The 125,614-nt window shown below is 63.7% G+C and overlaps 3 protein-coding genes across 12 annotated transcripts; 2 read left to right on the top strand and 1 right to left on the bottom strand.

The window, feature by feature from the left end:
* The first annotated feature begins 62,488 nt into the window (after positions 1 to 62,488).
* On the top strand, positions 62,489 to 79,669 carry LOC139439392 (uncharacterized). The gene is made up of 7 exons (XM_071216544.1): positions 62,489 to 62,493; positions 62,998 to 63,117; positions 63,308 to 63,440; positions 70,324 to 70,437; positions 74,837 to 75,006; positions 76,546 to 76,687; positions 79,538 to 79,669. The coding sequence occupies exons 1-7, from the start codon at positions 62,489 to 62,491 to the stop codon at positions 79,667 to 79,669; spliced, it is 816 nt and encodes a 271-aa protein (XP_071072645.1).
* Positions 75,112 to 85,976, top strand: EGFL7 (EGF like domain multiple 7). 10 transcript variants are annotated; one of them, XM_058302688.2, is made up of 10 exons: positions 75,112 to 75,267; positions 79,313 to 79,402; positions 82,434 to 82,553; positions 82,692 to 82,808; positions 83,462 to 83,574; positions 83,904 to 84,053; positions 84,192 to 84,356; positions 84,919 to 84,983; positions 85,382 to 85,544; positions 85,663 to 85,976. In XM_058302688.2, exons 3-10 carry the CDS (start codon positions 82,474 to 82,476, stop codon positions 85,683 to 85,685), a joined length of 876 nt encoding a protein of 291 aa, XP_058158671.1. In that variant the 5' UTR covers positions 75,112 to 75,267; positions 79,313 to 79,402; positions 82,434 to 82,473; the 3' UTR covers positions 85,686 to 85,976. The 10 variants fall into 10 exon arrangements, with proteins under 10 accessions (XP_058158671.1, XP_058158667.1, XP_058158670.1 ...); XM_058302684.1 differs by lacking the exon at positions 75,112 to 75,267 and adding an exon at positions 77,821 to 77,978; XM_058302687.2 differs by lacking the exon at positions 75,112 to 75,267 and adding an exon at positions 77,985 to 78,096.
* Positions 85,977 to 86,460: 484 nt separating this feature from the next.
* Positions 86,461 to 97,479, bottom strand: AGPAT2 (1-acylglycerol-3-phosphate O-acyltransferase 2). The gene is made up of 6 exons (XM_058302692.2): positions 97,240 to 97,479; positions 90,229 to 90,362; positions 89,793 to 89,968; positions 89,584 to 89,679; positions 87,721 to 87,793; positions 86,461 to 87,073 (listed from the first exon to the last, which is right to left on the bottom strand). Exons 1-6 carry the CDS (start codon positions 97,419 to 97,421, stop codon positions 86,898 to 86,900), a joined length of 837 nt encoding a protein of 278 aa, XP_058158675.1. The 5' UTR covers positions 97,422 to 97,479; the 3' UTR covers positions 86,461 to 86,897.
* Positions 97,480 to 125,614: the final 28,135 nt, after the last annotated feature.

The following is a 125,614-nucleotide window of genomic DNA, read 5'->3' as shown; positions in this document are numbered from 1 at the left end:
GCCCTTCCCGCTGGGCTCCTCTTTGGCCGGGGGCGCGGGGGCGGGGCCGCTGGAGGGCGGGGGTAGGATGAACGCCCCGCGGAGGAGGCGGCACCCCCTCGGCCCCGCCCCCGCCTCATTCCAGGCGCTCCCGCCGAGGGCACTCCCTCGGGCTGCTGGGCAGCCATGTGGCCTTGGCACGGGGCCTTACCTCTCTGCCCGAGACCCCTTCCCCAGCCTGGCAACGGCCCCTCCTCTGAGGCCCCCCCGCAGCAGGGCACCTGTCACAAAGGATGGTCCTGGCCCCCCAGTCTCCAGCGCCAAGGCCTGAGCTCGAGAGGGCAGGGCCTGCCGTGGTCGGGGCTGGAATCGACCGGTGTTTGATGAGTGAATAAGCGACCTGGACCTGCTTCACTGCGCTGTCGCCCTCTCCCCGCTCGCCCATGCGTCTCACTGACCGAGTCTGTCCCTGTACTTCGAATGGGAATACGTTCGTACATTCATGGGGCTTAAAACTCAAGGAGGACCCAGGAGGGCACTGGACACAGCCTCTCCCCAACCCCACCCCATGCTCCCAGCCCCCCTCTCCGAGGCCACCAGAACCCCCAGCTTCCTGCCCTTCCTTCCCGTGCTGGACATTCCCGTGTCTCGGGCTCAAATCTCTCTGCCTCCCCGCTTGCTCGATGGACACCACCGGGAGCCGATGGGCAGCCCACCGGGCATGACGCTGTTTGCTTGTTTTTAATCTCCCCCTCCTTGCGGCTTGCTTGCTGTCTGCTCTCTGCGTCCATCTGCTGCACGCTCGTCTGTGTTTTCACTTGTCCCCCTTTTTGTTGCGTCACCGTGATGAGTCTGCTCTCTGCAGCATGCAGGCCAGCCTGGCTCCACAAGGAGGCCCCGGGACGCGAACCCAGGGCCTCCCATATGGTAGGCGGGAGCCCAACTGATGGAGCCACAGTCGCTTCCCCACGATGCCGTGTTTACTTGTGACACTTCACAGACATGACCCCATATCAAAATTGAAAGCTCCTTCACTCTCCTTTCCCCGTAGACTATTCTGGCATGCACTGTGCAGTCCGCTAATGGGAGTGCTGGGATGTGTGTTTGTAACTCTGAGAGATTTTGCCAGATCACCCCCTGCGGAGGTTGTGGCCACTCAGCGTATGTGAGTCTCAGTGTATGTGGCCGCCCGTTCGGCCAGCAGTGCCTCATTAAACGCAGGCTGCCAGTCCAATGGGTGAAAATGTTATCAGCACAGTTTCAATTTACATTTCTCTCCCCATGAGTGATCTCACGTCTACAAGCCATTTGTCTTTCCTTCCACGTGGACTCTCTGTTCATGTCCTTTGCTTTTTCATCCCCATGCCTCCTCCTGGACTGTTCTTTTTATTATTATTGATTTGTAGGCGCTCTTTATATTTGAGAGAAATTAGCCCTCTCTGCGATATAATGTGCAAACATTTCCCCCACTTTGCTGACTGCCTTCTGGCTTCACTTAAGGTAGGTTTTGCTATGCAGAAATTCTCTTTTATGTGGTTGAGTTTATCAAAAAACTTTTTGTGTATTTGGATTTTGCATTTTGTAGCATGCTTAGAAAGGTCTCTCCCACCTCAAGTTTCTATGTTTTAATTTTTTTCCTAGCCTTTGTGATTTTTAGTTTTTACATTGAAATCCTTGATCCATCTGGAATTTATTTTGGTGTGAGGCTTGAAATAAATACACAACTTAATTTTATCCAGATTTTTACCTGGTTTTCCGACACCATTTCATGAATGATCCATCTTTTTCCCACTGATTTTAAAATGCGTCTTTGCCACATGTTGAATTTCCTTGCGTATTTGAGTTAAAGCTGGACTTGCTTCTGCTCCACTGAGCTAGCTTCCTATTCTGGGCCAGCATCACTTTGTTTTAATTATTAGAGCTTTTTGACATGTTTCATTAGCTGGTCTCCCCTTCTCACTTTGGCAGAGACAGCCAGAGCCCACCCCACAGTCCATGATTTTCTCCTTGATAACCAGATTTGATTTGTTCCCAGCTAAGAACCTGTATTTCCCAGCTTCCATTGCAGAAAGGTGTGGCCACTGGATGCCATTCTTGTCAGTGAGAAAAGTGGAATTGTGGTGTGGGGCTTCCAGGGAAGTCCTACAAAGGAGGACACAAGTATTACATCTTCCTTTTACCTGCTTCCAGCTGCTTGGAATGTGGCAGTGATGACTGGAACTCCAGCAGCCATCTTGGACCACTAGACAAACTTGAAATGGACACCACCAAGAGGTGGGGAGTGGAGGTGGAAGGAGTCCAAGTTGTGATCAGCATGGAGCCGCCACATCACCCCGGGCTGCTGCCTTCCTCAGCTGAACGTGTTACATGCAGTCAAACCTAATCTTCAGTGAAACACAACTGCTCTTTTGTAGAATTTTCTTGACTATTCTTGCTTGTTTAGTTTTCTATCTGAACCTTAGAATTAGATTGTTTCATTTTTTAAAAAGTTCTATGGGAAAAGGATGTGGCTCAACCAACTGGGCTCCCGTCTACCATACAGGAGGGCCAGGGTGCGATGCCCAGGGCCTCCCGGTGAGGGCGAGCTGGCCCACACAGTGATCTGGCCAACGTGGGGTGCTGGCCCACGCAGGAGTGCCACTCTGCCTGGGAGTTCTGCCCCTCGTTGGAAAGCCGCCCTGCGCAGGTGTGCTGGCCAACGCGGAGAGGTGGTGCAGCAAGATGACACAACAAGAGACACAGAGGAGAGAAAATCAGAAGACACAGCAGAACAGGGAGCTGAGGTGGCGCAAGAGAATGAGCGCCTCTCTCCCACGGTGGGAGGTCCCAGGATGGGTTCCTGGAGCCGCCTAATGAGAAGACAAGCAGACACAGAGGAACACACAGCGAGTGGACACAGAGAGCAGAAAACAGGGGGACGGGGAGAGGGAGGAGAAGTAAATAAAATAAATCTTAGAAAAAAAAATCCATGAATCATTTCAAGTGGAATTTAATTGTATTTATAGATTTATTAAAGAGAATGATGACTTTATGATATTGAGTCTTTCTATTGAAAGTTACACCTTCCCATTTATTCAAATCTTTTATGTCTCTTAGTAGTATTTGAAAGCTTTCTTAATAAAGATCTGGCATATTTCTTGTAAAGTTGATTTTTAAATACTTTGTTTTTCTTGCAATCATACATCGGGTCTTTCAGATATTGCCTAATTGTTTGATGTTTGTATATAAACAGTGTCAAGTTTCCTGTACTAATTTTGTTCCCAACCTTCTCGAGGAATTCTTTTTACTTCTTCTTTTCCCAATCTTAAAAATGTTTCTTCCTTTCTCATGTGTAATTGCATTGGCCGGTGCCTCGAGGACAACGTTAAGTACTGGTGGACAGCTTTGTCCTGTTGCTGAGTTTAACGGTATCCTTCTAGAACTGTCACATTACGCCTCGCCCCGCCCCACCCCTCACCTTTGCCCCCGACAGCTCAGCCCCCATTCCCCCACCCTCTGCCCCCCAACGTCCCAGCCCCCCATTCCCACACCCTCTGCCCCCGACGTCCCGGCCCCCCACTCCCTCACCTCTGCCCCCCAACACTCAGCCCCCCATTCCCTCACCTCTGCCCCCCGACAGCTCAGGCCCCCACTCCCTCATCTCTGCCCCCCGACACTCAGCCCCCCACTCCCTCACCTCTGCCCCCCGACACTCAGTCCCCCATTCCCTCACCTCTGCCCCCCGACAGCTCAGCCCCCCATTCCCTCACCTCTGCCCCCCGACAGCTCAGCCCCCCCATTCCCTCACCTCTGCCCCCCGACGTCCCAGACCCCCACTTCCTCACCCTCTGCCCCCCGACATCTCAGCCCCCCACTCCCTCACCTCTGCCCCCGGCGTCCCGGCCCCCTGACCCCTCGCCCCATTTTAAGAACATTGTTTCTTATGGTTCCAACAACGGGGCAGGTGCGGGGCCGGACGGGTGTCAGCTCAGGGGAGAATTCTCTCGCCATTTTTGTCCCTGTCGTCATAATCATTATGCCCTTGAGTTGGCGACGCGGCCCCCGCGGGAGCACCCCGGTCCCAGGGTGAGGAGGGGCTCGAGCTCCCTCCCGGAAGGATGCAGAAGTACCAAGGGGCTGGCCGCGGTGTAGCGGCCCCCCCGCTGGGCCGGGACACCCAGCCAGGAGGTGCCCGGGACGTCACGTTGGTGTTCACGCCACGTCCAGGGAGGCCCCGGGCGGACGACGCGTGTGCCGTACCGAGGAGCGCCCCTTCCCACCCCTCCCCAGACGCCCCTTCCCACCCCTCCCCAGACGCTGCTCCTCGCGTGCCCCCTGCCCGGCCCTGGCTGCCATCGGAGAGGCCAACGCGGGAGCTCGCTGCCCCCAGGGCCGCCCGTGCTGGGGGCACCGAAGGAGGCTGCGGCCTTCATTCCCAATGAGGTTATTTTTACACCAGAAATGCTTGTGGGAAAGTCGGGGGGAGGTGGGAGGAAGGGAAGAGAGAAAACCGTAATCACAGGCGAGAAGGAAGCTGGGCTCCGGGAGGCCCCCAGGCCTGGGGCCGGGGGCTGGGCCAGAAGGGGAGGGGGCGGCCTTCCCTGCTGCTGGGCTGGGGCGGGGGCTCGGGCCCTCGGCACGAGGGGGTGGGCGCTCCGTGTCCCCAGGGGAGCCTGCGGGACCTGGGGGGAGGGGGAGCGCCGACCCCGGGGCCAGGACCTCAGCCAGAGGGAGTGGGCCGGGGGGAGCCCCAGGCCCCCAGTGGGCCTTCTGTCCATGGCTAGCTCCACGGGGCTAAGTATAGCCTCCTAGCGGCCCTGGGGTGCTCCAGGCTATATTTAGCTAAAATAAGGCTGCCGAGGGACCTGCCCTTGGGCTCGCTGGGAACAAAGGCGCCTCCGGCCCCAGCCACACAGAGCCCGGGATCTTCTGGGGCCCCGGCCAGCTCCCAGTGGAGCCCACGGCCCTGGGCCTGGGGGCCTCCTGCCCAGCGCTGGCCCTGTCCAGGTGCATGGAATCTCCCTGCGAGTGGGCCTCCCACTACAAACCTTTGCTGAGCCTCCCCCGGACGTGCGGGGGGACCCCGGCCCGAGACTCCTGCTTCCAAAAGCTGAGTCTGAGGAGAGAACCTCCTGCCGGGAGAGCCCAAGGCTGCACTGGGCCCCACGGCCTGTGCCAACTCTTCTGTCACCCATCCATCCACCCATCCACCCACCCATCCATCCATCCATCCATCCACTCATCCACCCACCCACCCACCTACCCATCCACCCATCACCCACCCATCCACCCACCCACCCATCACCCATCCATCCACCCATCCACCCATCCACCCACCCATCCACCCATCCACCCACCCATCCATCCATCCATCCACTCATCCATCCACCCATCCACCCACCCATCCATCCATCCATCCACTCATCCACCCACCCATCCATCCATCCATCCACTCATCCATCCACCCATCCACCCACCCATCCATCCATCCACCCATCACCCACCCACCCATCCACCCACCCACCTACCCACCCATCCATCCACTCATCCATCCACCCATCCACCCACCCATCCATCCATCCACCCATCACCCACCCATCCATCCACCCACCCACCTATCCACCCATCCGCCTACCTACCCACCCATCCATCCACCCATCCATCCACCCATCCATTCATCCACTCATCCACCCACCTACCCACCTACCCACCCCTCCACCCATCCACCCCTCCACCCATCCATCCATCCATCCACCCATCCACCCATCCACCCATCCATAGATGGTTTCTGAGCGTCACTGTGTGCCAGACACAGAGAAAATTGAGGGGTGGGAAAAGGGAGGAAGGAGAGGGAGGAAGGAAGGGAAGGAGGACGGAGAGGGGGAGGGATGGAGGGGGGAGGGGAGGGGGTGGCGCCGGCTGCCAGCGGCCTTGGCCCCCAGAGTCCTGCAGGCGGGCGCAGCAGCAGCTGGCTGAGCTGTTCCTGACCAGTCTTGCCCACGTTGGCCATGCGAGGGGCTGGGGTCCTTCTGAAAGGACCCAACCTCTGCTGGGGGCTCCCTGGGGCGCTTCTGTTCACCCCCCCTCACTCCGCAGGTGAGGAAACTGAGTCCCAGAAGGGAAAGGGCAGTCCCAGGACACGGCAAGCTGGCTCCGGAAGGGACAGAACGTGGCGCCCGCCCTCCTGGCCCGTGCCACGCACCGGCTGGCCCTGGCCCCCGCTCCTGCACTTCCTGGACACCTGGGGCCACACCTGCCCTGGCCGCCCTCCAGGTGCCTGCACTGAGGGTCTCTGTCTGCAGAGAGACCCAGGCGTGGGCGAGGACCAGCAGCCCCTGTCCCCCCCTGCTCCTCCCGGCGCCCGCCTGCCCATGGGTTTCTAGCGGGGCCTTCCCCGTGGGTGCCCAGCCTCAGCCCCTCCCTGCAGGCTCTCCTGGCGGGGGGGGGGGGGGGCGCCTGTCCGGGCTGGCGGATCCACGGTGTCCCATCTCACCGCGGCTGCGATAAGGGTCCTGCTCAAAGCTGCTTTGTTCCGCCAACAAAAGGACATTTCTGCGGCGCCCCGGGAGCCCCGCCACGGGCCGGCCCGCGCTGGAGGGGCCCCGGCCAGTCCCGGCCCCCGCTTGGGAAACCCTAGCCCCGGCCAGCTGGGCGGTGGGGGCCGGGGCCGCGCCCACCCGGCTTCCCAGGCCCTCGGCATCCTCGCCTTAACTCCTTTCCCGCCCCGGCACCTCGGGCAGTGGGCCCGGGGTCGCCCACGTCTCGGGCCACCTGTGGGGAGGGGGCCGGGCGCCCTGACTGAGAGCCCAGCTGACGCAGGGCCATGGGAGAGGACAGGCCCCGGGCCGCCCCCAGCCCGCCCTGACCCCAGCACCCTGGGAACGCAGGGCCTGGCGGGAGCCGTCGAGCTGGTAAGGGTAAGGGGGGGCCTCGGGACGTGGCCCTGTCTGGGGTAGGGGTCTTTGCACATGGAGTTGAGGTCAGGGTGTCCAAGCAAGGTCCTCCTGGGCTGGGCGGGGCCAAGTCCAAGGACAAGACGGGCGAGCTGCGGAGAGGAGGGGCGGGCTGAGCGGGCAGAGGCTGGCACGGCCCCCTCGGTGACCCCGCGGCTGCTGGGGGCTGAGAGGCGCAGGGCCGGCCCTCCCTCGGGCACCCACGGGGCCGTGCCCGGAACGGCGCGAGGCCGTGGATCCCGACGTTCGCAGCCACTGCTTTGTGGGCGTCTGTGACGGCAGCCCCACGCGCGGCCAGCTGTCTTCAGACTCGCCAAGGCGGCCCCACCAGCCTTCCTCCAGGGCTTGTTCGGAGCCCTCCAGGCCCCGGAAGCTCCCTCGGGGCTTGTACGGAGCCCCCCAGCCCCCGGAAGCGCCCCCATGCGTCTGGTTCGGAGCCTCCCTAGCACCCCAGACCCTGGGACCCCCCCCATGAGGCTGTTTTGGAGCCTCCTCCAGCCCCCCAGGCCCCCTGAGCCTCGCCGGGCACCCCTCACGGGCCATCCCCCATCCGATGGCCACGCCGCTCCCGGCCGGGCACAGGCTGGGGCCCTCTGCTGTGGCGACAGCGCCTGGGCAGTGGCCAGGGGCATCCAGGGAAGGGTGGTCTCCCCCCTGCTTGGGGTCCCCTTCCCACCCCCTGCCCCCTCGCCCTATCACAACGAGCAGCTCCCGGGGCTGGCTGGAGCCGGCCTTCCTTCCCCCTCGCCGCCACTTCCCACGGGCGCACCCCTCCCCTGATGGCCGGGGCACACGGTCAAGGCCTCCTGCGCTGGCCCCTCCCTGTCCTTGCAGCACCTGGGATGGCAGGAGGGGAGACTGAGGCAGGCCCAGAGAGGGCGAGGAGCGAGCCGAAGGTCACCCAGCTTGCAGACCGGGCGAGCGGCTCACATCCTGACTGACGGCGTCTGCCCCTGGGACCCAAGGACCGGCGGGCTGGGTTGGGGGCCTGGAGGTGGGGCCAGACCGGCCGTGGGGGTGGGGTGGGGGCATTTCTGGGAAGAGCATTTGGGGGGACCGGGAGAGGGGCCGTGCAAAGCTTCCATCTGGGCCCAGAATCACCTCTGCAGACCAGTGTAGACTCATTCGTTCATTCACTCATTCATTCACTCCATGGGCCGCGAGGCAGGCCCTGTGAGGGCACAGGACACGGTGGTGCCCCGGGGCACCCACAGTGACACCCAGAGAGAGGTAGCTCCTGCCCCCTGGGGGTCCTGAGTGGTCACGGAGGCTGGTGGGGACAGAGCTCGAGGGGGGACGGCGGGCTGCAGCGTCCACACAGACAGCGGCCAGAGACTGTGGGCCGCCGAGGGTGACCGGGAGGACAGACAGGCCCCCGGGGGCCAGAGCCCCGTGGCAGGGTGGCCGGGCGGGTCCTGGGGGGGCCGCGGGGCTGCTGGGCGAGCCCCCGGCCAGGGCCGGGGTGGAAGAGGGGCTTCACTGAGACGTGGGGGACAGGGAGGGGCCGGGTGCCGGGCCCCCCATCCAGGCCAGCGTGCACACTCCTGGGGGCCCGCTCACACACACACACGTGCTCACACCTGTGCAGCTCACACTTGCCCTCGCACACTCACATCTACACCACACACGTGCACACACTCACGGGATCACGTGCACACAGCCACGCTTTCTCACAAGCCTTGCCTGTGCCAGGCAGCACTCGCTGGGAGGCCATGGGGCCAAGTCCGGAGCCTGCAGGGGCCAGCGCCCTGCTCTCCAGGCCCCCAGGGCCAGGTGGGGGCGTCCCTGAGGGTCTCAGGAGGCCGGACCCCCGCCTTCCGTGAGCGGAGCCCAGAGGCCGGGCCCGGGAGGCAGCAGGTCGGTGCCCGCCGAGCCGCCTCTCCTCGCGGGACGCAGGCGGCCGTCAAGGCTGCGGGCCTGGGCAGGAGGGTCCCTGGCCGCCCTGACCCCCGCCGGCCTGCAGCCCTGAGCTTGCCCCTTGAGCGGTGCCCGCCCCCTCGACGGAGGCTCCTGGGCCGGTGGCCGCGGCGCAGCGTCCTCGGAAGGCCAGGGCCTGGCTCGGGCGGGGCGGGGGGCCGCGGGGCAGCCGGGGAGCGCACTGAGGTCAGGGGCGTTTGCGCGCACATGCTCCAGCGTCAGCGGGTGTGCGCGCACGTGCTTGTGCAAGGGTGCGGGCTGTGCGTGCCCAAGGGCATGACCTCGTGAGAACACCTGTGTGTGCCCACGTGTGAGCGCTTGTGTGTGCACGCGTGCTTGTCTGCATGCGTGTATCCACGCACGCGGGCCTGTGCGAGTGTGAGCAGGGAGCATGGCCTCGTGTGCATGCTGCATGTCTGTGCACGCCCGTCTGTGCGTGCACGTGCTCTCGGAGCGTGCCCTGTGCCGACGCAGATACGTGGGCTTGAGCGGAGAGTGGGGCCGTGGGCAGGTGGGGGTGAGGCGGGCCTCCCGGGGCTTAGCTCAGGGTTGGGGTGCTGGCCAGCCGTGACCCCCGGCCGACAGTGGCCGCTGGCACGTGCGGGTGCTCGGTGGCTGAGCCCCCCTCTGCAGCCCCCCCTGCACCCCCCGATGAGCCCCAAGTGCTTGTGGGAGGCCGAGGCCCTGCAGGGGTTGCAGAGCTGGGCAGAGGCCAGGCTGGACCCAAGGGGAGTGGGTCGGCAGCGACTCCCAGCCCTGTCTACCCCTCCGTGCAGCGGCGAGGACAGGGGCGTCCCCAGCCCCATGGCGGGAGCAGCCCCCGTGCAGTCCAAACGCCCCGTCCCCGCCGCCAGCACTTCCTCCCGCCCTCCCCCCCACCGCAGCCCCAACATCTGGTCGGTGTTTCCAGTTTCCAGCTGGCTGGGGAGACCGGGCGGGGCCACGGGAGCTTGTCTGCGGGGACAACGTGGGAGTCGCCGCTGCCGCTGGGCTGTGAGAACCAGCGCGTCCGGGGCGGGGACGGTCACGTTTCCCAGAGCGCCCGGCCGGCGGGAGGCAGAGCTGAGGCCACGGCCACCTGGGGGGCCGGAGACGGCGGGCAGGGCCCTGCACCTCCCAGCCCAGCTCCCAGACCGGTCCTGGCAGGAGGGTCTGCAGGCAGCCCAGCCCCCACCCCAACCTCCAAACAGCACAGGGCGAGGGGCACCAAGGGCTACGGCCTCAGCCTAGGGGTCCCGGGCCTGCCCCCTACACCCCAGGGGGCCGCAGCCTGTCCCTTTCCCTGCCTGAGCCTCAGTTTCCTCTTCTGTAAAACAGGGATGGACCTGATGGTGCCCGCCTCCCGCCACGGGAGGACTGTGGGAGGTCAGGCAGGAGGGGGGCGTGGCCTCGTCCGGGAGGGCCAGGACCCCGCATCTGGCTGGGGGTACGCCCCTCGCCCCATGGTTTGTCCGGCTGCCTTCGTCGGTTTCCGCAGGTCAGGGGGTGCCAAGGAGCAAGCCAGGGATCAGATGGAGAGACGTGGGCTCAAACCCCGGGAAAGGGCCTCAGGGAGGGCCCCCATCCCCGCCCAGCCCCCTCGCCCACCCCCACCCTGCCTGCCCGCCCCGGAGACGCTGCGGCGTCGGAGTGGGGGCGCGGCCTGACAGCAGCTCCAGGGGCCGGCTCACCCGGAGCCTCCTTCCCGGCTCAGCCCTTCCGGGTGAGGTCATGGGAAAAGCTCGCCCAGACGCCACCCCCGCAGCCGAGGAACCCCGGAGCGGGAAGAGCGTGGCTCGGGTGCTGCCCGGCTGCCGGATGGCAGGAGCCGAGTGTCCCACCCCGCCAGGCTCTGCCCACCTCCCCGGCAGGTGCGCGGCTCCTCCCTGCCCAGCCCCCCAGGCCCCGCACCCCAACTCCTCAGCACTGCTCCCCGAACTCCCGGCCCTCCCCCAGCCCCGGGTGCTCAGCCCCCCTCCCCCAGGCCCCATCTCGCCAGCCCCCCCAGGCTCTCTCCGGATCCCTAGTTCCTCTCGGTTCCCAGCCTCCCCCAGGCCCCCAGACCCGGACTGACAGCCGGCGCTTCCCCGGCCTCAGGCCAGGCTGGCAGGCGCTTATTTACGGCGAGCTTTGTTTGTGTGGCTTCTCGTCCCCGCCCCCAGCCCTTCCAGCCTCGGCCTCCGGAAAGCTGCCCTGGGGCGCCCGGGGCTGCGTGGGGAGCCCAGGACCCGGCCGGAAAGAGAACAATCAAATCCAGAGGAGAAAGGGTTAACGCAGCACCCCCAGCCCCTCTCCCGCCCCTCCAGGAAATAAACAAGAAGCGGGTTTGTTTCCATTCCCCATAAAAATACAAGGATTTCCTCTCAGCTGGTCTTATGTGCCCCCCAGCCCCCACGGGTCCCAAGGGCCTGGGGGGCAGGGTGGGAAGGGGCCTCAGGTGGGCAGGGGCCTCCGGCTGGACGGCAGCGTCCTGGAGGGCCCGGCCCCCGCACCCTGTGCCCCTGAGCCAAAGGGCGGCCCAGCTGCAACCCCCCCACCGTTCCTCAGGTGCCTTCCTTCCCCGGGTCACCTGCACGTCCCCATGACTGGCATTTATCTAGCGCTGGCCTTCGGGCTGGCTTCTGGGAGAAGGGCAGGCCCGGGACCCTCGGGTGGGGCAGGGCAGGGGGCTGCCGGGGCTGGGGGGGACAGGGGCCCCTCCCACGTTGGGGGGCCAGGGGCCAACAGGCCTCGGTGCCCCTCTGCGTCCGGGCAGGTGCAGGGCCTGGTGTCCGGCCGTGGGGTGTCCTAGAAGCCCCCTGCTTCCCCGCCGAGGACGAGCTGAAGGTTGGCTAACGAGCCTGGCTGGAGCGCAGGCAGATGGGGGGGGGGCGTCGCGGCAGCCCCGGGGAGTCTTGTGGACTACGCAGGAGGAAAGGGGGCAGGGACCTGGAACAGGGTCCCCTGGGGGGCCCACCTCGCCTTGCCCGCGGGGCCTAGAGCACCAGGAGCCTCCCTGCGGGCCTCTGGGGGGTGGGGTCTGCCGAGGGGGGCTGGGCTCAGCCTCAGTGGCTTCGAATAACCTGCGGAAGGCTCACCGCCTTGGCAAACAGCGCAGCCCGCGGTCGCGGCAGCGCCAGAAGGTGAGCAGGTGGGAGAGGACCGGCTGCCCGGGCCGATGCCCAGGCCCCTCTCCGCTGCCCGGGCTCAGGTGCCCCCGGCGGAGGCTGCCGCGCCCCTGAGCTGCGGCCGGGGGCTCCTGGGCGAACTGAGCCTGGCAAGCGGGGAGCGGGTCCCGGCACTGGGGGGAGTGGAGAAGCTCCGAGGTCCGAGGCGAGGCGGATGGCATGACCTAAGGGGCAGCAAAGCCAGAATGGCCACGACCTTCTGCCCAGTGCAATCTGCAGGCCTGGTCTGAGCCCGGAGCCTCGGGGGCTGGAAAGAGGGGGCAGGAGGGGTGGGCCGCCGGCGAGGGGCTTATTCCATTTACACAGCGACACGCAGTAGGGCCGGTGGGCCGGTCACTAACGTCAGCGGCCGCCCCGGGGAAGTCCCTCCCCTGGAACTCCGGCTCAGGGCCCCCAGGGAAGGACCCCGCAGCGCAAAGTAAGACAGAGCAGCTGTCCCCCAATCCTTCCCCCAAACGGCACTCCAGCTCTTTACTAGAGCCACCGTGCTCAGAGAGAGGGGGGGGGGACTGTGCTTCGAGAGCACAGTCGAAGGCACTGTGGAGTGAGCACACAGCGGGGGAAACCACGTGGCAGCCCCTGGAGCCGTCCCCCAGCCCCCCAAGCCCTGAACTCCAAGATCAGAAGCCAACACCCGGGGGATGGCCGCGAGGACAACACGTGCAGAGGCCTCAGGCGCAGAGGTTGCCGTCGCCGGCACAGCCGGGCACCTGCAAACGCAGAGGCCGCGTGGCGGACGGCGACCCTGCCCCAGCCACCCCGCCCGGCGCCACGTCTTGGCAAGAATGACGAGCGCGGCCTCTGGGACTTGGCTTGCAGCTGCTGATCCAGCAATCTGGAGACGGCTTGTTTTCCCCCCACCTCCTCCCGGATCGAACATTCCTGGCCCCGCGGCTGCGTCAACGCTCCTGGGGAAGCAGGAGGTGGCATGCGCCCTGAACGTCTTGTGCCGCAGGGCAGGTGATAAAACACATGAAGATTCCGGGGCCTGCTGCGGCGGTGACGTTTTAGGGGTTCGGAGGTCCGGAGCCTGGACGGAGGCTGTGGCCGTCCTCCGAGATGGGAAGGAGACGGGCCGCCTCCTCTCGCTCTGGGAAGGAGTGTCCACTCACGGCGCCTTGTGCCCCCCACGGGAAAGCGGCACCGTGCGGGCTGGCCTCCCCGGGCTCGGGGGCGGCTGCCCTGACCTACGTGCCGGGTGACTCAGGACTGCGGCTCTTGAGCAGAGCCCAAGAGAACATGCTGCAGCGGGTTCAGGAAATCCCAGCGAGCCAAAGGTGCCCTGGAGCATCCTGGAGAAGATGGTGACGTTTGCCAGCAGAGAGCCTCGTGCGAGGCAGCGCAGGTCAGCTGGGGTCTCCCGCAAACGCGCATCCACCTGCACCCTGTTTGGAAACAGGGTCTTTGCAGATGTGACTGTTAAAGGGTCGCAAGATGAAAGTGGCCCGGGCTCAGGGTGGGCCCCCAGGGAGAAGAGGCCCCGCGGAGGCCAGCTGGTGGCAGAGGTGGTGGCGGAGGGGCCTGGCCACAAGCCGAGGGCCGCCTGGGGCCGCCGAAGCTGGAGGGCACGCGGCGGAGTCTCCCCTAGAGCAGGGAGGGTGGCCCTGCCCGCGGCGTCACGTCGGCCTCAGGGCCGAGGGGCACTTCTCCGTCGTGGTTCCTGTCGTGGCAACCCCAGGAGGCCAGGGCGACTCCGACCCCCGAATCGTGACCGTGACCGGAGCTGCCCTTCCCGCGCTGGGAGCCGTCAGGTCCACCGAGTCACCGAGGAGGTGTCGTGGCGGCCTCGTGGACGGACACGAGGGCGGGAGCTGTGGCCCCCCCAGCACCCAGCAGAGCCCACGGGCGCTGCTTTGCCTCGTTTCCCGAGTTCTCCACGGGCCATCCCTGGGACCCCCGTCAGGATCTGCACCCCTTTCTCGGGGTCTGCACCCTGAAAAAGAGCCTGGCGGCGCGCCCTCGTCCTCAGGTGTCAGCTCGGGCTTCCCCTTCTCTTTGGTCTCGATCCTGTAGGGCCGCATGGACTTCTGACGACTGCGTCCCTCTCCCGCTGGCCAGCAGGCCCCGTCGGTCTGTCTGTCTCGTCTCACTGCCTCCCGGGTGCCAAGCCCAGAGCCGGGCACCCGGCAGCTCCCACCGAGTGTTTGTCCACTTTGGGACTCCTGTGGGTAACGGCCTCTGTAGTTGGCAGAGAAGGGGGCTTGGCAGGCGGCATCCCGGGAGAATGGCGTCCGCGAGGAGGGCGGGGTAATTCTCTGAGCCAGGGGGGCGGGGACGCGGGCGCTGGGCTCTAGGGGGGCCAGGTGTGAACGGGGAGACCCTGGAGGTGGCCACCGCGAGGGGATTTTCCAAGCTTCCCCCTGTCCAGGGGGCCTCGGGGCCTCTTATGTCGAAGGAGGGTCTGAAAAGATGAGGCGACAAAATGAAGCTGGGGCAGCACTCGGCCCCACCCCAAGGTCTGGTGATGCAACCCCTTCCTAAGCCCCGAAGAGGCCGGCGGAGGGGCTCCCGGATCAGGCCGGACTCTGCCAAGGGACAGAGAGGTCCCCACGAGAAGCTGGGGGCCATGTGGGCCACGGAACCCGCAGCCTGTGCTGGCCCACCAGGGGCACCACCGACCAGGGGCACCGCCTACCAGGGGCACCACCTACCAGGGGCAACAGGCACCAGGGGCACTGGGCACCAGCAGGCACCATGCACCAGGGGCACCGGGCACCAGGGCCACTGCTCACCAGGGACACCGGGCACCAGAGGCACTGCACACTGGCGGGCACCACTCACCAGGGGCACCACCGACCAGGGGCACCGCCCACCAGGGGCACCACCGACCAGGGGCACCGCCCACCAGGGGCACCGCTCACCAGGGGCACCACCGACCAGGGGCACCACCGACCAGGGGCACCACCGACCAGGGGCACCGCTCACCAGGGGCACCGCTCACCAGGGGCACCACCGACCAGGGGCACGGCTCACCAGGGGCACCACCGACCAGGGCACCACCGACCAGGGGCACCACCGACCAGGGGCACCGCTCACCAGGGGCACCACCGACCAGGGGCACCACCGACCAGGGGCACCGCTCACCAGGGGCACCGCTCACCAGGGGCACCACCGACCAGGGGCACCGCCCACCAGGGGCACCGCTCACCAGGGGCACCACCGACCAGGGGCACCGCTCACCAGGGGCACCACCGACCAGGGGCACCACCGACCAGGGGCACCGCTCACCAGGGGCACCACCAACCAGGGGCACCGCCCACCAGGGGCACCACCGACCAGGGGCACCACCGACCAGGGGCACCGCTCACCAGGGGCACCACCAACCAGGGGCACCGCCCACCAGGGGCACCACCGACCAGGGGCACCGCCCACCAGGGGCACCGCTCACCAGGGGCACCGCTCACCAGGGGCACCGCTCACCAGGGGCACCACCGACCAGGGGCACGGCTCACCGGCAGGCACCGGGCACCAGGGGCACCACCAACCAGGGGCACCACCGACCAGGGGCACCACCGATCAGTGGCACCGCTCACCAGGGGCACCGCTCACCAGGGGCACCACCGACCAGGGGCACGGCTCACCGGCAGGCACCGGGTACCAGGGGCACCACCGACCAGGGCCACCACTCACCAGGGGCACCACCGACCAGGGGCACCACCGACCAGGGGCACCACCGACCAGGGGCACCGCTCACCAGGGGCACCACCGACCAGGGGCACCGCTCACCAGGGGCACCACCCACCTGGGGCACCACCGACCAGGGGCACCGCCCACCAGGGGCACCACCGACCAGGGGCACCGCTCACCAGGGGCACCGCTCACCAGGGGCACCACCGACCAGGGGCACCGCTCACCAGGGGCACCGCCCACCAGGGGCACCGCTCACCAGGGGCACCGCCCACCAGGGGCACCACCGACCAGGGGCACCACCGACCAGGGGCACCGCTCACCAGGGGCACCGCCCACCAGGGGCACCACCGACCAGGGGCACCGCCCACCAGGGGCACCACCGACCAGGGGCACCGCTCACCAGGGGCACCACCCACCTGGGGCACCACCGACCAGGGGCACCGCCCACCAGGGGCACCGCTCACCAGGGGCACCGCCCACCAGGGGCACCACCGACCAGGGGCACCGCTCACCAGGGGCACCACCCACCTGGGGCACCACCGACCAGGGGCACCACCGACCAGGGGCACCGCCCACCAGGGGCACCGCTCACCAGGGGCACCGCCCACCAGGGGCACCACCGACCAGGGGCACCGCCGACCAGGGGCACCGCCCACCAGGGGCACCGCTCACCAGGGGCACCGCTCACCGGTGGACACCGGGCACCAGGGGCATCGCTCACTGGTGGGCACTGTGCACCAGGGGCACCGCTCACCGGTGGACACCGGGCACCAGGGGCATCGCTCACTGGTGGGCACTGTGCACCAGGGGCATTGCTCACCAGGGGCACCTCTCACCAAGGGCACCACCGACCAGGGGCACTGCTCACCAGGGGCACCACCGACCAGGGGCACCGCCCACCAGGGGCACCACCGACCAGGGGCACCGCTCACCAGGGGCACCACCGACCAGGGGCACCACCGACCAGGGGCACCGCCCACCAGGGGCACCGCTCACCAGGGGCACCACCGACCAGGGGCACCACCGACCAGGGGCACCGCCCACCAGGGGCACCGCTCACCAGGGGCACCGCCCACCAGGGGCACCGCTCACCAGGGGCACCACCGACCAGGGGCACCGCCCACCAGGGGCACCGCTCACCAGGGGCACCGCTCACCGGTGGACACCGGGCACCAGGGGCATCGCTCACCGGTGGACACCGGGCACCAGGGGCATCGCTCACTGGTGGGCACTGTGCACCAGGGGCATCGCTCACTGGTGGGCACTGTGCACCAGGGGCACCGCTCACCAGGGGCACCGCTCACCAGGGGCACCGCTCACCAGGGGCACCGCTCACCAGGGGCACCGCTCACCGGTGGACACCGGGCACCAGGGGCATCGCTCACTGGTGGGCACTGTGCACCAGGGGCATCGCTCACTGGTGGGCACTGTGCACCAGGGGCACCGCTCACCAGGGGCACCGCTCACCAGGGGCACCGCTCACCAGGGGCACCACCGACCAGCGGCACTGCTCACCAGGGGCACCGCTCACCAAGGGCACCGCTCACCGGTGGACACCGGGCACCAGGGGCATCGCTCACCAGGGGCACCGCTCACCGGTGGACACCGGGCACCAGGGGCATCGCTCACTGGTGGGCACTGTGCACCAGGGGCATCGCTCACTGGTGGGCACTGTGCACCAGGGGCACCGCTCACCAGGGGCACCGCTCACCAGGGGCACCGCTCACCAGGGGCACCACCGACCAGCGGCACTGCTCACCAGGGGCACCACCGACCAGGGGCACCGCTCACCAGGGGCACCACCCACCTGGGGCACCACCGACCAGGGGCACCACCGACCAGGGGCACCGCCCACCAGGGGCACCGCTCACCAGGGGCACCGCCCACCAGGGGCACCACCGACCAGGGGCACCGCCGACCAGGGGCACCGCCCACCAGGGGCACCGCTCACCAGGGGCACCGCTCACCAGGGGCACCACCGACCAGGGGCACCGCCGACCAGGGGCACCGCCCACCAGGGGCACCGCTCACCAGGGGCACCGCTCACCGGTGGACACCGGGCACCAGGGGCATCGCTCACTGGTGGGCACTGTGCACCAGGGGCACCGCTCACCGGTGGACACCGGGCACCAGGGGCATCGCTCACTGGTGGGCACTGTGCACCAGGGGCATTGCTCACCAGGGGCACCTCTCACCAAGGGCACCACCGACCAGGGGCACTGCTCACCAGGGGCACCACCGACCAGGGGCACCGCCCACCAGGGGCACCACCGACCAGGGGCACCGCTCACCAGGGGCACCACCGACCAGGGGCACCACCGACCAGGGGCACCGCCCACCAGGGGCACCGCTCACCAGGGGCACCGCCCACCAGGGGCACCGCTCACCAGGGGCACCGCTCACCAGGGGCATCGCTCACCGGTGGACACCGGGCACCAGGGGCATCGCTCACCGGTGGACACCGGGCACCAGGGGCATCGCTCACTGGTGGGCACTGTGCACCAGGGGCATCGCTCACTGGTGGGCACTGTGCACCAGGGGCACCGCTCACCAGGGGCACCGCTCACCAGGGGCACCGCTCACCAGGGGCACCACCGACCAGCGGCACCGCTCACCAGGGGCACCACCGACCAGCGGCACTGCTCACCAGGGGCACCGCTCACCAAGGGCACCGCTCACCGGTGGACACCGGGCACCAGGGGCATCGCTCACCGGTGGACACCGGGCACCAGGGGCATCGCTCACTGGTGGGCACTGTGCACCAGGGGCACCGCTCACCAGGGGCACCGCTCACCAGGGGCACCGCTCACCAGGGGCACCACCGACCAGGGGCACCGCTCACCAGGGGCACCACCGACCAGGGGCACCGCTCACCAGGGGCACCACCGACCAGGGGCACTGCTCACCAGGAGCACCGCTCACCGGCGGGCACCTCCCGTCCGCGGCCTGTTCAACGAGGAGGAGCTCCTGGCCCAGGGCTGGCAGCTGCACAACACCTGCCGGTGAAGTTCCTGGCATGCAAACGACACCTTAAAAACTGAGCTGCCTTGAAAGCCTCTTTGACAAATCAGGGCACAGCGCATCCAACAAGCTGCCCCGACCGTTAGAGAGCACGCAGAGGAATGCGTAATGATGCCCAGGGCTGTGAGAGGCGGGGAAGGGCTGCTCCGCGAGCACAGCCGGGGCCGGGTTTACCCACTGACCTCTCACCTCCTGGGGCGGGCCGGGGCCAGGACAGGCGAACTGCCTCAAACCAGGGGAGAGCTGCTCAGTCCTGGGCAGATGCTGGAAACGTGCAGAAGGAACGCTGGAGGGCCCCACCCCAGAAGGAGCAGGGCACCCCTGCCCAGGGAAGCAGGAGAGTTCTGGTTTCTTTTTGGGGTGTGATTTATTGATGTGTTTCCCAAAGAGCAGCAGGGAAGGTGTGGACATCCGCGGTCAGTGAAGGGTTAAAGGCCCTTGGGGGCGGCGTGGGCTGCAGGCGGGGTGGGGGGGGGTGGTAAGGAGAGGGACTCAGCCCAGAGAGGGGCATGGGTGGGTGCGGGGTCCTGGGGGGGTCTCTCCCGGGGGCCACTCTGCTTACCCCTGATCAGTGTGCTCCTTTAAATAGCTCTGCACCCCCGAGAGCAGGGGGAAGGCAGGACGGGCGCCTCAACCCGCCCTCCCCTCCCCTGCCCTGTTCTCCCCTCCACTCCCCCTCCCCTCTCTCCTCCCCTCCCCCTCCCTCCCCTCCCCTCCCCTCCCCCTCCCTCCCCTCCCCTCCCCTCCCCTCTCTCTCCGAGCCCCTCACTTTGACACAGGGGGCATTTTGCAAGGAAAGGGAAGGAAAAAGAAAGGCGTTTGCTGCGCCGTGCGCCGGCCCTCTGTAACAAAAGTGATTCTGTGCTGGAGAAAAGGAGAGGGTTATGAGAAAAACTTCCCATTCCAGCGCCGCACATTTGGAGGGAAGAGGCTGGGCCTTGTGGGTCGGGCCAGGGGGCTGGCACAAAAGCCCCTTTGTTCCCCCCCAGCGCCCGACAATGGCACGGAAAGAAATTATCTTTTCAGCAAAAGATTAAGCGGCGTCCCGGCCCCGGCTGGCCCATTTCCATGCTGCGAGCGAGCGCGACCGCTGGTGGAGTGTGGGGGGCCCCTCCCCGGACCCCACCTGCTCCCCTGCCCCCCTCCCACCAGTCCTGGCCGGCCGCTGGGAGGAGGGGGCAGCAGGCTTGGCAGGAGCTGCTGGGGAAGGGGGCAGCGCTGACCCTCCCTGGCCCCTGGAGCTGGCAGCCTGGCTGGGGACAGAGGAAGAGGCCCTCGTAAGGGCCTAGCTAGGTGCCCGGGGTTTCGGCACGGCCCCGCCAGGTTGGAGACTAGTGTCCCCATCATACGTGGGGAAACTGAGGCCGGCTGGCAGCGGCCCCCCCGGGGGAAAGGGGTGCTGTCAGAGGGAGGGGCTTGGCCCCCAGCAGCCAGCGGGGCAGGTGCGCAGCCCGAAACCAGCCTGCTGCTCTCACCTGCCCGCCTGGCCCGCGCCCAGCTCGCACCCGAAACTCCCGGGTTTCAACCTTCGCCACGTCCAAGCTTGGGGCTGGGAGGCCCCCAAGTCATTCCGCCCCCCTCCCCCAGATGCAGGCGGGGCCCCACGGGGTGGGGAGGGGGCGGGTGGGGACAGGCCGGGGCAGGCTTCAGCGGCCCCCGCGTCTGGGGGTGGGATCGCTGCAGGCCTGCCCGGCGGCAGGTGGAGGGAGGGCAGGGCCCCCGCCTGGCCCCCCACCCCACTCTGCCCAGGGTCCTGGCGCCCAGATGGGAAACCGAGGCCCTGGTCCCAGGAGGGCTCAGGATGGCCCAGATCTGGGAGGAGGCTCCGCTGCCCCCTCCCCACCCCTGGGCCCCCGCTCTCCTCCCCCCCCACACCGCAGGCCTACTGGAGAGGTGGGGGCCCAGGTGGCAGGAGATTGGGGGTCGTAAATGCCCCTGGACGGTGGGGGTGGGCCTGAGGGGGAGGGGCCTGGGCTGGTGGGAGAGTGTCAGCTGCCCTGGGGCTGGGGGCTGCGCCCTCCTCCCCTCCCCCACCCACCTGCCTCCCCTTCAGGCCCAGAAACTTCCAAGGCAGAGTCTTGGGCCATTTGGGAGGCTCGATTGACAGATGGGGAAACTGAGGCCCAGGGGAGGCAGACGAGCTTGAGGTTGGGAGGGAACGGCTAGGGGACCTGGGCTGCTGGCACAGGGCGTGGTCAGGGCCCCTGCTGGAGGCTCACCCCTGGACCGCTGCTCCCGCCTCCAGAACACAGGGCGGCAGGCCTTCCCCTCGGGCCGGTGACCGTCTGTGACGTCCGTGAGCCGGGCCTGGCACGTCACCCTGTTCCACCCCCACCTAAAGCAGGTCCAGGCGCCTGAGGAGCATGTGGACAGACAGACCCGCCTTCGCCGGGGGAGGGGAGAGGCGTCCTGAGGCGGGGGCCACCTGGGCGCCCACGTGGCGGGGGGGCTGGCCCCGGCCAGCGGCACAGGCCCCGGAGCTGGGGGTCCTGCTGTGTTGCACGGGGCTGAGCCCTGCGCTGGCGTGTCCCTGAGCACTTTGCTCCCGCGGTGGTCCCTTCCGCCACCCCCCCCCCGTCGGCTGGGCAGGCCCCCGTGTGACCACCCACCTCTTCTCATGCCTGTCCTCTCCCCGCTCCAGCAGGGATTCTGGGAAACACGGGCCTGGCCCCAGGGGGAGGGAGGGCACCCAGCCAAGCCGAGGAGGGGTCTCGTTGGGGACTGGGTGGGCCCAGTGCCTCAATGCCAAGGCCCGGGGGTGGGGAGCAGGGTGGCCCAGCCCCCGCCGCCCCCTCCCACAGCCTCCAAATGGCTCAGGAGGGGAGGGGCTGTGCCTATGGGCCATTGTCCCCCCTCCCTGGGACTTCACTTACTTGGGGAGGGGCACCTGCCACAGGCTCATTCCAACACCTTAACCTCAGCAGTGGGGTGGGCAGTGATGGCACAAAGGCCCCTTGTCCCCAAGGGCCATCAACACAGGGCCGGGCCATCGAGGCAGAGTGGAGCCCACTGGACAGCTTGGAACAGGGCCCTGCCCTGCCCACCTGCCTCTCCTTCCCCCAGCCAGCCTCAGTTTCCCTCCACGAGGCAGCCCCACAAAGCCCTCCGGCGGCCCCACATCCCAGGGTCAGGGTCCTCCAGGCCCCGGCCACAGGCCTCTGGTCGTGTGGGTGATGAAGGGGGCCCAGGGCGGGCAGCGTCCTGCCAGGGCCCTCTGTGCCCGCCCTGGGACCCTGCTGGCGGCCGGGCTGGGCGCAGGGCTGGGGAGGGGGTGGACGGGCGGCCTGGGGCCCTGCCGAGCCCAGAGCTCCGCTTGGATGCCCAGCAACGGGGCAAGCCAACCGCCGCGGGTCCCAGCCGCCCGGCGCGCACCCCCGCGCCGCGGCCCCGCCCCCTCCCAGCAGCCCTGTCGGCAGGTGAGGCTGTCCTGGCGTCCTGTGCGGACCGGGCTGCTGCCTGGGCAGGCTCCCTGTGCTCCCGGCGACCTGGGTGCAGGGGGGGTCAGTGTGAGCCCCTCCCCCAGCTGAGGCCACGGGGAGGTGGACAGGGAGGGGCCCCCTCTGCCCGGGCCTCCTGGCCTTGCTGCCCAGCTGGGGGCATCAGGGCTTGAGGGGCAGCCCTGGGCACTGGGGAGCCTGGCCAGAGCCACCCCGGGAGCTGCCGGAAGGGTCTGGCTGACGGACCGCAACAGGACGGCCCCCCACCCCGCCACGAGGCAAGGCTGGTGGAAGCCACCCAGCAGGGGCAATTCTCCCTCACTGGGCATCAGGGTGGACTTCCCAGGGCAGGCGGCCTTGGAGGCCGGACAAGACCAGCCCTCCCAGGTCCCCTCAGAGTCTGGAGGTGTCCCCCCCCCCTTTTTTTTCAAAGATTTATTTTTCATTTATTTCTCTCCCCTCCCCCGCCAGTATTCTGCTCTGTGTCCCTTCACCGTGTGTTCTTCTGTGTCCACTTGCATTCTTGTCAGCGGCACCAGGAATCTGTGTCTCTTTTTGTTGCGTCATCTTGCTGTGTCAGCTCTCCGTTTGTGCAGTGCCATTCCTGGGCAGGCTGCACTTTTTTCGTGCTGGGCGGTTCTCCTTACGGGGTGCACTCTTTGAGCAAGGGACACCCCTGCATGGCAGGGCATTCCTTGCGCACATCAGCACTGCGCATGGGCCAGCTCCACACGGGTCAAGGAGGCACGGGGTTTGAACCCTGGACTCTCCATGTAGTAGGTGAACGCTCTATCAGTTGAGCCAAATCTGCTTCCCAGGAAGTGTCCTCTTTGGGCTGATGTCCCAAGTTCTGGGCGTGCCGAGGGGCCGCTGCGGGACACCCCACCCCGTCCACTCACTTTCTGGCAGACAGGCCGCTGGGCCTCTGCAGAGTCTTGAGTCTCGGGGCAGTGATTTTTGGAGCAGGGCCGGCAGCAGCGCCAGGCACCCTAGAGGAGGGAGGGGCATCTAAACAGGTGGAAAGAGAACACCTGCCCCCAGCCCGGGACGTGGGAACTCAGCCCCGCCTGGCGCTGGCAGCCGCTCTGATCCCACGAGGAAGAGGAGCGGCGGGGAAGGGGGGGAGCGGCGACTCCCCAGGGGCCGGAGGGAGAGGCCCAGGGGGCTGTGAGCCAAGGGCAGCAGGTCACAGCTGCCAATCGCTAGAGCCCGGAGGCCGCACGCCTCCCTGGCGGGACCTCGTGGCCCCCAGGGACCCAGGGTCCCAGCCCTGGGCTCCTAGTGGGATGCGACCGGCCCCGAAACCGAGCTGCCCACCCCCGCCGGGGCCCTCCTCTCAGCGCCCGGCGGCTTCGGGTCCGTGTTGGTGGACTCGGGCGCTTCACGAACATCAAGAGCCCGCGAGTGTGCGGGGGCACACGGGGACTGGCGCCCACCTGGTGACCAGGCCACTCCCTGAAGTGAGGTGTCGCCAGGTAACCTCATAGGTGCTGTGGGGCTGTGGTTCTGGCGTGATGGCCCCACCCCAGGACCCCAGAGTGCGGCAGCCGGAGCAGGCAGGAGGCTCACCCCAGTCCAGCCCCAGTGCCCCCTGGAGAGACCCAACTCAAGGGCCCTGCAGAAAGGGCTTGAGACTGCACTGGACAGAGCTGCTCTCCCATGAGGCTGTGCCTGTGTTCTCCATGTCCCTACCCAGAGCAGAGAAGGTGCTCCATGAGTCTGGGCTGAGTAGATGGCTGGATGGAGGGGAGGATGGAGGGGAGGATGGATGGATGAAAGGATGGAGGGGAGGATGGGTGGGTAGATGGGTGGATGATGGATGGATGGAAGGATGGATGGATGAGAGGCTGGATGGATGATGTGTGGGTGGATGGGTAGATGGGGGATAGGAGGATAGATGGATGATGGATGGATGGATAGATGGGTGGGGGATAGGTGAGTGGATGGATGGATGGGAGGATGATGGGAGGGTGGATGGATGGATGGATGAGAGGATGGATGGGAGAATGGGTGGATGATGGATGAATGGAAGAATGGATGGATGAGAGGCTGGATGGATGATGGGTGGATGGATAGATGGGTGGGGGATAGGTGAGTGGATGGATGGATGGGAGGATGGATGGGTAGATAGGTGGATGGAGGGATGGATGAATGGATAGTTGGGTGGATGGGAGGATGGGTGGATGATGGATGGATGGGAGGATGGATGGATGATGGATGAGTGGATAGCTGAATGGATGAAGGGATGGAGGGGAGGATGTTTGGATGATGTGTGGATGGATGGATGGATGGGAGGATAGATGGATGGGAAGCTGGAGGGGAGGATGGATGGATAGATGGATGGAAGATAGGTGAATGGATGGATGGGTGGGTAATGCATGAGTGGATGGATAGGTGGAGGGATGGATCAAAGGATAAATGGGTGGTTATGTGGGTGGATTAATGGGTAGATGGATGGATGAATAGGTAAATGGATGGAAGAGTTGGCAGATGGAGGGTGGATGGATAGACAAGTGGATGGAAGGATGGATGGGTGAGTGGATGGAGGGGAGGATGGAGAGGAGGATGGCTGGATGGACAAGTGAATGGATGAGTAACGGATGGATAATGGGTGAATGAATGGATGGGTGAATGGATACCAGGCACTGTGGAGCCCACTGGGGAAGTGGGACTGAGCTGGGGGTGCCGGGGCCCTGGGGTGCAGGGAGGCCCCCACCTGGGCTGGGGCCTGGAAGTCGAGCAGCAGTTAGGCCTTGGCAAGAGGTGGGAATGTTGGAGGCAGGGCCCCAGCCTCTATGAAGGCAGAAGGGGCGGTGGGAGGTGAGAGCCTGTTCTCCGGTGGGTCCTCCCTCACCTGCACGGGCCCCACCACCGGGGAGAGGACGGGGGCTGGACAAAGGCCTGCCCCACGCTGGATCGGGGGGAAGCTGGCGTCCAGCCCTGTCCCCAGCCCCATCACCCCTGTGCTCTGGCAGGTGGAGGGGCCTCCTCGGGGTGCCCAGCCCCTAGAGGGAGGACAGGCCCCGGGGCGCTCCCACCTGCTTAGAGCCCCGGGGCTCCCTTTCCTGGACAAACAGGAGCAGACACCCGGGTGGCAGGATGCTGTGGGGTGGGGGCACCCACCAGCCTGTCACCCCAGGGCCCCCTGAGCTGACCTGAGCAGCGGGAGGGGCTGCTGGGAGACCCCCTGGCCCCCTTGGTCTCCTCTGGGTGCAGACTCCTGAGGCCTGGGGGGGGCCGGCCGTGGGGGCGGGGACGGCCAGCTCAGTCCGGGGTCTGTGTGAGAGCAAAGCCCCCACCCCCCCGAGGCCCTGTCCCCGGGCCGGAGGGAAGCTTCCGGGTGTCACGCTGGGCTTGCAGCGCCCGGCTCTGTGGGGAGCACTGGCCTCCATAATCACACCCCGACCCCCCTCCCTGCTCCCCCGGCCCCAGCTGACCAGGGAAGTTCCACGCTGGGCCCCGAGAGGTGGGGCTGGAGCCAGCCCCCCACCCCGCTTCTCTCTCCAAAGCATCCTGTCCCCGACCCCCAGCATCGCCTCCTCCCGCAGCCCCACCCCAAGGCCCCGGGCCCTCTCTCTGGACTCTGCCCCCCCACCCGGTGCAGGGGTCCCCACCTGCGTGCGGCCCTTCGGACTTCAGGTCCATCCCCAGGTTACCGGCGCCCTGCCCGGCCAGGAGCCTTGCACTTGAGTGCCCCCTCCAAGGCCACAGGGCCTCCCCAAGCAGGAGGCAGGGTGGGGGTACGCTGCCCGAGGCCAGAGCTGGGGCCGGGGCAGGAGACGAGGGGCGGGGCGAGCCTGCAGCTGGGGGCCGCCCACACCGCCCTGCGTCCAGCCAGCGGGGGCGGCGGAGCCCAGGGTTCCCAGGCCGGGCATCAAGGGAGCTAGAGCCCAGCGCTAATTAGAGGGGGCGAACACCAGCCCGGGGAGGCCCGAGGGCAGGGCCGTGGGCACGGACGCCCCAGAGCCGTGGGGAGGAGCCGTCTCCCCTCCAGGAGGCTGGTCAGTCCCCACGGAGCTGGAGGGAGTGGCTGCCAGCGCCGGGTCTGGAGCAGAGGGTGCTGCGCCCGGCCGCCAGGCGAGTCGGCCCAGGAGGTGGGTGCTGGGTGTGAGGGCCTGCTGGGTGGTGTCAACAGAGGTCGAGTGTCCCGAGCGAGGAGGTGACGGTCCTCTCCAGCCTGCACTGACCGGGGCTCCAGGCCCATCCAGGAGGCCTCCCTGGCCACAGGGGCCGGCGGCCGGGACGGGACTGGCTCCCTGCAGCCTGAGGCCGCCCGGTCAGCTCGGGCTCAGCCGAAACAAGCATCCCGGTCCCACCCCGCAGCCGCCTCTTGAAGGAAGGAAGGAGGGGTCCCGGGACCCTGGCGTGGGGTGGGGTGGTGGCCAGGGGCCTTTCGGTCACCCTTCTACCCCCATCTACAGGGACGCCCTGAAACCGGCTGCCCCGTCCGTGTGTGAACAAAGCTCAGCGCTGGCTGCCCGGTTCCCGGGGGTCCTTGTCCCAGCCCGGCCCGCTGTCCCTCCCCTGGGCGCTGGCGGAGGCGGTGGCCCCCGGCTAGGTCTCTGCGTGTCCCCTCCTTGAGCTCTGGCGTCTCCACTCTCCGGCCCGCGGAGTCCGTCTCCGTCACAGCCCCTGACCCCCAACTCTGGCTGCCCGCCCACGGGACCCCCACCTGCCAAAACAGAACCTGCAGGGCCCCATTTGCCGGGGACAGATGACAGATGGGCCGAGGCCTCCTCTGAGGGGCCGAGGCCAGCGGACAGTCGTCCTGCTGCTCCGGCAAATGGTGCGTGTGATCGGGGCCCCCCCTCCCCGGCCCCCCATGGGCCCCTCCTGGGCCCCCTTGGGCTGCAGTGGGAGGCGCCCGGGGGGCTGGAGGCCCAGCTGCGGAGAGCGGCAGGCCCCCGGGGGGCTCCGACGTGGGGTCCTGGGGGTGGGCTGCAGGACGGGGCCCCAAGCTGACAACTCCCGCTCAGACGTCCACCGTGGGCACCAAGGCCGCCGGGCAGGGCTGGGCTGGAGGGACTGGGCGCCGGGGGCCACAGCTGCCAGTTCGTCCCCCAAGGCCCCCGTGGCTGTCCCCGCGCGGCATTCCCACCCGGGCCGGCTGCCGGCCCTGCCACGTCCCTCCGGGGGCAGCAGTCCCAAATGCCCACTGCCCAGCCCTGGGGGCCGCCCTCTGGGGTCCTGCGTTTTGCACCAGCAATGGGATGTGGTGCCAGCCCAGGCTTGGGGACAGCAGGCTCGGGGGCCAGAGAAGCCGCCTCTGAGGGAACAGGCTGGCCAGCGGCTCGGCCAGGAGGGCCGCAGTGGCCAAGACAGGGGGGCATGGCCTCGGCCCTCCCGTCGGTGGGGGGCGGGGTGCAGAGGGGCCGGCCACCTCCCCTCGGTGCTCCCCTGCCTCTGCGGGGCGGCCTCGTACCTGCCCACGGCCCGCGGGCCAGGGCGCAGACAGCGGGGGCAGTGCCGCCCTCGGGCAGCCCGGGGCTGCTGGCTCCCTGGGAAGGAATTGACGCGTCCAGCGTCACCTCCCCACCAGCCCAGCGTGGAAGACGCTTCCTCTGCAACCCCCGCCCCCACCGGGAGCCAGGGAGGCCCGGCGGGAGCGCGGTCCCCGGGGGCTGCAGGACCCGCGGCCCAGGGAGCCCGGCGCGTCCAGCCGGCCATTCACCTCCGTCCTGAGGGGCCATCAGGGCAGGGCTGGCAGTTCCTGGAAAGCAAACGGACGGGCTCCTGCCAAGCGGCCAAGGCTTGCGGCAGCCACTTCCGGGGATGAGCGAGCTGGGTCCCCACCCCACCCCAGGCACGGCCAGGCACGGCCCAGGGGACAGCACGGAGGGTCCAGAGCGGGCTCAGGACCCTCGGGAGCTGAGCAGCACTGGCCTCCGCACTCTGACAGCGCCCTCGCCCCTCCTCAGTCCTAGCCTCAGTTTCCCCACCTGTAAATGGGGGCGGCAGCCCCACCCTGGGGCCCAAGGCGGCTGCTGCGATTGCACAGGACCCACCACCATGGTGACTGGCACCTGCCCGCAACGTTACAGCGCCCACCGCGTCCTCTGCGCCAGGCCCGCCGTCCACAGCCTCCTCTTTTTTTCTTTTTAAGGATTTTTGCGGTGGTGGTAAAATAGAAATGTAATAGAAAGTTTGCCGTTTTAGCCGTTTTAAGTGCGATTTGGTATGTTGTGCTGTAACCATCGCTACTGTTTCCAAACCCCTAGAGAAAACCTGGTCCCACCGCAGCCCCCCTCCCCCGCCCACCCCAGGCCCCCCTCCCCCGTCCACCGCAGGCCCCCTCTCCCCCCTGCCCACCCCACCCAGCAACCTCTGATCTACCCCGTGTCGCCTTCTGGCTCTTGTGAGCACTGGCGTGCGAGCCTCTGCTCCGGCCCCTGCTGTCGGTTCTCTTGGTGCACAGCGAGGCCCGGGACGGCCGGGCCACGGGGTCATCCGTGTTTAACTCCGAGGAGGCGCCAAGCCGTCTCCACAGCGGCTGCGCCACTTCACGGCAGCGAGGGCTCCAATCTCTCCACATCTGCGTCCACACTTACTATTTTCCATTTTTTGGATTCTAGCTGTCCTGGGGCGTGTGACGTGGTTCTCCTGGTGGCCCCCAGCTCCCCTGGAGCTGGCAGGGAGACCTGTGCCAGGTGGCCTAGGCCCTCCCACGCTGGCAAGAAAGGCCTGGGTGCTAGGGGGCTGGGGTAGGGTCCACTGACACATCCCCTGTCTGCCCGACGTCCAGCGGGCGCTGCGCGCTCAACCTTTGCCACAGGCTCTCCGGCGGGTGGTCAAGAGTTCAAGAAAACAGTCCCTGGGAAGTGGGGCAGCTTTGTGGTTGAGCGCCCGCCTCACACATGCAAGGTCCTGGGTTCAGTCCCCTGGACCTCCTAAAAGAAACAGAAACAACCTAAAGCCGCTGCCTGCCTGTGAGGAGGCTGGCCCAGGCCAGAGCCCCTGAGCTGGTGAGTCTGGGTACGAAGCGAGGGACAGAAATACGCGCCCGCGCCAGCAGCAAATGCAGGGCATGTGCCGGGTGCCCTGAGGGGCTGGACGCTGGCGAGCCGAGGAAATGCTGCCCCCCGCCCGAGGTGGGCAGGCGGCCGCGAGGGGCCTGGGCCCACGGTGTGAGCAGGCAGGGTGGGGGCTTGGAATGGGTGGGAACTGTCCAGAGACCCCTGGAATCCTCCGGAAACCTCCCGATTTTCATTCTGTCTCAGGTTCTCCAACCTCATGCCCAGTGGCCAGCTCCAGTCCCGGGTGAGGCTTGGCCAGCAAGGGGCAGGAGCGGCGCGAGCCTAGAAGCCGAGAGAGCACGCGCCGGCCAGGAGCTGGGGCCGGGCTCCCCGACGCGCAGGTCGTCTCCCAGGGCCCTCTCCTGCACCCAGCGGCCCCTCTGAAGGCCCTGCACGCGCGTTCCGGGTTCCCGCCGGCTCAGCCACGGACGGGGAGGAGGCCTGCCCGGGCCCTTTCCATCGCCCTGCGCTCCCCACGGCAGGACGGGGGCCGGGAGGCTGCGGGGTCACTCTGTGTTTGTTCAGCAGGCCCAGGCCCTGCTCCCGAGCCGGCCCCCCGCCCCTCCCGGGAGCCTTCCCAGAAGGATGTTTTTCCAGGGACCCGCTCAGCAAATGGCCTCTGGACGCTGGCCGGGGAAGCCTGGTGGGGAGGGCCCCGCATTCCGTCCCCAGTTACGAGCAGCCTGTTTCCTCCAGCCTCTCTCGGCCGCGTCACCCGGCCTTGGGGTCCCCGGGGGCCGGCCTCACGGGCTGTCGCAGGCCGAGCCCTCCACGGGCGGCGCGCGGGGGGCTTGGGGCTCCCTGGGCTTTTATCCTTACCGTCTGGAGGGCTTGAGCCCGGCCTGGAAACGACCTCCGGGGACCCTGGCTCAGGACGGCCAGGGCAGTGCGTCGGGGTGGGCCCGTCCCCGGCCTGGCGGCCTGGGGAGCACGCGGCACCCTGGCTCCTCCTCCCCCAGGCCCCGCACCTCCCCAGCTGCTCCCACCCGGCTACAGCGGGGACAGGGTCTTCCCAGAAGCCGGCTGTGAGTCACAGCCAGCCCGGGAAGCCGCCACCGCCCGCCCAGCTGACCACGGCCTGCGGTGGGTCGTGCCCCCCGCACCGTCGCACTCCAGGCGGGTGGGGCGCCGGGGCCCGGGGTGAGACCCCGCTGCTCTGGGGCCGTGTCGATCTCTGACGCTGGCGGGAGGAAGGGCTCCCAGGGACGGCGGCCACGGTGGGGGGGGCGCCGAGCAGGCGCTCTCGGGGTGACGCACCCAGGCCCCGCCAAGGAGGCCTGAGCCGGGAGCACCCATTTGGGGGTGCTGGCCGGGGGCCCCTCACTGGTAAGGAGAAACGGGTGCTGTGTTTTACAGGAGGACGGTCCCACCCTTACCCCCTCCAGGGTCCTGGCCGGCGGGGGGCACAAGCTGGGTCCCTGAGCCGCCCCCATGACCATCAGGAAGACAGCGCAACGGTGGTCCCGCGCCACCGGGGTCCTCTGGGTGTGCCCAGGGGGGAAACTGAGGCACGGCGGGGTCACCCCACCTGGCACATCAGGCCCGAGTTTTCGCCAGGCCGCGCACACCCTCTGGCCCATCCACGCGGCCCCGTGGCCTCGTCAGCCTCGGACGCATCCTGGATCCAGCTGCGGGGGGGGGGGGCCTTGCCGCCTCCCTGGCTCCCCTGGACACCCCCAGCCCACGTCATTTCCGGAGCCCGAGCAGGGGGCCGCGGGGACCCGGGGGCCCCTCCATCCGCTCAGTGCCCTGGGGACCAGGGGCCGGCGTCTCCCCCTCACATCTGCTCTGCTGTCTCCCCAGCTCTCCAGGGGCGCGGGGAGGATGTGGGGGAGAGCGGCGCTCCCGGGCCACAGACGCACGCCGCCTCCTGCGGTCCCAGCTCCCGGCTGACAGCCCATTCCAGAGCCTGTCAGCCCATTCCAGAGCCTTCCCCCGGAGCGCCGCCCCCCCCCCCCCCCCGCCCCCGCCGCCCTCCAGCCCAGCCCCTCCCCCACAGGCGTGACTTCCTCTGCCCCGGCCCCCTCCAGGGTCGCCTCCAGAAAGGCCCATTGAGAGAGCCGGGCGGGTCAGTGGCTGCAGCCCGGGCGTCCAGCTGTCCAAACACGGGGCGGCCCAGGGCTGCCCGGGGGGATGGGAGCCCACCACGGACCTGGGACCCCCCTCCTGCCTCCCCGGGAAGGAAGCGTGGGGTGGCGGGGGGGCTGGACTGAGAGGTGACCCCCTTCCCCGCACTGGCCGGCTCCTCTGGCCCATGACCCCTGTGGGGGACTTTAGGAGGTGGCCGGGGACCCTCGGGGCTGTCGTGGGGTGAGGGGAGAGGGGGCCGGGGAGTGAGGGCCGCCCACGGCGTTGGGGAGAAGCGTCAGGGAAAGATGGCTGGGGCGGGGCTGTGGGTGGGGGGGACCCCGGGCCGGCCCAGGAACCCCAAGCGGGGAGGCCGGTGCGGGACCCTTGGGAGCCAAGGGGCACGCGGGGGCCCATGGCTCCGGGCTCGGGGTGGCATCCGAGGCTGGACAGTGACAGCCCGTGCGGGCGGCCAGGGAGGGTCCTGAGTCCAGGAGAGCCGGAAGGCTCCGGAGCAGGCGGCGGGCGCAGAGGAGGCATGGCCTTGCCCGGGCGGGGGGCCCAGCAGGGCAGCTGGTGTCCTGGACGGGTCCAGGGGAGGGGCACCGTGTGGTCAGGCTGCGCCGGCCACCGCAGGTGCGAGCTGGGGAGCGGGGGGTCAGCTCCAAGGGGAGCGGAGGCACCAGGACGACCAAGGCCCCTGCCCCAAGCTCTCGCCTGAGAAATGGGGTGGGGGCGAGAAGGGTGCCCCCCATTGGACAGCGGCCACGGGGTGGCGGTCGTTCTGCCCGGGGGGTCTGGAGACCCCCCGAAGGAGGCTGCACCTGAGCCCAGCCGAGGGTCCAGCCCCCGCTGAGAGGGCCCCACCTGGGGTCCCGGGAGCGGCAAGCGGGGCCGGTGCAGGAGGCCGCCCCGACAGGTGCTGGGAGAGAGCTCACGTTCCAGAGCAGTAACCTCCCCCCACGGCGAAACCGGGGGGACCCGGCCTGTGGCCGCTCGGCCGGGGAAGGCTCTGGCCATGACAGTCGCACTGCCCAGCCTCCCGGCCACGGGCTCGCGGGGAGCAGCGGGGAGAAGCCAGGGGAGGAGGCGCGGGGGTGGGGAGGGCGGCAGGGGGCCCCGGGGGGCCCCGTCTTAAAGGGCAGGTGTGGCGTGAGGTCCGCTGCCCCCAGGCTGGGCACGGGTGGCCCGCGTGAAACGGGAGAAGCAGGCCGAGCGCCGGGGCTGCGAGCCCAGCCTGGACGGGGCAGGACGAGGCGCCCGGGGTCTTCTTCTCGCCCTTCTCCACGTAGCGGCCTTCCTGCCCCGGGCAGGGGTCCCTGGCTGTCTAAAAGGCAGCACCCTCAGGGCGCAAGCGTCCTGCCCCGCGTCCACCTCAGGGGTCCTGCCGGCAGCCCCTCATGCCCCATGTGCGAGCGCAGCCCGGGCGCTCTGAGCAGTGTGCGGCGGCCACGAGGCCCGTGGGGCCCAGGACGTGCGCCCCCGGGGACCACCCCCTCCTTCAGTGAGCCTTCAGGGGTGCCCCAGGGTCTGGGCCCAGCCCCCCACCAGCCCGGAGCCTCGCCCCGTGGGGGGACCCCCTCCCCAGGGACGGACACCGAGGCCACTTGCCCAGGGTCCAGCTGCCCACAAGGGGCAGAGTGTCTCCCCTCGACTGTGCCCAAGTCTCACCGGCCATGACGTGGGTTCGGACGGGCCGCTCCCCCCGCCACGGCCTGGCCAGGCTGCCCCGGGGTGGGAGGCGGCACATGAGAGCCATGGCCCCAGGCCCTGGGCTGGGAGGCCACGTGGGGGGCCTGAGGGGCCCAGACCTTGTGGCTCCAGCCTGGGGGGTGGGACCCCCACTCCAGCTGTTGAGCCGGGGTCCACGAGGGAGGAGGGGCCCCAGGGGCGGACAAGGAGGGCCCTGGCATCCCAGCTGCCTCTGAGAGACCGCCCCCCAGGGCCCGCCGCCCTCCCCAGACCTGCCCTCTCGTGGGCAGCAGGACGCGGGCACGGCTTCTCCCCCGGGTGAGCACGTGGGCCAAGCCAGGTGCTCAGCAAACACTCAGGTACACCCAGCGTAAGCCAGACCAGTGGATGGAGATGGGAAGTAGAGGCCCCCGTGTGCTCGAGCAGCCGGAGAGGGGGTGCCGCTGGGCAGAGGAGGCCACAGGGAGGGCGGTGACAGGGGCAGGGGCTCCTTGCCGCCCAGCGAGGCAGGGACCACTTGCACGTGGGGCAGTCTGGAGGGCTTCCCCGAGGAGGAGGGCCTTGGGGTCCACCTGTGTGGAACTGCTTGGCCCGTGGTGAGACGGGCACGAGGCCTCGTCCTGCTGGCCTCACCGGGCTTTGGGAAGGAGCAGGCGAGCCACGGACAGGACGCAAGCTAGGGTCGGCGTGAGCGGGCCTCCCCGGGGTGTCCCCGCTGTCCATCTGTCCCGCGGCGGCCCGCCCAGCTCCCCGGGCGCGCAGGGCTTCTGCCGGCCTCGGGCGTGGGGCACGGCACCGCGGGAGGGCAGCACCCCAGCCTGCCCCGTGGGACGGCCTCACCCCGGCAGAGGCCGCCCCGCCGGCAAAGAGGAAGCCGGGACGGGAAGTGGACGGTGTCACCCGCTGTTTGTGCTGCCGACCCCGCGAGCTTGAGCAACAGATGGGAGGGCCGGAAAACCCGCTGCCCAGAGCCGCACGCAAAGGGCCGGCCGCGGGGTCACGCGGAGGCAGCCCGCCCGCCGGCCCGGGCCTCCGGGGTGAAGGTGGCCTCCCGCCCGCGCAGGCACCCCGTCCTCCGCCCGAGCGCAGCCCCTGGGCTCCCCCGGGACAGAGCCGGGCACCGAGCCCCAGCTTCCTGCCCGTGCGAGCCAGAGCTCGGCCGCGCTGCCCGCCAGGGGCCACGGGGTCCTCGAGGAGGAGCAGGGGCCCCTGGCTGAGCCTCGAGGGCCTCCCCTGTGCAGCGGGGGCCGGAGGGGTCAGGCAGGGCTCCCGGCGGGCAGCGGCATCTCGGCCGCACGTGGGGGGCGCACGGAGGGGGAGCCGTGCGGGAAGGACCCGAGGGCTGGTGTGTGGGGCACCCGGGGCCCCGAGAGGGCCCACCCAGCACGAGGCCCGAGGAGGGCCGGGGCGCCGGGCGGCGGTGAGTCGGGGCGCCGGCTGCTCTCGGGCCCGGGCGCGGGAGAAGGGGCAGGCGCCCGCGGCGCTGCCCGGTTGGGGGCCGGGCGGGCCCTGGTTTATCGGGGCTCCTGGCGGGGCGCCGGCGCAGAGCCCAGAAGCCGGGCAGGGCTGCTGTCGGGGCGCTCCCAGTGATCTCACCCGCCCCGGCGCGAGGGAGGGGAGGCCCGGGCTTCCCAGCCGCCCGCCGCCCGCTATCTGGGGCCGCCGCGCCCGAGATAACCGCCCCGAGCAGACGCGGAGCCGGGAGCCGCGTGGGCCTGGCAAGCCCCGCCCGGGGGGAGCTCGGTCGCGGAGGGCTGAGGGCCCCGGGGAGACTGGGGGTGCAGGGGCCAGAGGCTCCCACAGGCCAGGCCAGAGTCCGAGCGGCCCAGTGAGAGAGGAGGAAACCGAGAGCCAGAGGGGAGGGGCCTGGGTGGACTGGGGGGTGGGACCCGGAGCTCTGGCCTCCCGGCCGCTTGCCCCAGTGCACCCCACTTCCCAGACCCCCGGGCACCCCTGCCCCTGCACCCCTTCCTCCGTCGGGCCCTGCCGAGCGGCCTTCCACCCGGAGAGAAGGAGCCGGGCAGCGCCCGTCCTGCAGGGCCCGCGGCTTGAGTCAGCGCCCACCGTGCTCCCTGTCTGGGTGCCCGGCCCAGGGCAGGACTTGTGGCCGGAGGGGGCAGGAGGCGGCCCCCCCACGGGCCCAGGGTCTGGCTGGCTCGGAGCCTGCATCTCTCCCCGGGAGCTGCCGGGAAAACGGGGCTTTCTGGACCCGCGGGAAAAAGCCCCCCGGATGCCCAGACACAGCGGGCACTGCGGCCAGCCCTCCCGCCAGCTCCCGGCCACCGGCCGGACCGGGCTCCAGCCCCGGCGCCGTGGCCGCCCCCACACGGCCCTCTGGGTCAGGGTAGAGCCCACAAGGCCCTGTGGGGACAGGTCGCCAGGGCTGCTGGCCCTGGGAGGGGCCTGCGCCTGGACCCTCAGCAGGGAGGGGGCCTCCGACCCGCCAGCCGGGCAGGGGCCTGCGGGCAGTGGGTGCCTCCCCGAGCATCGTCAGGTGCTCCCTCGGGGAGCATTTGCGCTGTCCTGCCCCCCAGCAGGTGGGAAGGGCTCTCTGTGACCGCGGGCCGGGAGCCAGGGACTGCCCGGGCCGGCCCACGCCAGGCTCCTGGCCCCTTCTCCCTGGGGCCCACGCAGTGTGCGGGGAGCAGGGGCCGGGTGGGGTCCCACGAGGAGCCCGAGGGCTCTGCCCGGGCCTGTCCCAGCACCCAGGAAGCCTCTGCCAGAGCCGGTGCCGCAGGCCTGGGGCGAGGGCGGGTGGGCGTGGGTGCACATCCAGCGGGGCCCAGCCTGTCCCCCGCTCCTCTGGGTGGGGGCAGGGGGATGCCCCCCAGCCCGGCCCCGGCTCCCCGGCAGGAGGGGGCACAGGGACCCTCCTTCCTCTGGCAGGTGGCACAGGATGAACTAGCTGGAGGCCCCCTCCCTGCGGGGGCCGCGGTCAGGGGGCAGGACGCCGTCCTGGAGAGGCAGGACCCCGGCCAGGGCTTGGCGGGGGGAGGGAACTGGACAGGGGCGTGGCCATCTCGTGGCTGCCCAGTCCGGCCAGGGCAGGGGCCCCCGCTCTCCGCCGGGCACAGCCCCTCTGCCAGGCTCCTAGAGGCCCCCTGCGGCCCTCCCGGCCCCAGCCCCCTCCCCAGGAGCCCAGACCTCTCTGCCTCGACGTCCCTCCCCACACAGGGGCCTCCGGCCAGGCTGCACCTCCTCGTCCTTCACTCCGGCCCCAGGGGCCAGCCCTGCCCTCCCCCACGGGCACCTCCTGCAGCTGCCGGCAGGGCCTTCCCCCAGTCCTCCCGGTGCAAGCCTGGCCTCAGGGTCAGCCACTGGCCACCTCCTCCAGGAAGCCTTCCAGGGCCCCTGGGCCAAGTGTACGCCTTCCACAGCCTGGGCAGGGCTGGGACTGACACCCCTGAGGGCAGGTCCTGAGGGGGGCTCTTGGGGACCACCTGGCATACCCCTGGGAGGCCTGGACTTGTTGACTGGTGGGCGCCCGCTCTGCACGGCCCGTTCCCACGGTGCTCAGAAGCCGCCGGCACATGCCCGGGCAGGGCCCGCAGCTGCTGACGGCTCGGGGCCGTCCTCCTGCCGGCACCCTGGGGGCCAGGGGCAGCGAGGTGCCCCCCCCCAAGGCCGACGGGTCACAGCCCCTGGCTCGGGCGCATCTCGGCCCCTTGGTCTGTCCCCCTTGGTGCCAGCAAAGCAGAGGCTGGGTCCCCTGAGTGACGGCCGGGGAGACCTGTGGGCGGAGGACGGGGTCCCCCCTCATTGCTGGAGAGCCGGAGCCTCTTGGGGGGTCTCTTGGGAGCCCCAGCCTCTTTACCTGTCCCCAGGGGCCAGCGCAGCTTGGACTTTAATGACCCCGCAGGAGCAGAATGGCCTGACAGTTTGTCCTCTGCAGGCCTCTGCTGGCCACATGGCCAGACTACCCAGCTCTGCCTCCTACAGAGACAACTATGGAGCGCCAGCTGCATGCAGCTGCTCAAGAGGCAGGGCCGGGGCGCAGCGGGGGTGCTGTAGCCCCAGGCCCACCCCTTGAGGAGACCAGACCCAGGGCAGGGGGGCCTGGGCCAGAGGCGGGGGCGAGGGGCGGGGGCTGGGCCAGCACCCTCGGGCCGCACCCCCGCGCCTGCCACACCTTCCTCCTCGGCTCAGCATTTTCTCACGCTGGGAGCTGGCACCCGGGCGGGGGCCAGGCTGGGACTTGTCGTCTGGGCCCTGGGAAGGTGGGCGAGGCTCCCCGCTGGGCTGGGGGCAGGAGCTGCGGCAAGTCGGGGCATGGCCCTGGCCGGCGGCCGCGGGGCCCGAGTGCCGAGCCGGTTGCAACACGGGCCGAGCAGCTGCAAGCGGCCAGGCCCCCGCCAGCCACCGCGAGTCCCAGCCCGCCTGGCGCCCCTCCGCAGGAGGACGGGGCCACGGGGGACGACATGTCCCCGTCCTGCCCGGCAGGAACCCAGAGCCCTCGCTGGGCCTCGGTTTCCCTGTCTCAGTCGGGAGACGGAAGGCTGGCCTGTCTGAGCCGAGCATCCCGGCCGCAGTGCCTGCAGCGCCTTCATCATGGGGCCACGCCTGCGGGTCACCCCCCTGCAGCGCTGAGCTCAGCTCCCCTCCCTGGGGATGGGGGACAGTGGGCCAGCCACCTCAGGGCCACGAGAGCCTTCCCCCTCGCCCCGCTCCTCGTCCTCGCCGGCTTCGGGGCTGTGCCCTGGGGACCTGAAGTCGGGGGTTCTCAGCGGCCGGAGTCAGCCCCGTCCAGCGCAGGCCACGCCCTCGGAGCTGCCCCTCCAGCGGGGCAGCGCTCCTGGGGGGGCTTCCAGGCCCCTGAGCTGAGAGCTGGGGGCAGCCGCGCCTCCACTGGTGCCCCAAACCTGCCCCAGACGCCCGCCGGCCCCCTGAGCAAACCTGCGGGGGTCCTGTGGTCTTAAAGGCAAACGGGTCCCTGCTAACCCTGCAGAGACCAGGCCGGCGGTGGTGCCAGGGCCACCAAGGTCCCCGAGCACTCCTGGACAGCCCCTCTGCCCTGAGGGTGCAGGGGGGCCAGGCGGGGGGCCTGGGAGAGGTCTGCCCAGCCCCGCCCCCCCCCACCGCGCTGTGGGGACCCGGCAGCGGCCTCCCTGGCCTTGGCATGCCCCTGCCTCCCGCCGTGGAGCCAGGGAGGTGGGCTGAGGCCCGGGCTCTCGGGGAGGACCCGCAGGTCAAGCCCCGTCCGCAGGCGCCGCGCTCTGCCGCCAGTCTCCGGGCAGGGTGAGAGGCGGGTCCCCGGGGAGGCAGCCCCTCGACACGCCGCTGCCCTGGCGAGCCCCCAGGCGGGCGTGGGAATGTGACTGGCGGGAAGGGGGCCCTCCCCCGGGAATTGGCCACTGGGAGCCGGCCAAGAACGCGCTGATCCAAAGAGGAAGCAAAGTTCAGCTCGCAGCTTGACCCGGGGCTGCCGGGGAACGGATGAGCCGCTCGGCGCACACCCAGCCCTGACCCCAGCCCAGGCCGAGTGCTGATCCCAGCACAGGCCGAGCCTTGATGCAGGGACAGGCTGAACCCTATCCCAGCCATTGACTGAGCCCTATCCCAGCCATTGACTGAGCCCTGATCCCAGCCATTGACTGAGCCCTAGCAGTCAACTGAGCCCTGATCTCACTGCAGACTGAGCCTCATGCCAGACAGGACTGAGCCTTATCCCAGCCACAGACTGAACCCTGATCCCAGCCATTGACTGAGCCCTCTACCAGTCATTGACTGAGCCCTGATCCCAGCCATCGACTGAGCCCTAGCTGTCAACTGAGCCCTGATCTCATTGCAGACTGAGCCTCATCCCAGTCACAGACCGAGCCCTGACCGGTCAGAGACTGGCTTCTGATCTCAGGCACAGAACTGAGCCTTAACCCAAACTCAGCCTGGACCCCATCTCTGCAGATCTCGGGTGCAGCTTTGTCCATCTCTGGCCCTTGGTGTCCTCAGTGCCTAGACTGAGACCACCCTGCTGGGTTGCATTAGCAGAGGTCGAGCCCTGGGATGTAGGAGGTGACTGCCTGCTCTGCTGGCTCTCCTCCCAGCTAGAGCAGCGCAGGAGGGAGCCCAGGCAGCAGGCTGGGGGCGGCCAGGGCTGGGGAGGGCCTGGTCACCTGGCGGGACTCGCCACCGAGTGGCCACTACTTGGGCCCCCCAGGTCAGCCCTGGCAGGCAACAAGCCCCAGCTTGGCTTCTGGGGAGGGAGAGGGTCATCGTGGGCCAGTTGCACTTGCGGGCCGGGCAGGGCTGGCCCGGTCCCTCAGACCTCAAACCCAAGGCCAACCTGCCACTCGGTGGTGGTGGAGCTCACCCCGTCGCGGCAGACAGTGGGGTCGGGGGGCCGCAGCCCAGGGACCCGGCTCCCGGAGCTGCCCCCGCACCCCAGGCCCGATGCTGGGAACGCCCCGCTCGGGGGCGGGTGGGAAGCGGTGTTTATTCGCGCTGAACTGTCCCTTCCAATCTCAGCACCTTATCAGCCGCCTGTTTGCCCAGCGAGAGTTCAAACACCCAGCCCGGGGGCTGGCGGCCCCCGGGGGGCGTGGGCGGGGCTGACCACGGCCACCGGCTGCTCCCGCCGGGTTATAAATAGCCGCGGAGCTTCTCCCGGCTCGGAGGGGCTCGGCGGCACCCCCGGCCCCCGCCCGGCCCGCGGGCACCAGATGCCAGCTGGCAGCCCGCGCTGTTGACACTCGCCAGCCGCGGGCTTGGCTTCTGATAGCGACAGGCGGAGGCGCGGCCGAGGGCGCGTTCTCATAGGAAAGCCCCGAGCGGGCCCCTGCCCGGCCGCCCCGGCCGCCCCCGAGCTTCCCAGCCCGCACCTGGGTGCAGGGGACGTCCCCGGCCAGGTGAGTCCCGGAGAACGCCCCTTTCTCAGACCGCCCCGCCTGTGCCTGCGGCCCCCGCCTGAGGGCTGCGGGTGAAGCCCCGGGAAGAGGCGGGCCCTGCGCCCGTTGGTGCGCCTGGCAGTGCAGCTTGGTGGTTTGGGCTTCTGGGTGGCTCCGTGACTGCGGGCAGCCGCGTAGCTCAGGGAGCCTCAGTTTTCCCAGCTCTAAAGGGCGGACACTCGCAGTCCCCCTGGCACGGAGCAGTGAAGATGGATGGACGACACAGCGGGAACCCCCAGCCATCTCCTAGATGCAGAGACCAAGGCCCAGGGCTCCTGCGCTGGCCACAGGCCCACCTGGCCCCCCATGGCGGGGGCCGGGGCAGGGGCCGGGGCGGGGGGCGGGCCCTCTCACGGCACGGGCCGGGAACCCCCGGGCGCTGCTGGGCCGTGGACACTGTCCCCCGCGCAGTCTCCGCGGCCTGGGACGAAGACTGCTTGGCCCTCCTGGATTCGGGGTTTAGACCCCGTCACTTGACAGGGCACAGGAGAGCCTCAGAGTCAAAGCAGCTCGGCGAGCTCTTTCCTGCCCTCCCCAGGCGTGGGCACCTGCAGGCTGGGCCCCAAGACCGACTGGGCCCCAGGGTCCCCCCAAAGTAGAGCCGGAGGGGGCTGGAGGACAAGCGGGGAGCCTCAGGCCCCCGGCGGGGTCCCGGCAGCACAGACCTGCCCCAGGCTGACGACAGCCAAGAAAATTCTATTTCATGAATGCGGAGAGATGAATGTCATATATTACAGTGTTTCCTTGGATCTAAAATCCATTGTTTTCTTTCGATGCTAAAGAAAGTGAATGGATTATTTTTGTGAGCCCGGAAAAGCACCTGCACTGTTCCTGTGGGGCCAGAGCTGAAACAGAAGGCGGGGTCAGCCAGGTGGGGGGTCGGGAAGGGGCTCCCGGCCGCAGGCACAGCAGGGGCGAATCCTAGGGACAGCGCGGGGGTGGGCCGCGGGAGGAGGGCCAGGTGCCTCTGGCAGGCGCAGGCGGGAGGCCGGAGGCGGGGCCTGCTGGGAGCCCCGCCCACTGCGGTGGGGTTGGGTTTGCCCCGAGGGGAATGGGGAGCCCTGGGAAGGTTTAAGCATGAGCTGGGCCAGATCCGAGGCCCGCCCGCCTCAGGCCTCAGTTTCCCCACCTGCACAGCAAATGGAGGCTTGAAGGCCAAGGGGAGGAACTGTGGGTCTGTGGGAAAACGGGTCATGTGGGTTGAGGGGTCTGGACCCAGCACTGCAGGAGGGGCCAGCTCCTCGCCCCCGCCTTGCACGGAGGCTTCCCGGCCACGGGCTCTGCCCACTGCGCTCTCCCCTGCGCAGGGGCCGCCGCCTGCCCCCTCAAGCCCGGGGGTGCCTCCTCCCTGAGGTCTGGCTACATCCTCTGCCCTGGCCCTCCCATGTCCGCCGGCCCTCCTGCCACCCCAGCCTGGGCGCTGGGGGAGCGCCGGCGCCCAGCAGCCCCTCAAGGACACCGAGACCGAGGAGGCCTCACAGGGTCTGGAAGTGGCATCCCCAGCCCCTGACCTGCTCTGGGAACCCCAGGGGAGCCCCTCCTCCCACCTGAGCCTCTGCCGGGCAGAGCTGGACTCTGGACAGATGGAAGCAGAAACTGCCGTCCTGTTGCACAGCTCTCACCTGGGGGGGCTAAGGCCCGCCCTCCCCCGTTGGCTGTACACCTGAGCAGGTAGGGGGGCACAGGTGGGGAGAAGGAGCGAGATCGAGACCCGCAGCTGCCCTCCTGCCACTGCATGCGTGTGGAGCTACAGCTCTGTCCCTGTCCCGGGAAGGGGCCCTGGGGACTGCTGTGCAGGTCTGTGATGAGCTGACGGAGCCAGGCAGGTGGGCGGGGGGCTGCGCCCCGGTTCATGCTGCCCATCCTGGGCTCCCTGCCTTCTGCTGGGGGGAGCCCTGGATACCGGGGTCCTTGCCCGGGCCCTACCCTGACGGGTGGCCTGCTCTGTGCCTCGGTCTCCCCAGCAGCACCAGGACCTGTTGCTCTGGGCCGGCCAAGGGTCTTGTCAGCCGGGACCCCCGTCCTGCCCCAGCCCTGGGCCTGCGCTCCAGGCCTTTCTCCCGGGCAACGTGGGCCCTGCTGACCGCGGGATCGGCTGCTCCGATTTGTTGGGCTTGGGGGCCCGGGGGCTCACACGACAGAAACGCCCCTTAGCTTGGGCAGCCCCGCCCTGCCCAGGGTCCCCCAAGCCCCACGGGCCCCCAGGTCTGGCCTGACCGCCTCCCCACAGCCTCGTTACCAGCCGCTCCAGGCTGCCCCAAGCAGCCGGGCCCCTGGGCCCTGCGTGCTGTGGGGCACAGAGGCGGGGGGGGCTGGGGGGCAGGTGGGGGGCAGGGAGGCTGAGGGCGACACCCCCTCCAGGTGGGAGGGGAAGGCTTTGGGCTCCACAGGCACGGCCATCCCCAAGGGCCCCCACCCCATCTCCTCACCCAGCACCCAAGCCCCAGGCCCAGCCCTGGACGCCCTGAGCTGCCCCCTCCTCAGGCCTGACCTCGCTCCCCAGGCGGGGCAAGGGTCCCGCTGGCTCCCTTGAGCCCAAGGAACAGGGAGGGCCCCTTGGCCAGCTCTGAGCACCCTGCTCTCTCCCCACCAGTGGGACCCCTCGGTGGGCTCTGCCTCTCCATGTCACCACCGCATCACCCTCGCCCCCGGGCCCCCGATCCTCTCAGCCCCACCCAGGGTCTGCATCCAGTAGGTGCTCAATAAATGCCCCTAGGACATAGAAACTGAGCACAGCAAGGGGAGGTGGGCTGTCCAGGTGAGGACGGCTACCTGGCAGGGACCCCTAACCCAGACCCCAGGGTTTCTGGGAGGGGATGGGGGTGGGAAGGCAAAGCCCCCGCCCTGAGGGGAGGCTGGGGGCAGGGCCCAGGTTTTCGGCGGTCTCCAGCCTCTTCCACCAAAGCTCCCCAGGGCCTCGCCCCCCCACAAGCCTGCACGGGAGGGTTCCCCAGGCTCCTGGCGCCCCCTGGTGGTCCCTGTGGGCGCTGCGGGTTCCCACAGCCCGTCATCAGCCATGTGGGGAGGGGCGCGGGTGGGGGGGCTCAGACGAGTGGGACTCAGGTGGGGAGGGGCTCAGGTGGGGAGGGGGCTCAGGTGGGGAGGGGCTCAAGTGAATGGGGCTCAGGTGGGGAGGGGGCTCAGGTGGGGAGGGGCTCAGGTGGGAAGGGGGCTCAGGTGGGGAGGGGCTCAGGTGAATGGGGCTCAGGTGGGGACGGACTTGGGTCAGAAGGGGGTTCGGACTGGGGGTTCTCGATGTGGGGGTGGGAGAAGCCCTGTGCTGGTGCACACTCACTCTCACACACGCATGTGCACACGCCACACCGTGCCTGCACACACGCACACGCTGCCCCCTGCGGCCTTCCCCGTCGGCGGCTGGTAGGTGGCCCCCAGGTCCCGGAGCACACGGCCCAAGGGGGTGCAGAATGGGGAGCACCCGGCTGTGTGGGGGCCGCGGGACCTAGGTGGGGGCAGCCCCTGGAGAACCCCCTGTGCCCCCAGGTCGTCTGGGTTCGAGGCCTGGACCCCGCCCCTCACACGCCCCAGTGCGGGAGGCAGCAGGAACCAGGGCCCTGCACCGAGAGTGGGGCCGGGAGGGGGCCTGCGCCCCCGCTGCAGCCCTGCCCCTGCTGCAGCCATGCACTGCTGCAGCCCTTCTCCCACTGCATCCATGCCCTGCGCCCAGCCCTGCCTCCCTGCAGCTCTTGTGCCCAGCCTTGCCCCTCACCCAGCCCAGCCCTGCTGCAGCCCTGCCCCTGCTGTAGCCCTGTCCTGTGCACAGCCCTGCCCCACTGCAGTCCTGCCCCGCTGCAGCCCTGCCCTGCACACAGCCCTGCCCTGCTGCAGCCCTGCCCCGCTGCAGTCCTGCCCCGCTGCAGCCCTGCCCTGCACACAGCCCTGCCCTGCTGCAGCCCTGCCCCGCTGCAGCCCTGCCCGTGCACAGCCCTGCCCTGCACACAGCCCTGCCCTGCTGCAGCCCTGCCCCGCTGCAGCCCTGCCCGTGCACAGCCCTGCCCTGCACACAGCCTGGCAGCCCTGCCCCGCTGCAGCCCTTCCCCTGCTGCAGTCCTGGCCCGCTGCAGCCCTGCCCCTGCTGCAGCCCTGCCCTGCTGCAGCCCTGCCCCGCTGCAGCCCTGCCCTACCCTACGCCCAGCCCTGCCCCTGCACCAGCCCTGTCCTGCTGCCGCTAGCGGGTCGCCTGGCCTCTGGCTGCCCATCGAGGTGCTCGGCCCACGCCCTCCTGCCTCGGCTGTCCCCCAGGCCCTTTCCACGCGATCCTCCAGGCCATCCCACGGGGACGCAGCAAGCCATGGCGGGCAGCCCCACGTGGGTGCGGCAGGGGGCAGTGGGGAGGATGGGCCTCCGCGCTCTGAAGCCCGCAGGGGGCCCTCAGGAGGGGCGCGCGGCCCCTGAGATGCTCAGGGGAGACCCCCGTGAGCTGGGGCTCGGGCACGGGGTCCTGCTGGGCCAGCCGTGTGTGGGCCAGCGGCGCGGGGAGCAGCACCGGCTCCCGCAGCCGCTCTGCGCTCCCCTGCCTGCGCGGGAGTTAGTCAGTCAATTAGAGTCCCGGGGCAAGTCTCCTGCGCAGAGAACTCCAAGTGATTTCCGCAGCACCCCGGCCTCGAGGGGGTGGCCAGACCCCCTTCAGTGGGGGCTGCTCCCAGCCACTTCCCCCCAGAGGAGAGTGGGAGGGGGACAGCTGACAGACGCAGGCGGCCAGTGGGCAAGGTCAACATCAGCAAGGATCAGTCATGCCTCTAGCAGGGGCCGGTGACAATGGCGCCAGGGCGCGTCACCTCCCAGGTCCGCCTCCCCAAGCCCGTCACCCAGCTCCAAGAGAAAGACACAGAAACTCCAACTAAGGGCGTTCCAAAAATCCCAGCCAGCGCGCCTCGAAACTGCCAAGGTCGACGCAAACAAGGAAAATCTCAAGCCTCCCGGTCCAGAGGAGCCGAAGGAGACGGGAGGACTAAAGGTATGCGGGTCCTGGGAGGCATCTGGGGACCGAAGAAGGGCAGGGGACCTGAAGAAACGCGAATAAGTATGGATTTTAGTTAACAGTAAAGAATTTTATTGGGTCGTCAATTATACAAGTGCACCATCCCAGCAGGAGGGGGCTGGGCGGGGCTGGAGCGGCTTCACCAACTGTCTAAAATAAAACGTTTGTTAAAATAACGCACTCATGTTTCAGCTGCACTATGTACAGTGGGGGAAGCACAGAGAGACTGAGAGGAGAGGAATGTTCTCGTTTGTTTGTTTTTATTAGCAGTATTTGCTGAAATAATGAAAATGCTCTAATAATGATTGAAGTGATGAAGGCTCAACTGTATGATTATAGCAAATACCGTTGAATGTACATTTTGGATGAACTGTATGTTTATTAATATGTATCAATAAAATGAATTGGTTAAATAAAATTTAGGCTGCAGTCACATGGGGGAGGACAGAAAAGGGGACAGCGTGGGAACAATGTAGTGCAGGGGTTGAGTGCCTGCCTACCGTACACCAGGTCCCGGGTACCCCCTGAAAAGGGGAACAGCAAGCTCTCTTCCTGGGAACTCGGCGTCTGCTGATGGATCAGGGACAACCGTGTGACAACACCCTGGGGACGCTCAAGCCAAGTCTTGCTTTCTGAAAACGCTCAGGACAGGACTCAGCTCCGTTTGGTTTTTTAAAGATTTATTTATTTATTTCCCCCCTTCCCTCTCCCTCCCTCCCCCCCCACCTTCTCTCCTTCCCCCTCCCCTGCCCTGCTTTTTTTGCTCTCTGTGTCCATTCACTGTGTGATCTTCTGTATCTATTTCTCTTTTTGTCTTCTCTTCTCGTCTTTCTCCTCTAGGATTCACCAGGATTCGACCCTGGGGACCCCTGATGTGGAGAGAGGTTCCCTGTCAGCTGTGCCACTTCAGCTCCTGGTTTCTGTTGCGCTTCACCTTGACTCTTCCCTTCGTCTCTCTTTCGTTGTGTCATCATCTTGCTGCGTGACCCACTCATACAGGCACTGGCTCACCACCCAGGCCCTCACACGGGCACTGGCTCACCACGCGGGCACTGGCTCACCACGCGGGCACTGGCTCACCACCCAGGCACTCACGCGGGCACTGGCTCACCACGCGGGCACTGGCTCACCACGCGGGCACTGGCTCACCATGCGGGCACTGGCTCACCGTGCAGGCACACTTTCTCTTCTTCCTTTTCACCAGGAGGCCCCTGGGATCAAACCCAGGTCCTCCCACACGGTGGGCAGAGGCCCTATCACTTGAGCCACACCTGCTTCCCTAGACCTGTTTTTAAAACCGTTTTCCCAGGGCTCACTAGAAGTCTCTTTCCCATTTGGTCCTGGCCAGGCGCCCCAGGCAGGGGCTCTGTGGGTGCATCTGGCAATGGCCCCGTCAGAGGAGCCCCCGCCTCACCTGCCGTTAGCTCTTCATCATGATTCTTTTTTCCCCTCCTTTATTTTGTCTAAACATATCAGTTTATCCTAATAACAAGGATAACTACCTTTTTTATTTTGATAAGTAAGGAGTTTATCAGAAATGCATGTTGAATTTCTTCTAACGCTTTGTATGGATTTTTTTTAACTAGAGAAATTGTGCGTTTACAGAACAATCGTGTGTAAAAGACAGGATTCCCACACGTCACCCTATGAACAGCTTGCATTGGTGAGGCACGTTTGTTACGACGACGATGGCTCATTTTTGTAACTGTGCATCAACGATAGTCCATGGTTTAACTTAGGATCACTATTTGTATTGTGCAATTCCTGGGATTTTTAAAAAAATGTTTATCCAATTATCATATATACAGCTTAACAGTTCCCCTTTTAGCTACTTTCAACTCCATAATTCAGGGCTGCTAATTACATTCAAAATGCTGTGCTCCCATCACCACCATCCGTTACCAAAACTTTTTCCCTCTGTGGTTTTAAAGCCTGTTACTAAATATTTTATATCACTAGCAACTGAGAGGCAAGACAGTCTGTTAGAGGAAATGCTACTGTTCTCTAAAAGATAGCTTTATCCTAGCATGGGGCGGTGTGGCACGAGCATCCAGGGGCGGGAGATGGACTGTGGTTGCCGGGGCGGACATGAGAACGTTCTCTCCTGAGGGATAACAATCGTGTAACACGGACACCGGGTGTTCGGATCGGGTGGGCTGGGGACAATACACCAAACATAAGATACGGACTGTGATGTGTGGTAATGTTTGGATGATGCTATTTCATAGATTGTAACGAATGTTTCACAGCAATGCAAGGTGCTGATGGGGGGTGATATTTGGGAACCCTGAAAGATGGTGTGCACGTGTGTTTTGTAAGTTCACAACTTTTACTCTACCGTTATTGTTTATGTGTGTTCACGTATGAATGATATATGTCAACAAAATTGTATTAAAATTAGCATTATACAAACACATTGCATATGCTTATTTTCTATATAAAGACCACTATTACCCCTCTGATCCATTTACAAAAGGATTGTGGATAAATTTACTGTCCGGTCGCATAGATTTTTTGCCAGGAGTCAGGAACTGAACCCAGGACCTCGTATGTGCGAAGCCAGCTCTCAACCACTGAGCCACCTGGGCTTCCCTGAGTTGGTTTGGTTTCCTTCTGCTTTTTTTGTTGTTTTTTTTGTTTTGTTTTTTCAGGAGGCACCGGAAACCAAACTCAGGACCTCCCATATGGGAGGCGAGCACTCGACAGTTTGAGCCACACTGGCTCTGAGTCATATAGCTTATGAATTACAGACAGGAGCAGGTGTTGCTCAGTGGTTGAGCACCTGCTTCCCATGCACGAGGTCCTGGGTTCTATCCCCGGAACCTCCTAAAAAAAATCACAGAGGATTCCATGTTGACACATAATCTATTACACTGTACATATTTTTATCTTTTAACTTTTATTCTAGTAACATATATACAACCTAAAATTTCCCCTGTAGCCCCACTCATACATATTTCAGAGCTGTTCATTACAATGTTACGGTACTGTATTAGTCAGCCAAAGGGGTGCTGATGCAAAATACCAGAAATTGGTTGGTTTTATAAAGGGTATTTATTTGGGGTAGGCCATAGAACATAAGTTACTTCCTTAGCAAAGCCTATTTTCACGTGCTGGAGCAAGATGGCTGCCGACGGCTGCGAGGGCTCAGGCTTCCTGGGTTCCTCTGGGCTCAGCTCCTCTGCTTTCTCCACAAGGGCAGCTGTAGACTGTCAGGTGAACGGCTCTGTCTCTCTCTCTGGAGTTTCTGCTGTATTTAAGGAGCCGTCTCTATCCCTCTGTGTTCTTCTCCTGGCTCAGGCCCTCTCTCCCTGGGGCTGGCTCCTCTTTCCTCTGTGTGCTGACTTCCTGGGCTCCAGATTAAGGCTTCAGCATCAAACTCCAACATCAGAAAACCCTCCACTCTGTCCTCTGCCACGCCTTTTATCTGTGAGTCCCACCCACCAAGGGGCAGGGACTCAACACCCTAATGACGTGGCCCAATCTAAGTCCTAAACATAACTTAATCACGCCCAGGTACAGACCAGCTTACAAACATAATCCAGTGTCTATTTTTGGAATTCATAACCTTGTCAAACCGCTACAGGTGCCATCACCACCATCCGTTTCCAAAACTTGCAGTCAGCCTGAAGAGAAATCCTGCGCAAGGTAAGCCTCAGCTCTCCGTTCCCAGCCGCCTGGCCCCCAGGGCCCTATGCTCTAGCTTCTGACTTGATGAGGTTACTTACTCTAACTATTTCAAATCAGCAAGATCAGGGAAGCAGATGTGGTTCAACGGACAGAGCATCCTCCTACCATAGAGGAGGTCCAGGGTTCAAACCCAGGGCCTCCTGACCCATGTGGAGCTGGCCCATGCACAGTGCTGATGCGCGCAAGGAGTGCCCTGCCACGCAGGGTGTCCTCCGCATAGGAGAGCCGCACGCACAAGGAGTGCGCCCCATAAGGAGAGCCGCCCTGCGTGAAAAAAGCTCAGCCTGCCCAGGAATGGTGCCGCACACACAGAGAGCTGACGCAGCAAGATGATGCAACAAAAAGAGACACAGATTCCCAGTGCCACTGACAAAAATGCAAGCGGACACAGAAGAACACACAGTAGATGGACAGAGAGAGCAGACAGTTGGGTGGGGGGGGGGGGAGGAAAATAAATGAAAAATAAGTCTTTAAAAAAAACAATCAGCAAGATCATACAATATTTGTCCTTTTGTGTCTGGTTTGTGTCACTCAATATAATGTCTTCAAGATTCCTCCATTTTGTTGCATGAACCAGAACTTTGTTCCTTCTTGATACTGAATAATATTTCATTGTATGTAAATACCACATTTTGTTTATCAATTCATAGGTTGATGGACACTTAGTTGCATCCATCTTTTGGCAATTGTGAATAATGCTGCTATGAACACGGGTGTGCAAATAACTGTTCTAGCCTCTCCTTTCAATTCTTCTGGGTAGACACCTACGAGTGGGATTGCCGGGTCGTACGATAATTACATACTTAGCTTCCCAAGGAACTGCCAAACTATCTTCCACAGCGACTGCACCTTTTCACAGTCCCACCAGCAGTGAGTGAGTGCTCCTATTTCTCCACATTGTCTCCAACACTTGTAATTTTTTATGAGAATTATTTTATTTATTTATTCCTCCCCACCCCTTGTTTGCGCTTGCGGTGTGTGTTCATCTTCCTTGTTTCTTTTCTTTGGGAGGCACCAGGAATTGAACCCGGGACCTCAGATGTGGGAGGGAGGCACCGAATTGCTTGAGCCACCTCCGTTTCCTGTTTCGTGTCTCTCGTTATGTTTTTCTTCCTGTGCCTCTTGTTGCACCATCTTGCTGCATCAGCTTGCCCATCTGCCCATCGCACCAGCTCACTGTCTTGCTTGCCTTCTTTAGGAGGCACCTCCTAATCTCTTGAGCCACCTCCACTCTCTGCTTTGTTGTGTCTCTCATTATGTTTTCCTTCTTTTTTTTTAAAGATTTATTTATTTAATTTCCCCCCCTCCCCTGGTTGTCTGTTCTTGGTGTCTATTTGCTGCGTCTTGTTTCTTTGTCCGCTTCTGTTGTCGTCAGCGGGCACGGGAAGTGTGGGCGGCACCATTCCTGGGCAGGCTGCTCTTTCTTTTCACGGTGGGCGGCTTTCCTCACGGGCGCACTCCTTGCGCGTGGGGCTCCCCTACGCGGGGGACACCCTTGCGTGGCACGGCACTCCTTGCGCGCATCAGCGCTGCACATGGCCAGCTCCACACGGGTCAAGGAGGCCCGGGGTTTGAACCGCAGACCTCCCATATGGTAGACGGACGCCCTAACCACTGGGCCAAAGTCCGTTTCCCTTATGTTTTTCTTCTTGTGCCTCTTGTTGCATCATCTTGCTGCATCAGCTTGCCATGCCTGCCTGTTGCACCAGCGCAATGTCTTCTTTAAGAGGCACTGGGAACCGAACCTTGGACCTTCCATGTGGTAGGCGGGAGCCCAATCATGTGAGTCGCATCCACTTCCCTAATTTTGTTTTGTTTTGTTTTTTAATAGTAGCCATTCTTTTGGGTTCGAAATGGTATCTCATTGGCTTTTGATGTGCATTCCTCTAACAGCTAGTGATGTTGAGCATATTTTCATGTGCTTTTTAGCTATTTGTACATCTTCTTTGGAGGCATGTCTATTCAATTCTTTTTGCCCATTTTTAAAATTGGGTTGTTTGTCTTTTTTATTGTTGAGTTGTAGGCTTTCTTTTTATATTCTGGATATTAAATCCTTATCAGATATGTAAATTCCAAATATTTTCTCCCGTTGAGTAGATTGTTTTCTCACTTTCATGATAAAGTCCTTTGATGCAAAAAACTTTTTATTTTGATGAGGTTCCATTCATCTCTCTCTCTCTCTCTTTTTTTTTTTTTTATGTTTGTTATTTGTGCTTTGGGTATAAAGTCTAAAAAACCATTGCCTAATTCAGGATCCTGAAGATGTTTCCCTATATTTTCTTCTAGGAGCTTTATTGTGCTGGTTCTTATATTTAGGTCTTTGATCCACTTTGAGTTAATTTTTGTATATGGTGTGAGATAGGGGTCCTCCTTCATTCTTTTGCATATGGATATAGAGTTCTCCCAGCACCATTTTGTGAGACTGTTCTTTTCCATTTGAGTGGACTTGGCAGCCTTGTCAAAAATCAGTTGGCAGGGAGTGGATGTGGCTCAAGCAGTTGGGTGCCCACCTCCCACATGGGACGTCCTGGGTTCAGTTCCCGGTGCCTCCTAAAGAAGACAAATAAACAACAAGCAGACAACAAGCAGACAATGAGCAAAACAACAACAAGCAAGACAATGAGCTAAACAATGAACAAACAAGCAAAAACAAACAAGGAGGGAACAGATGTGACTGAAGCAGTTGAGTGCCCACCTCCTATATGGGAGTTCCTGGGTTCAGTTCCCAGTACCTCCTAAATAAAAAACAGACATGAGCAGACAATGAGCAAAAACAATGAGCAGACAACCAGCACAAACAATGAGAGAAAACACAACAAGCAAAACCATCCAGCAAACAAACCAGGGGGCCCTCTCAGGGGGTGGGGAAGAAAAATCACTTGGCCATAAACGTGAGGGTTGATTTCTGAACTCATTTCAGTTCCAGTGGTCTGCATATCTATCCTTGTGCTGGTGCCATGCTGCTTGACCACTGTAGTTTTGTAATAAGCCTTAAAGTCAGAAGTGTGAGTCCTCTAACTTCATTCTTTTTTGCAAGATGTTTTTGGCTATTTGGGGCCCCTTATCCTCCCAAATAAATTTGATAATGGGCTTTTCCATTTCTGCAAATAGGCTGCTGGAATTTTGATTGGGACTGTGTTGAATCTATGGATCATTTTGCGTAGAACTGACATCGTAATTATATTTAGTCTTTTAATCCACAAGCACGGAATGTTCTTTCATTTCTTTAGATCTTCTTTGATTTCTTTTAGCAAAGTTTTGTAGTTTACCAAGTATGAATCCTCTACATCCTTGTTACATTTATTAATGGATAGTCGATTCTTTCGGTTGCTATTGTCACTCAAGATTGCTCATTACTAGCATGTGGAAACCACTTCAGCGGGCTCCTTGCCCTGGAGACGCAGTACAGCTGTTAAGATCGCCTTTTGTGTGCGACTGTTTCTCCTCCAGGAGAAAGCGTCCTTCCTCGTTCCCTCTCCAGGGCTCTTCATCTGGTCTGTCTGCTTCTCTGCGGACACTTCTCCAGCTCCTGTGAGCGGTTCACATGCTCTCCCTCACCCAGCACCCGCTTTTCATTACACTTTTAGGTTCTGGGGCCTGTCCTGCCCTTTTTTTCTCATCAGACTTTTCTGCTTCTGGTCACTTCCCCCTCAGGGCCCTGGGAGGCCACGCAGGGGTCAATCCAGACAGGTCCACTTTGCACCGAGGAGGTCCAGCCCGCCGAGAGTGGACGGTGTGTGCACTTCCTGCCGACAGCCCTGCTCTGGACTCTCTGTCCACTGTCTCTCTGTCTGCTGGCCTCTCTGTCCGCCGGCCTCTGTCCACTGGCCTCTCTATCCACTGGCCCTCTGTCCGCCGGCCTCTCTGTCCCCTGGCCTCTCTGTCCTCTGGCCTCTCTGTCCACTGGCCTCTTCCTCCGCTGACCTCTCTCTCGTGTGGGGCCCTCCTGAGAGGCCTGGTGGCACTGGGGTCTCGGGGGCCTGCGCCGGCGACGCGTGGGGCTCCAGCTCACCCCGTGAGCGGCTCTGCGGTCCACATCCAGGTCAGCAGGTGCCAAGTCCAGTGCCTCCGTGCAGCTCCCCGGGGGGCCCAGGACGTCAGTCTCCTACCTGACCCTGGAGACGGCGGCTCTTCCCCCTCGAGGCGGCATTTGTGGGGTCCTTCTCCAGGCTCTGTCGTCCTCGCGTTCCAAGCGAGGGGGTTTGTCTGTTTATTGGCTGATTCTGAGGACAGACTTTTCCAGGGGCCGCCTCCTTCTCCATGCTGATGATGTCACCCAAGGATAACTTGCTTTTAACTGTATAAAAGCCCATTTTTCAAGTTAGAAGTGGAATGCTTCAGAGTGTTCTAGGTTTCCTTGTGCTTTAAACAAGCTGTGACAGTAAAACCCAATATGTGACTTAAAATTAAAAACAAAGCCAAACATTCGCTAAGCAAAAGAAGCAGGGCAGGAAACAGCGCAGTGTGTGACTCCGCGCGCGCGGCCTGCGGAGCCTGGCAGGGCTCATGGGGTGACGGATCAGAAAGCGGCTGTGGGTCGGGGTGGAGGAAGAGCGCGGGACGGAAGGAGAGAGCTTCGAGGGCAGGCTCCTCCTCGACGCCCCTCACCGCTTGAACGGAGGGAGCACAGACACGCCTCCTGCTTCGGCGTCCTGCTCTGCTAATTCTGCCGTCTGCGCCCTCTGTTGCTCTTTTCCTCGTCGTGGGTCATGTTTTCCCAATTCTTCGGACATCTGGTAATCTCCGGATGTCAGACATTGTGGAGTCTACCTTGTTGGCTGCTAGATATTTTCGGATCCTTAGAAGTCTTTTTCAGCTTAGTTCTGGGATGCGGTGAAGTTGGAAACAGGTCGATCCTTTGGGTCTTGCTTTTATGATTTTATGGTTGGGTGGGTGGGTGCAGAGCAGGGCTCGGTCTAAGATGCGTCCCGTCCCCCCCTCCCGTGGCAAGCCCCCTCACCCCTCCTTGCACACTGCCTGGTGCTCCCGTGAAGCTCGAGTCTTTCCGGGCTAGCTGCTGGGAACTTCGGTTCTTGGGTGAGTTTGGGCGCTGGCCCCTCTACTCCCTTCTGGTGCTCCTTGCCCCCTCTTGGGGAATTCCTTCTCACCCATGGACGCCCCAGGGGGGCCCTCCAGGCCGCGGGTGCCCTGGGTAGCTCTCTCCTCCCTGGCTTCTGTCTTACGGACCCAGCTGCTCTGGCCTCCCCGCGCTCCGAGCTCCAGCTGCTCTACCCAGGGAGACCGCCAGCCCCCTCCAGCCCCCACCCCACGGCACTGAGCTGGGGCCACTGTAGGGCCGCGCCCCTCGGGCTCCGCTGGCGCCGGTGCCTGGTGCCCAGTGCCTCGACACCACGGGCTCGTGTATTTCATCTGGGCTGTTTTGTTTCAGGTAGGAGGGTAAACTTCTATTGAAGTAAAGGATTTTTTTAGAGTAATGAGTATGTTCTAAAGCTCATTTGGGGGATGCAGATTTGGCTCAATGGATAGAGTGTCCACCTACCATATGGAGAGTCCAGGGTTCAAACCAGGGCCTCCTGACCCGTGTGGAGCTGGCCCACGCACAGTGCTGATGGGTGCAAGGAGTGCCGTGCCACGCAGGGGTGTCCCCCGCGTAGGGGAGCCCCATGTGCAAGGAGTGTGCCCCGTAAGGAGAGCCGCCCAGTGTGAGAAAAGCGCAACCTGCCCAGGAGTGGAGTTGCACACACGGAGAGCTGACACAGCAAGATGACGCAACAAAAAGGGACATAGATTCCTGTTTGACAAGAATACAAGCAGACACAGAAGAACACAGCGAATGGACACAGAGCAGACAACTGAGGGAGGGGGGGAAGGGGAGAAATAAATAAAAAATAAGTCTTTAAAAAAATAAAAAATAAATAAATCTGATTTGGGATAGCAGCTACCATTGTATACAATTGTGAAAAAAACAACTCATTAAATGGAACAACCCAGCTCTGTCCTGAGAGAGAAAGAGGTCATCCCGTAGCCCCAACCTGGAGATTCGGAGGTCACTGCTGCTGCAGCCCAAACAAGCCTGAGCCCGAGGCTGGCTGACGGCACGTTGCTGCAGCAGTGCTGGGAGCCTCTGGGAGCTGGCTTGCCCGCACCCACGGCCACAGGGCCCAGGAGATGCCCAGGCCTCCTCATCTCCAGCAAGGCAACCTACTAACCAGCAGCCCAGCAACCACAGCCAGAGCCCTCGCTGCAAGGGAGTCTGGGAAACGGCTTACCAGCGGGTCCGTCTCTTTGCATGAGAAGGTTCTAGTAGGGGGTGGGACGGGAGCTGTGTACCGACACCCACTGTCTGCACGTAGCCCCGTTGATGGGCAAGGAGACGAGGGCTTCGCAGAGAAGCTCTGCCCGAGGCCCGGGCACTAATAAGATGTGGCCCCACGGCCTCCCCAGGAGCTGGGGACTTGTCCCTCTAGACAGGGGAGGAGGCCTCCCGAGCTGGGCCGCCAAGGACGGGCAGACGGCGGCGGGCCGGCTGCCGTGAACCGTGACTCCTCCCCGGGTGAGAGCGCAGGCGGCCCCAGACTGCACGCGCGTTAGCTCCGGAGCAAACGTGGGGCGGAGTGGAGGTGTGTGGGAGGAGGTGCAGGCCTGGGGACAGGGCGGAGGTAAGCGGCGAGCCCAGGCTGGGACGGAAACTCGCGTCTGCCCGGCCGGGGACCTGGACATGCAACCTCAGGCCTGGGGAATCAGAAAGGCTGTTTCTTTTTTTCAATTAAAAAAATTTAAAGAAATTTATGCACATAGTTTGAAAAATTCCACAAGACAGAGAGAGAATAGCAGCTCCTTGTTCCATCTTCAGAAGAAATTGCTATGTTGGCTATTTCACTGTATCTTATTTTATCTATTCCTTCTGGTATTTACCTCCTTATTTCTAAATGTCCTTGAAATTTCCTATTGACTTCCTACCAGAAGAGGAAAATTTAGCTTTTTTTTTTTAAAGATTTATTTATTTTTCTCCCCTTCCCTCCCACCCCCACCCCCATTGCCTGCTCTCTTGTGTCCATTCACTGTGTGTTCTTCTGTGTCTGCTTGCATTCTCGGCGGCACTGGGAATCTGCGTCTCTTTCTGTTGCATCTTCTTGCTGCATCAGCTCTCCGTGTGTGGAGCACCATTCCTGGGCAGGCTGCACTTCCTTTCGCGCTGGGCAGCTCTCCTTGCGGGCACACTCCTTGCACGTGGGGCTCCCCTACGCAGGGGACACCCCTGCGTGGCACGGCACTCCTTGCACGGATCAGCACTGCGCGTGGGTCAGCTCACCACATGAGCTAGGAGGCCCTGGGTTTGAACCCTGGACCTCCCATGTTGTAGGCGGATGCTCAATCAGTTGAACCACATTCACTTCCTGGATTTAGCTTTTTTATGCTTTATCTATCTGCACATGCATTTCTCTCCTCTCATCCTCCAAATATCATCATATCCCAAATTTGGGTTAAACCAGAATCCATTGCTTATGTTAGTATAACTAGACATTGCTCACATCTGAGCCATATGGTATATTATGAATGCATTTCTCTTGTTTTTCCTGGAGTTGATGCTTGCCTCTCTTTTTACAGGCTTAGCATACTGGCTTAGCTGTTGAAAAGGGGCCAAGACGACAGTGTCCTAAACAGGATAGAAATTGGTTTCTTTTTTATGTAAAAGCCCAGATGTGAGCAGTGCCGAGCTGGTGGGCAGCTCTGCTTCCAGAGGGCTTCTCCAGCTCTCTTTATCTCCTGGCCTGCAGGAAGGGAACAAAAGGACAAGGAGGGCATAGCCCTTTCTTTTCATGGAAGCACCCAGTCGAGGCACATCACACTTCTGCTCATGTCCCATTGGCCAGAACAGTCACATGACTATACCTAGCTGCAAGGGAGGCTGGGAAATGTAGTATTTGGCTTGGAATTTGTGTGCCCCATTAAAACACTTTTGCCGTGAAAGAACACAATTTGAGATTTACCCCGTTACTGACTGTGAATTATCACCCAAACTCTCAATGGCACAGTAAGCCTCCTTTCCATATGTCTCTAAAGAGCAGGTCATTGCTTGATTCCATTTTTTTCCTTGAATGCTTGTCTCCTGGGGCGCTTTGTCCCTCTGTCCCTCTCTGGACTGGTCACGTTTTAAGACTGCAGTGAGGACGCGACCCTGCTGCTTCTTTTTTCCATCACCATGGAAATTCCATGTCTTTCCCTTTTCCTCCTCATTTTGGGGTTTTCCTCCTCATTTTGGTGGAGCATACCTTCTAGTAACTTCTAGTAACTTCTGAAGGATGTATCATTTGGAGGTAAATTTTTTAGGATTTTACAACCTAGGGAAAAATCGGTATGATCTTGGATATGTGAAGATTTCTTAGGACAAAAAACATGAATCATAAAAGAAAAATTGGACAAATTGGACTTTATCAAAATGAAAAACTTATATGAAAGACTCTATTAAGAAAATGAGAAAACAAGCCACAGACTGGAGAAATGTTTACAATACATATATCTGACAAAGGACTTGTGTCCAGAATGTATAAAGGACTCCTCTAATTAATTTTAAAATGGATAGTAGTAGATTTGAGCAGACACATCACCGAAAAAGATACATAAATGGCCAGTGAAGACAGGGTAGAATGCTCAACATCTTTAGACATCAGGAAGATGCAAAGTAAAAACACAAGGGAAGCAGACTTGGCCCAGTGGATAGGGCGTCCACCTACCACATGGGAGGTCCGCGGTTCAAACCCCGGGCCTCCTTGACCCGTGTGCAGCTGGCCCATGCGCAGTGCTAATGCGCGCAAGGAGTGCTGTGCCATGCAGGGGTGTCCCCCGTATAGGGGAGCCCCATGCTCAAGGAGTGCGCCCCGTAAGGAGAGCCGCCCAGTGTGAAAGAAAGTGCAGCCTGCCCAGGAATGGCGCGGCACACACAGAGAGCTGAAGCAGCAAGATGACACAACAAAAAGAGACACAGATTCCCGTGCTGCTGACAACAACAGAAGTGGACAAAGAAGAACATGCAGCAAATGAACACAGAGAACAGACAACTGGGAGGGGAGAAGGGGAGAGAAATAAATAAATCTTAAAAAAAAATAAAAACACAAGATATCCCTACAAACCTACTTGAAGGGCTAAAGTTAAGATGCCTGCAATACCAAGTGTTGACAAGGACATGGAACAATGGAATGGTCTACTGCTGAGCTGGTTTGCATGAAGGGAACTGAAGAAATAAAAGGACAGAAAGAAAGACACAAGGGAGAAATTAAAGATGGGGCCAGGAGGCTCAACAGCTTCTGGAACTGAGAGCCTCAGCCCTGGTTTCCACATCGTACTTACAAGAAATTACAAAGCAGTAGTCATCTGTGTTGACTTTCAAGGCTGCTTGTTAGGAAAGCTGCAGCACCGGCACTGCTAGGGAGCAGGCCGTAACAAAGTGCAAATGTCTCCACGCGCAATTTTCGTGCTGACCAGACAGCGTTCCGTCTCGTCAAGGCCGGTGTTCCTAAGCCCACACTTGTTATCTGCATTATGGAAACGTTCCAACTTCAAGCCAGGTTCCCACGTTCAAATTCAAGCTATTTTCCCACAGGCTGCACTGCTGGTGCACTTTAGAAGGCAGTCTGGTAACTTCTTAGAAAATTGAACATCTACGTATCGTATGACCCAGCAATGCTACTGGATCTTATGCCCAAATAGTTGATCCCATAGTCATACAGCTAAGCTTGTGATTGTTAAAAAGAAGAAAGAAACCGGGGGGGAGGGGGAGGTGGAACACAGATGTCCATCAACAGGTACATGAGTAAACAATTGGTGGTATATTTCTACTACAGAATAAAAAGGAACAAACTACTTTTATGTGAAACAGTGTATAAAAGACCTCAAAAAAATTATGCACAATAAAAAACAGGCACAAAAAAATACATGCTGGAGGGAAGCGGATGCGGCTCAAGCAGCTGGGCACCCACTTACCACATGGGAGGTCCCGGGTTCAGTTCCAGTGTCTCCTAAAGAAGACGAGAAAGACAGAGCCGATGCTACGGGCTGGTGCGGTGAGATGACTCAACAATATGGCATAACAAGGAGACACAACAAGAAAACACAATGAGAGACACACAACAAGCAGGGAGAAGATGTGGCTTGAGTGAATGGGTGCCTCCCTCCCACATGGGAGGTCCTGGGTTTGGTTCCTGACACCTCCTGAAAAGAAGACGAGGAGATACAGAGAGCACGTGACAAACAGACACAAAGATCAGACAGTGAGCCTAAACAACAAGGGGGGAGAGAAATAAATAAAACAAATCTTAAAAAAAAAGAATAGGGAAACAGATGTGGCTCAACCAATTGTGCTCCCATCTACCATATAGAAGGTCCAGGGTTCAATGCCCGGGGCCCCCTGTTGAGGGCGAACTAGCCCACACAGAGTGCCAGCCCACGTGGGAATGCAGCCCCGAGCAGGAAAGCTGCCCCACGCAGGAGTGCCCACCAACGCAGAGAGCAGGCGCAGCAAGACGACGCAACAAGAGACACAGAGAGAAAATAAGATGCAGCAGAACAGAGAGCTGAGGTGGCGCAAGAGAGTAATCGCCTCTCTCCCACTCCAGAAGGTCCCGGGATCAGTTCCCAGAGCCGCCTAATGAGAATACAAGCAGACACAGAAGAACACACAGTGAATTGACACAGAGAGCAGACAATGGGGGAATGGGGTGGGGGGAGAAATAAATAAAATAAATCTTTTAAAAAAAAGAATACATGCTGATGATTCCATTATTATGAAATTCTGCAAAACTCATCTACAGACACAGAAAGCAAGGGAGTGGTTGCCTGAGGCCCTGCAAAGGGGCACGCAGCCTCTTGGGGGTGATGGAAATGGCCTGTATGTAGACGTGGCAGTGGTTACATGGTGTATACACTTGTAGATCTAAAATTGTGCAATTTATTGTATATAAATTACACCTCAATAAAGTTGATTTAAAACAAACCTTTTGGCAGCATCTGCTACGGCTGAGTACATGGACGGCTAAGATCAATCTCACTTCTAGGTCAAGTCTAATAGAACGGACACATGCTTTATTCACAATTGCCAAGAAACGGAAACAACCTAAATGTTTTGGTATGTGTTGTTTTTGTTTTTGTTTTTGTTTTTTTAGACAGGCCGATTTTTACTTTATTTTATTTTTACTGAATGAGATGGCAAAGCAGAAACTCTTGTTGGAAGATCCAGTGACCGTCAATCAATGAATGGATAAACAAAACGTGATGTATTCTTTGGATGGAATATTATTCAGTTGTAAGAAGAAATCAATTGGGGAAGCACACGACAAGGTGGAAGAACCTCGAGGACCTTACGTTGAGTAGAATAATCCCAGCACAAAAGGACGGATATTGTACAATCTCACTGACATGAACTAAATACAGGGAGCAGACCTGTGGAGCTGGACTACGGAGTGAGGGTTGGTGGGAGATGAAGTGGGGGACGAGAAGGGGCAGACGATGCTGAATGTATGGAGAACGTTTAATAAGGTCAATGTTAATATGTAGTAACATTTGGACTTGATGGGAACACATTGTAATGGTTAGGCTATTGTGTCAACGCAGCCAGGTAACTGCCCAGTTGTCTGGTCAAGCAAGCTCTGGACTAACTGTAATACAAGGGTGTTTATGGACTTTAGTCACCATTGACTTTACTGCAGTGGTAAACCATAGATAGCTGGTTATAATTACATCAACCAAGGAGCTTGCCAAGAGCAATGAGTGACTGCCTTAAAAGGGGAAGTGATTCCAGCATTGAGAGAGAAGTTCCCAGCTCGTCTTTGGACAGCCAACGTCTCCCAGAACTCATCAAGAACCTTCACTGGACTTTCATTGCAGCCCCTGGTTGCACCTGCCTGTGGAACCTGGACTTGTGCATCCCCACGGCTGCATGAGAGACTCTTATAAATTTGCATACTATTGACAGATATCTCTTGTTGATTCTGTTTCCCTAAAGAACTCTTACTTATACATGTTATAACAAATGTAACAAACACTGTTGATTTGTGGATGTGACTGTGGCTTAAAAAAGCAGTCTAGGGAAGCGGATTTGGCTCAATGGATAGAGTGCCTGCCTACTGCATGGGAGGTCCAGGGTTCAAACCCAGGGCCTCCTGACCCATGTAATGAGCTGGCCCATGTGCAGTGCTGATGCACGCAAGGAGTGCCCTGCCACGCAGGGGTGTCCCCCGCATAGGGGAACCCCACACACAAGGAGTGCACCCCATAAGGAGAGCCGCCCCACATGAAAAGAGCGCAGCCTGCCCATGAGTGGCACCGCACACATGGAGAGCTGACGCAGCAAGATGATGCGCCAAAAGAGACACAGATTCCCTATGCTGCTAACAAGAATACAACCAGACACAGAAGAACACACAGTGAAAGGACACAGAAAGCTGACAACTGGGGGGAGGGGGAGAAGGGGAGAGAAATAAATTTTTTAAAAAAAGCCGTCTAGGAAGATTAATGTTAGTTGGAGGACAGCTGGGTGATAATATTGGGAATGCATAACAATGACTTTGACAGTGTAGGAAGACTATAGTTAATAATATAAATACAGGGAAGTTCTACAGGGTGTTAAGAGTGTGGTGATACATGGGAAAAATATAACTACTGTAATTTATGAACTGTAGTTAACAACAACATTGTGATTTTTTTTAACAAAAGCAAAATTGGTACTATATTAAGGCTAAAGGTCAAAAAAGAATATGGGGTTTGGTTTCGTGAGATAAGAATATGATTAAGCATTTTTGTCTCTTTCTAATTTTTTTTTTTTCATTAATAAGGAGACCTTGACTATGTCATTTAACTAATCTGTGTATCTTTCTGAACACTAGAGGAACAATTGAGTTAGTAGTTGGCATTAGATGACATAAAAGTACCTGGACAGAACCCGATGAGCTGCTTTTTTCTGTTTTGTTTTTGCATTTGAAATAAAGTTATTGTTTTTAAAAAATGACATGCTTACCAAGACACATGTGAGGAAAGTGGATGTGGCCCAACGGATAGAGCGTCCTCCTACCCCATGGGAGGTCCAGGGTTCAAACCCAGGGCCTCCTGGCCTGTGTGAGGAGCTGGTCCACACGCAGTGCCGATGCGCACAAGGAGTGCCGTGCCACACAGGGGTGTCCTCCACATAGGGGAGCCCCATGTTCAAGGAGTGCGCGCCATAAGGAGAGCCGCCCAGCGTGGAAGAAAGTACAACCTGCCCAGGAGTGGTGCCACGCACACGGAGAGCTGACGCAGCAAGATGACGCATCAAAAAGAAACACAGATTCCAGGTGCCGCTGATAAGGATAGAAGTGGACACAGAAGAACACACAGCGAATGGACACTGTGGGGCAGACAAGTGGGGATGGGGGAAGGGGAGAGAAATAAATAAAAAATAAATCTTTAAAAAAAAGAAAAAGACAGGTGTGAGAACCCTGGGGGTGGCAGCACACTCACAAGAGCCCCGGCCTCGTGCCCGGACCCCCGGGGTCTGCCAGCAGGAGTCGGACGGCGACTGCCTGCAGGGTCTGCCTGCAGGGTCGGAGAGGAGCCCGCTCACAGCTCCCCACGCACGGAGAATGAACGCTGTGGGCACAGCGCTGAGCAGAAAAGGCCACCTGAGGAACAGAAGGGCAAGGCGAAGTCACGACGCGAGAAACGGATCGCAGGTTCCCGTGGGGCGGCGGGGCTGGGAGGGGCCTTCTGGGGTGGACGGGCTCTGCCCCTTGACCTCATGCTGGTCACACAGGTCGAGCTGTCCACTAAGGCCTGGAAACACACTTTGGTCCACTTCAGTGAAAAAAACAAAGGATGCCGGTGGCTGATGGAGACCTAGGAGAAGACTCTCATTGAGCCCAGGACGGGGTGGCTTCTCCCAGCCCAGAGACCAAGCCATCCACCCTGAACGGAAGCTCTAAGAAAAATTACATCGTGGTAATTACATATATATATATATAATAAAAGTTGCCATTTAACCACTTTTAGATATACGAGTCAGGGAAATGGATGTGGCTCAAGCAACTGGGCTCCCACCTACCACAGAGGAGGTCCAGGGTTCTATGCTCAGGCCCTCCTGGTGAGCAAGCTGGCCCATGCGGTGAGCTGCCCACGCAGGAAATGCCACCCACGCAGGAGTGCCACCCTGCATGGGAATGCCACCCTGCACAGGAAAGCCGCCCCGCGCAGGAGTGCCGACCAACGCAGAGAGCTGGCGCAGCAGGATGACGCAACAAGAGACACAGAGGAGAGAAAATAAGAAGACAGAGCAGAACAAGGAGCTAGGGTGGTGCAAGAGAGTAGTTGCCTCTCTCCCACTTTGGAAGGTCCCAGGATCAGTTCCTGGAGCCACTTAAAGAGAATACAAGCGGACACAGAAGAACACACAGCAAATGGACACAGAGAGCACACATGGGGGGGATAGGAAATAAATTAAATATATATATATACACACACACAATTCGGTGGCATTAATTACACTTACAGCGTGGTACTACGCTCTCCACCTTCTATTTCCAAAATGTTTTCATCCCCCAAACAGAAGCAAGAGCTCCCACGCCCCTGGTCACTTCCGGTCCATTTTCTGTGAAGGCGCCCGTTCCAGATCCATCACGGAGGGGGACGCCTACAGCCCGGGCGCCCGCGCCTGCTGCTTCGCTCAGCAGGATGGCTCCGGGGACCAGCGGTCGGGACGCCGGAGTGCGGCCTCCAGTTTTTCCTGCAGGCAGGTCCTGCTCGGGGGTCTGGAGGGGCCGCGTTTACGGGTCCACTCTTCCCGCGACGGACCCTTGCGTTGCTTCCCCCTTTTGGCCACCGTCAGAAAAGATTTTCACCTGCCCAGCCCCCGTGGGTTTCCCAGCCGCGATGGCAGGGGTCCGGAAGCCAGCCCCCCCCCCCCAGACCCTCCCCTCCAGGGCAAAGCCCGGCGGCACGCTGACTCCGCACGTCCCGCTACGAAGACCTGCCACCGCAACCCCGAGCCCAAACCCGCCCGTGACAGCCACGCCGCCCGCCCCCCTGCCCTCGGTCCCTTCGTCGTCCCTGACCGCCAGACAAGACCACAGCCCAGGGCACAGCAGAGGCCGAGGACGTCCCAGCGCGGGAGGGCGGTCGAGTGGGGCGCCCCAGGACCCCGGGATCCCACCTGTGGGGTGCGGGCGAGCTCCAGGCGCAGGCAGAGACCCAGAGCGCGGGCAGGGGCTGGCCTGGGCCCGGGGGACCCCGAAACGCAGGTTCTCCCGGTCAGAAGGAGCCCCTCGCTCCCCGGGCTTCTGCACTTTTACTGCGTTAGGACGGGGCTCCAGGCGCCCCGCACGGTTCCCCAGGCTGTGCGCGGGGGTGCAGCGGGTCCCACGCGCCCCCGGCCCGCCCCGAAGCCCACGGCGCCGGCAGGTTCTGCAGCCGCCGTCCCGCCCCGTGGTGGGACGCCGCCACCCAGTGGGCAGCGAGTGAACTGCACCCCGGGGGCCTCGCGCGGTCAGCCGGACACGGGTCCCTCCCTGCTGGCGTCAAGCGCACCCCACACGCACGGCTGCTGGGAAGGGCAGCAGGGCTGGGGCGGGGCTGGACGGAGGCCCAGGACCTTCGCCCTGGGCAGGGGAGAGGACGGGGGCGCCTCCATCTGTCCACACCCCCGCCCCCCGTGGCCGTGGTCCTGCCGGCCACCAGCTGCTGGGCCTGAGCCGCTGCTCCGCCCGGGCCCCTCCTGCCCGGCCCCCGCCCCCGTCGTGGAAGGGACAGCGTGGGCGGCGCGCTGGGCCCTGTGTCAGGTGTGGGGGGCGGTGGCCGTGCTCTGAGACCCCGGCCCCCCGCCTGGGGGTGAGGGCAGTGTAGGGAGCCCCGCGCCCTTGTCCAGGGGCCCGGACAGGTCTCCAGGAGGGTGGCCTTGGGACGGTCCCCCAGCACGGCCAAGGACACAGGGACCCCTCCCCACACCCCAGGTGCTTCCTGAGGTCAGCGGAGGGAAGCCGCGAGGCCACTGGGGACGGGCTCGGTCCTCGCAGGGCAGCGGCAGGGCCTCGGGGCAGGCTGGGCCCAGGCGTGACCCTGCTCAGGACATGTGTGGCTCCCCTTGGCCGCCAGGCATGCGCCCCCCACCCTGGCAGACCCCCCCCCCAGGGCTGACTGAACATCCGGCCAGGCACAGGAGAGGACACAGGCTCTAGGGGGGCAAACACCTGGGGGGCCTCTTCCGCGGCCCTTCCCACCCCACGCAGAAACGGGGTGGCCCTGCAGGGGACCCCGGGCCCTTCCTGCAACCCAATACCTCATCAGGGTCCCCCCACCTCACCCCAAGTTCCACATCCTGCTGCCTCCCCTCCCATTAGGACAGGAGCTCTCAAGCCTGGCCCCACCCTGGGAGCAGCCGGGGGCACCTGCTGGGCTGGGGGGCTGCACCGCAGGGTCTGCGGAGCCCCGGATTCTGCCACGCAGCCTGTGGGGAGCCGTGAGCGAGCTCTCAGCGCTGCTCTCTCCCCGCTCGAGCCTCGTTTGGGAAATGGGAACGTTCCCCGCAAGGCTCGCAGGCTGGGGAGGGCGCTGGGGCCCCCCGGGCCTCAGCCGGGTGGCCGGCTCCCCGAGAGCCTCCACTCACAGAGGCCAAGCCCCCCACCCACAGAGAGGGAGCCCGTCCACTCTCATAGCGGATGGGCAAGGCCTCGGGCCCCTGGTGTGCTGGGGGGCAGTCACCCCACCCCTGGGCTCGGTGCTGGGGGGTAGTCACCCCCAAACCTGAGGGGCAGTCACCCCCAAACCCTGGGCTTGCTGCTGGGGGGCAGTCACCCCCAAACCCTGGGCTTGCTGCTGGGGGGCAGTCACCCCCAAACCCTGGGCTTGCTGCTGGGGGGCAGTCACCCCCACCCTGGGCTTGCTGCTGGGGGGCAGTCACCCCCACCCTCGGCTCGGTGCTGGGGACCGTCACCCTCACCCGTGCCAAGCCAGCGTCGCCCCACACCCCCTCCTGTTCCTGTTTCCTCTCCGGATACCGCAGGGAGGGGGAAAGCTGAGCGACTCAGGCCAGGGTGGAACAAACAGTCAAGGGGGTCCCTGCGGGGCTTCTGCCCCCAGCCCGGTCACCGGCCCCACCCAGGTCGCCCCTCCTCGGCCGGGCGGCCTCCAGCCCAGACCCCCAGGGTCCGTCCAGGAGTGGACCGCAGCTGCAGGCTGACTTAACCCCCAGTCCCGCGGGCGCAAGGTCCCAGAAGGCGAGCGGGGAGCAAGGAAGGCCGGTCTCCTGCTGGCCCTGGGTGCCTCTCGCCCCCACCGGCCCAGCGTCCCCCAGCTCCACACCAGGCAGGGACGGGGTGCGGGCGGCGCCCCCCACCCACCCCGGGCCAGCCCCGCTGCTGCAGCCGCACGGGGAGCCCCGCGTCCACCAGGGGGCAGCGGGCCGGGCTGCAGGGCGCTGCGGGGGACAGGGCACCCTGCGCAGGCTGGCGCGGAGGCTGGAGGCACGGGCCCGCGGGACGGTGCCCAGGCGCCGAGGCCCCTCGTTCCCGCCACCCCACGACCGACCGTGGGTGCTGGTGGGAAAGCCGCTTCCCGTGCCCGGGGGACCCGCACGCCGCAGCCGCCTCACCCTCCTCCAGGGCCCCCGTCCCAAAGAATAAAGGGCGCGCCGGCTCTTCCCGCGTGGGGACATTTGACGGCCCGTGCCCGTCAGGCAGCCCCGCGCCGACCCAGACAGCGCCCCGCCCCCCCAGACAGCGCCCCGCCCCTCCCCCACTCCTGCTCCCCGTGGGGTCTGCAGGCGTGCACCCCTCCCGGCGGCCCCAGCCCGGGACCCCGGGGAGGGGGCTCAGCCCCAGTCGCGGGAGGTGAGCGTGTGGGAAACCCCTGCCGTGGGCCGGTCCCTCCACCCCGACTTGCTCCCCGCCTCAGTTTCCTCCTTTGACCAACGGGGACAGGCCGCCCCCTCCCAGCAGCCCCAGGGGAGCGAAGGCCCGTAGAGCCGCCGCCTCCCTCGCCTGCCCGCGCCTTCGGGCCCGCCCCGGCCGCGGGGGGGCGCCTGGCCCGGCGCGGGGGGCAGGAAGGCGGCAGAGGCGCGTTTCCGCCGCGGGGCCCGGCGCCCGCGAGTGCAGGCGGCGATAAGGCACACATGGCCCGCCGCACGTCGCCTTTTGTCCCGGCCCGGTCAGCCTTTCCGGCCCGGCCGGGAGGGAGGTCGCTGCGGCCGGCCCCCTCCCCCGCCCCCCCCCCTGCCCTGGCGGCCGCTGGGGGGGGCCCGGCCCGGGGGGGAGGGGGAGGCCCGGGGGCAGCAGGGGGAGGGGGCTGGACGCCTCCCAGGGCGGCTGGGCCTCAGGCTCGGCCAGTCCTGGCCCGGCCTGACCCCTCCTGAGGCGGCCCTGGGGAGGAGGAAGGGGCCAGCTGTCCCCTCCGGCCCCCTCCCCTGCTGGCCGTCACTGCCCAGCTTTGGGCCCACGTGTCACCCCCCACGGGACCACCCCCAGAATGCCTGCCCGACAGCCACCCTCATCCCCCGCAGGGACGGCAGCCCCTGCCCAGCCACTGAGAGGCTTTCTGAGGAGGGGGCTCACTGGCCCCCAAGTGGGGTCTCTCCCACCCCCCTAAGTGCAGGCTGCCCCCTTGGCTGAGGAAGGGGCCCCAGGCCCCGAGCGCGGGCCGGGGGCGGCCGAGGACGCTGGACAGGCCGAGCCCACCCTGCCCGTCCCCCGCTGGCTGGAAGGCTGTGGGGCTCACGATGCCCCCCCAAGGCTGTGTCCTCAGACCCCCGGGCCCCACGAGACTCACCCCCCGGGCTGGGGGCTCCTCGGGGCTCCCCCCACAACATCACGTTGTGGCCCCGCGCCCCCGGAGAGGCCCGGCCTGGGCCAGAGTATCTGTTACAAGCCTTAGCTCGACCCCCACCCAACGGTGAAAGGGGCAAGGGGGGGGGCGGCGGTCTCTGGCAGGACAGCGGGGCCCAGGCCGCAGCTGCAGGTGGGACCTTCTAGAAAGATGACTGAATCCACAGGGGCGGAAAGCAAATCGGGGGGTGCGGGGAGCCAGGCGGGCGGTGAGCGCCGGGGAGCAGGGGTGCCCTGGGCGCAGAGACGGCTCGCCTCCTGGCTGCGTGCAGACGGCGCAGGGCACGTTCGCCAAAACTCGTTGAACTGTTGCAAGGCCATGCGGGGAGCGGGTGAGCGCTCGCTTCCCACACGGGAGGCCCCGGGTTCAATCTCCGGCCCCGGGCCTGGAAAGAGAAGAGAGAAACCCTGCGTCACATTCATCGCGTCACGTTCGCGGCGTTGCGGTCACTTCACCTCAGCCGAGCTGATCTGCAGAAGCACTTCTGGGGCCGCAGCCCTGCCCTCTCCTGCCACGCTCACCTCTCAAGGACTCAGTCGCCCCCCCTGCCAATGGGGCTAACAGCAGATGAATTCTCAGCAGGCAGTGAAAACGCTGCCTGGGGCTCACGGCACCCCAGAGATGCCCGGCAGCGCCCCGCGGGGCTGCTTGGGAAGCCTTGTGCGCCACAGCCGCGACGCTCCTAAGAACGAGCACACAGCCCCGCCGCCGGGCTGCAGACAAGACGGCTATTTTCAGTTTGGAATCATAAAATAAAATCTAAATGAAATATCCCCAGGTCTCGAGTGACCTTCCTGCCCCCCTGCCCCCCCAGCCCAGCAGTTGGGCTCCTCCCCCCTCCCCCCTCATCCCACCCCTCCCTCCCGCACTCGCCTCCCCCTCCTCCCCACACCCTCCTCCCCTCCTCCCTGTACCCTCCCCCCTGCACCCTCCTCCCCCTCCTCCCCCACCCTCCTTCCCCTCCTCCCCTCCTCCCCCACCCTCCTTCCCCTCTTCCCCCTCCTCCCCCACCCTCCCCAGGTAGCAGCCCTCCTTTCAGGAACAGCCCTGGGGGTGGGGGAAGCCCCTGGAAACGCCTGGAAACGCCTGGAAGCTCTGACCAGCGGCCCCCGCAGGGCTGCAGAGGAGCCTGGACAACTCACGTCCTGCTCCAGGCCGGTCGCCCTCCCACCCTCCCTCAGCCAGCAGCCTCCCGCCAGGCGCTGGCCAGGGCCCAGCTGCCCCTATCTGCAGGGACGGGCCCGGGCGAGGGGCTTTCTGGTCCCCTGGAGACGGTTCGTGTTAACGCTTCCCCTGCTCGAATGGTCACCGGAGCGGTTGTGGGGTAACGACCCCCGCACGCCGCCCCACGGAGCCCGGGGCCCCCGTATCTGGGCTGTGGCACAGGCGGCGTCCCTCCCTGAACACAGAGCGGGGCGCGGGCCGGGCAGGGGCCGTCCACAGGCCCTGAAGCTGCAGCCTGGCCACAGACCTGCTTTCTGGAACATTCCACCCGGGTGACCGGCCCAGAGAGATGACGGCAGGGGGCCTTTCAGGAAGCGCCGAGCCAGCCTGACCCGGCCACCTGGGAAGGGCCGCAGCCGGAGTGGAGGGGGGGGATTTCCGGCCATTGTCCGGCGGGGGGTGGCTCAGGAAGCCGCTGTCCCCAGGCGGGGCTGACCGCGCGGGGGCTCGGGGACATCCTGGAGGGGTCCGGGAGGGGAGCACGTGCGCCCACGTGGGTGCAACGGGGAGTGGCAGGCGGCCCCACGAGCAGGGATGGGGAGAAGGTGGGGCAAGGGTGCAGGTCAGCAGGACACGGGGTGCAGCCAGGAGGCCGTTGGGGGCAAAGTGGGGACCCAGGCCCAGGGAAGGCAGCTCACCCCAGGGATCCTCGAGCTGAGGGCGGGGGGGGGGGGGGGGGAGGGGGGGAATAGGGGAGGGGGGAAGAGAGGGAAGAGGGGAGGGGAGAGGGGAGGGCAGGGAGGAGGGGGAGGGCAGGGAAGAGAAGAGGGAGGGAGCAGAAGGCAGGGAGGCCGGGAGAGCTCAGAGGGACCTGGAGGTGGCTAGGTGCTGCCACGTGCAGCTGTGCAGCCTCGGGTGCAGCCTTGGCCTCTCTGAGCCTCGGTTTCCCCGCACAGTGGGGGCGACGGCGGAGCCCCGCTGGCCAGGCATGTGAGGGCTCAGTGAACAAAGGGGTGCAGAGTGCCTGGAGGCCCCCAGGCCCAGGCTCAGACCTCAGCGAGTGGTGCCACCAGCGTCAGGGTTGCGGAAAGCCAGCAGGGGAGCGCCCGAGGCTGGGGGGCGCCCCAGGCTGGTGAGCACCTGGGCCCCCGGCCCCCCTGCCCTCCCCGCCCCCCAGAGCAGGGCCAGGCGGGAGACCCAGGCGGGCTGCGTTGCAGACGCTTCCCAGCACCGAGGCGGAACAACGAGACATTCCAGGGCCGAGCGCATTCCGCAGGGCCCGTGGGGGCGGAGACCCCTGCCCCGAGTCCAGCCGAGGCTGGCGGCACTCCAGGAGGGGACCAAGGGCCAAGTCTGCCGAGCGGGGCCTGGCCGCCGCCCTCTCGGGCACCCGGGAGGCTCGCAGCACCCAATCCTCTCCCCGGGGGCCGGGGGTGGGGCTCCAGCCCGGGCCTCGCGCCCCCCCCAATGGGCTTGCCCAGAACCCGCCTGGCCGCGGGTGCTCTGCCAGCCCCCGGCTCGCCAGGGCGTCACCCAGACGGGCGGCCCCGATTCCTCGGCACCCCGGGCAGGGAAAGCCAGCCCTGGCGCTGGAGTCAGGGGTGGGAGCCACGCCAGCTCTGCCCCTCCCCGGCGTGGCCTGTCTGCCTCGGGCACTCACCTGCCTCGGGCGCTCACCTGCCTCGGTCCTCACCTGCCTGGGTCCTCACCTGCCTGGGTCCTCACCTGCCTCGGGCGCTCACCTGCCTCGGTCCTCACCTGCCTGGGTCCTCACCTGCCTCAGGTCCTCACCTGCATTCAGGAGGGTTCCTGCCCACAGGTGCCTGGACCCTGAGCCTCCTGGAAGGCTCGCCCAGCTTGTGCCTGGCCCAGAGGCCACCATAAGGCACCGGCTCCCGCACCTGCCTCCCTGTTCCCTTGTGCGCGGGGTCCTGGCCGACTCCCCCTCCCCGCCCAGCAGCCTTCCCCAGCTGGGGCCTCCGATCAGAAACGGAGGAAGGGGCAGCTGCTGCGGGCAGCGCCGGCCGCTCCTCCGGCGACGGGGCAGAGCGGCCACACGAGCCTGCCGCGCCAGGTACGGGCCCGAGGAAGGACCCGTCCACGGGAACCTGCACACGCCCTTTCAGCGCAGCGCTGCACAGGCGCCGGGAGGTGCCCACGAGCAGCCGTCCATCAGCGGGCACTGCCGAGGGGACCAACGGGGCGCGTGCTCGCCGCAGATGGGAATTACTGGCCCTAAAAAGCAGTGGGGTTCCTAGAGCACGGCGGAACCCCAGACGTGCCACGCCAAGGGAAGCCACCGGCACAAGGACTCACACGGCACGATCCCAGGGGGCGGGAGGTCCAGAGCAACCCGGCCCAGGCGCAGAGAGGGGCGCCGGGGTTGCCAGCGTGCGGGGAGGGCACGGTGACACGGCTTCTTCTGGGGTGACGAAACTGCCCTAGAATGGACAGTGGCGATGGCCGCACGTGCCCGTGACTCTACCAAAAACCACTGGATTCTACACTTTAAGTGGGGGCTTTGCAGGGCATGTGCATCACATCCCAATAGAGCTACTGAAGAAGGGAAGGGAAGGGAGAGGAGGGGAGGGGGGGGGGGAGGGGGGAGGGGGAGGGGGGAGGGGGAGGGGGAGGGGGAGGGGGAGGGGGAGGGGGAAAGAGAAAGCAAGCACGCCCTGGCTGCCTCCGGGCTCTCCCCGAGGCCAGCCTGGGTCCCCGGTGGGGCGCTGGGGGCCTGCCCCACGGCCGGTGCCCAGTGGACACAGGCCCATCTCAGTTCTTGCCCTCCAGACCTTCTCTGGGTTGGGGTCAGTCCCCACAAGGGCGCAGTGGGAAAGGCAGCTCAGAGAGGTGCGGCGAGTGGCCTGAGGTCACACAGCTAGCAGCAGAGAGCCGGGGCCCAGGGGCCCAGTGCTCCTCTGGGACAACCTGGGACGAGGAAGGAGAAGGACCAGGGAGGCTAGTGGGCAGAGGGGACCTCGAGGGGGCTCCCCAGGGAGGGCCGAGCCTGGCCGGGGCAGCGGGCGTGGACGCCGCCACAGGGGCTCAGCCCCCAGGGAGGGGGCTCTGACCCCTAGGCCAGGCTCTGTGTCCCTGGGCCCCAGGTCACCCATGGGTGGCCCTGGCCCCCGGGGAGGCCACGGGGCCGTGAGCTCGTGGTCAGGAAGAGCCCCTGGGCCTGAGCGTGCGGCCCCACACTCCCCCCCGGGGGTCAGCCCTGCCACCGGCCCTGACGCAGATCCCCTTCCCCTCCGGGGGCTGCCATTGTTCTCCGCGGCGGCCCCATCTCCCCGCACACCCACTTCCTGTTTCCTGCCCAAGAGGAAGCAGAGATTTCTGGCTCTCCAGGCAGATGCTTGCCTTTTAGGTTTTTTTTTCCCTTTTCTCTCTTTACATTTTTTAAGGATGTGAGAAAAAATAAAAGCAAACATGGCTTCAGAGCCGAGGAGGAACTCAGGGGCCCCCGCGGGGGGCTCCGAGCCGTGGGTGGGGGGTCACGGGCCCCTTCGAGAAGCCCTGGGCCCCCCCCAGGAAAAGGCCCAGGCTTGAAATCGCCCTCACGCTGGTGGGGCGATCAGAGACCCCCTCCTCCCCGGGGCTCCCGAGTTACGACCTTCTGTGCCCTGGCGTCACACATGGGGAAACTGAGGCAGAGAAGCCTTCATGGCCCTGACCCCCTGGAGCCCCTGCAGACAGGACTGAGTCCCAGGCTGACCACCACGGTGACACGGGCTCCCTGGGAGGGGGCTCCTGTGCCCCCCCCAGCCCCCCACTGCCTCCCCTGTCGGCTGGGACCAGTGGACAGCCCCCACTGCCCGCCACCTGCCTGGAGCCAGGGGCTCCCGGGTCACCCATGCAGCCTGTTGCCTGTCCCCTGCGGGCCAGAGCACTGCTGCCCGGGGTTCGAGGCCAGCCTCTGCCATCGACAGGCTCCATGACCTCAAGCAGCCCAGGCCTCAGTTTCCCCCACTGTAAGTGGGTCAATCACGGCGTCGACCGCCGAGGGTGGGCGTGAGCCCCCGAGGGGTGCCGTGGGAGGCAGTGCAGCGCTCAGCGAGCCTGGGCGCGCTCTCTCGTGATTTTCTCCCCACGAGGCTTGGCCCAGGGACAGGAAATGCGCCCAGCGATGGGCAGGAGCGCCCAGCTCTTCCCAGGAGGGCCGGGGGGCTGCACGTGCCAGCTGTGGGGCGAAGCCCCGGGGCCCCACCTCCCCGCCTGCCCATGGCCCCGTTCCTGGGAACTTCCCTTTGATCCGGGCTAGATAAAGTGTTTTTTCCTCCCGACCTAACGGCCGTCCCCAGGGGCTTGGCCAATGGCTGCCGGGCCGTGCGTGGGTCCAAGGTGCTGCGCGGGGGGTGGGGGGACCTCGCCGCAGCCCCGGGGGTCCGCCGCCCCTCTTCTTGGACACCCCAGGGGAAGCCTGGCCTGGACAGGAGGCGCCGCCACGGCCTGGAAGAGCTGGAGATAAGAGGCCTGGGCACGGGGCCGCGCTGGGGCCGAGCACCCCGAAGGCCACCCCAGCTTCTGAGAGCAGCGCCCCGCACGTCTCCCACGTCAGCCAACCCCGTCCCGCCAGCAGGCCCCGCGCTCGTGCGGGGGAGCGGCCACCCTGCACCCCGCAGCAGAGGGGACGCCGGGCCCCCCAAGCAAGGCCGCGCCCCAGCTGGCGGCCGCTTCCCTCTCCCTTTGCCCGCCCCCAGCCCACTTCTCTGCCCTCCCCTGGGCCCCCAGCCCCACTCTGGGCGACATTCCGAAATGTTTCCCAAGAGACAAATTCTGCTGTTCAAAATTAAGACGCCCCCCGGGTCTTTCTACACTAAGAAATGATGAGAGGGCGGAGCGGGCGTGGCTCAGGCGGCTAGGGGTCTGCTTCCCATATGGGAAGTCCCGGGTTCGGTCCCCGCCGCCCCCTGGAAACAAAAAACAACAAGCAAATAAAGGAGGGAACCAGCTCAGGGGAAGCGCAGTGACTCAGTGGCAGAGCGCCAGCTTCCCGCACGCGAGCTCCTGGGCTTGTTCCCCGGCCCCCATACCTCAAAAAAAAAAGAAGAAATGATAATGACCTGACACCATCAGAATGGCTACGGTGAAAACGGCTAAAAACACTACCAAGTGTTGGCGGGGTGTAGGGCAGCGTCCACGCGTGCTGACCACCGGCCTCTCCTGGGCCTGGCGCAGCAGCCCAGAGACGGGCACCAAGACGCTGCCGGCAGCCACCCTCCTGGGCCCACACCGCCAGCGCCGCGCCCCCAGGAGGGTCTGAGCTGGCAGTGGCAGCCCCGGAAGACGCGGAGCCCGGGGACCCGAGGGCCAGTGGGCGAGAACACGCCTGAGTGGGAAGTCCAGGCGGGTCCCTGGGGGTGACAGGAGCTATCTCGGGTGGGCTTGCTTTGGGGACTCTCACCGGGTACCCCAGGCCGGCGTTCCACTGTGGCGGAGGTTTGCCCACCATGCACCTGCACATCTGGGGGTCCACGTGGCCCCTTGCCACTTTGTCGGCACCTCGGGGGACTGGTGCGCGTGGCAGGAGTGGCCTCTGTCCTGGGGATGGGCCTGGGGCAGGGCTCCCCAACGGCACCCACCCCTCAGGACAGAGGCCACCGCTTCCACACAGGGCCCTGGCCGTGCAGGCGGGGACCGCAGGGCCCTGCGCCAGGACAGAGAAGGGGCAATGACCGGGCAAGCTCAGGGGCAGAGCTCACAGGGCTCCCTGCGGATCTGCAGGGGTGCAGCCTCTCCAGGGCTCCCGCCTGGGCAGCAGGGGGGACAGGCGACAGGAGGGCCATAACGGAGTGGGTGACCCCGGAGAAGGAGACCAGGGGGCGGTGAGGAGGGGGCTGCTCAGACACCCCTGGGGTCCATGACCAGGGCTCTGAACGTTCATCTGACAATGGAGAAATCCCAAGTCAAAGAACATCCCGTGGGGGCTGTGTGCCCGGGGGCAGCACAGGGTGCTTTTCACAGACACAGGGATCTGTGAACGGGTGGCGGGGGGGGGGGGGGGGGGCAGGGTGGGGGGGGAGGGGAGAGCGGGAGGGGAGAGGGGAGGGAGAGAGGGGGAGGGAGAGAGGGAGAGGGGAGATGGGGAGGGGAGAGGGAGATGGGGAGGGAGAGAGGAAGGGATGGGGAGGGAAGGAGGAGGGAGAAGGTAGAGGAAAGGAAGGAGAGAGGGGTGGGAGAAAGGAAGGGAGAGAGAGAGAGGGAGAAGGGGAAGGAAGAGAGAGGGAGAGGAAGAGAGGGAGGGAGATGGGGAGTGGAGATGGCGGAAGGAGATGGGGAGGGGAGGGAAGGAGGAGAGAAAGAGGAGGAAGAAGTTAGAGGAAGATAGAGGAAGGGTGGGAGAAAGAGAGTGAGGGAGAAAGGGAAAAAGGAGGGAGGGAGACGGGGGGGGGGGGGGGGGGGAGAGGGAGCTGTCGGCCACCTCCTGCTCCGCCCCCCAACCTGCGCATGCGATCCCCTACCCCTGGTACCAGCCCACCCAGGTGGAGGCAGGTCACCTGGCCACGGGCACCTGTGCCGCCGCCAGCCCCCCGGGCCGGCCCCCGGGCCCCGTGCAGCCCCTGGGGGAAGGCCGAGCTGAGCTGGCGCAGAGCATGGCCCGGCCGGCAGACTGTCCTGTCCCCGCGGCCAGCGGCCACGCCGGGTAAACAGGAAGCCCCATCTCTCCCGGCGCTGCCGTCTCCTCTTTCCTGCCTGCAGCCCGGCTCGTGCGCCGCGCCCGGGCCCCTCGGCCTTGCGGCGGCCGGCGATGCCCACCCTGGCCTCGGCCAGGGGCTCAGCCTGCCCTCGCCCCAGGCCGCAGAGGCCCAGCCCGCGGAGCTGAGGGGTCCCGGGAGGGTCCCTGGGGGGTCCGAGAGGGCCAGCAGGCCCTGGCGACCCCTGCCCCGCCGCGCTCCCCTGGAAGGTAAGGCAGCTGCTCCCCCACGACCCTCGCCAGGTAGACGGGGCCCCGGCAGGGCCTCCCTACCAAACCACGGGCAGACAGGGAAACTGAGGCCCGGGCTCTGGCCCCTTGGGGAAACTGGAGAAGGCTGACCGGTCCAGCCTGGCCTCCACCTCCGAGCCGGCCTGGGGGGCTGTGGGTGAGCCCTTGCGGGCGGCAGGGCCCCAAACAGACGCCGTCAGGGGAGGGAGGGGACTGGGGTTCAGGGCAGCTTCCTGGGGGTGCACCTCCAAGGATGGGGGGTCCCAGCCTGCCCCACCCACCCTGAGCTCCTCCGACCCCGGCTCTGCCCCCTGCAGCACCACCCCTGGCTGGCCCTCCCCTTCTCTAGAACCCCCCTGGAGAGCCGAGTGGCTGCCAGGCAGCGCCCATCTCTGACCCTCGGGTACCTGCTCCCTGGCCCTCCCAGGCTTCACAGGAGCCTCCCACCTGGTGTCCTGCACCTGCGGGCTCTGCTGAGCTGAAGGGGGCTAGGACAGGGGGGCTGAGTGACAGCACCGGGGCCCAGCGCCAAGGGCCCCTCTCCTTGGGCTCGGTTCCCCTCTTAGCGGGGAGAGAGGGGCTGGGGGCAGCTCACCTGGCAGGTAGGTGGAGGGGTGGAGCTTGTTGGAAGGGACAGGAAACCCTTGACGCCCCGCAGCTCGGTGGGTGGGGGGGGCCCTCCCTGACGGCCCGGCCCCAGCCCCAGGACCCCCTCTGGAGGAGCACAGACCCCCGACCGGGCCTCTGTGTTCACAGCGGGGGGGGGGGGGTGCAGGGGGGGTGCAGCTTTCTCTTCTTCGCTAAGAGAAGAAAGCATGAGAAAAGGGGGGGGCGCGGCTGTCCCGACCCCACGCAGCCCCCCACTGACCACTGCACCCGGGGCCAGCCCCTCCTGCTCTGGGCCTTGGTTTCCCCACGAGATGTTTCCTGGCCTTCCACCTGGGGGCCAAAGGCAGCCCCTGGGCCTGGGGTGCGAGGGGGGAACGTCAGGACAGGGGCGGGCGCAGGGCGGTCTGGGCAGAGGGCGTCCAACTTGGCCGACGGCCCCCCAGATCCCGGGGTGTCAGCAGGACGCCCAAGCCCTCTGGCTGCAGAGCCCGTGGGCGGGAGAGCGAAGGGGCCCTGAGGAGGGGGCCCTGCGGAGGGGGCCGCTGGTGGGGGTGAGGCTGGACCCCCAGGGCGGGCTGGGAAGAGGTGGGGCTGGGGGCATCATGGGGGCCTGCCCTCCCCGCTCAGGTGACACTGCCTGAGCGCCAGGAGCTCCCTGGACCACCCCCAGGTGGCCTGCATCTCCGCTGTCCCCACTGAAGAGATGGGGAAACTGAGGCTCAGCAAGGACGAGCCCCCCGAGGCACGAGCCGGCCTGCAGCAGGCCTGGCGCGGCTGTGGCGGCCACACGGTACGGGGGATGTTTCCCTCTGGCCTCGGCATTCCGGGGAGTCCCCCGGGCTGCTCCCACAAGTCTGGGCCCAGGATGTCCAGCCGGGGGGGGGGGCTGCAAGGAGGTGGGGCGCGCACCCCGAGAAAAGCGGGGTTTGGCGAAGCCATGGCCAGCTGGGCAGCCCGGGCGAGCCCTCAGCAGCTGCCCAGCCCCCTCAGGCACCACGCACCCCCCGCCCACCCCTGCCACGGGGGAGCTGCCTCGTCCCCACCCTTATGGCAACCGCTGCCTTGCCACCCAAACGGGGAAACTGAGGTCAGACTCTGGGGCCGGAGCACCCCCTTTGCACACCTCGTTGCTCCCCTGTCCCCCCACCCCACACCTTTCAGGCTGCTGGAGGCAAAGGGGGGTGGGGGATGAGGAGACAGGATGGAGAACATGCTTTCCCTCGGGTCCAGCCATCACCCGCCGGAGCACCCTGAGAAGTGGGGCTAGGGGCTTTCGGGGACCCTCCCCATGGGGAAATGGTTTGGGCTCCTAGGAAAGGCCCACATCTCTGAGCTGAGGCCTGCCCCCATTCAGCAGCGCCCCCCCAACTGCGGGACCCATAGAACAGGCTGTTCTCCGAGCACCCAGCCAGCCCTGTGCAGCCCAGGCCTCCTCCCGCTGGGTCCCGCTAACTCCTGCACTGGCCAAAGCTCCAGCCGTGGCCGGGAGCCCCTCGAGGCTCACACATCTGGGGGTGCAGGCCTGAGTCTACAGTCCCCGGACAAATGGCCCGTGGCCCAGAGAGGCGGCGAGCCCCTCCGCTGCACTGTGCGCCCGCAGCCCCTGCCCCCGCCAGCTTTGCGGGCGGTGGATGGGGAGGGGTCAGCCGGTGTCACCCGCCAGGCTGACAGCTGAGCACGAATCTGGCTCCGGCTGATTCGGGGTTGGACTCTGAAGTCCCGCGGGGCCAGCTACCGCTCCCCCACCTCCCCACAGCCGCCAGCCCCCTCCCTCTCCGGCCCCCCGCCCGCCCCTCTGCCTCCTGTTTGTTCTGCTGGCGGATCCCCGTTATCAGCGGAGAACACACACAGGAAGTCCGGCCGGGAAGGGCCCATCCCAATCCCGATTTACACGGGACGGGAGCATAAAAAGCCGCCCTTCCTCGCCCGGGAGAGCCCCCTGCCCGAGCCCGGCTGGAGGGTGAGGCTGGGATGCAGGCACGCCTGGGCCGCCGCGGGGACCAGGCCCCAGCGAGGGGCAAGGTCCGCCCCGGCTGGAGGCGATGGCAGCGGGCGGCCCGGCCGAGGCTGGGCAGTGTCAGGTAGGGCAGGGCTGGGCTTAGGGGGGCAGGAGAGGGCGGCGGGGCACAGCCCCCAGGCTTTGTCCCAGCAACGGTGGCACCTGCGCCGCTGACCGCGACACAGCCCGGGCCTCCCAAGGTACGGAGAACGCTGGCCAGGTCACCAGCTGGGGGCCCGGCCTGATCCTGACCCCAGCACCCAGCCCCTGGGCCGCCCCGCGGCCGCGGCCACCCTGGAGGGAGATGCCAAACGCAGCTAAGAATTCTCCAGACAACTCCGGAGGCGGGTGCCAGGGTCGGCAGCAAGGTGTGCTCGGCCTGGCCCACTTTGGGGGTGTGAGGTCCCCCCAGTCCTCCTCTGCTGAGTGCTGGGGTGCTCCAAGCGCAGGGGGTGTTTCCTCAGCTCCTCCTTGGGAGGATCCTCAAGGCCACACCTGAGCCCAGGTGAGCTTTGGGCCGACAGGGCAGGCAGCCCCTGCCTCTCACCCGCTGACTTCGGGGGGCTCCAGGGCAGCTTGGTGGGGCACAAGCATCGCCAAATGGGTGATTTTGTCAGGCCCCCCTGGAGCCCCAGAGAAGCCCCTCGCCCTCCCTCTCCCCCCCCACCCCACCCCCAGAGCGGCAGAAGCCGGGGCCGGGCCCCCCGAGGTGTCCCCGGCTGAGAAGAGGGCCCCTTGCCCGGAGGAGATGCTCCCCAAGCTGCGCCTTCGGCCTCTGCCTGGATCAGGCCAGGGAGGCGGGCAGGAGGTCAAAGGGTCAAGTGACTGTAGTGTGACAAGGAAGGGCAGGGGACAGAGCGGTGGCTCTCCCCCCAGAGTCCTGCTTGCTCCTGCTCTTAACTCTTCGTTGCCCGGGGACACTTGGGGAGCCTGGGTCCGGGGGGGCAGGGCTAGGGTTCTAGCAGCAGGGCATCACAGCCGCGGCCGCCCTGGCTACCCTGCAGGCCCATCTCCCGAGGGTCTTTGGGGCCCCCCTGGACAAGGGGCAGTGACCGATGAACAGTGGGGAGGAGGCCCTCGTTCGGGGGGACTCCTCTCCAGCCTCCGGGGCCCACCTCACTGGGCGGGGTCCTTGCCCTCCCCTGACCTGAGCCAGTGAACGTCAGGACCCTCCCCACCCCCCAGGCTGGGCAGACGCTGGTGGCTTCCAGCAGCCCCAGTCCCCATCCTCTCCGTGCGCCCCGAGAGCCGAGCCCGCCCACCGCGGCGCCCACTCCCACGGGCACTTGAGGTGGCGACTCAGCTTCAGCCACGGCGGAGGGCGCTGGACGGGGTCGGCAGGCACGCGGCTGACCCCCGCCCCCTCCCACCACCCGAACGCCAAGGCTCTAACCCTTGCCCGCCTCTGACCCCCAGCCCCCGCCACCGAGGAGGTCTGGGCTGCCCCCAGTGCCCAGAAGAGCAGCCGGTGACGGATCTGGGGGATGACGGTGGCCCCCACACCAGGTGAGCTCCCCAGCTAGCCCGGGTCACGTGCACACACACGCCGTGGGACCTCGGGTTCAAGGGCAAAAGGTATCACATGGAAAGTAGAAGAGGAATGGGGAGGACGTAGCCAGAACGGCGCCGGGTCCCACGCAGGCCCTGGCCGCGCAGCCCACCGCCTCCTGGCCGCCCGGCCAGGTGCGGGGGCTGGGACCCCGCGTCACCCGTGAGGAGCAGAGGCCCCGAGAGGTGGAGCAAGGACCCAACGCTCGCAGTGGCTCGGCCTAGCCCCTGGGACCGCCCCTGCGCTGCGCATGGCTGGCCCACCGAGCGGGGGGTGCTCCCAGTGCTCTCCAAAGCAGATGGGCCGTGGGAGGGGTGCTGGGTGGGCGCCCCCACTGGGTCCCCAGGAGTCTACGGGTAGGAGGGAGGCGTGGGCGGCTCGCCCAGGTTCCCACCCGGCTCGGCCCACGCTCCGGGCGGCCTTGGGTCCTCGGGTGGGTCCTCGGTCTCGGCCTCCGGGGACTCGGGGTTGCTCCCCGGCAAGGTCAGTTTCAGCCGTGGGGGGGGGGAGGGGGGCCGGGCGAGCGTGCGGGCGTCCCACGCGGGCCCCCGCGCCCCCTCCCAGTCCAGCGTACCCAGCGGACGCAACCCCCTGCCGGGCCGCGGGTTCACGCGGGGGGCTCGGGAGGGGCCGCGGCGGCGCCCGGAGGCCGGACCGTGCGTCCCGGGGCCGGGGCGAGCTGGCTCACGGCCCGGCCCGGGGCAGCCGGAGCTCCGGAGGGGCCTCAGTTTCCCCATCTGCGCAATGGGGGCGGGGCGGACCTCGGAGCCCACCCCCACGGGGGGCGGGGCGCGGGCGGCGGGCAGGTGGGGCGGGGCGGGGCGCGGGGCGGGGCGCGGGCCCCCACGGCGCGGTGGCGGCGGCGGCGGCGCGTGCGCGCCCCGGATCGGGCGGTGAGTGCGGAGCGCGCGGGCGCCGGGCCGCCGGCGGAGGGGCGCCGGGAGCCGGGGCCGGGGTGGAGCCCTCCAGAGCCCGCGGCGGGGGCGGGGAGCCGGGGGGTCTCGCCGGCCGCGGAGCTGGGGGGCGGCCGCGGGGGCGCCGCCGCGCGATTGCCGGCGCCCGAGAGGTGAGCGGGCCGGGGCCGCCCGTGGCGGGGCAGCGCCGGCCTCCAGGAGGCGGGGGCCCAGCCGCGCGGCGACCCCGCGACCCCCGCCCGGATCCCCATCCTGCGCCTGGGTCCGGAGAATGGGCCCAGCGGCCTTGGGAAAGGGCTCCCCCTGCTGGCGACGGGGGGTGGGGCCCGGGGGCCGGGGCCGCGCGGGGGGCTCTGTGCGTGGGGGCGGGGGCGCAGCCTCCCTCCCACCCGCTGATCCGGGTCCTGCAGCTCGTCCCGGGCCCGAGTCGGGGCGTGGGGGACCCGAGACCCCGCAGCTTGTTTCAGGCTGGGGAGTGGGCGTCACACTCCACCGCACTCCCACCCAAGCCCCCCCCCCAGCCGGTGGGGGGCAGCTCGAGCGGGGGGTGTCGGGAGGGGCGGGCCGTGGAGAGGGAGCATCCACACTGAGTCACTGCCTGGCCGCCCCTCCCCCCCGGGGTCCTCACGACCAAAGCACCCCGTCTTGGGGAAAAGCGGGGTTCAGGGCCCCGGCCTCTGCGTGGGGTCGGCCCCCTCTGCCGACCCTCCAGGTGCGGGCTGCGGGGCAGGGCCACGGATTGCTATCACCTGCAGACGACCCCCCCCCCCGGCGCCCCCTCGCGGCTCCCCCACCCCGGCTGTAAAACCGAAGGGAAACGAGGTTCCGCCGCGCCCAGCACCCGCAGCGCCATCGGCTTCCTCCCGTCTCGGGGAAAGGCATGACTTTCGAAAATTTAGTCTCCTGAAAGCGGGGCTGCTCTCCTCGGCAGCTTTAACTCATTATGAGGGCCGGGGCGCGGCGGAGGACATTTGTCTCCAAGAGCCCAGCCTGCCCCAGCGCTGCGAGGGGGCCGCCGCAGGGGACCCTGGCAGCCCCCTCCCGCCGCTGGCCTCCCCTGCCCAGCGCCTCTGATCTGCCCCTCCACTTCCAGTCTGGCTTGGACCTCGAGGGCTGCCCCAGCAGCGTCCTCTTGCCAGGACCCACCCCTGCCCACGAACCCCGCCGCACTGCCCCTGACCCGGGCCCTGATGCCGCAGCTGCCCGCTGCAGCCTCAGTCTGGCCCTGACCCCTGCCCTCCCCGCTTGCCCACCTCCCCTGCCTAAAGGAGCCCCCCTGGCCTGATGCAGGCGTACCAGCGTGAACATAGCACCCGCCTGCCGCCGCCCCCCAGATTGCACAGAACTGAGGGAGGGCAGCCCCCCACCAGTCCCCGCGGCCTTGGCACAGACCCTTGGTTCTGGGCTGGGGGGTCCTTGCACCCCAGGCACCTCCCCTGGCCTCCCGGCAGCCACCCCCCCCCAGCCGGGAGGATGACGGTGGCTCCAGTGGCAGGCATGGGTGTCCCCGTCGCAGTGGAGCCGCTGTCCTGTCCCAGCAGAGTGGCCCACCCTCCCCGATGCCCCGCACCCCGCTCACCCCACCGCAGCGCCTGCCTGGCACGTGCCCCCATCCCACCCCACGGCCGACCGGGGACACGGTTCCCCAGCGGCGGGCGGGGCAGTTAAGCCTGGAGGGGCCAGAGTCGGGCAGCGGGTCCCAGGCTGGCCTGGGGTGTGCGTCCAGTTCCACCCGACCCTGCTGCGCTGGGGAGGGGGCCAGGAGGGGACTCCGTGTCTTTCGCCACTTGGACTCAGGAGGGAACCCGCCTCTGCCCTGGCCTGAGCCAAGCAGGATCCAGAGGCCTCCCTGACCCGAGCCGGGAGCGCAGCGTCCTGCGTCCGTCCCTGGGCCCACAGTTGGGAAGAGCCAGCATCTGCCTGAGCAGAGGGGGGGGACAGCGGGGGGCCCTGCCCTGGGGGCCGAGGAGGGGGGCCCCAGTGGGGGGCTGAGCCGGCATCGCCGACCACCGAGGGGGCACACTCGGGGGTGGGAGCTGCACAAGGCCTGACGCAGCGCGTGCTCTGTGCCCAGGCCAGATTGAGGAGGGGGCCACCCCACCCAGAGGCCGGCCATGGGGGGCCCCCGGGCGCTGCTGCTGCTCTGGTTCCTGGTGCTGGCGGCAGGCGGCACGGAGCACGTCTACCGGCCCGGGTGAGCCGGGGCGAGGGGCCCTGGGGTGGGGGCGGGGGACAACTTTGGAAAGCCCCTCCCTGGTATTCTGGGCTCCCTTGAGCTGGCGGGGGCGTTGGGTTCCCGGCCTGACCCTTGGCCCGCCCCCCCACCCTGTAGGCGCAGGGTGTGTGCCGTCGGGGCTCCGGGCGGCCCCGTGTTCGAGTCCTTCGCGCAGCGCGTGTACCAGCCCTTCCTGACCACGTGTGAGGGGCACCGAGCCTGCAGCACCTACCGGTGAGGGCCGCGCCCGCGCCAGGCCCCCAAGGCCGTCCCCGGGGGCCCCCCCATCTGCCGCACACCTGGGGAAACCCTGGGGCAAGATAGGAAATTGGGGCCTCGAGCAGGGCGGGGTGGCTGAGCAGCGCCCCCAGGGCCTGTTCTGTGGTGTCCGTCAGTCCAGATAGCAGCTGACCGCTCGGGCCCTGGCGCACCTGGGGGCACCTGGTGTGGCCTCCAGCACATCCGCTCTCCCCCCACCTGCTTTTGGAGGGGTTGCCCATCCTGCGGCCCTCCAGTGAGGGGTGCTGCCCCCCACCTGAGCGTCAGCTCTCACCTCCTCGGTGGGGCACCTACCCCCGTGAGAAGGTGGGGGCGGGCCAGGGTCCGGGGGCCTGAGGGGTCTGCTGAGCCGATGCCCAGCCGCAGCACGCTTCACCGCGTGAGAGCCGGGGGCCTGGGGTGAGGAGGGGTCTGGTCAAAGCCCCCCGCCCTGTCCCCCTGGCGGGAGGTGGGGGGCGGGGGCTTCGCTGGGGACTGAGCCGGGCAGACCACCTGCACAGCCGCCCTGGGGGGTCCACTCGGGAAGATGGCTCGGGGAGGGGGGCGCTGGGCAGGCTGGGCCAGCTGGAGGGCTGGACCCCCGCGAGCTGGCCTGGCCTGGCCCTCAGGACCGTCTACAGGACGGCCTACCGCCGCAGCCCCGGGCCGGCCCCCAGGCCCCGCTACGCCTGCTGCCCCGGCTGGAGGAGGACCGGCAGGCCCCCAGCGGCCTGTGCGGCAGGTGAGGGCACTGACCCCCGGGGACACTGAGACACTGCTTCTGGGACCCCAGGGCACTGCCCCCCAGAGCACACCACCCCTGGGGACCTCAGAACACTGCCCCCTAGGGACTCCGAAGACACTGCCTCTGGGACCCCAGGACACTGCTCCCCATGGACCCCAAGTCACTGATCCCTGGGGACCCCAAAGACACTGCTCCCTAGGGACCCTAAATGACTGTCTCCAGGGGCCCCAAAACACTGCCCCCCAGGACACACCACCCCTGGTGACCGTAGGACACTGTCCCTCAGGACCCGAGCCCCTGATATTAAATGGTGGTCCTGTGTGCAGCCCCCCAGAGGCCCCCCCCACTGTCCCCTCCTGAGTGGTCCCCACCGCCCACAGCCGTCTGCCAGCCACCGTGCCAGAACGGAGGAAGCTGTGTCCAGCCTGGCCGGTGCCGCTGCCCCGCTGGATGGCAGGGCAACACCTGCCAGACAGGTACACCCCGCCCTGGGTGGGATCCTCTGGGCACCCGCCCTCACATCCCATGTCTGCTGGCCCGAGGGGGCCCACTCCCGGGGAGGCTCCCCCACAGGCGCCAAGCCTGCCTGACTCCCCCTTCTCTGGGCCCCTCAGATGTGGACGAATGCAGCACGAGGGGAGGTAGCTGTCCCCAGCGCTGCGTCAACACAGTGGGCAGTTACTGGTGCCCGTCTGGGGAGGGGCACGGGCTGTCTGTGGACGGGACACTCTGCCTGCCCGAGAGAGGACCCCTTGGGGCGGCCCCCGACCCCACGCCAGGTAAATGCCCGCTCGCTGGTGCCACCTGGCTGCCGTGGCAGGCCACAGGGTGGCAGGGAGGGGGTCGTGAGGCAGATGGGGTACACGGGGTGGGTGGGGGACACCCGCGGGCAGGAGAGGCACGGGCACTGGGACAGGACCCCCCAGTGCCTGGGGCCTCTGGGGCGGAGGGCGCCGGGTTCTGGGGGGCACTGTGGGGAGGGCTGCCCTGAGGGCCTTGTCTCAGCCGGAAGTGGAGAAGGCGGGCCCGCGGGCCCCGGGCAGCGCCTGTGCTGGCGACGGGCCATTATTACTTTTGGTACGCGCTGTGACGCTTCAAACTCGTACCGTGAGTAATAATGCGCCGTCGGCAGCCCGACACCGAGACCGCGGCGCGTGGACCACCGGACCGGGGACGTGTGCCCGGGGTGCCTCAGGGACGGGCGGGGTGGGGGCTGCATCCCAGGCCGGGGGTGAGGGGGACTCGGGGCCTCCAGGCCAGCCCCGGGTGGGCAGCCGGGGCCCTGAGCCGGGGGTGGGGCCAGCTCCGGCCCCCCCTGACGGGCTCCTGCGTCCCCCCCAGGAGTGGACGCTGAGGTGGGGCAGGAAGTTCAGCAGCTGCGGTCAAGGGTGGAGGTGCTGGAGCAGGTGAGGCAGTCCGGGAGCTCCCAGGATGTTGGGGGAGGCGCGACCCCAGCTGAGTTCCCCGCTGCGCCCCGGGCCCGCTTCTGACTTGCGGGACAGCTGCCCGCAGCCTCTGGGCACCGCAGGCCGCGGCTGGAGGCTCGCTTGTAGCTGACAGCCCCAGGGGGCCTCGGCCGGGACCCCCAGGAGGGGTCCCCGGGTTTGGCTTGCCCCTGCCCCGCTGACCCCCCACCTGTGGCCTCGCCCCTGGGGCTCTGCTGGCACGCCAGCACCCTCTAGTGGGCACCGGCCCTGAGCCGGGCCTTGGGGTCCACGGAGCTCCCAGCCACTGCGGTTGCGGGCAGGTCCCGGGAGCAGAGGGCCGGCCCTGACCAGGCGCTCCCCCCGGCCTCTCCCCGCAGAAGCTGCAGCTGGTGCTGGCCCCGCTGCACAGCCTGGCCGCGCGGGCGCTGGAGAGCGGCCTGCCCGACCCCGGTAGTCTGCTGACCCACTCGCTGCAGCAGCTGGACCGCATCGACTCGCTGAGCGAGCAGATCTCCTTCCTGGAGGAGCAGCTGGGCTCCTGTGAGCGCCGCGGCCGGGGAGTGGGGGCGCTGGCGGGAGCGGGGCGGCCACGGGCCTGGGGGCGCTGGGGGCATGAGTGCACCCGTCCTCTGACCTCGGCTCCCCCTTCCGCCCGCAGGTTCCTGTAAGAAGGAGCTGTGACCTGCCAGCCCCCGGAGTCCACCTGCAGGCCACAGGCTGGACGGAGCCCGCCCCCCCAGCCACCCCTGCCGCTGGCTGCCAGCCCCCTCCTGGCCCTCCCCGACTTGGCCAGCCTCCCCCTGGCCTCAAGGGCCAAGCCCAGACAGAGTCCTGGCGGCCGCTGTGCCCCAGGGCTGAGGCGAGAGACGAGGGCGCCCCATCCAGGGCCTGGCACCCGGCCGCACCGACTGGACAGCCTGCCAGGAGGGGAACCCCATCTCTCAGCCTTGTCACAATAAAAACGAGACTCGACACTTGAGCTGCTGCATCCAGGGATGGCAGAGGGTGGCTGAGGCTCGCGGGGCCCCGTGCCGCGTGCTGGGGAGAGGGGAGTGGCCAGTGGGGCAGGGTGGGGGGTCCTGGGGTCCAACTCCCCTCTAAGAGAGCCTGGAGCCAGGAGTTTCTAGGGCCACAGAGGCAACTTGTTCCTGGGGCCAGGTTGCCCTACCCCCAAGCAGAGGTCAGAGGTCTCCCCCAAATCTCCAGCCTCCTTCCCTTCGGCTCGCCAGGCCCCCTGGACGCCCCCATCACCCTCCGAGGAGCTCAATGCAACGAGCGATGTCAAAACTATGACAGATGACGGGGGACCCCGCTCCTGGAAGGGAGCACCCCGAGGGCTGGGAGCCAGGCCCAGCAGCCCAGGGCCTTGGAGGGGAGGGGGCACGGGCAGCCCGGGAGACTCGGCGGAGGCCGCGGCGCCCTGCCCGCCCTCTGTGAATGACCACAGCTCACCCCATTGTCTCCAAGAGTCCTTTATAAAAAACAGGCCCGTGATGCGGCCCTGGCGCCCGCAGGGGCAGCAGGCCCTACTTCCCAGCTCTCCCATGGCCCCCTTTTCTCTCCAAGAGCCTGATGCAGGCCGGTGGGGACCCAGGAGCTGCCTCTGCGCCCCAATGGGCCCCCAGCCCGCTCGCCTCGGGGGAGCCCCAGGTGCACTCCTGCAGACCTACAGGGACGAGGGGCCGGCGGGTCCCTGCTCGGCGAGCCCGTGGGGGTCCTCTGACTCTCCCTTTGAGGGGGAGGTCCAAGGCCAGCAGTGGGGACTCCTGCACCGGGGCCCGAATGAAAGCCGGGGGAGCCAGGGAGCCGGACAACGCGCTCTTTGGCCGGCTGGGAGGGGGCCCGCCTGTCCAGGGCCGGCCAGGCCCCTCTGTCCTGGCCCCTGGGCCCCGGCTACTGGGCGGGCTGCGCGCTGGGCCCCTCGGCCGCCCCGTTCTCCTGGGGCACCTTGGACAGCTTGAAGAAGGTGCTGCGCATGGCTCGGCGGCACGCGTCCACGAGCTCAGGGACGTCTGCCGCGGTGAGGCCCCTGGTGGGGACAGCGTCCAGCACCTCCACCTTGATTGTTCCTGGGGGGCAGGCGCGGGCGTCAGCAGCCTCGTGTCCTGGCTTTGCACCCCTCGGCCCGGGGCCCGCCGCCCCCTTCTCCCCGGGATGCTCTGGGCCGTCACCCACAGTGCACCTGGCTTCTCGTAATTGCCACTATCACGTGCAATAAAACACACAACTCGAGGTTCTGACAACTGTGCACCCCTGTGACCGCCACCCCTGTACCCCATTCTCCCCAGGCTAACTCAGGCCTCCGGGGGCCAGAGGAGGGGACGGGGCTGGGCTCCTCTCCTCTGCCCTCCCCCTGCCCCCCTCCATCCCACCTGGGCCCCAGTGGCCTCCCTGAGCTGCCCCTGCCCCTGCCCCACCCAGGGGGCCAGGCTGGCCACACTGGCCCAGAAACCCACCCTGCGGCACCGGAGGACCTGCTCGAGGCCCCCTGCTGTGTGCACGGCCTGCGCAGGCACCCACCCCACCCTCCAGCAGCCTGTTTCCTCATCTGCAAAGTGGAACTGTGGAGTTGTCGCCGCGCGCCTCCCAGGTCTCCTGGCTCGAGTTAAGGGAAGCGATGCCCGCCCAGCGGTCAGCGGCAGGGCTCTGGGCACCAGCACGGCTCCCAGTGGCTGGAGTACTGGCCAGGGCCCAAGCTGCCCGCAGGGGGAGGTACCTGAGGTGAAGAGCTTCGTGTCCGAGTTGTAGAAGGAGGAGAAGGAGGAGTACACCACGGGGATGATGGGGACCTGTGCAGAGAGGCCATGGCAGACCCGACGGGCACGGCCGGCCCCCAGCCCGGCCCTTCCTCGCCCGGACCCCCTGCCCGGGGCACGCTTTGTCCTCCTGGGTGGCCCAGATGGCCAGCTCACCCTGCACTTAAGCTCCCCTCCTCCAGGAAGCCTCTCCACACCTTCCCAGGGCAGGGACCCCTCCCCCAGCCCCCCAGGACACACCTGATTCATGGTCCCAAAGGAGCCCTGCGCAGCGTGGCTGAAGCAGGCCATCCAGGTGTCCCCTGCCGCCCACCCCTCCCCCTCCAGGTACCCCTGCCCCCCCTGCTCCCCTCCAGGTGCCCCTCCCCCCCTCCCGCCCCCTCCAAGTGCCCTCTGCCCACTCTACCCCCTTCCAGGTACCCCTGCCCCCCCTACCCCCTTCCAGGTACCCCCTGCCTGCTCCTCCTTCCCCCCCCCAGGTGCCCCTGCCCGCCCACCTCTCCCCCTCCAGGTGCCCCTGCCTGCTCCTCCTTCCCCCTCCAGGTGCTCCTGCCCCCCCTCCCTCCCCCAGGAGGCCAAAGGCAGCTCCGCCGGGGGAGGGGTGAGTCCCTGGGAGACACCACAGTCTAAACTCCAAGGGTGACTCCAGGGGAGGGGGGAGGGGATGTTAATTATTAGCCCGGGACAGTCCGGACACCTGGGCAGCAGCGGCCTGGGAGGGGGGGGAAGAGGAGTGGCAGGAAATGGCGGCCTGCACCCCTCCCCCACAGTAGCCACTCCCCTCTCTCGGGACCAGGCCAGCCCCCTCCCCACCACCAGGAGCAGGGGGAAGTGACGTCAGCCCCAGGCAGGGCAGGTGTGTGCTCCCCGCTCCCCCAAACCCATCACGGCCCAGAGGGAGCTCTGCAGGGGCAGCGGGCAGGAGAGCCTGAAGAGAACCCGCCCCGGGCCGAGCCTCCAGCCCCCGCCTCCAGCCCGGGGCTCCCCCACCCCCTGCCCGGGGCTCCCCCACCCCCTGCCCGGGGCTGCCACCGGCCGCGCCGTCTCCCGCGGGCTCGCCCGCCGCGCACAAGGCCAGGCACCAGGGGCGCCAGAGGCCGCCCGCCGCCGGGGCGGACGGAGAAACGGCGGGGACCGCGGGTGGGGGGGGGCCCGTCCCAGCCGGGCTGGATGGACGCCCCTTTCCCGGCCCAGCCCGGAACCAGCGGGGGGGTGGGGGGGGAGAGTGGGGGGTGGGGCAGGGCCCTTTCACCCCCCCGGAGACGCGCCGCGCGGCCAGACGCACCTGTCCGCCCCCGCACCCGCCCCACCCCAGGACGCCCCGCTCGGGCTCTACCCGAGCCCCCCTCGAGCCCCGGCCCTGCCGTCCCCACCCACCCCCGCGAGCTGGAAGGCGCCTCCTGCACGGCGCTTGCCCGCTGGGAGCGTGACCCCCCCCCCCAGCGGGGCTGGACCCGCCCCCGGGGGCGTGGCCGCGCACCTGGGCCTGCACGGCGCTTGCCCGCTGGGAGCGTGCCCCCCCCCCCAGCGGGGCTGGACCCGCCCCCGGGGGCGTGGCCGCGCACCTGGGCCTGCACGGCGCTTGCCCGCTGGGAGCGTGCCCCCCCCCCAGCGGGGCTGGACCCGCCCCCGGGGGCGTGGCCGCGCACCTGGGCCCGCACGGCGCTTGCCCGCTGGGAGCGTGCCCCCCCTCCCCCCCAGCGGGGCTGGACCCGCCCCCGGGGGCGTGGCCGCGCACCTGGGCCTGCACGGCGCTTGCCCGCTGGGAGCGTGCCCCCCCCCCCAGCGGGGCTGGACCCGCCCCCGGGGGCGTGGCCGCGCACCTGGGCCTGCACCGCCAGGTGGAAGGCCCCCTTCTTGAAGGGCAGCAGGTCCCCGTTGCTGTTCCGCGTGCCCTCGGGGTAGATCCACACTTTGAGCTGCAGGAGAGAGGGGGCGCTGCGTGGGGGGGCCGCCCGGCTGCACCCCCGGCCCTGGAACCCCGCCTCCCGGGCGAGACCCCGCCCCTGCTGGGGCCGCGCGGGGCACTCACGTCCTCCCGCGCCAGGCGCTCGCCCAGGCCGGCCATGACGCTGACGGCGCTGCGGGAGCGCTGCCGGTCGATGAAGAGCACGCCCCCGAGGTACATGACCAAGCCCACCGGGCCCAGGAGCAGCAGCTCGCGCTTGGCGATCTGCACGCAGCGCGGCGGCAGGATCTCCATGAGGCCTGCGCGGGCGGGAGCGCGCGGCTCAGGGAGGGGGCACCCCCCGCGCCCCGAGGAGGGGGCCCCCGCCGCGCCCGGCCGCCCGCGGGCCTGCGCCGTGGCCCCTCTGCACGCGGGCCCCCTTCCCCCCGAGGCACGGTGCTGAGCGGCGTGCGGGGGCCGGGGCACGCGCGGCCTGGGCCTCCTGCGCAGCCACCCCTCTCCCCACGTCCTCTGTGCTGTCCCCCGCCAGCCCGCCAGCCCACCCGCCCACGGCCCCTACCCATCATATCCAGGATGCTCTGGTGGTTGGAGATGATGACGCACGGCTGGGGGTCCTCCAGCTTCTGGCGGCCTTTGACCTCAAAGCGAAGCCCGTAGGCATACTTGAAGGACCGCACAAACCAGCTGATGATCCTGGGGGCAGGGGGCAACCGTGAGGGCAGGCCCCGCGGCAGGGCAACACAGAGAACAACAGGGCGGGGGTCGCGCACGGCACAGACACAGCCTTAAAGACCCCCTGGGCACGGCTGTCACAGACCCAGAGGGAGCCCCAGGATCCCGGCTCCCCATGGCATGGGCGACCTCGGGGCCCTCCTCCAGGGCCCCCAGCTGGAGGTGAAAGTCAAAAGACAAGGGAGGGGGAAGCTGATGTGGCTCAACGGATAGAGCGTCCGCCTACCACATGGCAGGTCCAGGGTGCAAACCCAGGGCCTCCTGACCCGTGTGCAGCTGGCCCATGCGCAGTGCTGATGCGCACAAGGAGTGCCCTGCCACGCAGGGGTGTCCCCTGCATAGGGGAGTCCCATGCACAAGGAGTGCGCCCCGCAAGGAGAGCCGCCCCGCACAAAAAAAGCGCATCCTCCCCAGGAGTGGTGCCGCACACCTGGAGAGCTGATGCAGCAAGATGATGCAACAGAAAGAAAGTTTCCCAGTGCAGCCTAGAAAACAAGTGGACACAGAAGAACACACAGCGAATGGACACAGAGAGCAGACAATGGGGAAGGAGAGGAGGGGAGAGAAGTAAATAAAATAAATTTTTTTAAAAAGAGAAGGAAGGGAAACGGACTTGGCCCGGTGGTTAGGGCGTCCATCTACCACATGGGAGGTCCGCGGTTCAAACCCCGGGCCTCCTTGACCCGTGTGGAGCTGGCCCATGCGCAGTGCTGATGCACGCAAGGAGTGCCCTGCCACGCAGGGGTGTCCCCCGCGTAGGGGAGCCCCACGCGCAAGGAGTGCACCCCATAAGGAGAGCCGCCTAGCGCAAAGGAAAGTGCAGCCTGCCCAGGAATGGTGCCGCCCACACTTCCCGTGCCGCTGACGACAACAGAAGCGGACAAAGAAACAAGACGCAGCAAATAGACACAGAGAACAGACAACCGGGGGTGGGGATTAAATAAATAAATAAATCTTTAAAAATAAAAGGGAGGGAAGTCGATGTGGCTCAAGCAATTGAGCTCCCACCTACCACACAGGAGGTCCTGGGTTCAGTTCCCGGTGCCTCCTGGAGAAGATGATCAAGACAGTGAGCTGGTGTGACAGGCAGGTGCTGCGAGCTGACACAAGATGATGCAACAAGGAGACATAAAGAGGAAAGACAATGAGAGACACAACAAAGCAGGAAGCAGAGATGGCTCAAGCAATTAAGCACCTCTCCCCCACAGGGGAGGTCCCAGGTTCAGTTCCTGGTGCCTCATAAAGAGAAGATGAGCAGACACAGAGAGCAAACAGCTAATGGACAGAGAGAGCAGACAGTGAGCAGACAGCGAGTGCAAAACAACGAATGGGGGGAATAAATAAATTAATCTTGGGGAAAAAAAAGAAAAGGGGAACGAATGTGGCTCAAGCAGTTGGGCACCTGCCTCCTACATGAGAGGCCCTGGGTTCAGGTCCCAGTGCCTTCTAAAGAAAAAGCAGGCAGACAACTAGCAGACAGCAGGTAAAAGAGCAATGAGCAGACAGTGAGCAAAAACAATGAGCAGACGGCAAGCAGGAACAACAAACAGACAAAAAGCACAAAACAACGAGCAAAAAGATGAGGGAGCCATTGAGGCAGGGAGGGAAGGGAAGAGCTGTGTGTTGAAAGTGGCTAGAACGGGAAACGATGTGTTGTGTGTTAGCACAAAATTTTAAAAATGTATAAACCATCGAACCAGACAGCACAAAGGGTGAACCCAGTGTAAACTGTGGACTTCACTTGATAATTAAACGTAACAATATCGGCTCATCGGTAGTTACAAATTACCACACCAATGGAAAACGTTACCGAGAGAAATCGCCGCGTGTGTCTACACCTTCTGAGTGGTATCTGCAGACCTACGGCTGCTCTAAAGAGCAGGCATTAAACAATCATCACAGGAGAGGGGGTGCCCCCGAAAGGCCGGGGTCCTGGCAGATGGACGTGCATCTACTTCCAAGGCTGCTCTCCCAGGGCCTGCCCCCTCGGCCCCCCTCCTGCCTCAGCTCCCGGGGGCCCGTCCAGCGGCCAAGTCTGGGGGCGCAGCACTTTAGGTGGGCAGTGCCCAGGGCCGAGCTGGGCCAGACCCGAGAGCTGGTCCCTGCAGGGGCCTCATCGCCCAGGGGCACAGGCCCCCCCCCACTCCACACAGGGGGTGGGGAGCCCCTCAGGGGAGTGCCAGGAGAGCCACAGCCACAGGCGGGGACCCCTGCAAGGAGCAGGGGGATGCTTCCAGAAGGGCGGGGCGAGCCCGGCACGGGAGGCCGGTCCCCAGCCAGGCATCCCCTGAGCTGCACAACGACCTCTCACGCCCCCCTGGCAGTGGACAGCGGGCCCGGACAGGTGCAGGCACTGCCCTGCGGTCCCAGCCCAAGACCAGGGAGCGGGGCCAGGCCGGGGCCCTGTCTGGGAGCGCCCCCCTTCCAGCCCTGCTCGGGCGGGGGCACACGCCCCCGGGAAAGCCGCCCGGAGACCTGCGGGCACCAAACCAGCCCCTCAGGGGCCCATGCGGGCACAGGGGCACGTCCAGGCACACCTTCGGGCATCTGGGCCCGGCGTGAGGCACCCAGGCAGCCACGCACCCTGGGCGCAGAGGACCCGGGGGGGTGGGCAGAGAGGAGGGCTGGCCCCCTGCTGTGCCTCTGGACAGGGCGGATGAGGGCTGGACTCTGGGACCGCGGAGTACGAAGGCGTGTGCTCCCCGCACGCAGGTGGGGGCAGAGGGGCTGGGGGCGTGTGGCCCACCGACCGGGAGTCCCCGGTCCCGCCCTGTTCCCTTTCTCCTGCAAATGCACGCACCCCATCCCGAGCCATCTGGTGCCTTCGACAGCCGGAGACTCGGGGGGCGCGGCCAGCCCAGGGGCCGAGCGCCACAAGCAGCGCAGGATCAAGGCCACGTCCTCGGCTCCAGCCATTCCCTCGACCGGCAGTGGACGCCGAGGGAGCCGAGGGCCTCGACCGAGGTCACACAGCTGGCAGGAAGGGAGCTGGGACTCAAACACGGGGCTGCCCGACCTCAAAACCTGAACGTGGAGGGTGCTGTGTCTAAATCCCGTCCAGGGGGCGGCACCAGGGCCCCCTGAGGCTCGTCCCCTGCAGAGGTGCCACCTGCAGAGCCACCGCTGTCAGGGCCAATCGCTTCCCCAGTGGACAAACGGACAGACCGCCACGGCTGCCCTCCCACCGCCACCAACACCAACAACGCGCTTCAGGCGCTGCCTGCAGGCCGCGCGCACGCGGGCCCCCCACTCCTCGTTCCCAAGGACTTCTGGGAAGGTGCCGGGACGGCATCCACCGGTTTTCAAAGGGTGCCTCGGAGAGGAAGGGAGCAAGTGTGCAGAGGCGCGCACCCTCCCACGGCTGATCCGCCACCCCCGGCGCCTCGCCAGACACGCGTGCCAAGCAGCACCAAGGTCGCCGGGCTCTGCTCGATGACAGCCCCCACTGCACAGGTGCCACGTCACGCCACGGGCAGGCCGGGGCGGCCGAGCCCAGGCTCTTGACCTGGCTTCCAAGCACGGGGCAGCGCCAGGCGGGGGGCCTGGGGGTGAGGGTCCCCCCGGCAAGGAGGGGTGGCAGGGTTCCGGAAGCTCCTCCTGGGGCCTCGCTCCCTCCCCCGGGGCCCTGACGCCTCCCGCAGGGAGCTCCCAAGGGGCCAGAGCAGGTCCGCTCCCCTGCCACCCCACCTGCCCGGCCGAGGCCTCGTCCTGGGCTCTGTGACCTGAGCCTGGCCCCCCTCCCATCACAGGCCCGGGACATGCTCCCCCAGCCCTGCACTACGGGGCCTGGGCCCCAGCGCCACCAGGCAGCGCAAGGCGCAGCAGGGTCGGTGCAGGACGGCCTGGAGCCCAGATGTCCCAGGCAGGGGCGCCCTGGAGGCCTGGCTGACCGCGGCCAGCGTTCCATGGGGCGGGGGAGGCGCTACATGGGGCAGGCGAGAGAGGGGCAGGGGGAGAGGGCTACACCTGCAGGGGTGAGTCTGTCCCCCGCCGTCCCGCCCCAGGCCTGGGCAGCGAGGCCTCCCTAAGCTCCTGCGTCCCCCCCCAGGCCTCGGTGGGGCCGGGCTGGGGCCAGCCTGGAAGCCCTGGCACAGGCTGGACCGCTCGGGGTCCCCGCCCTGCCCAGTCACCTCACCGCTGAGTCAGAAACCACGTCCGTCCAAGCGTGGGCACGCGCTACGCTAAAAGCAGCACCTCGCCCCGCTGCCCCCTCGCAGCCACATGTTGCTATGACGACGAGGCCCCGGCCTGCGCGGGGATGCGTGGAGGCACGGGGTTCGCCCCGCAAGGTGCCTTTCCTGGTGGCTGGAAAGTGGCCATGACGCGGCCATGCTGGACGGCGGGGGTGGGGGTTGGAGCCACAGGTCGGGGGAGCCTGGAGTGCGTGGCCCCGCTCATGGGCTCTGGATGCCTCTGATGCACGAGAAAAGAAACTTCCCGTTTACATCACCGCACCAAGAGTTTCTAGAACTTGGAGCTGGACCCCGAGTTCAGGACACCTGCAGCTCCTCTGGGCTTCTCTTCCGACCAGGAATAACCACCTGCCTCCCAGGAAGAGGACACACAGCCCATTATCAGAAGCTGCACCGCACGCAGGAAGGGCTCTCCGTGCCCCCACGCCAGTCCACGCAGCACTGCCTTCAGCCCTTCTGTTCCTATCACTGTTCCTTGCACTGCCAGCGCTCCATCCAATCGGGAAGGGCCCCCCTGGGAACCTGCCAAGAGCCCTGTGGAGAGCAGCCAGACTCTGAGGCGGCCACTGCTAATGGGAGGTCAAGAGAGCACGGGGGGAGGCGGACTTGGCCCAGTGGTTAGGGCGTCCGTCTACCACATGGGAGGTCCGCGGTTCAAACCCCGGGCCTCCTTGACCCGTGTGGAGCTGGCCCATGCGCAGTGATGATGCGCACAAGGAGTGCCGTGCCATGCTGGGGTGTCCCCACACAGGGGAGTCCCATGCCTAAGGAGTGCACCCTGTAAGGAGAGCCGCCCAGCACGAAGGAAAGTGCAGCCTGCCCAGGAATGGCGCCGCACACATGGAGAGCTGACACAGCAAGATGACGCAACAAAAAGAAACACAGATTCCCGTGCCACTGATAAGGATAGAAGCGGTCACAGAAGAACACACAGCAAATGGACACAGAGAGCAGACCACTGGCAGGGGGGAAGGGAGAGAAATAAAAAATAAATATTAAAAAAAAAAAGAGCGAGCAGGGGGCAGCATGGGGCTGCAACCCCCTCCCAAGGCTCCGGACTGGCCCAAGCTCTGACCCTTCCATAAAACCTAGTTCCAGCTCCGCTGTGACCTAGCGCTGGCCAAACAAGGATAGTGGAAGCATGTACTTCAGAGTCACTCTTGGGTTCCAGAGCCCAGACCTATGGTCAGTCACAGCCCCACACACATGCACACAAGTTCTGGAACAAACTGCTTTTCTGAACCTCAGTATCTTCTTCTGTAAAACGGAGTACATAATAATCTCTAGTCCCAGGGCTGCACGGAGTCTGGCACGCAGTAGGTGCTCAGGAAACAGAAGTAGAGACGATGGCATAGAGGAGGTTAGGCAGGTCCTCCCGGGGAGGCGGGACTGGGGGAGGAGAGGTTCTGGGCACACAAGTGCCCAGGAACCCTCAGACAGGCCCAGGAGGGGCCTGAAACAAGGGGCGCATGAACCTGCCAGCTCGGCCGCCCCCCACGCAGCCCCTCATCATCTCCCTCTTTCTGAGCCCTCCCTACAGCCTCACACCTGGCCCCACCCCCTTACTTTGCCCCTCCACCCTTACCCACCAAGAGCTGGGGGCCAAGAAAGGGGCCCCCTCCCCAGGCCCGCCCAGCCCCGCCCCTGTGCCGCCCTGGGGAGGGGGAGGCCAGAGCCAGGGTGAGGCAGGGGGCTGAGCCCACCCTGGGCCGAGGAAGGCAGAGGGCAGAGGCCTGGCACGGGGGCCGTCACCGTGTCGAAAGGGGCAGCGCCGGGTCTGACCCCGGGGAGGGCGCGCTGGGCGCCTGGGAGAGACGCGGGAGCCGCTGGCAGAGGCCCTGCCGCCAGGTCGCCAGGTCGTGGAAGCCGGGGGAGGGGACCCCTGGGCTCCTCGGTTGCCTAAGCTGGGGACAGCCGGGTCACTGGTGACAACCCGCTGTGGACCTCGTCCCTGCACGGCCCTGGCTCCGCGCCCTACCCCACGACTCCCCGTGGCCTCAGAACCAGCCGGCACGCCCGCGGGGCAGGGAGAGGTGGAGCAACACCCCTGGGGGTCAAGTGGGAGGAAGGGCAGCCCCTGACCCAGCGGCGCTCCACCTCCAACACCCGCCTCCCCAGGCCCAGCCCCCACCCTCTTCCTTCCCTTTGCTTAGAAGTTGTGCCCCGAAAGCCAACCCCGCCCGCCTGGTGGGGGGGAGGGCCCCACATTCCCAGACCGGAGGAAAGGGGAAGAGGAAGCTTCTGGGGCGGGGGTCTGGGCGCAGGTGCACCGATCACCTGGGTGACTGGTGGGCGGGGGAGGGGGCGGCACCCAGGCCCGGCAGGAAACACGGAGGACGCCCACCACGCCCACCGCCCTGGCGCCCCCCACCAGGATCCCCACGCGCGCGGGAAGCCAAGCCGGGCGCGAGCCTTCTCCCTGCTGGGCCCAGCACCCCTTCCCCCGGGAAGCCGCCCCCCCCCCCGCCCGCACCCACGTGGCCACGCCCCTCGGCGCGCCGCGGGCCCAGGCGCGGGGACATTGTGACGCCGCCGGCGGGGGTCCCAGCCGGCCCGGCTCCCCGCCGCCCCCCACCCCGGGCCCCCCGGGCGGCGGCGGGCAGGGGCGGGCAGGGGCGCGGGCCCGGGAAGCGGAAGCTGCTTGCCTCATGTTCTCCACGGTGCGGCCGCCGTGGCGCAGCAGGCAGACGGCCGAGGCGAGCACCGACACGCCGAGGCAGAGCGCGCAGTAGAGGCCGAGCCTGGCGTGGAAGCGCGCGGCCCGGCTCAGCGGCGCCGCCAGCAGCAGCAGCAGCAGCGCCGCGCTCAGCCACGGCCACAGCTCCATGGCCGGCGGACGGCGCCCGGGCCGGCCCCCAGCCCCGACGGCGCGCGGCGGCTCCGGCCCGGCTGCGCCCCGCCCCGCCCGCGCCCCTTATTGCGAGGGCGCGGGGCGGGGCGCCCGGGCGGGGAGGGGCGCGCGGCCCGCGGCGGGGTGCGGCCAGCCCCGGCCCCGCCCGCCGCCCCCGGGTCCGCGCCACCCCTGGGAGCCGCCCCGCCCCGGCCCCTCCCCGGGGCGCCCGCGCTCGGGCACCACCCGCCGCTCCCCACCCGGAGCCCTGGCGCCGCCGCCCGCCACCCTGAGTTGCCCCCAGGGGGTGGGGGCTAGGCGTGGCCGGGCGGGGACTGCCGGCGGGGGGACGCTGGCTGGCCTCTACCCCCTCTCCCGTGTCCCCTACCCACTAGCCGCTTCCTCCCACCCGGGTCCCCCACCTCCCGCCGAGCCCCCCAGCTGCGCCGCCCCCGGGCCCCCAGGGCCCCCTGAGTCCGGAACCACAATTTCCCAAGGGCGCAAAGGCAGCCGAAGGACGCGCTGCCCTTGCCGGCCTGGTGGCCACACAGAGGGGCCCTTTAGCCTCGCCCAGTGGCCGGGGGCCCTCGGGGGCCCTGGGGGTTACCCCACCCTGTGGGCCTGTGCCCGGGACACCTGGGCGGGGCCTGGGGGCCACAGGTCACCCCCTGGGTGCCAGGAGCCCGCCCGCTTCCTTGAGAAAGCGTGTCATGGAGAACTGGCCGCCGCTGGTGCCCAGCTTGCCACAGATATCAGGCGATGTGGTCACGTCACCTCTGTGGCCCGGCCAACCTGGCACTGGCCTGGGCAAGGGCAACTCGGCCTGGGAGAAGGGGGCCCCGCCCAGTGGGGGAGCAGCGGTGACCGCCCAGAGGGCCATGCCCGTTTTAAAACACAGCTTGTTATCGGGACCAGTCGGACAGCACGCGGTCAGAGGGCGGCTGGCTGCGGTTTACCAAGCGCCCCCGTGGGCCGGTGCTCCGGGACGTGGAGAATGTTTTGTGTGCCCCCCCTTCATAGCCAACCTGTTATGTAAACATTTCACTGCCCTTTCTCCCTGGGCTAGGACTTTACAGGTGAGCGTCGAAGTCTCACTTCAGGTGAGTGGGGCCCTCGGCTCTGCAGGAGGTGGGTTTACCTTCTCATGAGAGCAGAGCAGCGACGACTTGCGTTAGACCCCGTGGAATTTTGCGGTGACCCCACGGAAGCATCTAGAGGACAGCTTGTTGTGAATCAGCCTGACCATCACTTGTGTCAACTTAAAACAGCCAACTTGGCCTGTCTCCCGGGGGGCCTGGCCCTCCCTGCCCGGGACACGGGGGGCGGGGGGGTGGAGTGGGGGGGGCTGGCTGCAGGTCCTACTTCTTGGGCAGATGCGGGGACAAAAGGCTGGATGTGGGCCATGGCAGTGGGGTGGTGGGTGGTGGGGCATGCAGGCTGTGGTCACGGTGGGGGGGCCTGCTGCTTGGAGGGGGGGTAGCAATCCCGGCAGCTGCCTCTCCCCCAGGTTCTCTGCGGCGGCGGCCCCAAGAGGGTCTTCACACACGATGGAATCCCACCCCAGGCCCCAGCTGCTGCCGTCGGGCCCCCTCCTCCCAGCCCGCCTGCCCCTTTCTGGAGCAGCCCCCCCCCCCACCTCTTTCCGCCTTCTGTTTCTCTTACTTCCTAGGAGTTGGTTACAAATTTGGGGGTTTGTCTCCCCCCCACCCCTCCTTCAGAGTGGACGTTGTGCTGGGACTTCCGATTCACGCTGGAAGGACAACGGCTAGCACATAGTAGGTGCTCAATAGTTGCTCCTCTGAAGGGAATGAGCCCGTTTTACAGAAGGAAAACTGAGGGTCCCAAGGGTCCAAGTCGCCCAGCCAGTGAGTAGCAGAGAGGGAGCTGCCTCCCTCCACTGCCCCCCCCCCTCTGATCACCCCCGGGCATCCCCAGGAGGCCGTTACCCAACTTCACCTCCTCCCCGAGTTCTGTTTTCCAGGGGAAGTGTCGAAAGAGAACCTCCGCTTTTCTGCCAGCGGGAATGGAGCTAGGAGGCCTGAGGGGCTGCGGAGGCCGTGTGACTCCTAAGGAGGGGCGTCGGGCTCCGGGGATCTAGCGTGAAAACAAATATTCATTATTTTAATAAAATGTTTTTTGGAAAACTAACAAGGCCCTTTTTGTTTCCGGAGAATCTTCTGGGCTGGTGGGGATGCTGAAGAGGGCCTGGCACGAGTCTTCTTCCCGGGGTGCAGGGTGAAGGAGGCCCTGCCCGCTCCTTGGGGGGGGGGGGCGTGCCTGCCCCTCCCCCACCCCAGTCCCTCCCGGGGAGGGCCCTGGGGCGGGGGCTGAGTTGGTGGCCAGGCAGCTGGGGCGTCCCAGGCCCAAGCTCTGGGGGCAGCGGCAGGAGAGTCTGGGGGTCGAGAGCCCCGTGGGCGTCCGCTGGCACCAGCCAGACAGCACATGATTGCCAGCTGCCCCGTGCCAGAGCAGGCGGCGCGGCCGGGGCGGGGTGCGGGGGGGAGCCGGCTGCCAGAAGGGGCGCGCGGGGCGGGCCCTGGGGGCCATGGGCCTCTGGCCTGGCCAGGTCGGGAGAACGTCCAGAGCGAGTGCCGGGCCCGTTCCAGGAGAAAGAGAGCCGCGCTGTGCTCCCCTCGGCGCCGCTGCCCGCGCGGGAAGCAGCGTGGGAGGCCTGTGATCTGGCCCCGGACCCCCCCAGATTGCCCCACGTGCCTGAGCCTCGGTTGGCGCTTCTGGGAAGTGGGGTGCTCGGGCGCTGGCCCTCGGGAGCTGAGTGTCCCCGCTTCCTTCAAACCTGCCTGGGAGGGAGGAAGGTGGGGGCAAATGTCTCCAACAACCCAGCAAGGTGGGGCGGGACTGTGACCAGCGCTTCGCTACCTGCGACCCGTGCTTAATACCTGCGACCCGTGCTTCCATACCTGACCAGTGCTTCCCTACCTGCGACCCGTGCTTAATACCTGCGCCCCGTGCTTAATACCTGCGACCCGTGTGTAATACCTGCGACCCGTGCTTAATACTGCGACCCGGGCTTCAACAGTGGCGAGGGCACCTCCTCCATGGGGATGAGGGCCCCAGCGTCCAGCCCCAGAGGCCACCGTTCTGACGCAGGCTGGCCGCGCCCCTTGGCCCCCGCAGGCCACTGAGACGGGCCGCCCTCGGCTGCCCTCACCCCTGGCCCAGCTGGCAGCCCCTGCGGTCAGCTGCACGCCGCCTGCTGCCCAGTGGCCCGAGGCCAAGACACAGCCGCCTCCGCTGCCGCTGCCGCCTCCGCTGCGGCTGCCGCCCGGGCTCAGGGCTCACCTGGGGGGGGGGGGCGGGGGGCCCCTCGCGGGGAGGCCTGCCTGCCTGGCCCCAGCTCTAGGCTCAGCTCCTCAGAGGTCAGCAGGCCTGTCTCTCCAGCCTCCCTCGCCCCAGAGTCCAGGCAGGTTTGGAGGAGCGAACTCGAGGTCTCGTCTTAGCTGGAGACCCCGAAGCTGCAGCCCCTGAACCACCTGGAGTCTGTGCTAGGAGCAGGGAGATGGGGCGGGGGGAGGGAGAGGGCAGGAGGGAGGGGAGGAGGGAGGGAGGGGGACAGGGAAGGAGGGAGGGAGGGAGGGGGCAGAAGAGAGGAAGGGGGGGAGATGGGCAGGGTCTGCTCTGGCTAGAGAGGTGCCTCCCTCCTTCCCCTCCCCCTGCCCCTCCCTCCCCCTCCCCCTCCCCTGCCCTTCCCCCTCCCCCTCCCTCCTCCCCTCCCCCTCCCCCGTCCCGCTTCCACCTCCCTGGGGAGTTGACCCCCCCACACCCCCGCCTGGGCCCAGGGCTGGGCATCCGCTCTGACCCCACACCCCCACGCTGGGGTCATCAGGGCCTTCGACCTGGGACCCTCAGATTTCCCGGCTGGGGGAGGATTTTCTGCCTTTTGGCAGGGGGCTCGTCTGCAAGACGAGTGTCTGGGCCCGCGAGGGGAGCTGGGCTGTGCAGCCACAGGCTTGGACCCGGGTGCCGCCCCGGGATGGGGGAGCGGCAGCGCCTGCCGCAGGTGGCAGGGCCAGAGAGACGCAGCGGTTGCTGGTTTCCTGTGGGACGGCGGGGGGCGCTCCGCCGGGCATTAGCTCCCCGGGCAGCCGGCCTCCCCCACTCCCAGAGCCATGGCCCGGAGCAGCCCGCACGGGCGTCCAGGCCGCGGGGGCCCCTGTGCCCCTGCGCTCCCCTCGCCCGGCTCCTGTGTGCCTTGGCTGCTGTCCCACACTCCCACACAGCCCTGCTCCACCCCCGCGCCTGGGAGGGGCTGGCCCATTTGTGGAACGAATGAATGATGGAAAGAATGCCTGAACGGCTCCCCCAGTCCAAGAAGAGATGGCGCGTGTCGCTCCCGGCCACGAGAAGCGGACGGAGGGGCCCTCGGCTGGAGGAGGATGCTGGCCGGAAGGGAAGCCCAGGGCGGGCGGGGGCTCCTGATGTCCAGACCCGACCCAGCAGCCCTGGAAACCGGCAGAGCCCTGGCCTCTGCCCCCAAGGCGCAAACACCCACTCAGCAGCGACTGAGCAGGTGAGCTTGGGGCAAGAGGCGGCCCAGGGGGGACAGCAAAGAAGAGGGCCCGCCTCCGCCGACGCCCAGGTACATCCCAGGTGGATTCCTGCCGCAGGGGTCATCAAGGAGAGCCCAGCAGGAGCACAGAGGCCGTGGCCGGACGGGGCTTGGCAGGCCCTCCAGACGCAGAGGCCGGTGGTGGAACCAGCAGTGCGCACGCAGGTCCTGGATGAATCAGGGAACGGGAAGCTGCCCGGGACTGCTGGGCACAGTGGTGTGGTTGTGCACTGCACAAGTCCAGGGGACTCCAAGGACACAAACTACAACCACAGCCGCTCCTTCTCGAGTGCAGGTGACCCTGTTCTCTGACCTCTGACCCTTGCCACGCCTTCACGATCCAAAGGCCTCCACCCATGAATCCTGGGGTTCACCCGGAAGTGAGCAGGCCAGGCGCTCCTTCCACTGGGTGAGAGGTCAGAGCCAAGGTCAGCTGAGCGCACACACCCCACCCTGCCCCTCCCCGGCCCACCTGGATGTCTGTGTCCCTGCCAACACACCTGAGTCACCGCTTAGGGCAGGTGTGGTCTCGCAGTGACCCATCCAGATGCCAGAGCCACCAAGCTCATAAACCTGGAGCAGGACACACCCCACCCCGGCTCCTGCGGCGGGCCCTTCCCCAGGCGGCGTCACCAGATTTCAGGATAAAAATACAGCGCGCCCTGAAAATAGCGACCACAAAAAATTTACGAGTATAGTCAATCAAGAATTAAAGGACTTGTGTGTAAAAAACTACCGGTCATTACTGAATGAAATTAAAGATGACCTAGGCGGTGGACTTGGCCCAGTGGTTAGGGCGTCCGGCTACCACATGGGAGGTCCACGGTTCAAACCCCGGGCCTCCTTGACCCGTGTGGAGCTGACCCATGCGCAGTGCTGATGCGCGCAAGGAGTGCCCTGCCACGCAGGGGTGTCCCCCACGTAGGGGAGCCCCACATGCAAGGAGTGCACCCCGTAAGGAGAGCCGCCCAGCGCAAAAGAAGTGCAGCCTGCCCAGGAATGGTGCTGCACACACATGGAGAGCTGACACAGCAAGATGACGCAACAAAAAGAGACACAGATTCCCGTGCCGCTGACAACAACAGAAGCGGACAAAGAAGACTCAGTGAGTAGACACAGAGAACAGACAACCAAGGTCGGGGGGAAGGGGAGAGAAATAAATAAAATAAAATAAATCTTTTAAGCGGACTTGGCCCAGTGGTTAGGGCGTCCGCCTACCACATGGGAGGTCTGTGAATCAAACCCCAGGCCTCCTTGACCCGAGTGGAGCTGGCCCATGTGCAGTGCTGATGTGTACAGGGAGTGCCGTGCCACGCAGGAGTGTCCCCCGCATAGGGGAGCCCCACATGCAAGGAGTGCGCCCCATAAGGAGAGCTGCCCAGTGGGAAAGAAAGTGCAGCCTGCCCAGGAATGGCGCCGCACACACGGAGAGCTGACATCAACAACATCAAAAAGAAACAGATACCTGGTGCCACTGATAAGGATAGAAGCAGTCACAGAAGAACACACAGTGAAAGGACACAGAGAGCAGACAACTGGGGCAGGGGGGAAGGGGAGAGAAATAATTTTTTAAAAAGTTTTAAAAAAATAAAAAAGAGAGAATACTGATATAAATAAATACATGATAGTATAAATTAATAAAAAAAGGAAATTTAAAAAATGTCAATATTGAAGATGGAGGACTAGAGAGGCAGAGGGATTGCTTCTCTCCCAGAAAAAAAAATAGCTAGAGGACGGTTGGAGCCTGGAGGGCTGCTCTGGGGCTCAGGACACCAGGGGAAGGTGAGACACACCCAGAAGAGAGAGGGCCAAGGAAAGGAATCTCCACTGGCTGGAAAAAATCTGGTGAGTAGAACTGAAGCTGCAGCAGTGGGCGCCCCTCCCCACACCCTCGGAGCAAACAGCAGTCTGTGGGCTGCAGCGGCTGTGCACTGATGGGTTGCGGGGGTCCTTTTCCCCAAGAAAGGAGAGGAGGAGGGACTCAGCCTACAGCAAATTCATATTTTGGCCGGCAAACTAGGTCTGCTGCATTGGAGGGGTCTCACGCTTCCAGGCGGGGTGGGCTGCAACACTGAGAGGAGGTGCACTGCTCCTGCATCGCCCCCCAGGGCAGGGGGATACACTGAATGCGCGCCCCCCCAGCACCTGGGGTCTGAGCTGAGAGGTCTGCTAAAGAGCACCTTCCGCTGACAGACCAGAAAAGTACATGAAAAGGAGAAAAAAAGGCAAGCAGGTGCCTTGACTACCCCCTCCCCAAGGCCCTTGGAAACTGGCCTGCACTTGGTCCTGAGCCCTGGTTTGAGCAGTTAAACAAGGGCAATTCTAAATATCTAGAACAATTTGAACCAAAAGTCAAGAATAGTGGAAATACACAGCTACTTAACCGTAAGTCCCTAGGCAAGAGAAGGGACCAGAACATCAGAGTAAAACTCAGCATCAGAATCAGATGCCTGGACATCAGCAAAAAGTTACAAGCCACACAAGATAAAGGAAGACATGACTCAGGCAAAGGAACAAGCTTCAGATGAGACATAGAATTGAAACAACTAATCAATGAGGTTAATACTGATCTCCTCAATCAAAGCAAGGAGTTGAAAGACAACATGGCTAAAGAAATGAAAGACATTAAGAAGATACTGAGTGAGCACAAAGAAAAATGTGAAACCTTGGATAGAAAAATAACAGAGCTTATGGGAATGAAAGACACAATAATAGATTAAAAAGACAACAGAGCGGGGAAATAGATGTGGCTCAACCAATTGGGCTCCCGTGTACCATGTAGGAGGTCCAGGTTCAATGCCCGGGGCCTCCTGGTGGGGGCGAGCTGGCCCACGTGGCGAGGTCGCCCACACAGAGTGCCGGCCCACACGGGAATGCGGCCCTGCACAGCAGTGCTGCCCCACATGGGAATGCCACCCCAAGCAGGAGCGCCGGCTGACACGGAGAGCTGGCGCAGCAAGATGATGCAACAAGAGACACAGATGAGAGAAAACAAGATGGAGCAGAACAGGGGAGCTGAGGTGGCGCAAGAGAATGCGCGCCTCTCTCCCACCCTGGAAGGTCCCAGGATCAGTTCCTGGAGCCACCTAATGAGAATACAAGCAGACACAGAAGAACACACAGTGAATGGATATATAGAGCAGACAATGGGGGGATAGGGGGGAAGAAATAAATCTTAAAAAAAAAAAAAGACAACAGAGGGGAGAAGATGTGGCTCATGCAGTTGAGCACCTGCTTCCCACATGGGAGTTTCCGGGTTCAGTTCTCAATGCCTCCTAAAAACCAAAGACAAAAAGCAAAACAAATGAAAAAACCAATTCAGGGGAGCCAATGTGGCTCAGTGGTTGAGCTCTGGCTTCCTACACATGAGATCCCAAGTTCAATTACCAACCTCCCCCCGCAAAAGAGGCGTACAATAGCATACCTTTTTATCCTTTTTTAATAAAAAGAACACTTCGAAAGATAAGTATAAAAGGGAAATTCCTCAATATAATAAAGGGAATATATGAAAAACGCACAGCCAACATCACACTCAATGGGGAAAGGTTGAAAGCTTTCCCTCTAAGATTGGAAACAAGACAAGGATGCCCACTGTCACCACTGGTATTCAATATTGTGCTAGAAGTTCTAGCTAGAGCAATTACACAAGAGGCATCCAAATAGGAAAAGAAGTAAAACTCTTACTATTTGCAGATGACAGATTTGAAATCATGGAAGAAAGAACCAATAATATAGAGGACAAAACAGCTGAAATTGAAAAGAAAATAGTGAAAAGAAGGGAAAAAAACTGAGCAGGGTCTCATAACACAAAGCGCACCAACATACATGTTATGGGAGTTCCAGAAGGAGGAGAGAAGGGAAAAGGGGAAGAAAGTATTTGAGGGGAAGCGGACTTGGCCCAATGGATAGGGTGTTTTCCTGCCACACGGGAGGTCCACGGTTCAAACCCCGGGCCTCCTTGACCCGTGTGAAGCTGGCTCATGCGCAGTGCTGATGCGCAGAGGGAGTGCCCTGCCACGCAGGGGTGTCCCGCATGTAGGGGAGCCCCACGTGCAAGGAATGCACCCCGTAAGGAGAGCCACCCAGCGCAAAAGAGAGTGCAGCCTGCCCAGGAGAGGTGCTGTACACATGGAGAGCTGATGCGGCAAGACGACGCAACAAAAAGAGACACAGATTCCTGGTGCCGCTGATAAGGATAGAGGCGGTCATGGAAGAACACACAGCGAATGGACACAGAGAACAGACAACTGGGGCAGGGGGGAAGGGGAGAGAGATAAATAAAAAATAAATCTTTAAAAAAAAAAGAGTATTTGAGGAAATAATACTCCAAACTGTCTTGAAAGACATGAATAGATGTGACTGGGAGACACAGTGTACTCCAATTAGAATAAAGCCAAATAGACCTCCTACAAGACACATGATAATCAGAATGCAAAGATAAAGAGAAAATTTTGAAAGCAGTGAGGGAGAAGCGAAACTTCACATCCAAGGGACACCCAGTCAGTCTTAGAGGATTTCTTTTCAGAGACTATAGAGGTGAGAAAACAGTGGAATGACATAATTAATACACTGAAAGAGAAAAACTGCCCACCAAGAATTCTTTTATTTTATTTTCTTTTATTTATCTCTCTCCCCTTCCCCCCATTGTCTGCTCTTTGTGTCCATTCACTGTGTTTTCTTCCATGTCTACTTGCATTGTCAGGTGGCCCCGGGAAACTGCGTCTCTTTTTTGTTGCGTCATCTTGCTGCATCCGCTCTCCGTGTGTGTGGGGCCACTCCTAGGTGGGCTGTGCTTTTTTTCATGCAGGTTGGCTCTCCTTGTGGGGTGCACTCCTTGCACATGGGGCACTCCTACACGGGGTAGCCCCTGCGTGGCACGGCACTCCTTGCACACGGCAGCACTGCGCATGGGCCAGCTCACCCCATGGGTCAGGAGGCCCTGGGTACTGAACCCTGGACCCTCCATATGGTAGACAGACGCTCTATCAGTTGAGCCACATCTGCTTCCCCAAGAACTCTTTATTCAACAAAACTGTCCTTTGGATATGATGGCGGGCTTAAAATATTCACAAATAAACAAAAACTAAGAGAATCTGTAAACAAGACTCCAGCTCTGCAGGAAACATTAAAGGGAGTTCTGTAGCCAGAAAAGAAAATCCAGGAGGTAAAGGCTTAGAGGAGAGTGTGGAAGTGACAACCATCAGAAAAGGGAGCCAAAAGGGGGAAAAGACGGAAGAAAATAATATATGATACATGAAGGCCAAAGGCTAAAATGAAGTAAGCAATGCCTTTACAGTAATAACATTGACTATTAAGGGTTTAAACTCCCCAATCAAAAGATAGAAGCTGACAGAATGGATAAGAAAACATGAGCCATTCAAATGCTGTCTGCAGGAGACACATCTTAGACCCAAGCATGCAACAGATTGAAAGCAAAAGGTTAGAAGAAGATATTTCACATAAATAATAAGCAAAAGAAAACAGGGGTAACTGTACTGGTGTTGGATAAAACAGACTTTAAATGCAAAAAAAGTGGGAAGCGGACGTGGCTCAAGTGGTAGAGCTTCTGCCTATCGTATGGGAGGACCTGGGTTTGATCCCTGGGGCCTCCCTGTGAAAAAGAAGAAGAGAAAGCGTGCCCACCTCATAAGCCAGTGCCCACACAAGTGCCCACGTGGCGAGCCAGTCGCTGCATGAGTGCCCGTGAGAGTGCCCACGTGGCGAGCCAGTGCCTGCGGAAGTGAGTTACACAGCAAGATGATGACGCATCAAAAGAGAGACAAAGGGAGAGCCAAGGTGAAGCGCAGCAGAAACCAGGAACTGTAGTGGTGCAATTGACAGGGAAACTCTCTCCCCATTAGAGGTCTCCAGGATTGAATCCCAGTGAATCCTAGAGGAAAGAAAACGAGAAGAGAAGACAAGACAGACAGCAAAAACAGCAGGGCGGGAGGAGGGCAAGGGGGGGAAATAAATAAACCTTTAAAATAAATAAATAAATGCAAAAAAGGGATGAGATGCAGAAGGCCATTGTATATTAATAGAAGGGACAACCCACCAGGAAAGAGTAAGTCATAAATATCTATGCACCTAACCAGGTTGCCCTGAAATACATGAGGCAAACTCTGGCAAAACTGAGAGGAGAAATAGATGTCTCTACAATAATAGTTGGCGACTACAATGCACCACTCACCTCAATAGTTAGAACTAGACAGAAGATCAACAAGGAAACAGAGAACTTGAACAAGATGATAAGCTAGCAGGACCTGACAGGCATGTACAGAACATTGCACCCCAGATCGGTTGGTTATACATTGTTCTCAAGTGCTCATGGATCCTTCTCCAGGATAGACCACACCAGGGCCACAAAACAGCTCTCAATAAATTTAAGAAGATTGAAATTATATAGAACACCTTCTCTGATCATAATGGAGTGAAGCTGGAAATCAGTAACAGGCAAGAAAGGGAAAAATTCACAAATACATGGAGGCTCAACAACATACTGCTACACAATCAGTGGATCAAAGAAATTGCAAAAGAAATCAGTAGATGAATGAAAACAAGATGAGTGAAAATGAGAGCATAACTTATCAAAACTTACAGAAGAAGAAGGTGGAGGTCAGTGGTTGGGCACCTGCCTCGCATGTACGAGGTCCCAGGTACCTCCTAAAAACAACAACAACAACAAAAACTTATGGAATACAGCAAAGGCCGAGAGAGAAATTTATAGTCCTAAATGTCTATATTAAAAAAACAAGAAAGAGCTAAATACAAAGACCTAACTGAACACCTGGAGAAACTAGAAAAAGAACAGCAAACCAATCTCAAAGCAAGCAGAAAAATAACAAAGATTAGAGCAGAAATAAATGGAGTTGAGGACAAAAGAACAATAGAGAAAAATTTAAAAACCTAAAGCTGGTTCTTAGAGAAGATCAATAAAATCAGGAATTAAAGGGGGAGGGATATTACGACTGACCCTATAGAAATAAAAACAATCATAAAAGGATATTATAAGAAACTGTATGCCAACAGGTTAGATAACCTAGATGAAATGGAAAAATTCCTAGAAATGCAAAAACAACCTACGTTGACTTTACAAAAAATGCAAGAATTTAACAAACTAATCACATTTAAAGAGACTAAATCAGTCATCAAAAATCTCCCAGCACAGAAAAGTCCAGGACCAGATGGCTTCACATGTGAATTCTGCAAAACATTTTGAGAAGAATTAATACCACTGCTGTTTAAATCATTCTAAAAAATTTGAAAAGGAGGGGAAATTACCCTACACATTTTATGAATCCAACATGAACCAAATACCGAAGCCAGATAAAGATACTACAAGAAGAGAAAATGACAGACCAGTCTCTCTAATGAACACAGATGCAAAAATTCTCAACAAAATACTTGCAGATTAAATCCAACAGCATATAAAAACAATTATACATCATGACCTTGTGGAATTTATTCCTGGTATGCAAGGGTGGTTCAACATAAGAAAACCAATTAATGTAATATACCACATTAACCAAAAAAAAAAGGATGATCATCTCAATTGATGCAGACAAAGCATTCAATAAAATCCAGCATTCTTTCTTGATAAAAACACTTCAAAAGATAGGAACAGAAGGAAAATTCCTCAATATGATAAAATGCATATATGAAAAAACCCACAGCCAACATCATACTCACTGGGGAATGGTTGAAATCTTTCCCTCTAAGATCAGGAACAAGACAAGGATGCCCACTGCCACCCACTGTCATTCAACATTGTACTAGAAGTTCTAGCTAGAGCAATTAGACAAGAAAAAAATTAAAGGTATCCAAATAGTAAAAGAGAAAGTAAAACTCACTTTTCACAGTATTCACAGATGGTATGATCCTATACTTAGAAAATTCTGAAACGCCTACAACAAAGCTGCTTGAGCTAATAAACGAGTTCAGCAAAGTGGCAGGATACCAACATCAACACACAAAAATCAGTAATCTTTCTTTACACTGTTATTGAACAATTTGAGGAGGAAATCAGGAAAAGAATCCATTTGCAATAGCAACAAAAAGACTCAAACCTAGGAATCAATTGAACCAAAGAAGTACAGGACCTATATGCAGAAAACTACAAAACAATGCTAAAGGAAATCAAAGACCAAAACAAATGGAAAGACTTTCTGCATTTATGGATTGGAAGACTAAATATTACGAAGATGTCAATCCTACCCAAACTGATTTATAGATTCAATGCAATACCAAACAGTTTCAACAGCCTACTTTACAGAAATAGAAAAGGCCATTACCAAATTTATTTGGAAGGGAAAGAGCACCCAAATAGCCAAAAGCATTCTAAAAAAAGAAGAGCACTGTGGAAGGACTCTCCCCTCCTTACCTTGAAACACACTACAAAGCTACCGTGGTTAAATAAGCTACAGAAGCCACAGAAATAATCCCTCACCTCTAAGGCCAACTGGTTTTTGACAAACCTACAAAGTCCATGTTGTATTAGTCAGCCAAAGGGGGCTGATACAAAATACCAGAAGCCTGCTGGCTTTGATAAAGAGTATTTATTTGGGGGAGGAGCTTACGGATACCAGGTCATAAACAAGCCTGGGTTACTTCCCTCCCCAAGTCTATTTCCACCTGTTGGAGCAAGATGGCTGCCGACGTCTGCCACGGTTCAGGCTTCCTGGGCTCCTCTCTTCCTGGGGCTTGCTTTTTTCTGGACTCAGGGTTCCTCTCTTCCTGGGGCTGGCTTCTCTTTCCTCTGTGAGCTGACTTCCCGGGGCTCCAGCTTAAGACTTCAGCATCAAACTCCAACATCATAACTCCAGCATTAAAAACCCCATCAAAATGCTCCAACTCTGTCCCTTGCCATGCCTTTTATCTGTGAGGCCCCACCCACCAAGGGGCGGGGACTCAATGCCCTACTGGCACAAGAGGTTTACTTGATTACTTAATGTAGTGATCAAGCAAACCTCTGAATCCAATGTAATCTAACATGCCCAGAGGAAAAGACCAGTTTACAAACATAACCCAGTATTTCTTTTTGGAGTTCATCAATAATATCAAACCGCTACACATGACAAAACTGTCACTTCAATAAATGGTCCTGGAGAACTGGAGACCCATAACCAAAAGAGTGAAAGAGAACCCTAGCTCACTCCCCACACGAGAAGCAGCTGAAGGGAGTGGACGTTGCTCAAGTGCTCAAGTGCCTCTTCCTATGTATGAGGTTCTGGGTTCAATACCTGGCACCTCCCCAAAAAAATCAACTCAAAATGGATCAAAGACCTAAACATAAAGGCCAGGACCGGGACGGTGTCAGGAACCGCCTTCAGGATGTAGTGGGCGGTGGTTTCTTGGATCTGACATCCTAAGCACAAGCAACGAAAGAAAAAACAGGTAAACGGGACTCCCTCTCAATTAAACATTTCTGCACCTCAGAGGACTTTTGCGAAGAGGGTAAAAAGGCAGCATACTCAGTGGGAGAAAATATTTGGACATCACACATCTGATGAAGGTGTAACATCCATTATAAAGAGATCCTACAATTCAACAATAAAAAAGACAACTGACCTGTTTTTTTTAAATGGGCAAAAAGACATTTTTCTAAAGAAAATGTTTGTTAATCTTTGGAAATGGATGAATACTAGTGGTGAAAGTACATCATAGGATTTGTAATTAGTAGTGCTAACATAGGGATATGATAATGGTTTGTTTTTTGTTGTGGTTTTTTTTTTCCTTTCTTTCTTTTTCAACATATTTGGCACCCTTGTCAAAAAGCAGTTATATATATTTTTTGAGTAATGAAAATTCTCTAATATTGGTTGACGTGGTGAATGCAAAACTTGGTGATTATAGCAGATGCCATTGATTATACAATTTAGATGAATTACACAGTTTATGAACAAAAAAATAATAATAGGGTGGGTTGAGGGAGAAATACACAGAGTGTACGATATGGACCATTTAGCAGTGATACTTGGACAATGCTCTTCCATAATTTGTTGCAAGTGTTTCACAACAATGCAGTGTTGGTGGTGGGGAGTGCTGCATGGCATTATGCATGTTTGTTTTGTAAGTACTACACTTTACTATACACTTCTTGTTTATGTATGCTCCAGTATGAATGATATACTCCAATACATTTTTTTTTTTTTACTGAAAAAAACTGCAATACTACCTGTGGTGGTTTGGAACTATATGTACCCCAGAAAAGCATGCTCTTAAAGTTCATCCAAGGAAGTGGGCATGGCTCAACTGACAGAACATCTGCCTACCATGCGGAGGGTCCAGGGTTCGATCCCCAGGGCCTCCTGACCCGTGTGGAGCTGGCCCATGCGCAGTGCTGCCACATGCAAGGAGTGCTGTGCTATGCAGGGGCACCGCCACGTAGGGGTGCCCCATACACAAGGAATGCGCCCTACAAAGAGAGCTGAACCCACATGAAAAAAACTCAGCCTGCCCAGGAATGGCGCCGCACACACTGAGAGCTGATGCAGCAAGATGACGCAACAAAAAGAGACACAGATTCCCAGTTCCACTGGATAATGCAAGTGGACGCGGATGAACACACAGCAAATGGACACAGAGAGTGGACAACAGGAGGGGAAGGGGAGAGAAATAGATAAAATAAATCTTTTTTAAAAAAATAATAAAGTTCATCCACCGCTGTGGGTGTGGACCCCCTGTAAGCAGGGCCTTCCGGGGAGGCTGCTCCAGGGACGGTGTGGCCCAGCCAGGCCAGCGCCGAACTCTCTCACTGGAGCCCCAAGAGAGAAAAGCACAGAAGCCAGAAGGTGAAAGCAAGGAAACCAGAAGAGAAGGGAGTGGCCAGCGGTCACCCCCGGCCTCACTGGGGGCAGAGGAGCCCAGGACCCAGCCGGCCTTTGGGAAGAAGCATCGCCTCGAGGATGCTGCATTGGACAATCCCCGTCCTCAAACTCTAAGCCAATAAATTCCCGTCGTTTAAGCTGAGCCGTTTCACGGTATCTGCTTTTTTTAAATCTGAGATTTAGTATTGATTCATAGAAAGATGTGCAGGTCTGATGCCAAGGATGAGAACCGCTTCTCCGCCACGCTTCCGGTCCTAAGGCCTATTTCATAAAAGTTCTTTGCATGTCGTCTCCTGGGAAGAGATCCATGTGCAGTCACTCACCCCATCCTCCTATGCGCCTTATTTAAAAAAAAAACACAGAACCTGTTCCTTCAGGACCTAAGAGCCTCTAGACCCGGCTTTCGAGGGTGTGGCCTGAAGGGCACCCTCTCTTGACAGGCTCCGCTTGTGCAGATCTGCGTTTGATACGCTGGAAGGCCCGTCCTCTGGGCTCCGTGGGGACAGAACACGCCCAAATGGCACCGACAACACAGGACTGGAAGAGACTCGGGGCCCCAGGAACGACACGCCCACGTGCACCCGTGGGTCGAGAGGTGCCTGCACGGCGCCGGTGGCCCAGGCGCGCCATGTCGTGGGTGGACCGCAACCGCGCAGGTGGAGATGGAGGTGGACTCTGCTCCAGTCGAGCCAGTCCTTGAAGTGCCAACACTGAGGAGAAGAAGGAGCAAAGCTGCGCCTGCCGTGGGGCTAGAGGCTCAGCGCCCCCAGAAGGGCTAAAGGGTTCACACGGGACCCAGCCCCGCAGCGAGGGCGCGGCCACGGGGCACCCGGCCGGCCTGCGGTCGTCTTTTCCCCGGCTCTGCGCCATCTGCGCAGCACTGGTCTTTCCCACGTGGGCCTAGTTTCGCTAACGGGATTGGAGGAGAGCTGAGCGCGGGGCTGTGGTCACAGATCCACACCCATGGGCTTCTCAAGAGAGATCGTGAAGGACAAGACCTTTCAGTGGGCTGGACGGAGGCTGGAAGCTGAAGGCTTGAGAAGGAAAGCAGGAGGAGGGAGAGAGGAGGATGGGGCAAGAGGGGGGAGCGTGGAAAGCGTGGGGGGCGGGGTGAGGAGGAAAGCAGTGGAGGGCAAGTGGGCAAGAGAGGGTGCGATTGGCACGGGGCCTGCTCTGAGCAGCCGGGAAACGAAAACGGGTTTAGGGCCAGGAGAGTGGGGAGCTGCTACAGCCAGTACCAAAAACGTGGAAGCAGCTTTGAAACTGGGTAACGGGCAGATGGCTCCGAGGAGACCGTTGCAGAAGTACGGACGCTAAGGTGCTTCCGACGAGGCCTTGGATGGAAATGACGCACGCGTCTTGCTGCCGGCAGTGGGGGCCGGGTTCCTGGCTATGTCGCAACAAAGAATTCAAAGACGTGCCATGTTTTAAGCAAGTAAAGATGTTGATGAGAAGCGAAGGAGAGTGAGGGTACACACTCGAGGCCTGAGTGCGGGTGCTCTGGGGAGCACGTGCTGGGGCCCCAGGCGGCTTACGGAGGCCGCGCTCTCCCCTGCCCCTTCCCCGTGTGGAGGAGGGGCCCTGGCTGGCCGTTGTCTGGTTCACGCGGGGAGCACGCAGGCGGCACCCGTCCTAGCTGTCTGCCTTCCTGTTGGCTACGCTGTAGCGCGCTCGGGTGGCACCTGTCCTAGCTGTCTGCCTTCCTGTTGGCTACGCTGTAGCGCGCTCAGGTGGCACCTGTCCTAGCTGTCTGCCTTCCTCTTGGCTATGCTGCAGCGCGCTCAGGTGGCACCTGTCCTAGCTGTCTGCCTTCCTGTTGGCTACGCTGTAGCGCGCTCGGGCGGCACCTGTCGGCCCCCAGGGAACCCGCGGGGAGGCTCCGCGCCGGCAGCGTCAGAGCTTTCTCGGGGGATTTTAAAGGGGGACCTGGTGACCAGGCTCTTGAGGCCTTGCAGCCGTGGCGGTGAAGCGGGGTCTCGGCTGTGACAGCCAGCGGCACCCCTTGTCTCCTAGAGGAGCCTGCCTCATCCCTGCCAACTGGACGAAAGGCGGGCCTCGTCTTAAAGAGGCAGAGGAGCTGGCCAAAGCGTGCCCCGGCGCTGCGGAGGGCCGCGTGGTGGAGGGCCGAGATTTCCACACTAGACACGGACGCGCAGCCTGGCCGCTCGCAGCTCGAGGCGGAAGGAAAGACGAAGGGGTAAGCTGAGAACGGAACTCTGGGAACCGGAAACGGAGGGTTTGGAACGGCCCAAGCTTCCGGAAAGTGAGTCCGCAGAGAACAGAGCCGCCCGTGGGGCTGCGCCTGAGCACAGGCCCAGCAGCCGTTTCAGGGAAGTCGGGCTGGCGCGGTCACGCAGGAAGCGTCTGTGGGACCCTCCTGTCGGATGATGGGACCCCTGCGAGCAGCATGCAAGACCCGTCGGTTTCTTGCGATCTGTGCGAACGGAACCACTGCCAGCCTTGGCCCAAAGGGACAGAGAGGGACAGAGGGAAGGAAAAACCCCTTCAAAGGCAGAACCCGGAAGCCGAGGGCTGGACCAAAGGCATGTGCTGAGCGCGAGCCCAGCCCTGTGCGTGGACAGGGCGGGCCTGCCCAGGGCTGGGGGAGGACGTGCTCGCGCCCACCGCTGGGGAAGCGCGCTGGCACCGCACCCGTTCTCCCAGACTCTCAGGCCTGAGCTGTGAGGGACTGTGCCCTGCAGGGCCCGGGAATGGTTTGGGAGGCACGACCCTGTGCTCCATTTCCCCCCACGGGAGTGGCAGCGCTCGCCCCAGGCCTGTCCCGCGCTGTCTCTTGGGGCAGGTGACTCATTCTCCAGGTTTCCCAGGTCCACAGAGACAGACCACGCCCCACCCGATGTGGAGATTAGTACTTGGAAGGGTTGCTGAAGTGGTGTGAGGCTTTTGGGGCGTTGTGATGGGGTGACTGTATTTGCATATGGAAAGAGCCTGTCTTTTGGGAAACAGAGTGGGGTGGGGGGCTGGAGCCGTGTGTCGCCCCGAGGAGCACGTTCTTAGACCTGACCCATTTCCTGGGTGTGAGCCCAGCGTCAGCAGGGCCTCCTGGGGCCACTGCACCGGGTGTGGCGCACCCGCTGGGCTGGGGCGTCAACCTTTCCGGGAGTCCTTTATCCACAGGATGAAGAAGGAGAGCGGGAGAGGGAGAGCCAGGGGAGCAAGAGGCTGGAAGCAACGAAACCTGGGAGAGAAGGGTGGGCCCAGGACACCCCACGCGCCTCGCCTGGTGACAGAGGGACCCAGCAGCGCCGGCAGCCGGTCTTCGGGAGAAAGCCCTGAGGACACCTGGGTTTGGACAATCTCCCCCTCAAGCCAGAAGCCGAGCCACTCCCCTTGTTTAAGCCAAACCACTTCACGGCACCCGCTTTGCACAGCCCAGGAAGTGACAACGCTACCCAAAGTGACTCACAGATTTCACCAAACCCGACCAAAACCCTAACCGACTTCTTTGCAGAAATGGAAAAACCAACCGTCAAATTCACACGGGAGGGAGGCAGACTTGGCCCAGTGGTTAGGGCGTCCGTCTACCACACGGAGGTCCGTGGTTCAAACCCCGGGCCTCCTGACCCGTGTGGAGCTGGCCCATGCGCAGTGCTGATGCGCGCAAGGAGTGCCGCGCCACGCAGGGGTGTCCCCCACGTAGGGGAGCCCCACGCACAAGGAGTGCGCCCCGTAAGGAGAGCCACACCCGCTCAAAAGAAAGTGCAGCCCACCCAGGAATGGCACCGCACACACAGAGAGGTGATGCAGCAAGATGACGCGACAGAAAGAGACACAGATTCCTGGTGCCTCTGATAAGGATAGAAGTGGTCACAGAAGAACATGCAGCAAATGGACACAAAACTACCGTAATCAAAATGTTATGGAAGAAGTTCAGGTTTTGCTGAGAAACCCAAGCAGCACTTGGAGAGATTGGAGGAACGAAGCTGTATTATACGTGCGGGCCAGCGGAGAGTTCATTCTCCAAATTCTGGACCCGGAGCTGTGGTTTTCAGAGGCTTATATAGGGGACGGGAAGCAAGTGGGAGTACAGAAGCAAATTCTGCTGATAGCTGAGATAAACGGACAGGGCAGCGGCACCGGCTGCTATCTTGGATTAGCCTGCCGAGGCACGCGAGCGAGTTCTTACAGGTGCACAGCCTGCCGCCCGCAGCACACACACCCCAAGGCTGCATTATCAGAAAGCAGCTCCTTTCGGCATTGCACAACGGGAAAGACGGGAAAGAGGATTCCTTCAACAAAAACAGCATGGTGCTGGCACAGGACAGGCACAGAGAGCCCTGAAATGGAACTGAGAGTTCAGAAATCAGCCCTCACATCTATGGCCACTTGTTTTGACAAGGGAGCCAAGTCCACTTGATGGAAAGAATAATCCCTTCAACAAATGGTGCTGGGAGAACTCGACACCCACATGCAAGAGAACGAAAATGGACCTCTACCTCTCACCATAAATAAAAATTAATTTGAGATGGATCAATGACCTAAATATAGGAGCTGAAACCATAAAACTCTTAGAAGAAACATAGGGAAATATCTCCAAGACCTCGTGTTAGGCAATGGATTCTTAGCACCGAAAGCATGAACAACAACGAGAAATAGAGAGATTTGACTTCATCAAAATTTAAAAACTTTTGTACATTAAAGGACATTATCAAGCAAGTGAAAAGACAGCCTAAGAATGGTACAAAATATTTGGAAACCATATATTGTTATAGACCAGCGATATGGACCAGACTCAGACTTTGAATATTCAAAGTTCCAACTGAGAGCTTTATGAGCCGCGGCGACTGCCCCATCCTGCGCAGAGCAGAGAGCAGCCCGGGGTCGCGGGGGGGAGTTTGCTTACATAGGCCTTTAGGCTCAGGGCGGGGGGCAATAGCGCAGCAAGCAAGCACGCACAGAGGAGATGTGTGTGGTTAATTAAGTGCTGGGGATTCTATCAGGGGAGACAAGCGGTTGGGGAGTTTTCGTTATTTCCAAGGGTCTGGGTCAGGTTGGTCTTTGGCAGGGGCTGACCACACTTTCTACAGGAGGAGGCCTTGAGATAAGGTTTTACAGTGGAGCAAGCTTGTTACAGACGCGAGATATAGGCGGTTAGGGGGCTGTGGGATTTTCCTCTCGGGTGGGGGCGGTCACAGGCTCTTCTCTACAATATCTGATAAGGGTCTTATATTCAGAATATATATAAAGAACTTGTAAAGCTCAACAAGGAAAAGACAACCCCCTTTTAAAAAAAATGGGCAAAGGACTTGAATAGACACTTCTCCAAAGAAAATATACAAAATCTACATGTGGAACAGAGGTTCAACATCATTAGCCACCAGGGAAACGCACATCAGAACCACAAGGAGGGAAGCGGAGGTGGCTCCAGTGATGCGCTCCCGCCTACCACGTGGGAGGTCCCGGGTTCGGTTCCCAGGGCCTCCTGGAGAAGACTAGCAAGACAGCAAGCTGGCATGATGGGCAGGCACAGGAAGCTGACACAACAAGAAGACACAAAGAGGAAAGACAATGAGAGACACAACAATGCAGGGAGCTGAGGTGATTCAAGCCACTGAGTGCCTCCCTTCCTAGGTTCGGTTCCAGGTGCCTCCTAAAGAGAAGACAAGCAGACAGGGAGAGGAGCAGACAGGGAGAGGAGCAGACAGGGAGAGGAGCAGACAGGGAGAGGAGCAGACAGGGAGAGGAGCAGACAGGGAGAGGAGCAGACAGGGAGAGGAGCAGACAGAGAGTGCAAACAATGGGGGGGGGAGTAAATAAGTAAAAGTCTTTTAAAAAAAAAAAAGCCACAATGAGATGCCACCTTACCCTCCCTGGAATTGTTTTTTGTTTTTTTTAATGGAAAATAACAAGTGCTGCACGCATGTGGATAAATAGAGCCGCCCGGCAGCCGGTGGGAGGCAGAATGGTGCAGCCAGCGTGCCATACTCCACGTTCCACTGTGGATGACAGAAAGTTAGACACAGAACCCCCACACGACCTGGCAGCCCCACTTTGATTGTGCACCCCAAAGAATTGAAGGCAGGGACTCAGTCAGGTGTTGGTATGCCCTGTTCCTAGCAGCATTACTCACGAGAGCCAAAAGGTAAGCCACCCGCGTGTCCAGCCACAGGGGACGGATCAGCACAACGTGGCCCACGCCTGCAGTGGAGTGTCACTCAGCCGCCAGGAGGAGTGCGGTTCTGCGGGGCGGCGTGCGCGGGCCTCGGGAGGTGCTGTATGAAGCAAGTACTAAAGGGAAATGCAAACCATGGGACAGAGACCAGAGTCCCGTCCCCAGGGAGAGGGGGAGCGGGGGGTTCCTGCCTGACGGCCACAGGGTTTCTGTTCAGGAAAGTTCTGGGGATGGGAGCCATGCGGGTACCGAGCACCGCGAACGGGATTCGTCCTAGTGATTAGTACACTCGGGAGGGGCTGAGACCGGAAGTCCAAGTTGCACGTATGTTTCCACGATTGAAAAACAAAGAGCGACTAAAGAGACAATTAAATGCCAACTGTGATCCTGGATGGGATCTAATAATGGAGAAGAAAAGGCCCAAAAGAACTTTATTGGGTCATATGAAAGATCGGCATGTAGACTGTGAGCTTTCTATCCCTGTTAAATTTCTTGAACTTGGTCACTGCACTTTAGGTGGTTACGTGATGAATACCCTTGTTCTCAGGAAACGTAAGTGTTCAAGGCGCCTGACGGTTGCCGCCTGCGCTCAAACGTTAGGAAACAGACAGATGGGCACACAGGTCAGATAGCTAGACGGACGGTAGGCAGATGTGAGAGATGTGGACATGGCTACATCTGGGTCCTGGGTGGAGCGTGTTGCACTTCTCCCTGTGGGGGTTGTATTACTTTTGCAACTGTCCTGCAAGTTTGAAATTATTTCAAAATCAAAAGTTGTTAGAAATACAGCAGGCCGGGGTAGATGTCAAGTTGAAGACACGCTCACGTCTGAGGGCAAGGACAATCCAGGCTCTACGTGGGACATCCGCTAAAAGCGAGGACCCCTCGTTCCTCTGAAACTCACCCCCCCAGAGGCGGGACCGCCGGGCCCCTCCCAGCCCCCGGGCTCTGCCCTCGCCCCCGTGGGCCGGCCTGGCTGCGGGAAGGACGGGGCGGCACCGCCCTCTGGCGGTCAGCCCCGGGGGCGGCGAGGTGGAGGGCGGCCCCTGGAGAGCAAGGCGCCGCTCCTGCCTCCCCCAGGTGGCCCTGCAGAAGGAGGGGGCGGCCCGCAGCCCCACAACGCCCCGAGCCGGCTGTCCCCAGGGAAGGGGTGTGTCCCCGCAGGGGCTGCCTCCGGGGCCGAGCCGGGCCTGGGCTGCCCACTGGGCGGGCTGGAGGCGCTTGGGGGCGCACTCTGTCTGGGGCACCAGCCCCACCCCACTCGCAGTGGGGTCAGCCCACCTGCGGGGGCTCCGGCTGCCCGCCTGCCGGGACGCAGACGGCCCCCTTGGCCCCTCCCCTCAGTCCACACTGGCAGCAGGCGGGGGCAGGACCCCAGGGGACCGGCCGCCGGGTCGTGTCCAAGCTCTGTGCCCCCTGGAAGTGTCTAGATCTGGGAAGGGCCCTCCCCCCTCCTCCCCCTGCCCCCTCCCCTCCTCCTCCCTGCCCCCTCCCTTCCTTCCTAACCATAAACCAGCCTTTCTCTGTCCTCTTGATCTGCCTGCTGCCCACCAGGGCGTTGCAGCTACAATCCCTGGACCCCGCCCTCCACAAAGACCGGGAGTGGGTTGTACGGGACCCTCTTATGTTTTCTGTTTTTTCAAATGTTTTTTAATATAACTTTCCTTGTGCTCTATTAACTTTAATAAAACAAAGACAAAGTGCGATTTGACCGTGCTGGTGTAAAGACCAATATAATCTTCCACCCTCTAAATTCATTTTTGTCTTCTGATTTTAAAATGAAGCAGAGCCTTTCCCTGGGCCCTCGCAGCCTGGCGGGCCCGGCCCCGAGCTGCCGTGGGGTGGACAGTGGACCCTGCACGAGGGCCCTACCTTCAGGCCTCCGGGGTTGGCCCGGGGCCGTCCACCGCCCAGGGGCGGCTCAGTGCAGTATCCGTCTGCCCAGGGACACCCAGTCTAGAAGGTTCCGTCTCATGGCAGCTCAACCTCCACCCAGGTGGTATGTGGTCCAGCAGGCGCAACCCCGGGCAGACGGGGCAGCTCAGGTTGGGTACCTGTAGGAGCGAGGACCTCCCCAGTGCACCTGCTCACCTGTGCCCCAGGCCTGGCACCCAGGGGTGCGGCAAGGGGCCAGCGTCCTGGAGGGGTCCCACCCCATCCCTGGGGACCAAGGGCCTGCATCTAAACAGAATAACAACGGTGACAGCGGCCTCTTGCCGAGCACCTGGCCCTCACCTGGCTCTCAGGTACAGCTATGCCGACAGGGAAGAGGTGAGCCCAGCTTCACCAAAGTGGAGGGGGGCCCAGGAGGGAGGGGGCGAGGGCGGGGTCAAGCTGCCCACCCGCACACCGAGGCTGGGCCGCCCTCTGGTCAGGCCGTGCCCTATCACACCCCAAACGTCCTGCCGAGCCACCCGCCAGCCGGGGCAGCAAGGGGGAACCCCCCACACCACCCTCCCAGGCCGCGGGCAGAAGGCCTGGCGGCCCCGAAGCAGCGGCCGGGCCGAGCAAGGGGGCCCCGGAGAGGCGGGGCAGGCTCTCGGCGGGCGCGGGGTGCCGGCCCCAAGGCACGCCCTCTGGGAGGCACCTGCCTTCAGAGGCGAGCCTCAGCCGGCCTCGGGGGGGGGGGGCACCCCAAGCGCCTTGAGCCCCGAGATCGTCCTTCACGAGCCAACACGGGCCAGTGCGCCAAGGTCAAATCTCCCCTCCTCCACCTCCTCCGACACCGCGGGCCTTATTTATTTTTATCTTTCATTTTATTAAAGCAGTTGTAGGATTGCAAAAACAATTTCGCAGAAAGCAGAGCTCCCCGTGCCCCCGCGCGGCCTCCCGCTAGCCTCACTGCGCGGCCACTGCCCTGGGCACAGGTGGGGCAGTGGTGACCGGCCACGCTGCTCGCCAGCCCCAGGTGCCCCGCGGCTCACCTCGTGCTGCACAGGCCCGAGGGGGTGTAGGTGTCACCCTAGAAACGGGCACAACAGAACGGGTCCCGCTGGAACCACCTCCAGGAGCACCATTCAGTGGGGTCATCGCGGCCACCGTCTGGGGCCGCCGTCACCGCCAGCGTCGCCAAAGCATTCCCTCCCCCCACGCAGAAAGCTGCGCCCGGAAGGCGTTACCTGCCCCCCGCCGCCCCCCGGGGACCCGCTGCTTCTCTTTCCTGTGCGTGCGCCCTCCGCCTGCCCTTGGGGTCCTGCAGATGCCTCCCGGCCGTCCGCATCGTCCTGGGTGGCAGCACCTGCTCTTTTGGGGGGACAAGGTGCCCGAGCCTCTCCCGGGTCAGGTGGGGGCCGGCGGGGAGGCCCAGTGCTGGTGGGTCGCTCGGCCGCCCTGGGGCACGGGTCGCCCCTCCTGGCACTTAGGGGACAGCCCCCCAAGACAAACGCCGCACTGGGGGCCGCGAGGGCCTCCCAGTGCTGCCGGAGAGCAGCGCTGCCCTTTGACCCGCAGGAGCCGCCCCCACCCTGCCCCGCGCGCCCTCCTGGGTGTTGGCAGGGGTGACAGGGGGGCAGGGCGGGGCTTCCTGGCAACTCAGCTGGGTTCAGGGCCAGCCTGGGGTGCGGGGGCTGCCACAGGGAAACCAGGCAGAAAAAGGGGAGACTGGTCGTCCATTTCCTGGAACACACACCTGGGGTGCCTGGCCCCGAGGGGAGAAAGGAAGGGGCCAGAAAGAAGGAGAGGAGAGGGAGGGAGGGAGGGAGAAGGAAGGAGAGGGGAGGGGAGGGGGGAAGGGAAGGGCCCTCGTGTCCCCGGTCAGCTCTTTGCCTCCCCACGCCCCCCGCTGAACTGCCTTCCATCCCGGCCCCTTCCGCCTCCTCTTACACTCAGCTCCGGAGCCCCCACCTCCAGGAAGCCCCCTTGACTTCCCAGCTCAGGCGCCCCTCTTCTCGGCCGGCATCAGGCTCTGCCCCCACGGCCAGGGTCACTGGTGTCAGGAGGGCAGGGCGGGGCCCTCGCCCCTGCCAGGTGCCTCGGGCCTGGCTCCGAGCGGCTTCTCAGTAACTGACCCGAACTGAGTTCCAAGAACAGGAGAAATTCCTGTTTGCTGCTCGACTGAGGCTCCTGGGGATGGGCTGGGGCCAGGCCACAGGGGCCCCTGCCGGGCTCCTCACATCATGGTGTGACGGTGAGGCCAGGCGTCCCCTTGGCTGGCACTGGTCAGGCCAGCACTGGCCCAGTGGTTACGGTGGGGGGATTCTGTGGGTGCAAATGATCCGTCAGGTGATTGCATCTACAGCTGACCGCATCTACAGTCAACAAAGGAGACCGCCTTCTCCATGCTTGCTTACACACATAGGTACGTAGCTACAAGCGCTTGTGTTTCCCTGGAGAACCCCCCCCCGCAGCGCCCCGCTCCTGCTCCTGTGGAGGAAGGGCCCCGAGGACGCGCTTTAACTCAGCGTGCGCTGGAACACGAGGGGACGGGGCACCCTGGCTGGCAGGCCGTGCTGCTGGGACTCTCCAAGGCCTGTGGCCAGGTCAGCAGGCCCCGCATCCTCGGCCCGGCAGGCAGCTGCTTCGGGTCCTCCCTGCCCCCAGAGCCCCTGCACCCCCGAGGGCCCCCGAAGGGTCCGGAGTGCCCCTGCTCCCTGTGCCGGCCCCCCCACGGGCCCCCTCCTCCCCTCCAACTCCTGCCCCCCCAGAGGGGCCCCGCTCAGACCCCGCAGGAGCCCTCCTTCCTCCTCCATGGATTTCCTGCGCCACCCCACAAGGGGGACCCCAGGAGCCCGGGGGCGGCGCCCCTGCCCCTTCCTCGGCGCAGGTGACCCCAGGCTGGCCGAACACGGTGGCCGCAGCCCCGGGCTGGCAGGGGCTCCTCAGCAGCCCCCTCCCCGCCGAGGCCCTCGCAGGTGGGTCTGGGGGACGACGGGGGCCGGGAGGACAGAGCCCTCCCTCAGCCTGGTCCCCGAATGACCCCCGGCCCCCGGCCCCTCGGCCCAGCCCACCCAGCACTGGGCACTGGGCGACGGCCAGGCTGGCTGGAGCGGCCGTGCCCCTGGCCCACCACATGCCGCAGGAGGGAAGGAAGCCAAGTAGAGAGAAGGGGGAGGCAGGATGGGGGGCGCTGGGCCTCGGGGCCGTGCATTGAGCCCCCCTGTCCCAGAGGCCCAGCAGGGGCTGTGGCCCAGCCCTTCGTGCCCTGGATTTGCCTCGTTCTGGCAAAAGAGGCCTCTTGCGTGCCTGGATTTCCTGTTCCGTGCCCCTTCCCCGCTGCAGGAGGTTGGCATGGCAACACTTCCTCGTTTTGGGATGTTACCCTCGAAATTTTACCCTGCACCTTTAAAATCCATGGGCAGCTATCTCCCCCCCGCCCCAGAACATGAGGGGCCAAGGGTAGACCCCGCCTCTGACCAAGGGTAGACCCCGCCTCTGACTGCCCTTGCCCGCCCCCTTAAATGCTGTTCCGTCCTGTGTTTTGAGTCAGTCCTCCACAACTCGACATTGCCAGCACCTGTCGCGGGGCAGGGGGGCCTCCCCGGGCTGACCGCCGTCTGCCGCCCCTCGGGCCCGCTGCTGGAGCCCTCCTCCTCGGTTTCGCAGCACATGGTCTCCGGGTCTCGGGCCCCCGCCCTGCCCCTGCGGGCTCCATGCGGGTAAGACAGAGCAGGTGCCACTCCTGCCACGTGCGCCAGCACGGGAGGAGGGGGCATAGAAACTGCTGCCAGCTCGGCCAGTCAGGGCTGGCTTCCCGGAGGAGGTGAGGTCTCCCCTGAAGCCTGAAGGATCAGCGTCAGGGAGAGTGAGAGACGAATGAGGCAGGAAGAAGAGCATGTGCACGGGCCACAGGAGGACGGGGCGCTCTCAGGGGCTGCGGGGCGGCGGGCACCCTCGAGAGGGGCCGGCAGGCTCGCCTCCCTTCCCCGACCCCTTGTGCCTCTTTTCTCCCCAGAATCTCCTCCCGAGTCCTCCCGCATCCGGGCCCGAAGCAGCTTATCCCCGCTGGCCCCCCGCTGCGGGCACTCCCCCGCTCAGCCCCGGAGGAGGGACAGGCACGCCCCGCGGGGTCGGCGGGCCGGGACCCGGGCGGCCGAGCCAGGCACTTCGGGCTTGGAATCTGGGTGCTGTGGAGGCAGAGGGCGCGGACAGGGCCATCCAGAGGCGCCGGCGGGGCGGAGGGTCGGCGGGATGGGTGCCAGCGGGGAGGCTCACAGGCACCCGGGGCCTGGCTGCCGCACCCCGTCCAGGGTACGCCAGGTCCAGACAGAGGTTGCGACTGGACTACAGTAGGAGACGCTTAGGGCAGACCTACTGCAGAACTTTCTCGGTGAAACGCTGATCCCTGGGTTACGTTGCCGTAAGAGGCTCTCACGGAAGCTTCATGAAACGGGGCTGTTCCTCCTCTTCTTGGATGCCGAGCTGGGTCCCAGCGCCCAGCGGCCGAGGGATGGAGCCGGGATTAGAACCCAGCTCCACCCAATCCCAGGGCCTCGGCGGTGACCTCCTGCTCAGGCCTTTGGTGCCGGGATGCCCCAGGTCGCCGGCCCGCTGTGCCGCTCAGGCTCCTGTTACCTGTCACTGCCTGTTGCCGCCGCCCCTGGATGGGAGGGGGGCGTGGGGGGGAAGTTTCCTCCAGGGCACCTCACCCTGGTCTCGGGCCATTCAGTCCTGAGGTCTCTGTGTCTCCTTGTGTGTCTGTCTGTCTCTGTAGGTCTCTCCACTCTCA

This window comes from Dasypus novemcinctus, chromosome 8 (genome assembly GCF_030445035.2).
Source record: "Dasypus novemcinctus isolate mDasNov1 chromosome 8, mDasNov1.1.hap2, whole genome shotgun sequence".
NCBI classification, from domain to species: Eukaryota; Metazoa; Chordata; class Mammalia; order Cingulata; family Dasypodidae; genus Dasypus; species Dasypus novemcinctus.
The sequence above is the reverse complement of the archived record's forward strand: the minus strand, read 5'-3'. Positions and strand labels throughout refer to the sequence as shown.

Excerpts from the sequence above, each read along its gene's own strand:
- LOC139439392 (XM_071216544.1), top strand. Across the intron at positions 63,441-70,323 it reads TCCCTTCGTCGTCCCTGACC|CCTTCCCCAGCTGGGGCCTC; the intron begins GCCAGACAAGAC and ends CCCGCCCAGCAG. Across the intron at positions 76,688-79,537 it reads GCGGCTGTGGCGGCCACACG|GCCCTGGCCGCGCAGCCCAC; the intron begins GTACGGGGGATG and ends GGTCCCACGCAG.
- EGFL7 (XM_058302688.2), top strand. The coding sequence starts at position 82,474 with ATGGGGGGCCCCCGGGCGCTGCTGCTGCTCTGGTTCCTGGTGCTGGCG. Across the intron at positions 82,554-82,691 it reads GAGCACGTCTACCGGCCCGG|GCGCAGGGTGTGTGCCGTCG; the intron begins GTGAGCCGGGGC and ends CCCACCCTGTAG. Across the intron at positions 85,545-85,662 it reads GGAGGAGCAGCTGGGCTCCT|GTTCCTGTAAGAAGGAGCTG; the intron begins GTGAGCGCCGCG and ends TTCCGCCCGCAG.
- AGPAT2 (XM_058302692.2), bottom strand. The coding sequence starts at position 97,421 with ATGGAGCTGTGGCCGTGGCTGAGCGCGGCGCTGCTGCTGCTGCTGCTG. Across the intron at positions 90,363-97,239 it reads CGCACCGTGGAGAACATGAG|GATCATCAGCTGGTTTGTGC; the intron begins GCAAGCAGCTTC and ends CCCTGCCCCCAG. Across the intron at positions 89,680-89,792 it reads AGCGCCTGGCGCGGGAGGAC|CTCAAAGTGTGGATCTACCC; the intron begins GTGAGTGCCCCG and ends TCTCTCCTGCAG.